Source organism: Zingiber officinale, chromosome 5A, assembly GCF_018446385.1.
Source record: "Zingiber officinale cultivar Zhangliang chromosome 5A, Zo_v1.1, whole genome shotgun sequence".
Taxonomy (NCBI): domain Eukaryota; kingdom Viridiplantae; phylum Streptophyta; class Magnoliopsida; order Zingiberales; family Zingiberaceae; genus Zingiber; species Zingiber officinale.
In genome coordinates, this window is record NC_055994.1 from 26,652,722 (window position 1) to 26,796,900 (window position 144,179).

General features: G+C 38.5%; 7 protein-coding genes across 13 annotated transcripts; 4 read left to right on the top strand and 3 right to left on the bottom strand.

The window, feature by feature from the left end:
* Nucleotides 1-20,318: 20,318 nt before the first annotated feature.
* On the bottom strand, nucleotides 20,319-22,700 carry LOC121980340 (pentatricopeptide repeat-containing protein At5g12100, mitochondrial-like). The gene has a single exon (XM_042532338.1). The coding sequence runs from the start codon at nucleotides 22,661-22,663 to the stop codon at nucleotides 20,486-20,488; it is 2,178 nt and encodes a 725-aa protein (XP_042388272.1). The 5' UTR covers nucleotides 22,664-22,700; the 3' UTR covers nucleotides 20,319-20,485.
* Nucleotides 22,701-22,995: 295 nt separating this feature from the next.
* On the top strand, nucleotides 22,996-32,890 carry LOC121980341 (coiled-coil domain-containing protein 25-like). 2 transcript variants are annotated; one of them, XM_042532340.1, is made up of 7 exons: nucleotides 22,996-23,245; nucleotides 23,340-23,481; nucleotides 25,789-25,916; nucleotides 26,012-26,115; nucleotides 31,518-31,605; nucleotides 31,893-31,954; nucleotides 32,253-32,890. In XM_042532340.1, exons 2-7 carry the CDS (start codon nucleotides 23,369-23,371, stop codon nucleotides 32,403-32,405), a joined length of 648 nt encoding a protein of 215 aa, XP_042388274.1. In that variant the 5' UTR covers nucleotides 22,996-23,245; nucleotides 23,340-23,368; the 3' UTR covers nucleotides 32,406-32,890. The 2 variants fall into 2 exon arrangements, with proteins under 2 accessions (XP_042388274.1, XP_042388273.1); XM_042532339.1 differs by having other exon boundaries at nucleotides 22,997-23,481.
* A 694-nt stretch (nucleotides 32,891-33,584) lies between these two features.
* On the top strand, nucleotides 33,585-68,609 carry LOC121980345 (TOM1-like protein 9). Its single transcript, XM_042532342.1, has 10 exons — nucleotides 33,585-33,892; nucleotides 50,688-50,766; nucleotides 57,344-57,442; nucleotides 57,531-57,647; nucleotides 57,812-57,972; nucleotides 63,964-64,045; nucleotides 65,524-65,609; nucleotides 66,018-66,191; nucleotides 66,540-67,078; nucleotides 67,786-68,609. Exons 1-10 carry the CDS (start codon nucleotides 33,792-33,794, stop codon nucleotides 68,406-68,408), a joined length of 2,061 nt encoding a protein of 686 aa, XP_042388276.1. The 5' UTR covers nucleotides 33,585-33,791; the 3' UTR covers nucleotides 68,409-68,609.
* Nucleotides 53,691-56,269, bottom strand: LOC121980344. Its single transcript, XM_042532341.1, has 3 exons — nucleotides 54,690-56,269; nucleotides 54,207-54,603; nucleotides 53,691-54,123 (listed from the first exon to the last, which is right to left on the bottom strand). The coding sequence occupies exons 1-3, from the start codon at nucleotides 56,204-56,206 to the stop codon at nucleotides 53,770-53,772; spliced, it is 2,268 nt and encodes a 755-aa protein (XP_042388275.1). The 5' UTR covers nucleotides 56,207-56,269; the 3' UTR covers nucleotides 53,691-53,769.
* A 1,560-nt stretch (nucleotides 68,610-70,169) lies between the features above and the next one.
* LOC121980346 (protein PEROXIN-4) lies at nucleotides 70,170-87,576 on the top strand. Of its 2 annotated transcripts, none has more exons than XM_042532344.1 (6): nucleotides 70,170-70,431; nucleotides 73,484-73,544; nucleotides 80,428-80,547; nucleotides 80,610-80,738; nucleotides 85,948-86,077; nucleotides 87,208-87,576. In XM_042532344.1, the coding sequence occupies exons 2-6, from the start codon at nucleotides 73,539-73,541 to the stop codon at nucleotides 87,315-87,317; spliced, it is 495 nt and encodes a 164-aa protein (XP_042388278.1). In that variant the 5' UTR covers nucleotides 70,170-70,431; nucleotides 73,484-73,538; the 3' UTR covers nucleotides 87,318-87,576. The 2 variants fall into 2 exon arrangements, with proteins under 2 accessions (XP_042388278.1, XP_042388279.1); XM_042532345.1 differs by having other exon boundaries at nucleotides 70,170-70,422.
* A 1,291-nt stretch (nucleotides 87,577-88,867) lies between these two features.
* LOC121980347 (probable plastidic glucose transporter 2) lies at nucleotides 88,868-94,315 on the top strand. 4 transcript variants are annotated; one of them, XR_006111505.1, is made up of 15 exons: nucleotides 88,868-89,139; nucleotides 89,219-89,330; nucleotides 89,443-89,510; nucleotides 89,590-89,722; nucleotides 89,872-89,971; nucleotides 90,066-90,178; nucleotides 90,289-90,382; nucleotides 90,890-91,043; nucleotides 91,154-91,297; nucleotides 91,371-91,444; nucleotides 91,526-91,614; nucleotides 92,648-92,762; nucleotides 93,227-93,411; nucleotides 93,786-93,864; nucleotides 93,997-94,315. XR_006111505.1 is itself a non-coding variant. In XM_042532347.1 (14 exons), exons 1-13 carry the CDS (start codon nucleotides 89,058-89,060, stop codon nucleotides 93,407-93,409), a joined length of 1,461 nt encoding a protein of 486 aa, XP_042388281.1. In that variant the 5' UTR covers nucleotides 88,868-89,057; the 3' UTR covers nucleotides 93,410-93,411; nucleotides 93,997-94,315. The 4 variants fall into 4 exon arrangements, 3 of the variants coding, with proteins under 3 accessions (XP_042388281.1, XP_042388280.1, XP_042388282.1); XM_042532347.1 differs by lacking the exon at nucleotides 93,786-93,864; XM_042532346.1 differs by lacking the exon at nucleotides 93,997-94,315 and having other exon boundaries at nucleotides 93,786-93,995.
* A 3,997-nt stretch (nucleotides 94,316-98,312) lies between these two features.
* LOC121980348 (auxin-responsive protein IAA17-like) lies at nucleotides 98,313-101,280 on the bottom strand. 2 transcript variants are annotated; one of them, XM_042532350.1, is made up of 6 exons: nucleotides 101,125-101,280; nucleotides 100,555-101,021; nucleotides 99,541-99,770; nucleotides 99,031-99,172; nucleotides 98,800-98,861; nucleotides 98,313-98,605 (listed from the first exon to the last, which is right to left on the bottom strand). In XM_042532350.1, exons 2-6 carry the CDS (start codon nucleotides 101,013-101,015, stop codon nucleotides 98,568-98,570), a joined length of 933 nt encoding a protein of 310 aa, XP_042388284.1. In that variant the 5' UTR covers nucleotides 101,016-101,021; nucleotides 101,125-101,280; the 3' UTR covers nucleotides 98,313-98,567. The 2 variants fall into 2 exon arrangements, with proteins under 2 accessions (XP_042388284.1, XP_042388283.1); XM_042532349.1 differs by lacking the exon at nucleotides 101,125-101,280 and having other exon boundaries at nucleotides 100,555-101,105.
* Between the last annotated feature and the right edge of the window lie 42,899 nt (nucleotides 101,281-144,179).

The window sequence follows — 144,179 nt, forward strand, 5'->3', positions numbered from 1 at the left end:
GCTCCAAATCCATGCCGTTGGCTGCAGCCAAGAACGGGCGAACGGACCGGAAATCAGTTTCGGGCCAGGGGACTTGGAAGGAGTTGAAGTACCCCCACGACGATGCTCTGCTCATCAAAGCGCTGCAAATTGATCGAGTCGAGCTGTTACCCATGACAACTCCGCTCTACGGGTTTACGGGTAACGAAGTTCAACCGGTCGGACAGATCCGGCTGGCCACCTCGTTGGGAGAAGAGCCGCTCAGAAGGACAAGGACAACAAATTTTGTGGTGGTCGACTCTCCCTCGTCCTACAACGTCATTCTGGGACGACCGGCGCTCAACGAATTTCGAGCGGTCGTCTCAACCTTCCATCAGAAGATCAAGTTCCCCGTGGAGGACAAAGAGGGAGAAGTATGAGGGGATCAGCTAGCAGCTCGGCGGTGCTACATCGAGATGGTCCGAGCAGAGGCCTATTCCGCTCGGAAGGCGCCCCGGATCGAGGTAAACGCCATCACCGAAAAGCCACCCTCTTTAATTTATGAAGAAAAGAGGAAGTGCAGATTCACCCAACCCGATCGGAGGCCACAACGTTTATAGCGTCCGATCTGGAAGAGAAGCAGAAAGAAGAATTGATCCAAAGCCTCCGAAGAAATCATGATGTCTTCGTCTGGTCGACACATGAGCTGCCCGGAATTTCACCAAGTATAGCGCAGCATGAACTACACGTCCGACCGGACGCACGGCCCGTGAAGCAGAGAAAAAGAGAATTCAGCGCCGAGCAGAATGCTATCATCCGAGCGGAAGGCCGTCGAGCTCCGACGTTAAATATTGAGAGACGAGCCGGTGTCTATAAATCATCTGAGCGGAAGGCCGTCGAGCTCCGACGTTAAATATCGAGAGACGAGCCGGCGTCTATAAATCATCCGAGCGGAAGGCCATCGAGCTCCAACGTTAAATATCGAGAGACGAGCCGGCGTCTATAAATCATCCGAGCGGAAGGCCGTCGAGCTCCGACGTTAAATATCGAGAGACGAGCCGGCGTCTATAAATCATCCGAGCGGAAGACCGTCGAGCTCCGACGTTAAATATCGAGAGACGAGCCGGCGTCTATAAATCATCCTAGCGGAAGACCGTCGAGCTCCAACGTTAAATATCGAGACGAGCCAGCGCCTATAAATCATCCGAGCGGAAGGCCGTCGAGCTCCGGACGTTAAATATCGAGGACGAGCCGGCGTCTATCATCCGGGCGGAAGGCCGTCGAGCTCCGGCGTTAAATATCGAGAGACGAGCCGTCGTCTATAAATCATCCGCGGAAGGCCGTCGAGCTCGGCGTTAAATATCGAGAGCGGCGTCTATAAATCATCCGGCGGAAGGCCCGTAAAAGGGATGCAGTCGAGACGGCGTCTATAAATCATCCGGCGGAAGCCGCCGAGCTCCGGCGTTAAATATCGAGAGACGAGTCGGCATCTATAAATCATCCGAGCGGCCGTCGAGCTCCGACATTAAATATCGAGACGAGCCGGCGTCTATAAATCATCCGAAGCGGAAGACCGCCGAGCTCCGGCGTTAAGAGACGAGGCGGCGTCTATAAATCATCCGAGCGGAAGACCGTTGAGCTCCGATGTTAAATATCGAGAGGCGAGTCGGCGCATCATCCGGCGGAAGGCCGTCGAGCTCCGGCGTTAAATATCGAGACGAGCCGGCGTCTATAAATCATCCGAGCGGAAGACCGTCGAGCTCCGACGTTAAATATCGAGAGACGAGCCGGCGTCTATAAATCATCCGAGCGGAAGGCCGTCGAGCTCCGACGTTAAATATCGAGAGACGAGCCGGCGTCTATAAATCATCCGAGCGGAAGGCCGTCGAGCTCCGACGTTAAATATCGAGAGACGAGCCGGCGTCTATAAATCATCCGAGCGGAAGGCCGTCGAGCTCCGACGTTAAATATCGAGAGACGAGCCGGCGTCTATAAATCATCCGAGCGGAAGACCGTCGAGCTCCGACGTTAAATATCGAGAGACGAGCCGGCGTCTATAAATCATCCGAGCGGAAGGCCGTCGAGCTTCGACGTTAAATATCGAGAGACGAGCCGGCGTCTATAAACGTCCGAGTAGAAGATAGCTGGCATCTATAAACCCACGAAGTGGATTAAAGTATCTAATGTCCTGAGGCACGCGATTTCGATGCCGTTCGATCGTCTATACACGCTTCGAACGGCCCAGTATCCAAAATTACTTGGCATTTGGTAAACGAGCTATGCCCGCAAAGAACGCGGTGTATTTTGTCGAGCGAGGAGATCACGGCGATCACTTTGTTAAGATCTCTTATGGGGGAGCGAACGAAATAATTATGGGCGAGCGGATAAACACACATCTCGGTTATGAAAGGAGACAGCGAATACAAGGAAAACATTGCATTAAAGTTAGAGTTTTAAGCCGAGCGGCTCAATTACACAAAAAAAGAAAAGGATGATATCCTGGCGAGTGGCCGAGATACAGAAAGCTACTCAATATAATCGTAAAGGTCCCTGGGAATGTTATTCAGGAGCGCCGCCTGATCGCCGGCCGGAATAGCAGCAGACGCCGGAAGAAGACCCTTCGACTTTAGATAAGTGGTGGTGGCGGTCATAGCCAAGTCGAAGGCTGTGTACATCCGCTCGCATATCTTCTCTGAGAATTCGGGCGAGCGAATGTAGCTCTGTCTCAAGGCCGCGACTCGACTCGGCTCGGCATCTTGATATTCTTTGAACGCCGCCTGTGAGCCAGTAAGAGCCTCATTCAGATTCTGAATCTTAGCCACGTCGACCGAGCGGCCGGCCTTCTCCCGGTCAAGCTGCTCTGTCAATTCCTTTATCTTCAGCTCCAGGCCCCGAGCCTCAACGTTCTTCTTCTCCAGATCGGAGATAGCAGTATTCTTCCGAGTGGTGGCCAGAGTTATTTTTGTTTCAAGCGACTTGACTTGCCGCTCGGACTCGGCCAGGGCATGGGCCTGGTCGGCTGTCTTCTTCTCCTCGGCCGCCAGAAGAGTTTGAGCTTTCTTCAGCTCCTTTTGTAGCTCAGAATAGGAAGGGCCCTGAAGGCCGGATGGACCAACTGCGGCCTTCAGTTGTCGCAACTCTTCATCCACCAAGGCCAAGCGGTTGGAAACCGCAATTTCCTCCACCCATCCCTGGCAAACGAAAATTATAAATATTATAGGACGATCGGAAGGAATGCATACAAATCTTAGAAGCATAAATTTACCCCAGTGGCCTCCCGCATGTGGCTATTGGCTAAATTTTCGAGAGGTATCAGCGCTGCGCGTGCCCGAGCATCGGCCCACATCTCAGCCAGGGGCCCTTTCAAGGTGATGGTGTGCTCGGGCGCAGATGGACGGTCGGCTTCTGGAAGCAGCTCTTCAGTCGGTAGATGAAGAGTGACCCGAATCGTGCGGCCATGACCGGGGGTCGTCCGACCGGCAGTTGGAAGGGGATCAGAAGCCGGCGTAGAAAACTGGGAATGAATGGTCGAGCATTGGGCTGAATGGCAAGTGGGCGGAAGGGTGCTGATTGGAATAGCCTCCACTGGAGCAGCTGGCTCGTCCCAATCCGAAGGCGTCCGGTCGGACGAGATAGTTTCGGTCTCTGGCGCCTTGCCCCGAGAAGTTGCAGTGACCCGCTCAGAGGGTTGGACAACTGAGGTAGCCGAGCGTAGGGGAGTCTCCACTCGGCGCCTCTTTTGTAAGGGCTGCTCCTCCTCCCGAGCGGAACCTTCCTCGGGGGCAGTTTGTTCTCTTGAGGGGGCGGCGCCGCTAACCACATTTTGTTGGGAAGCTTGAGCGGCCGACTCAGCTTGAGTTCCGCTCTCTCCTTCATGGGATCCGACCGGCTGGATACCCAGTGCTTCCATCTCCTTGGCGGTCGCGGCCTCTAGCGCCGCCGCCTTTCTCTTCAAAACACCGGCCATGACCGAATCCATGACGATGTCCGCTGCAAGAGAAAGAAAAGAAATCAGTTAGCAATTAAAGCAAATGCCCGAGCAAGGTCCTTACCGAAGCCGGTCGGAAGAGGAGTCCGTATAGGACTCAGCCCGAAGATGTACATCACTCCCTCGTGGAGAAGTTTGTTGATGTCAAGTCGCAGACCGGCCAGTATATTTGCAGCGTGGAGATAGTCCGGTCGGGTCTTGAACTTCTTCAACTCGGGAGTGGGGGGTAGGCTGACTTGCCATTGGGTCGGGAAGTTGGCCCGAGCGGGCATGCGGATGTAGAAAAAATAATCCTTCCAATGTTTATTGGAAGTAGGAAGCTTGTTGAAGAAAACCAAGCCGGGTCGAGCTTGGAACATGAAGGTGCCCGACTCGGCTTGCTTAGGGTAGTAGAAATAAAAAAAGACCTCCGGTCGGAGGGGGATGTTGTGAATCTTAAACAAAACAACTACGCCGCAAAGGAGACGGAAGGTGTTGGGTACTAAACTGCCGAGTGGCACACCAAAATAATTACAAACATCTATGATGAAAGGATGTACAGGAAAACGAAGATCGGCGGTAAACTGGTCTCGGAAGACACAGAAAGCTCCGCGCGGCGGTCTGTGAGGCCAGGCGGAAGGACCAGCTAAGCGAATTTCGAAATCCTCTGGGATTTCGAAATTGTCTGTCAAAATATCGAAGTCCCGCTGTTCGAATCGGGACTGCATGGTGGTGTACCATGGGCCGAGCAACTGATCTTCGGGATTGGAAGAACTAGCCATGGGCCGATCGGAAGGAGTCAAAAGGCAAGAAGGCAGAAGAAAAACACCAGAAAACGAAAGGAAGTTTCAAGGATCGAAACCGAGGAAGAAATGCGGAGGAAACACCAGAAAGGAGGAAGGAAAGATATAAAACCTTGCTGCGAGGAAAGGGATCAAGGGAAAGGCGCCGGAGAGCGTCGGAGAGCAGAAACAGGATCGCCGGAGCTCTAAAGCGCAGGGGGCAGTGGTCGAGATCGCGGAGGAAAGTGAGGGGATAGAAGAGAACGAAGAATTTATAGGGTGAAGGCCGGGCGGCCTCCACCGTTGGATCCAGGTCACGGGAATCCAAGCATGCATCGAGCCGTCTATTTCGAATCGCGTCGATCACATCAAAACACCATGCCACCGCCGTCGTGCGCCGATGGCATTGCTCCACGTGGCATTCAATCATTCGGAGCATTTAATGAAAGCATGCTCGACCTTAATGTCGAAGATTGGCGCAGAACACGAGGAGATCCGGTGAACGCCATTGTTGATTTGCTCAAGGCTACCTCTATGGTCGGCCGAGTGGGAGATACAAGCACGGAGGAACCGCTCGGCTAGATTCTTAGTCCAGTCAGTCGGACTGTTCGCCTCCTTCGACTAGACTTGAAGGGAAGGCAAGTGATCCGGTAGTAAGAACATGGGACCCCACCCTGTGGAGTCAACGCCACGTAGAAGTCACAGTGGCAGTTGTCCATCCGAAGAGGGTCGGGTCCGACCGGATGGCAGGGCCGGGTCCGACCAGGCGGCAGGCCGGCCGTCCGGTGGAATCGAATGTCCCGATCGGACGATAGTCGGCTGAGGGTTAAAAGGCACCCTGTCAAAATCAGGGTTCCGGTGCTCAGTGGAAAAGGTCGTGGTGCCGAGCGGACCTCACGCTCGACCAAAGCCATAAGGTAACACTGCTAATAGTCTCCATAAAGTATATGATGGAAAATCTCCCAAGTAAACCACCACATATGTCCGACCGAATGATGAGGTTTCTGTCTGCCCGGACGCCAGATCTGGAGCAATGGGGAAAAGGACAGGGGACATCTTTTTCTGACAGCAGGTATGTTTCACGTGTAGGCCATGCTCCAAATCCTGTGACAGGGGATTTCGCTGTCCCATCGAGGACATGCCGAGACTGTAGCAGTATGGGTTAGGGAAGCTCACTGACAAGTCCTTACGGGGGTATGGGCCATGGACACGTGTACACCTCGGCAGGTGTACACTCACTTCTTCGCTGCCCTATATAAAGACCCTCATTCTTCGCCGGAGGTACGCATTCTACGATTCTTGGAGCCACTCTTTGGTTGAGCTTTGCCTGACTTGAGCGTCGGAGGGTCGCCGCCGGGAACCCCTTCCCGGCCCGACTTCTTTGCAGGTTCGCTGGAGCGCCATACGACCGGCCGAAGATCTACGTCAGCGACGAGGAGAGCGCCACGTGCCCAGCGTCTGTTGGTTCAGCGATTCGGACAGGATCATATATATATATAATTATATTCAAAGTATATATATAGAATATATTACAGTTAGACTTGACCATAGTTCGAAATCAATGGTTTGACAGTTCGAAATCGTCGGTTCAACAGTGTCTAACAGGTCGACTCTTAACCTTAACCGCCCAAGATGATTACGATTCATGGTTCGGAACTGTCAGTTCACAGTTTGATTTATGGTTCACTACGATTTACCACAGTTCAAGATTATTATATTAAAAAACTTAAAATGTATTAAAAAAAGATTTTATACTTATTTAAGTTGTCCAAGTATCCTCTTAGGATATAGCTGAATCAATATCCACATGGTTCTTTTATATTTGTACCCTTTTACATTAAGAAGTGGCATTGTTACTCACTTCTATTTCTCGTTCCTGTTGTATTCGTTCCTTCAGTATTAAAATCTTCAACTTCATCATCAGAAAGTTACATTCCTTAGATTCTTTTCTTGGGTTTGATCCAATTGTTGAGTAATGCTTGAGCTTATAATGAGTCAGGAGACAAAGTTGATTGTCGTTCATCTAATATGTTGCCACTAACACTGAATGTTTACTCCACAGTAACAGTTGATACTATGCAAGTTAAAATTTCTTTGGCAATCACGAAGAGGATGAGAAAGCTTTGAACCTTCTGTGACTACCACTTTAGGGTAGCAAAATTTTTGATATCTACTTCATTAAAATCAAAAGAAGTTGTAAATAATTTTCTAGTTCTTGTGTGGAACTTGAAGATCCTCGTGAACGTTTCATCCATTTTTTCAATAAAAGTTATACTTTTGTTAGTTTTAAATTATTATTAGTAGTTTATTGCGTTTTAGAAATATTAGATTAAATAAATTCTAACATTATATATAATATTAATTGAATTAAGAGAAAAGAAATCTTTAATAGAGTGTCATAATATAAAGTTAGCATTTCTTATAAAATTTCTAATTTAAATCTAGGATCTAAAGTAAATATAATTAAATAAATTTCATGATTAACATAAATTTTTTTTCTCATTTAGCTTTTATAATTAATATGTAAGAAGATAAATATTCATTATTAATACTAGTGATCGTGCACACACATCGCGTGTATAATATAATACATTGAAATCACATTGACCCTTTATAATGAAATTATATTAATAAAGTTACTAAATCTGAATTATTTGGGTGTTTGAAAATCTAAATTATTTGTATTTTTGAATGTCACTCTTACGGCTTCCCTATGAAAAAAACTAATTTAATTTAATATTATACTTATCTTAATAAAACAAACCAAGAAAAATATATTTTTTAACATTGTCGATCTAAAATATTTATAGGAGTTTCTTTGATCATAGTGTTGTCAATTCTAAGATGTGGGTCTAAAGAGAACTATATTTTTTTATATAAAACAACCAGAGAAAATTAATGATGAGAAAAATTTATAAAAATATGCCGCAGCTGAGTCTCGAACTCTATATCACTGATTATTTCACTTGTGGAATTACTAATAAATCTTGGAATTATTTTTAGTGTGAATAGAAAAAAGGATATTTACGTAAATTCATTTTAGGCTTTACCAAAATTAGTTAGTAAAGGGGGGAGATTTTTAATAAAATAGTAAGATGTTCATTTAAAACTAATACTATACTAGATTTTTTTTTTAAATTAAATAAATAGTGGGATAATAAACACTGGAAAGTTATTTTACATCATTAAATACTTTTAAAATTTTATAAATATTACTACAAATATTCCATTATTGTGAAAATAAATATATATTTGTATTAGTATTTTGTATAAAAAATAAACATAATAATTCTTTATATTGAAATAAATCTTGTAATAATTGATATGTTGAATTCCAATGTGTTGGTACATCACGTGAAAATATTTTATGTATCATTTCATTAGTTTTATAAAACTTACCCGTTATTTCATTATAGATGGATGCAACCATAAAAAATTACAGTTCTAATTTGCTTAATATGATTTTTTTTTAAATTTTGAATCCAACTTGAACACATAAATTTAAAATATGGCATATACAACGAATATAAAAAAATAAACTACCAATAACATATTGACAAATAAATTTTAGTTCTTCTATACAAGCGGCATTAGAACTAGCATTATCTAATAATATTGAAAATATTTTGTAAGTTAATCCTTATTCTTCTAAAATTAAATATAATAATTGTGTGATGTTATGAGCAGTATATGATTCATTAAAAACTCTATAAGCTAACTGTTAAAGTGTATACTAAAAGTCTAGCTTTTTGTATAAACATTTAAGAATCATATTGGTCAAATACCTACATTTATGCTAAGTGTAGTTGTCCATTTAATTTATATTGTAGATAACATGGTGTGTGGTGTTACATACAGAAGATCATGTTATCAATTTCTTATAAATTATAAACAGTAGCTCACGACTAAGATGGAAAGAAACAAACCATTGGAATAGTCGTAGCGTAATTTGGTATTAGTTTACCTTAACTATAAAATTACACTAGTACACTCTGAGTGCATTGAGCAGGACCATTTAAGGTAAGTTCTTTTTATACTGACTGCATAAAAGAACAAGACCTTTATTATTATAGAAGTGTGCGCTCTTAATCATGATATAATAACAAGCACATATATTCAATATTCATTTCTTTAATTTATCAAAGGGTGTGATTTAGTTCGATAAATCAATAGACCCGATAAGTTGGGAAATGATATTTGATCCTGTCCGGAAGCTGAGTCAGACGGACTGCCGGGCGAGGTGGATGGAATGTTGACGAAGTCGCGGCGTCCCGGAGGTGGGTGTGCTGAGATGGCTCCCGTGTTGACCAAGTCTTCAGAAGTCCTCTGGTCAACACTGCCTGTAGCCAGTGACCGGGTTACCCGGCCCCCGGTACCCCAATGCTCGAGGCGGATCCAACGAATATATGAGTACCAGATTAAGCCATAAAATAATGAAAATGCATATGGAATATGAACGAGGAACGTACCCTGGCCTAGGGGGCGCCCTCGGATGGGACGATGCTCGAGTTGTCGCGATCCGGAAGAGTAGACGACGCCCAATCAAGATGGAGAGTTGGATCTGACGACGAGCGGTTGAACGGGGCACGAACCCGGAAGATGAGCTGCAAGTCGAGATATAATACCGGCACGCAGACCGGCATGAGAGATTGGTACGCAGGTAGGGACACTAGGTCGGCATACAGGCCGGGACATGAGGTCGGCACGTAGGTTAGGACATGAAACCAGCACACAGACCGAGAAACGACACCGGCACGCAGGCAGGGACACTAGGTCGGTACGCAGGCCGGGACATGAGGTCGGCACACAGGCTAGGACATGAAACCAGCACACAGACCGAGAAACGACACCGGCACGCAGGCCGGGACCCGAGATCGACACTCAGGCCGGAAAACTAGATCGACGCGCAGGCCAGGAAATAACGACAATCCCAAGGCTAGACACAACGCACATAGTCCAAGACACGATCGCGGCTCGAAGGCCGGAACATAATGACGGCGTGAATCGGAGGGGCATGAGCCAACGAGAATGGTCCCGAGGACACGTCATGAGCAGCATCAGCCGGTGGCGGCAGTATCGGCCAGCAGCATCATGAGGAGGGAGAGACACGAGACTGTGTGACCTGCTAGAAGGAGGCTAACCGGCTGAGAGGGTTACGAAGTGAACGATTCTGCTGTGGCAGCGCTGCACCCACGCTGGCCAGCGACAATCGGAGGAGAAAATGCCAGCGGCAGGTGGCTACGAGTGTCGGAAGAGAGAAGAAGACGGCGTGCGAGTATAGGAGGTGAATACTGCGGCGTGAGAGGGAGAAGGGGACGGCTCTGGGGAGGCTCCGACGAGATGATGCGGCCCTAGCGAGAGGAGATGAGAAGTGAGAAGTAGAGGAGCGGCGTTGACAGGAGGGAGAGGGAGACTGCCCGGGATGTCGTCGGCGTGGAGAAGGAGAGGAAGGACTGGCCGCAGGCATCGGCTCCGGCGAGGAGCATCAGGAGGAAGCCGACCCCCCTGGCGGCGGCGCTATAGCGAACCAAAATATCCCCCCTTTCTTTCGTGCATGAACAGTGACCTAAAAGAGTGCTATCATGATTTTACCAAACTGCCCCCTCCTCCCTCTCTAATTTCTTCCCTGCCCTCACCCTATATCCACATCACAAGCCTCCCCCTCAAGTTTAGTCGAAGGAGGCGCAAGTCCGACTGACTAGACCATGTCCAAAACAAAATCGCTACCGAACGCGGAATCAGATCGTTGGATTCGTCTTGTTATGTCGAACGAGTAACTGTGGCGATGCTGAGCAAGGGACCCAAATAGAATCGAGTGAGTGACGAGAAATCGCGACCGGACAATAGAGAGACTGATCGACGAGCAAAGCCGTGAGCGTGACTAGGAAAGTGTCGACCGAGTGACGATAAATCGCGACCGAACAATGTAGAGAATGACGAACGAGCAAAACCATAATCGTGACCGAGCGAGTGTCGACCGAGCGACAGCGAATCGCGACCTGACAATAAAGAGAAATGACGGATGCACAAAATCATGATCGTGACCGAGCGTGTGCCGACCTAGCGACAATAAGTCGCGACCGGGCTATAGAGAGACGACCGACGAGCAAGGCCGTGAGCGCAATCTGAAAAATGACGATCGAGCGGCCAAAAAGGTCTAGCGAGTTGAAAGATGATGGACGAGCGGTGTCGAGCGCGTGCTCGGACGACAATAAATCACGACCGGGTGACCAAAAAGTGTCAACCGGGAAACCGAGAGAATGCCTATATGGCAGAATAAGACCGAGCGAGCGATGTCGAGTGCGTAACCGAGAAAAACATTAAGCGATGGGTCGATCGGCGTAAAGCGAGTAGCCGAATGGTACCATTGAGTGTTCAAGCAAACGGCCAAGCAACATCGATGTACGAAACATAAATGGCGAGCGTCGGGCAGAGCGGCAAGTGGAGTGGTGAGCACTGACCAGGCAACAGCGATCAGCGAAACGCGAATGATAAGTGCCGAGTAGAGCGGTGAGTGAAGTGGTGAGCACCGATCGAGCAACAACGATGAGCGAAACGCGAATGATAAGTGCCGAGCAGAGCGACGAGTGAAGCGGTGCGCAACGATCGGGCAACAGTGATGAGCGACGCAGATAATAAGTACTGACCCGAACGGCGAGTGGGCGGTGAGTATGATGAGTGCCGAGCAGAGCGACAAGTGGGCAGTAAGTGTTGAGCGAGCAACAGCGGTGAGCGAAAACGTGAGCTAAGTATCGAGAAGAGCGGCAAGTGAATCAAGCATAATGAGTTTCGGGCAGAACGACAAGTGAGCGGTGAGTATGATGAGTGTCAGACAAAATGGCAAGTGAGTGAAGTGAGGAGTGCAGACCGGGAAGATCATTGGGCGTGAGAGCCTTGCTCACTTATAACTGACACTAGGGCGAGAGTCTGGGACAATCGACCGGGAAGGTCGTTGAGCGTGAGAGCCGAGCTCACTTATAACTCGCACTGGGACGAGAGTCTAGGACAGCCGACCGGGAAGGTCGTTGGGCGTGAGAGCCGTGCTCACTTATAACTCACACTAGGGCGAGAGTCTGGGACCCGACATGGAAGGTCGTTGGGCGTGAGAGTCGTGCTCACTTATAACTCGCACTGGGGCGAGAGTCTGGGACAGCCGGCTGGGAAGGTCGTTGGGCGTGAGAGTCGTGCTCACTTATAAATTACACTGGGGCGAGAGTCTGGGACAACCGACCGGGAAGGTCGTTGAGCGTGAGAGTCGTGCTCACTTATAACTCGCACTGGGGCGAGAGTCTGGGACAGCCGACCGAGAAGGTCGTTGGGCGTGAGAGCCGTGCTCACTTATAACTCGCACTGGGGCGAGAGTCTGGGACCCGACCTGGAAGGTCGTTGAGCGTGAGAGTCGTACTCACTTATAACTCGCACTGGGACGAGAGTCTGGGACAACCGACCGGGAAGGTCGTTGGGCGTGAGAGCCGTGCTCACTTATAACTCGCATTGGGGCGAGAGTCTAGGACAGCCGACCGGGAAGGTTGTTGGGCGTGAGAGTCATGCTCACTTATAACTCGCATTAGGGCGAGAGTCTAGGACCCGACCTGGAAGGTCGTTGGGCGTGAGAGTCGTGCTCACTTATAACTCGCACTGGGGCGAGAGTCTGGGACAGCCGACCGGGAAGGTCGTTGGGCGTGAGAGCCGTGCTCACTTATAACTCGCACTGGGGCGAGAGTCTGGGACAGCCGACCGGGAAGGTCGTTGGGCGTGAGAGCCGTGCTCACTTATAACTCGCTCTGGGGCGAGAGTCTGGGACCCGACCTGGAAGGTCGTTGGGCGTGAGAGCCGTGCTCACTTATAACTCACACTGGGGCGAGAGTCTGGAACAGTCGACCTAGAAGGTCGTTGGGCGTGAGAGTCGTGCTCACTTAAAACTCGCACTGGGGCGAGAGTCTGGGACAGCCGACCGGGAAGGTCGTTGGGCGTGAGAGCCGTGCTCACTTATAACTCGCACTGGGGCAAGAGTCTGGGACCCGACCTGGAAGGTCGTTGGGCGTGAGAGTCGTGCTCACTTATAACTCGCACTGGGGCGAGAGTCTGGGACCCGACCTGGAAGGTCGTTGGGCGTGAGAGTCGTGCTCACTTATAAATCGCACTGGGGCGAGAGTTTGGGGCCGCTGACCAGGTAGGTCATTGGGGGATTGAGCGTGAGAGCAGTGCTCACTTATAACTCGCACTGGGGCGAAAGTCTGGAATCCCAACCGAAAGGTGATCTGGAGGCCTGACCAGTACTTGATCTGGAGACCTGGCCAAGAATTGATCTGAAGGTCTAACCAGGACCCGACCTGGAGACTTGACCGGGAAACATTCTGAATGCCTGACAAAGAAGCAATCTGGAGGTCTGACCAGGCATTGAGCTGGAGGTCTGACCAAGCATTGATCTGGAGGTCTGACCAGAAATTGATCTGAAGGTATGACCAAGACTCGACCTGGAGACCTGATCGGGAAACATTCTGAATGCCTGATAAATAAGCAATCTGGAGGCCTGACCCAGAATTGATCTGGAGATCTGACCAAGACTTGATCTAGAGACCTGATCGGGAAACAATCTTAAGGCCTAACAAAAAAGCAATCTGAAGGCCTGACTCAAAATTGATCTGATCGCGAAGTGGTGTCAACCGACTGAGGATCTGTCGATCTGTCTCGGTCCCTCAACTCCCAAATACCCGTGGAGCGAGGGGAGAAGATAAAGAGTGTGAAGCCGATATAAGGGAGCTGAGCCCATAGCCGTAGAAGGAAGTAGAGCGCCGTGGGTGAAGGGAGCAACACCTGCAAATGTAAGAGGCTGCACAACAAGTGAAGGATGCAAAGCATATACTAATAATAGAGTGAAGCGCCTATAGCAGCAAGAGAATGCTGAGCCCCCTGGTGAAGGGTACAGAGCCTGTAGTAATAAGAGGATGCAGAGCCTCATGGTGAAGGGTGCAGAACCTATAACACACCTACTCGGGGAGCTGAAACTCTGGTCCCTGATCGAAGAGTAAGGCCCCTAACCTGTAATAAAAGAGCGAGACCCCTAGATCCTGATCGGGAAGTGGTACTGCGAGTCAATGATCGGGGAGTTGTGTCCCTAGTGTATGAGCGGGGGAGCTGTGTCCCAAGTGTATGTGCGGGGAGCTGGGCCGCTAGTGTCCGATTAAAAATCGAAGGCCCTAATCTTTGACCAAGGAACTAGGATTTTACTCTCTTATCAGGGAGCTATATCAGTTCCTATAATCGTAAAAAGGGAGCAGAGCTTGTAGCATACTTGATCGGGAAGTCGTGCCAACCGGCTAAAGGCTTGTCTCGGTCCCTTAACTCCCGAACACCCATGGAGTCCGGGAAAAAACATAACGGAAAAACTAACCTGTCAGCCAGTTGCAGCTCCACTCGATCCCTCGACTCCTGAATACCGGTGGAGTGAGGATAGAATATAATATATGCGTCGAGATCTTCCGGGATTGTGATAATAGCAAAGAACCTCCCGACGTCGTCCATCTTCACGTTCCAGAACAGGTGAAGGATGTTCCCACAGATGGCACCAAATTGATCCTGTCCGGAAGCTGAGTCAGACGGACTGCGGGGCGAGGTGGATGGAATGTTGACGAAGTCGCGGCGTCCCGGAGGTGGGTGTGCTGAGATGGCTCCCGTGTTGACCAAGTCTTCAGAAGTCCTCTGGTCAACACTGCCTGCAACCAGTGACCGGGTTACCCGGCCCCCGGTACCCCGATGCTCGAGGCGGATCCAACGAATATATGAGTACCAGATTAAGACATAAAATAATGAAAATGCATATGGAATATGAACGAGGAATGTACCCTGGCCCAGGGGGCGCCCTCGGATGGGACGATGCTCGAGTTGTCACGATCCGGAAGAGTAGACGACGCCCGATCAAGATGGAGAGCTGGATCTGACGACGAGCGGTTGAACGGGGCACGAACCCGAAAGATGAGCTGCAAGTTGGGATATAATATCGGCACGCAGGCAGGGACACTAGGTCGGTACGCAGGTCGGGACATGAGGTCGGCACGCAGGCCGGGACATGAAACCAGCACACAGACCGGGAAACGACACCGACACGTAGGCAGGGACACTAGGTCGACACGCAGGCCGGGACATGAGCTCGGCACGCAGGCTGGGACATGAAACCAGCACACAGACCGGGAAACGACACCGGCACGCAGGCCGGGACCCGAGATCGGCACGCAGGCCAAAAACTAGATCGGCGCGCAGACCGGGAAATAACGGCAACCCCAAGGCTAGACACAATGCACATAATCCAAGACACGATCGCGGCTCGAAGGCCGGAACATAATGACGGCGTGAATCGGAGGGGCATGAGCCAACGAGAATGGTCTCGAGGACACTGTCAGCCGCCGGAAACGTTGTCGCTTGACTGTGGATGGCATCGACCAGCAGCGTCAGCCGGTCATGAGCAGCATCAGCCGGTGGCGGCAGTATCGGCCAGCAGCATCATGAGGAGGGAGAGACACGAGACTGTGTGACCTGCTGGAAGGAGGCTAACCGGTTGAGAGGGTTACGAAGTGAACGATTCTGCTGTGGCAGCGCTGCACCCACGCTGGCCAGTGACAATCAGAGGAGAAAATGCCAGCGGCAGGTGGCTACGAGTGTCGGAAGAGAGAAGAAGACGACGTGCGAGTATAGGAGGTGAATACTGCGGCGTGAGAGTGAGAAGGGGACGACTTTGGGGAGGCTCCGATGAGATGATGCGGCCCCAGCGAGAGGAGATGAGAAGTGAGAAGTAGAGGAGCAGCATTGAGAGGAGGGAGAGGGAGACTGCCCGGGACGTCGTCGGCGTGGAGAAGGAGAGGAAGGACTGGCCGCAGGCATTTGCTCCGGTGAGGAGCATCAGGAGGAAGCCGACCCCCCTGGCGGCGGCACCATAGCGAACCAAAATATCCCCCCTTTCTTTCGTGCATGAACAGTGACCTAAAAGAGTGCTACCGTGATTTTACCAAACTGCCCCTCCTCCCTCTCTAATTTCTTCCCTGCCCTCACCCTATATCCACATCAATATTATTTATATGGTGTGTTGTTGATTATAGAATGAAACTGTGTCCTAGTAATCTAGGTTGATGATGCCCCCAAGAGGAGCTCATAAGGATTGTCATGTAACCCCTGCAGGTGGACTTAGTCCAACATGACGATGAATTTGAGTGGTACTACTCTTGGAGCTAGATATTAATTAAGTGAGTTGTCAGTAACTCATTTAATTAGTGGGCATTCTATATCTTAAACACAGAGAGATTAATACACTCATGATAAGAAGGAGCCCATATAGTAATATGGGATTGGTGCGGTAGTTCAATAATAACTTTTTAGTGGAATGAGATATTATTGATGAACTCGAGTTGGGTGTTCGGGGCGAACACAGGAAGCTCAAGTTCATCAGGAGACCAAAACCAATTCCTCCTCTCGATCTCTATCGTAGCCTCTTATTTATAAAGTCTTATACTCACCTATACCCACATTATTACCCACCCTAAGGTGGCCGGTCAAGCCAAGCTTGGAGCCCAAGCAAGGGTCAGCCAAGATTAATCCTTGGATGGACAAAGTGGTGGTCGGCCCTAACTTGGAGCCTAAGTTGGTGGCCGACCACAATAAAATAAAAGAGGATTTTATTTTTAAAAAAAAATCTTTCCTTATGTGGAAGCCATGGTTTTAAAAGAGAGTTTAAAATTTAAATCTTTCCTTTTATAGCTTTCTACACAAGATTAAGATAAATGTTTGATATCTTTCCTTATTTGTAGTTAAAGGGAAGATTTTAATTTCTGATAAAACTTTCCTTTTTTATAACCATCCTCATGATTTTAAAAGAGAATTTTAAAATTATAAATCTTTCCTTTTATAGTTTTCTATAAAAGATTAAGAGAAAGATATCTATCCTTATTTGTAGTTAAAAGGAAAATTTAAATTTGGAGAAAACTTTCATTTTTGTAATCATCCACATGTTTTAATAGAGAGAATTTAATTTATAAAAGTTTCCTTTTATAACCAACCACGAAAGAAATTTTTAAAGAGAAATTTTATTTTTAAAATTTCCAGAAACAAATTAGGAAGTTTTAATTTTGTGTTTAAAACTTTCTTTGTTTAGAGGAATTGAGGTGCCCGTCCACATTAATAGAGAAAAGGAAATTTTTTTAAATAATTAAATTTTCCTTTTTAATGGCAAGGAAAATAAGGAAGGTTTTATCAAAACTTTCCTTATTTGCCAAGACCAAGGAATATAAAAGAGAAGGTAGAGGTGCCTCACATAATAACAATACATCTATTATTTCTTCTCCTATCTTCCTTGGTGGTGGTCGACCCTCATCCTCTCCTCCTTTTCTTCTTCTTTGGCCGGCGGCATCAATTCTCTAGGAGACTCTTGGTGGCCGGATTTTGTTTGAAGAAGAAGTAGAGAAAGGAGGATTTGTTTCTTATCATCCCTTGGAGCTTGGTTGGTGGCCGAAGTTATTCATCTCAAGGAGTTTGTTGATTGGCCGAAACTTTCTTGAAGAAGAAGGAAGCTTGGGTGGATTCTCGTCTCAGTAGATCGTCCTCCACATGACGCCCGAGATAAGAAGAGGAATACGACAGAAGATCGTGAGGTCTATAAGCTATAAAAGGTATAACTAGTTATTAGTTTCCGCATCATAACTAGTTCATCCTTTTATTTAAATCTTGAAATACCAAACACAAGAGGCTAATGAATCTAGGTTATCGAATTTATGTTTTCGATTTTGTGTTTCTTTTGTTTTTCAAACTTGTGATTCGATTGTTCTTTTTGGTTAAACCTAGGGTTACTATAAGGAAATTAAATATTGAATTTCGTTGAAAGATTTTGTCTAGGAAGTGGTGAATGCTCCCATACCCAAGAAGGTCTAGTGCCTCGCCATGTTTAACCTGAAAGTCAATCTCTGAAATTAATATTTAATTGAATTTATAACATAGGTGGATTTGGATTAATAATGTTAAACATTGTTTGCGATCCAAGTCTAAACTTCTAAGAGCAGATAAGTTGAATTTGGAATCAATAATGCTAAGTTCTGTTTGCGATTCCAAATTTAACTTCTAAAGAACACAATAGGTTGTTAGGAATGGTTCAGGACTTGTACAAAATTTTTGTACAGGGGGACCGATACGATATTCCGAGTAGCAACCAACACTAACAATCCTTTTTAAAGGTTCCAAGAGTTATCGATTCAATGGCAAGCCACACTCATATATGCATGTGTTTGCAAATGATCACTCTAAATATCGGAATCTAAAGAAACTTTATTATTTAATTTACTAAATTCATCAATTAAATTCTTTTTTGTTTTGTTTTACTAATTTTTTAATTATACAAATAAGTGTAGTCCTAGGAACATGTTTAGCACATGAATTAAGAGATTATTTATAAAAATATTCAAATTTGCATTAAGATTCAAAATTAAAAAAAAAGAAGATGCTTTATGGAAATAAATTTAGCCAATGTTTCTCTTAATTTATTATCGGAATATAAAAATAAACTGGAATCAGTACTATCATTAGTTGAAGAAAATCTAGATAATTATGTTTGAGAACAGTCAAGTCTATATTCCGTCGGATGCTTCGCTTCTACGTGTTGTTTCAATGACCCATAATCACCACTGACTTGAAATTTGTAGAAATCATTACAGTGCTTATATTCTTCACACAATTTTCTTGAAGGAAGAGTGACATTCTCAAAATATTTAGTAAAAATATAAGATCTTAGAAGAGGAATTTTCCGAACTTTAGAAGTAATTATATCGGTATCTCCTTGTGTGTCGGGTATCGGAATTGGAAAGTGTTCAGTTTTATCATCGGTGGATTGAATGTTGGAGTCCTCGTGTGGATTCACTATTTCCTTTCTCCTCCGAGATCGAGATAATGAACCTCCACAACCTCCTTCCATTGTAATTAAAAATTGGAAACAAAAGTGCATAGAAATGGAGATTTGTAGTCGAAAATATGTACAGAATGCGAAATTGAATATAAGAGTAGAGAAGATATGTGTGAAAATGATGAAATGAACTCTCTACTTATAGAGTTTGGATATTAATGGGTACTAAATCATAACTATTGATAAAAGAAAATGACAAATGATCTTAACCATAAAAAAAAATACCCCCAAAAAATATCCTCACCCCCCTTGATGGCTAGGAACACCGACGATTCCAACGGCTAGGAACGACCAAAAAAAAAAGAGCCGAACTAGCAATTAACAAGGGGTCTGGAACTAAAACCTGCTCGACATCCTATCGGGTCGGTTCCACTTTAGCCTGGGGATCCAAGTCAATGAGCAACCGACACGTTGATCCGATTATGGACCCAGCCGGGTTTGGGTCAAACTCGGCCAGGGGTCAGGTCTACTTAGTGTTGATTGCCTCTTCCATGATCAGTTGTTGAAACCTGGATTGAGATCAAAGTCATAATTGAAGGATTAGTTGGAGTGGTGGTGATTGTGGTCTTACTTTAGCTTGATTGAAACTCTAGAAGAGATCAAAGTCTTCTCTGCTATTGGCACATTTACTCTAACACTTCTCAGATGCATTTGTCCTTGTTGATAGAACAAGGGGTGAGTAAAAATTCAGTAAAATCAAATTAATCGAATTAACTAAATCAGATTGAATTTAGAAATTCTATTCGGTTAATTTAATTTTCATTTAAAAAAAAAAAAATTAGTTCAATTTTCAATTAATTCGATTCGGTTTCGATTTTAAAATTAGTAATTCAATTAAATCGAATAAATCAAATAGAAATATCAATTTAATTATTTTTTATTTTAAAATGTAATTAATTAAATCAAACCTAAATTTGATTAATTTAGTTTTAAAATTTTAATTAATTCGATCAAAAATTAAATTAACCTATATTTAATCGGTTCGATTTGTTTAGTTTTCATAGAAAAGTTTAGCTGGTTCGATTAGTTAAAAAAATTTCAATTTGTTCGATTTGTTTAATTAAAATTTCAATTTGTTTGATTAGGTTAACTTTAATCGAATGCTCAATCCGGCTGGTTGACGAAGGAACTCAAACTCAAATGCTAATCAACTGCTCAAATGATGTTCAACAAAATGGATTGCCATGTCCAACGTATAAAATAATTCTCTATTCAAATGGAAATGGCATCTACAGCTGAAATCTAGACTGAGTAGCTTCATTCGAAATGAGACTGCAATCAGCCACATAAACTTATTGAGGCTCGACCGTCTCTCCCATGAATGCATCAATGAAAATGCACCTTCATTGGATTTATCAAGTACCCTAAAAGCATTTGAGTTCAATAATTTTAGTTAATAATAAAACGTTATATTATAAATTAACCCAAAAAATCAATAATATTTTAGCACAAATATTTATTCCTCGCCAAAGTATTTTTTTTAACAATAAATAGCTTGAGACTTGTCAATAAAACAGTAACAATTTATCTCATAGTCGTGTTATTTAAAGAATAGAATAGTGACAAAAAAATTATAAAAAAAAACTTTTGTCACAAGTATAATCTTTGCCGACTACTTTCTCAATACATATACTTTTAGTGACAGCTAAAATTATTTCGTTGTAACGCATAGGGATACCACAAAAACTACAGATGAAAATCTAGAATAAAGGTGTAAAATATAGTGTACAATGTGCATGAACATATTGGATTACTTCATGGTCAAAACGGCACTATAAATTGGAAATGAGAGCAGCCAGTTCTAAGAAATGGGGCAGATAGGGAAGAAACTGCCACAAGCTTTCAAATCTGTGCCTCTGCAACCTCTATGTCACTCAGTTTCTGCAAATCAGATGAAATTCCCATCTCTTCCATCCTTTTCTGTAGGATCAGTAGCTTCTCTGGACTTCCAAAATTACGATAACCAGATATCATTGCACTACAAATACCCTTGTCAGGAACCAATTTCTTCTGCAACATTTCTTCAAATAAAGTTTCAGCATCTTGCATCCTTCCTTCTATACTCATCTGAGTAATCAAAGCGTAGTAAGTTGATAAGGTTGGTCTGAGGCCTAATTTCTCCAACTCTCGGTAATTCTCAATGGCTTTCTCTGCAGAGTTTGTATCGCAATAGGCAGATATGAGAGTATAATATGTAATTGCATCAGGGCTAAGGCCTTTATCTTTCAAACTAAGGGCCAGGTCTTGAGCTTCTGTTATCTTTCCATTTCCACATAGACCTTTTATGATAATATTATAGGTAACAATGCTAGGCGATAAACCGGTACTCTTGATCTCCTCTACCGTTTCAAGAGCCTTTTGCAACTGACCCTGTTTACAATATGCATCAATTAGAATATTGTATATCTTCAGACTAGGTTGAATATCTCTTAACGACATATCTAGAAAAAGAGCCTCTGCTTCAACAAGCTTGTTGTTCTTGCAAAATACATTGATCAGTGATCCATACGTCACAGCATTTAGTTTCATTCCCATATCGTTCTGCATCACATTGACAATATCGAAGCACCTCTCGAAATTACCAGCTCGCCCATAAGCATCAATGAGAGTGTTATATGTTGCTACACTGGGTGAAACACTCTTCTCTATCATCTCCTTGATAAGACCCTCTGCCTCTTCCATCCTCTGCAATTTGCATAGACCATTTATCAGTGTATTGTACGTAATATTTTCGGCTTTCAATCCAAGTAACTCCATTCGTCTCACTGCTTCAAAGGCTCCGTCTATATCACCTATCCGACAATAGCCATCAACAATTGTATTATAGATCACATTGGTTGGAGCTAATCCTTCCTCTACCAGCCTTTGCAAGACCTCCTCAGCTTTGGCAACTTTCCCATCCTTACAAAGTCCATTCAGCAGTATACTGCAAGTGTGCCCTCCAATTGGGACGCCAGCTCTAACTAATTCCTCAAAGAAAACGTCGAGGTCGCCAAATCTTGAGTGACCATCAAAGAGAACACTATATGTGAACCCATCAGGTGTTAGACCTGCTTTTCTCATCTCATCCAACAAGGCATTTGCATCATCCATCCGGCAGGCACGACAAAGCCCAGAAAGCAGAGTATTATATGTAATGAGGTTTGGCTTCAGCTTGGAAGCCAACATCTGATCCCGAATTCGAAAACCAGCATCCAAGTTCCCGACTTTGCAGTACCCATCAATCATCGTATTATAAGTGACGAGGGTAGGTGCAATTCCCCTCTTCGTCATTTCTTCATACCACTTCTGAGCATCATCCGAGCGCCCTTCCTTCCAGAAACAAGAAATAAGACAATTAAAGGTGAAAAAATCTGGCACTAACCCATCCTTGTGCTCCATGCACTGGAATAATTCGGTGGCTCGGCCAAGATCTCCAGATTTGACAGCTGACTGGATGGCCTTGTTGTAGGTGAAGGTGTCTGGGCGGACCGGGGAGGCGACCACCCGGTAGAATAAGGACAAGGCGTCGGAGTACCTCTTCTGGGAGACAAGCGTCTCGAGCAGGAAATTGCAAGCCGAAAGAGAAGGGAAAAGGTTCGGACCTTCTCGTTCAACCAGAGAGAACAGATGAAGGGCGTCGTCGGGCAGGTTAAGCGAGGCATACGCGAAGACGAGAAGGTTGCAGGCGGATTGGGGGAGGTGTGTGTGACGATTAGGGGATGCGCCGATGAGGGATCGTAAGAGGTGGGAGGGGGTGGGGAAGAGGGTTTTGTGACAGCGGATGAGGGTTTGAGCGAGGGAGAGGGAGGAATGGGATCGGACATCCTTCTGCTGGATCTGGTAGCGTAGCTTGATCAACAGCTTCTCCGCTACCTCATTCGCACCTCCTCCTGAGCCACCGCCTTCGACGGCCTTCTCCGTTCCTCTTCTAAGGCCATCAACTTCAATGGAGGAGAAGACTCTGCCTCGAGAAGACGGAAGGAGGAAAGGGGGAGTTGTTAGGGTTCCGCCAAAAATGCGACGGACGAACTTCGCCATGCCTCCGCACCTTTCCTGACTGGCGGCGACGTTCTGTTTCGACGCTTTGGGGTTTTTGACATTTTAAAGGGGGCCAAGAAATTTCTTTTTTGTATATCCGAAAACGTAAAAAGATATTAAATTTAAATTTTTTAATATTAAAAATAATTTAATTGATATATCCAAAAAGTTGTTTAACTCAAGATTTAGTATTTTAGAAATTACCAACTCATGTAATTCAATTATAAGTATAATTTTTAAATTTATCAAGTACACTGCCACTTGCCACATTTACCTCCTAATTATTTTTTAAAATTAATACAGAATAACCTTTTTCGGCTTAAAATAATTCTCTATCACCGCCATTTCTGCGGATTCTTTTCAATCTCTAATTCGTTTGTGTCGCTGCCGCTTTGTGTTGAATCTTATTGATAGGGAAGAACAAATTCCTCCCAATTCCTTCTCATCCCCAAACCTCCACGAAACCCTATTCCCGATTGATTCCATTGGCCTGACCCCCCTTGGCCGAATTCGATTCGCCTACGCGATCCGGAAGTGATAAATCTCTGCCCCTTGAGACCCGGATACCCTAATCTTTGCACCGTTGTTCAAATCGTTACTTCGATTTTAATTCAAGAGCGGCGAGAGGGTAGGTTAGGTTACCAGATTACCTTTTTTTTTTTGTTTTGTTTTGCAGGTAACGAGGATTGGAAGCTAGAGGCGAGGATGGTTTTCTACTTCAAGGCCCGCCCGGATGTTGGGGACTACACCATCTTCATGGGGTTAGACAAACACGAGAACGAGGAGCTCATCAAGTATGGTTTCCCCGAAGACATTTGGTAATTACCTTTTTCCATAATGCTGATTACTTAATCTTGTAGTCGATGGTTCAGGATATATCTATTTGTTGTCTTCTTCTCAGATTCCAATGTTATTGCATATTCATAGTCGATTGTGAGTTTGTATCCGTAGTCATTCTTTGTCCAGCCTGTTGTCATGCCAATTGTCATTCTACATTTTATCTGTTGTCTGCATGGTAATTTGTTTCAGTACATAACTTTTCCTGTACGGACCAAATCTTGCCAGTCATATAAATTTAAGAGAATTTGAGGATTATCAAAATGGAGAATTGAATTAGATGATTCTAGTATGGTCACAAGGATAGGACTGGTCCATGCGCAATTGGGGTTCAGCTTATTTGGTGTTTTGGTTCATGTCCATCTTCTAAGGGGTTTCTGCTTTGATCATTGTCGAGTGCCTTTTAACTTTTCTTACTATCCATGTGTTGTAAATTCTAGGCTCCTGGTGTCGAAGTACATAAGGTTAGGACCAAACATGTTCAACCGTCTTGTCCCTGATATGAAAACAAATCTTGTTAGGGGGTGAATAAGGAAATTAACTGGTATACCTTCTTTGCCTAGTACTATGTAGATCCGTAGGCTAAACCTAATCCTCTGAAGTCATTCTCAATTTGTGATCCTTACCGAAAAATTTGGCTTCTCATCTCATTCTAACTTTAGTTTGGTAGCTAATTGTTGTTGATTAAATTATGTGTGCTTCTTGAGTTAATGAGGACCGAGACAAGATGTGAGCAAATGATGGCTGACTCTTGCATTAGTTGAGATTAAGGAGTCCCTTTGATGGCCATTATTGAATATTTGAGAGCCTTCTTGAGCATCTACTCCATCTGACATGAACAAGCAATTGCGCTTGTTCTCCCATGAGAATGGTTCATCAAAATTGAGGAAGAGACCTCTTGCACATTGTTTGACTATCTCAAATTGTTCAAGCATCAGATAGATAGTTTTTTTTTTTTTGCTTTAAGTTCTTGCAGTGCTGTCATTTCGTTAGATCTCCAATATTTTTTGTTCATAGAAGCAGGCAAGACATGAGACACTAGTGTGATACTTTGGATGATGTGCCTTAACATTTATTTGTAGGTGTGGCAATAGCCTAGAGGCGAAAAGGTCCACCTCTTAGTTGGTTAGTAAGGGTCCTACATAAGTAAGCACTCGAACTAGCACAGGTTCTCCTTGACTGAGCATGTATGTCGGAGCTTGGTTAGTTCTCTTAACATCCCATCTTGATCTGGTGGTTTGAAGTGATTGTAGCAGAGCTCCTTGATTTATTTCCACCAATCTCAATTTTTAAGAATCATACTTGTGCATTTCCTTCTAAGTGGTAAGAGATGATGTTAATTTTTTCATGTTTATTTCCGGTGTATGAAGAAGTGACCACACCATAAAAACCATGTGAACAAGTCTTCTTCTCCGATCATATTAGTGGAGTCGAACCTCGGGGCTTGATGTTACAAATTTACAATCACTAGGGGAGGCACTCCTAGGAGAAAGGGTTCCCTCCCTCAGTTTCCTTGATTGCCCTATGATGCTTATGGTCCATTGGAGCCTTCATAAACTGCTATTGTCGTCTCTTATTAATGTAGAGGTCTAAAGGGCCTACAAATCCGGGGTTATTGTCAAGACTTGGGTGGCTAACCTTGCACTTTCTTCTTGACTCTTGACTCATTCTTCTTTTAGTTCCTCCATAAACTCCAGCACGCTTAATTGGAAATTGACACCCATGGCTCTCTCTGATACTAAATTGTTGTGGGCACGAGCTTAGGAACAAGTTTACAGGCAACTGAGCTTCAATTTGAGCTCAAAAGTGGGAGCAGTGATCTTCGGTTCCCCCTTGGAAGCCAGTGTGGCTAAGTTGCAAGAAGAAGAGGTGGCCGGCTAGATGTACAAAGTGTAGAAAGAGAAAGACCAAGGGAGATAGAGAGAGTTAGAAGAAGATAATTTTATTGCTTCCATTATACCATTAGGCTGCATTTCCCCTCCTATAAAGTAACTTATTCAATTCGGTTGCAATATTTTTGCTAACTAATGAGAAGCTAATTTTTTGCTAACTATTTTGTTGTTGCTTTGTCAGGTTGGTTGCTATTAGATTGGTTACTGTCCCATCTTTTCTTCCGTCTTTCTTAAGTACCTCTCTTATCAAATTCTTTGAAGAATACCATAGACATTGTAGGTTTCTATGGTTCCTTTGTGGTGCTAGGATATGATGGTTCAATTTGGCTATCTTTCCAAGAAATTAATGCTTCTGCAAGAATATCAAATGCTTACTGAGTGTCATTATGAGTGTAGGTTTCACGTAGACAAAATGTCTTCTGCACATGTTTATTTGAGATTGAACAAGGGCCAGACTGTTGATAATATAAGTGAAGGTTTATTGGAAGATTGTACCCAGCTTGTCAAAGCTAATTCAATACAAGGTAAATATATAATAGAAGAACATTGTCTTTCCTTTTCTGTAAAATTTTAGAAAATATGTTACATTTATTTTATAATCATGTGTATTTCTCTGTAGGCAATAAGATGAACAGCCTTGATGTTGTTTATACACCATGGTATAATTTGAAGAAAACCCCTTCCATGGATGTTGGCCAAGTTGGTTTTTACAATCCTAAGATGGTAAAGCTACATAGTATATGTTGGCTTGCATGGAATTTCAGTGTTCTTCACTTACAAAGTTTCATCTGAAATGATCAACTTAAAATTTACATTTTGCTAGCTGAAGTCTTTATTACTCTAGTAACCATTTGGATCTAATAGTTTATGATGCACTCTTCAGCTATAGTCACACCATAGGACCTCATAATGTTCCTGTTCATTGGAATGAAATGAGATTTAACATAAATTTATTGGATTTGTGTAGTGATATAGAGGCCTAGGATATGATCTAATGCAATGATATTAGTGGCCTCTTGGCTACTTGCCTAGGCAGCTTGGTAAGCCAGGGCTAGACTAGATGGCATCAAGCTTATCCTAGGTGAGCACCTTTCAAAAGCATGAAGCACCTCACTCTAGCCACTCAACTCTTTAAGGGCACCTCTTAATGCAAGGAAAATAATGCTTTTTTTTTTTTTTTCTATATTGCCTTTAAGTTTCAAAATCTTGAGTTGTGCATTCGTGTAGAAGTTTTGGTCGTTGACTAGAATAATATTGTTTTGATATTGTGCCAATGCTTTGATGTACGGTGCTGGCGGCAAATTAGAGGTGGAAGGAGGAAGGAGGAAGGAGATAAAGATGACAAAAAAAAAAAGATTAGACAACTATATACTTGAGTTTGGAGTTTGTGTTACATATTTATTATACAATTTTGATATTATATATGGACACAAGCTAAAAAAATAATAATATTATGATGTAGGAGGATTCAAAGATTTTATCCTTTTTTTGAAGTTATTTTCCTCTTCTGTATTTCTTGATTTTTGAGTCTGTTTAGGATTTTTAGGATTTTGAGTCTGTTAAGATTTTTCTTTCTGGAAGGATTTTTTTTTTCTTTTTATTAAGATTGTTTTTTCTTTCTTTTGCATCTTAGGATTTTTGAGTCTATTTAAACAATTGTTTAGTTGATGTAGAGTAAGTTTTTGAATGAATGATATTTTCAGCTGTGCTGTTTTTTTTCTATTGTCCCAATTTCCTAGTATTCTTCCAAATCAACAAGTTTTAGAAGATTATTTCCGATGTTCTTGTTTGAACCATAGGAATGAATACAGCCGACAGGATGATCGCTATCTTGTCTGGCGTTAGTTGATATTATTCATTCAAAAACTTACTCAGGCCTCAACTAAACAATTGTTTAAATAGACTCAGAACTCTAAGATGCATAAAAAGGAAAAACAATTTTAATAAAAAGTAAACAAATTCCTAACAGAAACAAAAAAATCTAGACAGACTCAAAATCTTAAAAACTATAAACGAACTCAAAATAAAAAAAAATGCAAAAGAGGAAATTAAATCTAAAAAAAAAGATAAAATCTTTGGATCCTCCTCCATCACATTATTTCAATTCATCTTAACTTCAATTGTAGCATCCCATTGGATGTTGAGTGTTGGCATAAGACAATATTCATTGACCTGATTGACACAATGACATAAGAGATATTGTTAGTGCCAAGTAATATCAAGTTCCAATTATTCATCGGAATAATATGTTTCGTATCACTTGATATGGTATGAGATTTCAAACCATGATTGCCCTTTTATTCTTCAGTGTTATGATAGTAATTTCTAGAGATTCGTAGTGATGATGAAAAGATACAAAACATGGAAAGGAGAAAATAAAATGTTATTAAGCAAGGACTCATATAAGATTACATGGTAAAAAGTTAGGTTTTCTTAGCTATGTCTATTGTTATAATGTCTATCAGGGTTTTTGTTATGATGCATCCACAAGATGAATTTTTTACTTAGTACACATTCAATGAGCTTTTCAACCAATTAAGTAAATTTTTTTGATGTAGGCTTTAAATTCTAAAATAAACCTAGGTAAAAAAGAATCAATGAACATCTACCCCTTTATGTATTGATTCAACATTCTACTAACCATCACAATTGTTAAAATGCACAATTCATGATTCATATTATCTAATGTGTTATGATGCACATGTAAAACAACATGATCCATATATATGAACTAGAGAGTTCTTACATGCGAACCAAGACTTTCTTACATAAGAACCATAAATGATATGGTTCTTACATAAGAACCAGAAACAATATGGTTTCCACACATATGAACTAGAAATTATATGGTTCTTACATATGAATTGGAAACAATATGATTGTTACATACGAACAAGATATGACAAAAAAAAAAATATGGTTCATTCTTGTGAATTGGAAATGATATCATTCTTACATGTGAATTGGAAACAAAAAGAATGGTGACAATAAAGTTTGATTCAATGCAATTCAGTTCAAATATTATATTATATGACTCTAAAACAAAAAGAAAACCTATTAAAAGTTAAATCTAACCCGTTCAAAGTAAATCTAATAAAAAAAGACAGCTCGGTGCATGAAGTTCTTACCAATGTGGGTCTCGGAAAAGAGTCTATTGTACGCAACCTTTCTTGTTTTGCAAGAGGTTGTTACCGAAACTCGAACGCATGACCTCTAGGTTACACAAACTTTACCGTTACAATAAGGCTCCCCTTCAAAGTAAACCTAATCCAATAAAAATTAAATTGAAGCCAATATATTAAAACTAAACTGAAATGATTATCAAAGAAGAAGAAGACAGGATGGATTATATGTTAATACAATAGAAGTATAACGGTTGAAAAAGTGGAATCTCAAAATTAAGGATAACAAATATTATATGATATAAGTATAAAGGTATTAAAGGATGAAACAAATGAAATTTCACTCAACGATCACCTAGAAGAAGAAAATCTCGTCACATGGTGAGTCAATGGTAACCAATATGGACTTAACTCCTAATCCTGATTGACAAGAACAAGTCTTACACCTCAAGTTAATCCTTAGTGAACACCTTCAATAATTATAATAGATGCCCTTGAGGCAAGCATGAAACATCTCATGCTAGGCACTCGACTCTTGAGGGACTCCTGATTCAAACAATTCTTTTCTTCCTTTTTTCATGTCACGAATCTCTGGAGAAAATACGCAAATGGGGGAAACAAATAAAATGGTTAGCACGGAGGCATATGTAATGCATGGTTCAAGCAGGATCTTCTTAGTGTTCATTAACCCTTGGTCTTTTTGTTACTTCACACACAAGAAGAAAAACACTTTCACATGTAGTCAAAGGAACTTCTTGACCAATTTGGTAAATTTTCTCAGATTGACAGGCTCTAAATTCTAAGATAAATCTAGGTAAGAGAAAAATCAGTGCACTTTACCCCTATACTCGTCAACTCTACATTCTACTAATTAGATGAATTAGTCTTTCGTTTATGTAGCATGTCATTTTAAATTTCGTTTGTTATTGTTTATACATCGTGTAACATAGTTCATTATTTGTTCTTTATTGTTATAGTTTGACTCTATTCTTCGTCCCTCATAGTTCCAGCTTTAGTCAGTTCATACAAGATTTGAGATTTGTGGAAGATGATGCTTGGTTTATCTGTGTGGATATATTTGATTGCTTGTAGTAGTGAATATTAATTTCTAGATATATGTGATAAATTATAATATTTTTCTCCTTTTTTTTTTTCATTTGCTTATTTGCATATAGGTTTTTTTTTCTTCTTCCAAAATTAAGTACAAATGCATAGAGCCTTGAGTTTTATAGGACTTTCATGCAAGATTTAAAATCTCAATCCGTGTCGATGTTTCGGTCTTGGACCGGAACAATACGGTTTCAGGATCGTACCGTGTCAATATAGTTTTACTATTTCTTATATGTTTTATATTTTGAGATGTTGAATTTATATTTAAATATTTTCTCATAAGATAATGCCTATTAAATTATTATAAAAATAAGTAATTCTCAAAATTCAAAACTAAATTTAAAATTATAAAATCATTTGAAAGCTAAAAATAATTATAAAATTATTTGAAAATCTTAAATTATTATTTTTGAATATGTGTAAATTTTTAATTTTAAAAAAAATTATTTAAAATGTTTAAGAATTATATATTTTTTAAATTTTTTGATTATTTTAAATTTATATTTAATTTTAAAATTATTTAAAATTTTAAATTCTTAAAAAAATAAATTATTTAAAAATTTTGAAATAATTTTTAATATTTTATAATTATTATTAATAATATCCTATTTATAAAAAGTGAAAAAATGAAAAATTAACTAAACCAAAAAAACTAAAAAAAATCCAAGTTGTGGTGACTCACGGAATCCATTGCGGCACCGCGGCCTTCCGGAGTGTTTTAGGAATATTTAAAATTTTGAATAAATTTTTATATATTTTAATGGGGTAATTAGATTAGGATTTTAAGAAATGTTTGGCTATTTATTTAAGTTAGGGATTGATTAGATACATTAAAAAAATAATAACATAGCTAGGAGATAAATAAATAAATAAAAATTTTATTATATATTTTTAGAATTAAAATAAATAAAATATATAATTAATTAGATAATTTTATTAGGGTTTAATTAAACTTTTTTGGATTATCCTTATCATAGTTAGGAGCTGATTGAGATAATCAAACTAAGTTCAGTTTTAATTTAAAAAAAACTCTCAGATTTAATTAAAAACCCGACAGCGCGACCTCGGCATGGCCGCGGAAGTCCGCGACCCCTCCAGCATGCTAGGGTCGCTGACCCCTCTTGTGCGGTCGTGGGGGCAGTGCAACCCTTTGCTTTGATCGCGAGGTCACGTGACACCTCCGCGGCTGCCGCTAGGCCTGGTGCTAGGTCGTGGCTGTGCCGGTCAATAGGCGGAACGAAATGTTTCACCCGTTTCGATCGACTCGGCACGAGATTTCAATCCTTGCCTTCATGCCTTAAAAATGTCGTGTGTTCTAAAAACGTTTACTTTATTCAGGAGGTATCTTACACTGGCATCTTGATGTTCCAAATTTAGATATCCTTTTAGCACCATTTATGTGGCAAAAGACGATTCGCTCACCCTAGCGCTCTTGCCAACCCGTCCCTAGGCCAACACGGATGAGGTAAATAAGGATGACTACTAGCCATTAGTGCAGGTGGCTAAGGCATGGGAGAAGGCGGACATGCCGAGTTTCGATCTCAAGATCTCATATGGCAACACCCAATGTCTTAACCACCGCACCGCCCCGAGGGGACCGTTTAGTACCATCTTATGTACTATGCTACATTAGATTCTTCCAATATTTTTTTCTTGATCTGCAGTTGTCTATTTTGTATTTTAATTTGATTTTGTTTTGATCTATTCTGTTCAACTTAGTTTTTTTTCCTTCTTATCCACAATTACCCTTTTTGATAGACTGGACTATGGAGATGGTTATATTGTAATTGTGATTACATTTGTTTGTTATTTGAAATGAAATTTGGTTTGATATGTCTGTCTTTGTCTTCCTTCTTTTGAAATCTCTGTAACTGGCCTTGTTTATTCTGATAGGTTAAGACAGTCAAGGTAGAAAAACGCATAAATGAGGTTGTTAACAGGTTGAACAAGACCAAGGTTGAGAGGAAACCAGACTTGAAAGGTATCAATTTGCAGTTGAAATTTTTGGGTAAATATGAAAACAATAGGCATTATATTCATTAATATGATATAATTATAAGTTGAGAGACTTTAGCTTATATTGCAAGCATGGCTGAGATTGCACTTTGCAAAACATTGTTATTTGAATTTTTCTCTTTTCCAGACTCATTGTATTTCATTTGAAGTGCACAGGAGAAGAGAATCACTTGTAACTAGCTTTTATATTTCTTTCCGGTACATATATTGGTATTTTGTTTGAGCTTGACAATTAACTTTCTTTGTTTGAAGCTGAGAGAGAAGCTATCAATGCTGCAGAAAGAGCAGAAAGGAAGGCCCAGCTAAGGGATAAAGTGAGTTGTTTTTCATGTTTAATGAATAAGCGCATTTGGACGACATACTTAGGAAATTGTTAATTGGAGACAATAGGCAGCTCTATCAAGTACAGCTAGGTTTCTTCTATATTCATGAGGTTCAATTTGTGCTATGAATTATCTTATTCTGCATGAGTGACTAAAGAATGTTTCAGTTCCATGAATTTTAATTGCTCAATTGCATGCAGTTTCCCTCCTTTTTTTTTTGAATATTGGAACATTACTTGTATTTTGAGAAATCTATTTTCTTCAGCGCCTCGTTTTCATGGTCTTGCAGAAGAAGAGGGAAGAATTGCAGAAGCTTGAAAAGGAAAAACAAGCAGAGGTAAGAAGCTACAAGAGTCTGATGGTCTCTGAGAAGATGACATCCAACAAGCAGATTGCATCTGCTAATAAATCCCTGCAAGAACTTGAAGATGACTTCATGTGAGCGTTGACAGAAAACTGTTGGTTGATAGAAAAGTTGAAGCTTTTAAAGATCTGCTTGATCACTCTGGAGATGAATTTTGTGATTCCGGTCTACTCCAAGACTTTCATTCCCTGGCGATGAAGCCCTCACTGATCATTCATCGAACCTTTAACTGTACTCGATGGTTTCATGGAACGTGAAGAAATAGTTGGAACTCTACCAATATTCTGATCAGTAATATTTTTGATAGCAGCATGCGACCAATTGGATTTGCAAAATTATACCGTTACATTTGTACTTATTTTTCTATTAGACTGTACTTGATGAGAAAACTATGCTTCATACTGGGAATCAAGCTGTGTTTGTGCATTCATATGAGAATAAGTTATTTATCGAAATTGAATTTGTTTATTTGATCAAAGGATGATCAGCACATTGCTTCATACTGTCCGGTCAAGTGCAAAGCAAGCCCCATTGATACGTCAGTGTGATTAGTCTTTACATAATTCTGTCATGTTGTTTATTTTTTATTTTATTTATTTTATTTCGTTTTAGTTGGTAAATCCGTTCTTCGAATGATTAATATCGTAGGGATATTTCTCACCATTGGTTATCAGGTGGGAGGAGCTCATCTATAAATGTGCTCATACAACATGATTGGGCTTGATCCACTTTCTTCAGGATTGTCTGATGCCTAACGCATGAAGTGTTATTATCATGAGATTTGAGATTCAAATATCGATAAAGTTGAGATAAACATATTCTTTATGTGTTAGTCATTATTTCAAAAATTAATAATCGTTCATGATTTATTTTCTCTATGTTGATCTTGAGATAAATTGATAGATGCTGAACGAATATATTAATCTTTTGTCATCATCATTAAATTTATCCAGAAATGAATTTATGAATCCATTTCACTTTAATGGTTGATTTGAACTTTTTAACTACTTTTTAAATTTATGTTTTAGGAAGTTTGTCATCACGTAAGTTGTCATTTCCTAAAAAAACTGACAAATTTTAGAATATTTTGTATGATTTATATCGGTACGAATAATGTAATTTAAGGTATGATATTTAAGATACGATCAATACATAAATACTGAATCGGATTGGATTTTCCCCCACGGAACAAACAGCCAATCCAATGTCAACACATAAAAACATTTCATTGGCGGCGCCCCCAACAAATAAAAAAGGCAAAACAATAATAAAAAAAAAGAGAACGCCGACTTGCCTTCTCTCTCGAAGATGAGGGGAAAGCGAATTTGAGTTGCCGGCTTCTTTCTTAGGGATTCGCCTTCGACGCCGTTTCGCCATCTCGATCCCCCTCTTGAGTTGATTCCCTTCCGGCCGCATCCTCCTTGACAGGTTCGTTTACTTGTTTGGGGTTTTGGGGCTTCGGCGATGGCGGGCGCTCTGGTGGATCGAGCCACGAGCGACATGCTCGTCGGTCCGGATTGGTCGATAAACCTTGAGATCTGCGATGTCCTCAATCACGAACCCGGGTATGTGATTCTGCACTGGCTTCTGCTTCCTCTTTCCTTACGCTGTTTATTTCTTTCTTCTCAGTCGGAGTTCCTGTTTCTTTTGTAGCGGATTTCTCTTCAGAGTGTAAATATTGATTTTGGTTGTTGTTTCTTTCGTCTGTTGTTTGCATTTTCCCCCTCCAAATTCTTTCTTGTGGATGTCGGGTTTTATGCTTTTAAGTTAACCTTTTAATTATAAACAAACATAAGGTTTATCGGCCTGGGATTCTCGTCCAATGGGTCAGGTTGGAATTACATCAGAAAAATTGCCTTTTATTTCAATTGTTATGCTTTGGATGAGACTAATGAATTGGAACCATCGTATTCTTATTTAGTATCCAATACCAAAAAAGAATGCTTTGGTTTAGTTTCACTAATAACTGATCATTTCGTTTTGCCTTTCTTTTTATTTGTACCTTTCTATGTTTCATATTATCGTAGACACTGATCATCTACTACTTTCTCTTTCCTAGAGAAAGGTAACAAAATATATCCATTAAGTGATTGTAATTATCCATAAAAGTGGAGTTTAGAATTTTGGCATACTTGTGAATGTTGACTGGACGCCAAGTCAGTTTACTCAAACTGACCTTGCTTCATATCCTGACCGGCATACTTGATGCTGGTATTTTACAGTTCAGTGACATCCTGTTAGCTCCAATCTTCAGTAATTCATTGTTACTCTATTAATAATTCAAATGATAGTAAGGCAAGAGGCTTGAATGCTGAATATGTTATTCTTCGTCAAGTTCTGAATATTACAGTTGAACGAGTGTAACTGGATTGTTATTGGTGAAACTAGATTGCAGCAAACAATTAATACTCTCATGGGAGGTTGTTTAATGGTTTATGGCATCTTCAATACAAATGTTATTAAGCAGAATTGGTAGACAATGTGATGAGAAAAGTGCAAACTTTGGAGTCTGTTTTTTTTTGTTTTTTTTTTTGGGGGGGGGGAATTAAAGTTCAAAATTTCAAATTATAATTACGTTTGTTACATACTTTAATTGTTAACCTATTTAGATGAGAGAACTCACTTATTAACTCGTCAGACTGCACCATTGATTTAAAATCCTTAAGTCCAAGTTAATAATATCAAACTCATCTAATCTTATAGAACTCCTTTATTAACCCACAATTCACCGTGTGGGGCTAAATTACGGTGTTATAATCTCCCCCAATTAAGGCTTGAATCATCACTATTTATTGCCATGTGAGGCATAATGATGGCTCCACTATCATGGATGCAACCGTTTCCAATACCTCATCATGGTTTGAATTAGATTGGCTATGATACTAATTAAGATCATGGTTTGAATTAGATTGGCTATGATACTAATTAAGTTTTCATAAAGTCTTTGTTTGAAACAAATTGCTTAGCAAGTCTTGACAAGTCTGATAACAAGTGATCATGACATCTATTACATAAGGTGAACTAAAAGAAGATAATAACGCCTCTAGCTTGCTCTTTTTTGCAGTAGGCTCACTATGCCGCTCATTGTAATCTAAAATATTGTTTATGCAATTGGGGTCAACACAACTGGCAGCTGAATAAGGTTTTCCCTGAGTCAAGGTTAAAGTAATTATATAACAAATGTAAGATCAATAAAATATATAGAAGTGATTAAGAAAAGCAATAGTGGTGCATTTTACTATGAAAGCATAAAACTATAAGGGTATGTTTGGTTCAAGTTATAATGTATAACCAAGGTTATCGGGAATGAAACATAACTAGAGGATGTTGGTTCGATTTAGGTAATGCAATAAAACCTCGTTTGTTTGAAGGTTTTAGTACATAACTTAGTGTGATATTTTATCGTATTATTCTTGGTTTAATAATAATAATAATATTAATATTAATATTAATAGTGATATATATATATATATATATATATATATATATATATATATATATATATATATATATATATAAAATTGGATTTTTTTATTATTTTAGAATTTTTTTAGATAATTTTATTGGGCTTTAGATTATATCTATTTAATTTATTCCAACTATAGATAGAAGTTGATTCATTTAATTAACTAAAGTTTTAATCAAATACCCAAGTTTAAAAATAAAAAACAAAAAAAAATACCATCATCACCTTCCTCCCCTTCACTGCCCTTTTGTTGTCGCCGCCCACTTGCTGCCCGTCACTTGTTGCCTGCTGTCCACCATCGCTCGTCACTGCCACCTCTGGCAGTCGTGCTATCGCTGCCCACCGCCCGCTGGCTGTTGCCGCCCACTGCTGCTACTACCACCTCCATCACCCACTGCTGCTACTGCCACCTCTGCCGCCCACTGTCGCCCCATTGCCGCTGCTGCCACCTCTAACTATCACGAAGCTTCGCGACGATCTGCACGCATGAAGGAATGCAGCGCCGCTGCCTCCGCATTGCCCCGTTGACAATCCGGCACCGCTCGCTGGTCGCCGCCAGCCGCTCGCTGGTTGCCGGTCACCGCTAGCTGCCCGCCGATCTCCGCTAGCCGCCCATCGGTCGCCGCCCGCCGCCCGCCGGTCGCCGCCCGCCGATCGTCGCCAGCCGCCAGCCGCCAGCCGCAGCCAGCCGTCGGCCGGTCGTCGCCCGCCGGTCGCCGTCAGCCGCCCGTCGGTCGCCTCCAGCAGCCCGCCGGTCGTCGCCAGCCGCCCGCCGCCCACCATCCGCTGGTCGTCGCCCACTGCCGTTGATCGCCGACCACTGCCGTTGATCACCGCTTGTCGTCGCCCACTGCCACCTCTGGCCACCTCTCCACCGCACGCCACATAAAGCTTCGCAGCGAACCTTCGCACCACACCGCCCTGTTGCGCTCCGATCCTTCTAAGGGTAATTTCGAAAAAAAAAATTGCTTAACCTTCGGAATCGAGAAAAACCTTGGGTGACCCATGGTTTCTGATTCCAAGTTCGATGTCGAGATTGATGATGTTTGCTGACGTTTCAGAATCGAGTAAAACTTCGGAATTAAGAAAAACTTCGAACCAAACACGGTTATCCTAGATTACTGCAAGCGGATAAGAGTATTGAATGCAAACTTGAGACATGAGTGACTTGTTGAGAAATGCTGACACTCCTTTGGAGTGGCATACACACCTACTGCAATGTGCCGCAAATTCATGCAGTAAACTTGTTGTTGCCATGTTTGACAATGAGGTTCCAATAAGGGACTACCATGTAACATAATCTACCAATCTTGTAAAACGAGTATTTGGGTATACTATTAATAAGAATATATATATATATATATATATATATATATATAATTCTAATGCTGCTGCTCATTGGTGCGGTGCAGTCCACGTCAGCCGAGCGTGTGAAACAAAAGAAACAAAGGCGCGTGAAAAAAACAAAAAAAAATGCAGGCAAAACCTAGCAAAAGTCATCTCCCTCGCCGAGCTCGGCGGCTGTCCCTCTTCGAAACTTGCCGTGACCCACCAGCCACAACCCTCGCCGCCACAAGCAGAGCTCCCTCGCCGAGCTCTGCTCTCTCCCTCGTTGATCTCTCTCCCTCGCCGAGCTCTGCTCTCTCCTCTCCGCGAGCCAGCCACCAGCCGCAACCCTCGCTGCCACAAGCAGAGCTCCCTCGCCGAACTAAGGATTACGAAGGTAGCTCTCATTTTCGAAGGTCGAAGGGCCACAGCCAAGAGCGCGGGGCGTGAGTTCAGGCAGGCAGGCAGGCACATGCATAAATACGACATACGATAGGTTGAGTATACAATGCTGTTACGTTCGTTGATGTCTTTGTTTCTTGCTCGTTTCGATCTACTGTGAAGTGGATTTTTAAGGTGTTTTGAAGTAGTAAAACAAAAAAAAAAAAGAGGAGAACGTGCGATCGAGAGAGGCCATCAGCTTGCAAGAGTTGATGGTTGCTTCTTTCATTTGATTTTTCATGTTTGTTGTCGTCTCTTTCATTCCTTGTACAAATCTAAGTTGAAGGAGCACAAAAGTGTGTTGTTGATCTGTTCGAGTACCTGCTCATTTGTTTGTTTGTTTTGTTTTCCAACAACACACAAGCAGAGCAATCATTTTCTCAGTTCTATACACTTTGTTGTTTGAAAATTTAAGAAAGAGTCACTTCAATCCTTAGTTTTGATGATCGTTATGTTGCCCCTTCGTAATCCTTAGTTCCTCTTCTTCCATTATTCCCTATGAGCTGCTGGCAGGGCAGCGCCATTTGTGAAGGAGCCGATTGATTGCCATAGTTGGTGGTGCTTGGAGTTTGTTCATGGAAATATGAAGTTAAATAGGAAGGGGTTTTCACAGAGTGTATCGAAAGAAAAGACAGCAGCTCCTAAATGCCATCTTATTCTACCCAACTCGCAAGCAAGCATTCAATCGAAACCAGTGTTTTCTAGCATTTTTTTTAGCCTGGCAAAAGAACGATAAAAAATAACAGGATTCGACTAAAGAATACATCGACGATAGTAAGACAGAAATTTTAAAATTCACAAATAAGTGGTTCAGTCGTTTCCTTACAATAGTCATTAGGAAATCAGAAGCTATCCCTTGCACAAAGCCATATATATGCTTTTCTTGCAACGATAAACTTCAAGGAGCTTCCTGAAGGTGGTACACAGTAATCTCTTGCTGCTTGAAATATCGCCGATCCTCCTCGTCCACAAGAACGAGATTCAAGAAATATTTAACGCTGAACTTGTTGTTGTTGTTGCGATATGTAGGTGTTAACTCATAGGAGCTCAGAAACAATCGTATAGGGATCGATTCTCCTGATGAACAAAAAGAAGTAAAGGTTACAGAAAGATAAATTAAAAACAAACATTTGTAGCAAATATGCGTAGTAACACTTTTTTTCTTTAAAACTAGAAGAAAAAAAATCTTCCAGAATAATATATGATTGGTTGACAATGAAGGTTAGTACAAAACATGCATCTTTGATTAAGTTTGGTGGCGAGGGTTGCGGCTCGGCGAGGGAGCTCTGCTCGTGGCGGCTGGTGGCTGGCTCGCGGAGAGGAGAGAGCAGAGCTCGGTGAGGGAGAGAGCTCGGCGAGGGAGAGAGCAGAGCTCGGCGAGGGAGAGAACTCGCGAGGGAGAGAGCAGAGCTCAGCGAGGGAGCTCTGCTCGTGGCGGCGAGGGTTGCGGCTGGTGGGTCGCTGCAGGTTTCGAAGAGGGACAGCCGCCGAGCTCGGCGAGGGAGATGACTTTTGCTAGGTTTTGCCTGCATTTTTTTTGTTTTTTTCACGCGCCTTTGTTTCTTTTGTTTCACGCGCTCGGCTGACGTGGATTGCACCGCACGACACCGCACCAAACCAGCCGCAGCATAAGAATTCTCTCTCTCTCTCTCTCTATATATATATAAGTTATCATATTTGTATATATTAATTACCATATTATTGGTAATTAATTAGTTAATATATATATGGGTCAATTATACTAATTGTAAATTAAACTAATTATAATTTCCTAAAATAGATCCTAGTTTGTATATAAATATGTCTCCCTCTTCAATAAGGTTTTATTGTATTATTTTTATCCCGAATTACATGGTCTCAGAGCCATTAGAAATTAAACTTGGATTCTCCTTTGAAATTACATTTCTTCTCCCGTTCTCACTCGCGTGATCGATAGACAAGCGTCGCGACCAACGATCGATCACCGCTCCCTGTCCGCGCTTGTCCTCGCTATTAGCCACTGTCTGGCTTTCCCGATCACATGCCATCGCCTTGCATCATCATCTCACGTCATCGCCTTGGGCCACTGCTGCGGTCTGCCACGCTTGCTCATATCCCATCTCATGTTTCTGTCCGCCATCACCTTGCGTTATCTTTCCTTCCTCGTTGCTGTCTCTGCCACGTACTTGTGTGGTTGAGCCCTAGCCGTCATTGCTGGAGACAGGGGCTTAGAGCTCGTCGGCAACAACTTCTTGGTTTCTTGTCGTTAACACTACTCGTCGTCTAGTGCCACTGCTGCTACCAGAGGGAGCATCTCTAACCATCTTCATCCGTTGGGTTCATAGCTAGGGGTTTCTTCTTCGGGTTAAAAGAGAAGCCTCCACGTCTCCACATATCGCAGCAGCTCATCGTTGGTTTGCATCCATCTGGACGACCAACTTCTTCTTGTTCATGGTAAATTTGTGATTCATTATCATTGACGTTTGCTCTCATATCATCCCGTAGCTGTGCTTTCTTCCGTTGCTACGTTTATACTTGTTTTGTTGTTGTGCTTTCTTCCTGTTGCATTTTTCTTTTCGGCACAAGCTACAAATTTGTGCACTAAGGCTCCATCCTTCTGTTGCTGCATTGCCGTAAGATAAAATCTTATGGCCTAGTATAAGCCTTATCTTGTGGTGGATGTAATGCCCGTGATGTCTAAGATCACAAACTATAAGCTAAATGGTTTGAATTATTTAGATTGGAGTAAGATTGGTTTGAATTATTTAGATTGGAGTAAGACTGTTCGTCTTTATCTTTAAAGTATTGATAAAGATGGTCATTTGACTGATTATCCTTCTAAAGATGATTCGAAATAGGCATGGCTAAGGGAGGATGCTCGCTTGTTTCTTCAGATTTGAAATTGTATTGATAGTGAGGTAATTGGTTGATCAATCACTGTGAATTTGTTAAAGAACTAATGGATTATTTGGAATTCTTGTACTCTGGAAAAGGGAATCTCTTCCGCATGTATGAGGTCTGCAAAGCCTTTTACCGTGTGAAAAAACAAGATCAACCTTTGATCAATTATTTTATGGCATTCAAAAAGACATATGAGGAACTTAGTATGTTGCTGCCATTTAGTCCTGATGTGAAGGTTCAACAAATCCAACGAGAGCAGATGGCGATCATGATCTTCCTTGCTGGTCTATCTCCTGACTTTGAGTCTGCTAAGCCACAAGTTCTCTTTGGTTCTGAGGTCTCCTCTCTACAAGATGTATTCAGCTGCATTCTCCGCACAGAAAGTACTACACCCACTCCGCTTAATGGTGTTTTAGTAAGTTGCAATACTAATTATGTGCCTGGAAAATCAACTAGTCACATTGGAAATAAAGGGGGAGGTTCTCTGGACTTTCAAACTCGAACGCCTAATTCAAGTGGTATTGTGTGCAATTACTGTCGTAAGCCAGGTCATACAAAATTTGAGTGTAGAAAGCTTCAGTACAAAAATCAACAAAGCAATGTTCTAAAATTCGCTAGGCGCTAGTCAGGCGGCAGACCAGCGCCTAGCGCCTAGGCGGGGACTAGGCGCCGCTAGGCGGATTCCTCGGTATCCCTTGTTTCATGTGGACTGTGGACAATGTCATATGCAAATCTAAATGTTGTCTTAAACAATTTCATAGCAATGGAGATCTAACTATGTATGCTGAAATAAATGCATACTTTCCAATACCAAAAAATGAAAAACTATAAAAGAAAACTAATAGTTTTGTGCAAAGGAAATCTACTAGACTCAGTAAATATGAGTAAAAGAAATAGTTGAACAGTAGAACATACAGTAAGTTATCATAATCATGTAGTAAACAGTAGAACATTAGAAAATAGTAGCAATAGTTCAATTCAAAATTACAAGACATTGTGAACTAGTAACCACTAAGCAAAATATAATTGTTAAATAACATAAATCATGGCTTAACAAAATGAGTTCAAAATTACACAACTAATAATATCTCATAGACTCATTTATTCTGCTTCTTCTTCTCCATAATTTTCAATAACTTGTTCTTCATCGTACACAAACTCAATATCATTATTGTGATCCTCATCTTCTTCGGATTCAAAATCATCTTTATGAAGTTCTCTCACTCTAGAGCTTCTTCGGGGTTGTAGATTTTCATCTGCTCCACTTGCTTCATCAACCATTTGTCGGAACCTAGTTCAACTTCATCATCTTCCCCACCATCCACAATCCAATCTTGTGCATTTGAAGTATCTTTTGTAAGAAGGACATCGACATTCCTTTCTTTTTCTCTTTTTTGTTTGTTCAACAATCTAGTATTAAATTGGACAAATACTAGATTGTTTAACCTGTTAGCATCCAACCTATTTTTTTTCTTTGTATGAATCTAAAAAAAAAACAGAGAAAGTAAATATTATAGTTAGTACCTGAATATAGAGTATAGACGTTAAAAATTATATTTAATTTAATTAAAGACTGAAAGTTTAAAACTTACTCCAACAAGTGTACTCCAATTTCTTTCACACCCAGATGAACTTGTAGTTAATGAAAGTATCCTCAATGCCACCCTTAGCAAGTTAGGTGTGTGAGCACCGTATGTACTCCACCATGCACATGGATCAAATGTATCATCATTTTTTTCACATACTTTTGCTGCCAATGTTTTTCCAAATAACCCTGTCTTATCTCTATATTTTGGAAATTCTTTGTTAATAATTGTATCTTGTAGATCTAACTCATTGCATGCAAAGTTTCCATGCATTCAAAAATCCCATCGCGACCTCCTCATAAAGAACAATAGAACTATCTTTATAGTGAAAATAAGGATTCAACAAAAAAGCAGTGGTATGCAATGATGTATCAAGTCTATCCTTAATTTTTGACTCAATAATGGCTATGATATGCTGATAATTTGATTCCACGTTGTTCAGAGCCACCTTGATATCTTCTTAGCTTGAAGAAACTCTCCATATAGAAACCCCATCGATGGCTTTCTATCTCCATCTATCAATCGAAGAACTCTTACCAAAGGAGCAAATATTTTCAAACAAAGTGTCACACCATTCCAAAAACTCATGCTCATCACTATAGAGTAAGCCAATTTTCCTTTGTTTGTTTTTGACCATTTACATTTCTCCCACATATCACTTGAAACATGGCCCTTAAACTAGTTTTTTTTCAATCAAACTTTGCAATGTAAGGAAATTTGATGCAAATTTGATAACTCCTGGTCGGACTATGTCTCTCTTCTTCGTGAAACTTCTCATCAATGACAAAGTCTTATGGTGAGCATAGATGAAAATGGTAAAAGACTTGGATTGCTCAATAACCTTTTTATATCGTGGAAGTTTGCCAATACTTTCAAGCATGAGATTAATCGTGTGAGTTGCACATGAACTCCAAAAAATCCCTGGTCGCTTTTCTCTCGTCAATTTAGCTGCAGCCATATTGTTGGTGGCATTGTCTGTTACAATCTGAAAAATATTTTGAGCTCCTACTTGTTCAACACACTTGTCAACATACTCAAAAATAAGTTCAGCTGTATGTGCCTCGTCTGAAAACTCCTTAGACTCTAAAAATGTAGTACTCTCCTTGCAATTAACACACAAATTTAAGATGCTTCTCCTTTTTCTATCACTCCATGCATCTATCATGATCGAGCATCCATTCTTTGCTCATTCTTCTTCATGTTTCTTTAACAATTGTTTTGTTTTTTCAACTTTGACTTTTAATAGTGGCTCCCTAAGTTGATATTGAGTTGGAGGCTTGAATCCTAGTCCAAATTGACTCACTGCCTCCATTAGTTGCTTGAAGCTATCATTATCAGCAACATTGAATGAGATTCCATTTTCATAAACCCATCTCCCAACATATTGTTGAACTTGTTGAGTTCTCCCTTTGAAAAGAGGCTCATTTATATTTTTTTGGCGAAGCACTTTACTTCCACTGGAGCCTGCATTTTCTGGAGCAATTGCCGATGCATATCTATCCATGGAGCCAAGTAGAAGAGGTTTTTTAATTCCATCCATCCCTTCAATTTCAAGACCTTTTTTTTCGTCTAGAGAAATAGCCACCCCTGCTCTACAACTTTGTTCTTCCATTATTTTGTTCTTCTTTCTGTTTCTCCCTTCTAAAATAACCTGTTTGCACTTATTTTTGTCTTCTTGAGATGCTTTTCGACAACCAGATACATTTTTAGGTATATTTTCAATGTGCTCCTTTATCCTATACACTCCCCCTGACATTGCTTTTTCACATAACTTACATTTAATCTTGTCGAGGTTCTTAGGATCAATCAATATCCCAAAATCCCATCCGATGTCATTTGACTTTCTTCTAAGAATCTCAGATTCAGGTTGAGTGACAGATGCTGTCGAAGATGGATTGCTTGCCATTGATAACAGATAATCTGAAAAAACATAACATGATAGCTTAACATATTGTACATTTATAAAATATAACATGATAGCTTAACCGGATTCATTAACAGCTTAACAAGTTAACAACATAACATGATATTAAAATTTAATTATACATTTATACTATACCAAACGATACAAAATAATGAAATATAATTTTAACAAGTCTGAGAATATTTTTTATATATTATTATATCTTAATCTAACTAATAAAATTTATTAGATAATAGATATTTGTTTAAAAAAATTATATTTAAAATATATTTTTTTTATTTTTAAATTTGTTTTATACTTATATATATAAATTATAACATGCTGGTGAAGTCCGGTGCGTCCGGCGAAGTTCGGCGTTGCTTCCAGCGGTGCCGGTAGCGTTGCTTCCAGCGGCGCCGGTAGCGTCGCGGAAAGCTTTTGGCGCAGCTAGAAGCATCGCGATGCTACCGGCATTGCTGGAAGCAACGCCGGACGCGCCGGACACGTCCGACGATGCTTCCGGCGGTGTCTGATGCCTTGCGACGCGTCCGGCGTTGTCGGAGAGTTGCCGCGACAACGAAGAAACAAAAAAATAAATTAAGAGAAATAAGAAAAAATTAAAAACTTATCGGAAGCTGCAGGCCGTGATGAGAGAAGATGCAAGAGTTGGCGATTAAAGAAAGAAGACGAAGCGCCAGCCTCGGCAAATCCGATTTAGCAATAAAAAACGTACAATATGCCTAAAATATCTAAGCTCGTCGAAGCTCGCGACGGGCCACCGAAGCCCGCCGAGGGCCGCCTAGGCGGCCAAGCCGCCTAGGTCTTCCGCCTGGCTGGTTTCCGGCGCGGCCTGCCGCCGCACAACGCCTAGGCGGCCGCCTAGGGCGAAATTTCGAACACTGCAGCAAAGACACTTGGCCCAAATTGCATCCACTAATGATGCCTTTGATAAATCAATCCTTATTTCTGCAGATAAATATGTCAAGTTCTCAAAATATCAAGAATCATTTGAGTTATCATCTCCCTCTGTCACTGTTATTGTCGATTTAGGTAAACAAAACGTATGTCTTCTTTCCTCATCCTCTAAATGGGTCATTGATTCTAGTGCCACAAATCATATGATAGGTAATTCTAGTCTCTTTTCCACTTTTCAGTCTAAAGTTAATACTCATACCAATACTTTAACTAATGGGTTTACATCTTGTGTTCGTGGGTCTGGCAATATCAATCCTACCCCTTTGCTTCCTCTGTCTTCTGTCTTACATTTACCTAATTTATCATTTAATTTGCTCTCTGTTAGTCAATCTCATCTTTTCCTAATCATTGCTTATTTTATGATCTTTTGATGAAAAAGATTATTGGTAAATGATATGAGTCTGAAGGCCTTTACATTCTGGACAAATCGCTCCTAAATTCTTTTGCTTGCTCTAGTGTCACTTCTCCATTTGAGGATCATTGTAGGTCGGGACATCCATCTCTACCTTTGCTAAAAGTTTTATCCACATTATGGCAAGGTGTCTTCATTAGATTGTGAGTCGTGTCAGTTTACAAAACATCACAGTCTTAGTTCTTATCCTAAAGTAAATAAACGTGCTACTACTCTTTTTGAATTAGTTCATTCCGATATTTAAGGCTCCTTGTCCTGTTTTATCTTAATATGGTTTTAGGTATTTTATTATTTTTGTCGATGATTACTCTCGTGTAACCTGGTTATATTTAATGAAAAATCGTTCTGAGCCTTTTGTGCTAAGATTAAAACTCAGTTCAATACATTCATCCGTACTTTGCGAAGTGATAATGCTAAGGAGTATTTGTTCGGTTTATTCCCGTCCTATATGAGTTAGAATGACATGCTTCATGAAACCTCTTGCATTGACACTCCATCGCAAAATGGTGTAGCTAAAATAGACATCTTTTTGAAACTTCACGGGCCCTTTTATTTCAAATAAATGTTCCCAAACCTTTCTAGGCTGATGTAGTTTCTACAACATGTTTTTTCATTAACTGCTTGTCATTCTCTGTTCTTCATGGTGAAATCCCTTATAACATCCTTTTTCCCAATAAGTCGTTGTTTCCTATTAATCCTAGGATATTTGGTAGTACTAATTTTGTTCGGGATGTTCGTGCGCATGTCACTAAATTAGACCCCAAGTCTTTGAAATGTATTTTCCTTGGTGATTCTAATCTTTAAAAAGGTTATAGGTGTTATTGTCCCAGTATTAACAAATATCTTATCTCAATTGATGTTACCTTTATGAAAGACACATCTTATTTTCTATCCTCACCTATTCTGACTCATCAGAGGAAGGATGTTGATTTATCAGTGTATTCCATTACATCCTCCACACTTGTCTTCCTATTATTCAAATCTACTCTAGGCGTCACCCTCTAGATTCATATCCTGCTTCTACTACTTCGTCATCAGATCCAGTCCCGAGCAATGATCTTCTTATTGCGTTACGTTAAGGTAAATGACAGTGTTCTTATCCTACTTCTTTTGTTTCTTATAATGGCTTGTCTTCTTCCTCTTGTTCTTTTATTACTTGATTCTATCTCTATTCCTAAGACTGTGCGTGAGTCCATATCTGATCCTGGTTGGAAAGAAGCAATGATAGAAGAGATGAATGTTTTAGATAACAATGACATTTGGGACTTGGTCAATTTACCTTTAGGGAAACAGGCTATTAGATGCAAATGGGTATTCGTAGTTAAAGTTAATCGGATGGGTCAGTTGCTAGATTAAAAGTTCATCTTGTTGCTAAATGCTATGTTCAGATCTATGGGGTGGATTATTCTGATGTTTTTTCTTTTGTTGCAAAGTTAACATTTGTTCAATTATTTATTTTGATGGCCGTTACTTATCATTGGCCTTTACCTCAACTTGATATCAAGAATGCTTTTCTTCATGGTGATCTTCACGAGGAGTTGTATATGGAGCAACCTTCTAATTTTCTTTCTCAAGGGGCGTCAGAGCAAGTTTGTCGTTTCGAAAATCTTTATATAGTTTGAAACAAAGTCCTCATGCTTGGTTTGGAAAATTTAGTAAGATTGTTGAAAATTTTGGTATAACGAAAAGTAAGTTTGATCATTCTGTGTTCTACAAGCAGTTCCTGTCAGGAACTGATATCATTCTATTAGTTATATATGTAGATGATATTGTTATCACTGTAAGTGATACTACGGGAATCTCATCTCTTAAAGCTTTCATTCATACTTAGTTCCATACAAAAGATTTGGGGGTGTTAAAATATTTCTTGGGAGTTGAAGTTATGAAGAGTAAAAAAGGTATATTTCTATCTTAAAGAAAATATATCCTCGACTTATTAACTGAGACGGAAAAATTGGGGGCGAAGCCTTGTAGTACTCCAATGACTCATAACATGCATCTCACAGGAGATGAGGAATTATTTAAATATCTTGAATGATATCGAAGGTTGGTTGGGAAGTTGAATCACCTTACCGTAACTTGTCCAGATATTGCATATTCAGTTAGTGTTGTCAGTCAATTTATATCATCTCCAATCATTCGTCATTGGGCAACATTGGAGCAAATTTTGTGTTACTTGAAGGGAGCACCCGGAAGGGGTATTGTATATAAAAATCATGGACAAACTCGTATTGAATGTTTTTCAGATACAGATTGGGCAGGTTCTAAAATGGATAGAAGATCTATTTCAGGTTATTAACCTATCTTTATTGGAGGAAATTTAGTTTCATGGAAGAGTAAGAAACAAAATATTATGTCACTATCTAGTGCAGAGTCAGAATACAGGGCTATGACTCTGTGTGCGAGATAATATGGATATATTAACTCTTGACTGAAATAGGACTTAAAATTTCAGTACTAGCTAAACTGTGGTGTGATAATCAAGTTGCTCTTCATATTGCATCCAAGCACATATGAAATAGATTGTCATTTCGTTCGTGAGAAAATTCAATAAAACTTGATTTCTACCAGATATGTGAAGACTGGAGACCAACTCAGGACATATTTACCAAAGCTTTAAATGAGGTTCGGTTTGATTATCTTTGTAACAAGTTGGGTATGATTAATATTTATACTCCATTTTGAGGAGTATATATATATATATATATATATATATATATATGTGGGTCAATTAGGCTAATTGTAAATTAGCCTAATTATAATTTCCTAAAATAAATCCTAGTTGGTATATAAATATGTCTTCCTCTATAATAAAGATGTGTTGTATTCTTTTTATCCTGAATTACAAATATAAGTTGATTATCAAAGCAAGATAATATACAAATAAAAAAGAATTATTTAACTTCTTGTTATGCGAAATAAGTTACTATGTTATGTTATTGTGACGGATGATTTATTATTAGCCTCCAATCTATTTGTGATGTGTCAATTCTTTCTAATTTTTTTTTTCCCACAATTTATACTTAATCAAACCTAAATTAATAAAATCTTGTAGATTGTTTGACAAAGCATATGTATGTATTTGTTAAAGTCATTATCAACTAACTATTGACTAAGCATGTTTATTTAGTTTAAAACATTTGAAATAAAAAAAATCTGATAAATTAAAGAAAAATCTCTAAATGAAACTTCAACTTTGCATGCAGTCCCCATCTTCAAAAAACCTTATTTTCATTCCCTGTATGCAAAGTTTTGTTTACTTCATCCCTCATGCAAAGTTTTGTTTGACTCACCGAGTACACTCTTGATTACTATTTTCAACTTGATATCATCTTATCTAATATCGTATTAGAGTCATCGTATATTTCACCTAATGCTTGTACTCTTACCTTGTTAAATATATTTTGCTTCCCATTCTTTAACTTTTACTACTTAATTTTAGGAGTCGTGTATATTTTCCTTCTATTGATACAATAATTGAGGTGTATATCCAACATTATCTTCCTAACCATAAGAAAGTTAATTTGCGATTTATTATTCCAACTTTTAAACATGACCAAATGTTTTTCTCTTTTCTTAAAAAACATATTGGCTAATATAAGGTCATATACTATTGCAAAATCCAATATAGATTTCCTTTTTTATTTCTTGTTCCAAACCCATAACTCTATGCACCCTCTAATATTTTTCATTTTTCACACATGTACATTTAGATCACTTTCTATTTAAATTATTTTATTTGGCCGAATGTTTTATAATACTTCATCTAGGTCGCCCTAAAATCTTAATTTGATATCTCCATACTACTTGAGGTGCATATATGTTAATTATATTTATAATTTATTTCGCCACTACTTGAGAGCTATAATTCTATCATTCTTTCTAATTGCTCACTTCATCCTTTAACGAATTATCTACAACAATACTCACTCCATTTCTTGTTTTACTCTTTTCTATGTACTATAAATTAGAATCTGAATTTTCTATTATTTTTGTCTTTTCGTCTATCCATTTTATAATTTATACATGCAAAATATTAATTCTTCTCTTAATTATAGTATCTCCTATCTCGATTATTTTGAGAGTTTTGTTCCATGTTTCAAAATTTAGACTATTAATTTTCTTATAATATTTATTCAATATAAGTCAATCATACAATATAAAATATATAATACAACAATATAGAATAACTAATATGTATATAATTATCAAAAATATTTTTCATTTTCAAAAGAATGATTGACTTAACATTTGCCAGTTACATACTACCACATTAGAAACTTAATTTGTTGGTCTTTTTTCTAGAGCAAGATATCACAAAATACCTCAAATGAGTTTTTGACCATCATACAAACTGAACTATATTTTTCTTTTCACATCATCACTTATCTCACATAATCGCTCAACTTGTTGGACTTTTTGAGTGCTCGAACTGTGAAAACAGTATATTACATGTGCAATGCAATCCCTTGCCTCTATAGAAACTTGAAGATTAGTCAGGATCATTGGTAGACAACCATAAGAATCCAACACTAAGAATAATTCACAAGGTCTCTTGTTTCGATATCAAGGTCATCTTCAGATTGTAGGGTATAGTTCAGTTAAGTTCTCTCATAGATAGAGGATTCACGTTACGCTATTGTGTTGTTTTGGCAGAACATTTAATTCTTTTGGAAGAGAGTATCAAATTGTTGTAGTTAGGTCAAGTGCAAAGGCAGCACGTAGAACTATCATCCTAACAATATAGGCTCATTTAGATCAGATAATTGATGACTGTTGAGATATTCTTCTGCAGAGGCAATAGAGTTGTACTAGTATAATTAAGCTACTTTGTGCAACCACTAGTCCGGTGTTCTATGAGAGGATCAACCACAATGTATTGGAGACCTAATTATAAACACCATATATTCTAGAGGGTAATGTGTAAAGATATGATCCCCCCTAACTTGTGCCTTGTTGAACCAAATAGAAGTCATTGTCACAAGTTAAACAGTTTGACATTAGAAAATTACATGCTTGGTTATGTTATTCCCCATAGAAATCTTGTGTTCCATGACCAACAGCTTCTATTATCAATTGCAAGTCTGTTTCTCCGTGGCCTAAGTGATTAGAGTTTAAAAATCAAACTTTGAAAAAAAAAATACATTAACTGATCCTTATACCCACATTTATGGCCCCACCTAGAATCTTTCATTTACCTTTGCCCTTTGGTTCTTAATATCCTTGTCCATATATTTGTGTTGCATCTCTTCTTGAGAGAATTATGTTTCTTGCCATTTAATATATGTTCATTATCAACTGTATATTTCACAGTATCTGATAATTCAAAGCTTTTCCAAGTAGTGATCCAATTCATTGCTTTGGTTTACAGGCAAGCTAAAGAAGTGGTAAAGATACTGAAGAAACGCATTGCACATAAAAATTCGAAGGTTCAACTTCTTGCACTTACGGTAAGTTCATCAAACAGTTGGGTTTCAGTTATCACGATATCTTCTGGAACTATTCTTATTGGGTTTTCTGTTGGGTTTCAATTATTATGATATCTGCTGGAGCTATTCTTATTGGGTTTTCAACATTGTAATGTTGATTCAACCATGTTAATGAGTTGGTTAATTTATGCTTCTTTTCATCCTTGTATGTGGCATTGTAACCAGAACATCGTGACTGCATTTATCTTGTTTTCTAGAGCCACTTTTTATTGGGCTTTCAACATTGTTGATGTATTATTTGAAAGATAAAATAGATAAAGAATAATTATTCCTAGAATAGAGTAAAGAACAACTATTCCTTATCAATTAGAATAACTATAATAATATATGTCATTTTTGCAACTATGAGGATTTATGGGGAATAGAATAACTATTCATATCAACTGATTACACCATTATGTTTTTCTATTTTCAACATTAATATATTAATTAATATAATTAAATTTAAAATAATTTTCACTTATTTTTTATTTTAATGTGTATCAAGATGAATTGATATAACTTCTACTCCCATAATCTTCTTTTTATAGTTTTCATCCATTTGATTTGTTTACTTTCAAAAAACAAGAATATACCAATTAGATAATCAATTAAATTAGATTTTTAGACAATAACTAAAGAAATAAAAATATTACTTGGATTCGGCTTAGGACTTGCTAAAGCATGCTGAGTGTCGACATGGTATGCTATGTATTAACATGATTGACAAGGGTAACACAAAAAGGGTTATCCATGTTGATTAGTATTGGAACATGAATAGATACGTCTCAACCATGCAATCTAACATCATTTAAGATTTCAATTCATGGTTGAAAGAAAAATTGCTAAAACTGATCTCAAGGGGCATGCGAGGTGCTAAAGTAGGAGGATGCTCTACCTTCTCCACACCAACCCATTGCTGCTCTAAGTGCTGCCCTGTAAAGGAGCAGTTGCAACTTTAAGCTCAACATTGATTCACCATTTTTCATTTCTCAGCTGGGATTCACAGGTAGTAGGATCTGAGGGAAGCACCAAGCAAAGGTTGGGCCACCACTGGATAGATCTGGAAAGACCGCAAATCATAAGGCTTGAATGTCTTTGATGGCCTTGACGAAATTAGTTGTGTCTGCAGTCAAGTCGATATAGTGAGAAGTAGCATGGAGAGGACAACACAAAGGTGAAAGATCATACTCTTGGCAGTGTTCGACAAGGAGTAAGGCAAGTGTCAGTGTAACATAAGAGGCTTGCCAGATATGGTAGCTTGCGATGGTGGACATGTGAGGGTGAAGCCTCTCTAAAGATATGTGTTGTTGAAGATGCTTGAGATGGAGGCATCACGTAGAGAAAGGTTGGGAATCCAAAGGTTTCCAATGAGATGCTTGCCCTGAAGTCACCAGGAGGTTGCATGTTCGTGGATGCCTATGCCTCACCATATGGAGATAGATAGGGGAAGAGTTACAAACTCTTTGTGGAGGATTAGCATGGTTGCAAACACAGGAAGAAGTTGAGGTGCCTTTTCATTTCAGGTGGGCATATTTGGAGATGGGTATTGCATGTGGAGGAGGAGTTCCCACACATCCTTCAGTTATTTTTTTTCTCTCCTCTTTCTGTCTCTTTCATGATTACCACTTCACATGGATTCCAAATCCCATGTGCAAAAAACTGGTGTCCTCTTTATCCATTGTACTTGTAGATATGCCTTTGGTCAAAGTCTTAGTAGTACCATTCTAGAGAGTCGATGCTGCATTCTCCTGCTTCCATACATGTTTCTCTATACCCTGTGTGTTCCTCCACGTGATCTTGGTATTACTGCTCCAAAGCAGTTTCTCTTCCAGATCTTGCTTTGTGGGGTTCTTAATTTCTACCGCAATCATTTGTTTCTTCAATATGTGATCTGTTTTGCCTTTTCCCTGTTAATTGAATGATCTGCACTGCCAGCTCCTTGTATGTCCATGGGCAAGACAACCTCTGCACTCTTCTTCAGGTTGCACAGTGAGGGAGTCCTTGGTCATTCTTCTTCCTTAAGCTTCCCCTTGTTCTTATCCTCTTTTACCGTGACCTCCCAGGCCACTTCTTGCATTTTGACATTGCTTTGGATCTCTTTGTTCCTTCTTTAAGCACATCATCTTCTCCATTAAAGACCTAAAACCACAAGAGGTAAAGCATTACGTTCTCAGTGTGGTACTTCTAGTGAAGGGTCATGTTGTCCTATCCATCTCCTGGGGAAAAAAATTCTGTGTCTCATTTCACTACTAGCAAAGAGCCATACTATCTTATCCATCTTTTTCTCCAAGACCCTTGAGCTTTCCTTTCCCTCAGGCGATTAGGTTCTATGGTATATGTTGTTTAAGGAGATTCTCACTCAAGAGATTTGTTCTCAAGAAACCTTAGAGAGAATCCCACTCAGGAGGCCACTCTCTTGGTAAGGCATACAGTTCAAGAAACCTTAGACCTATCTACCAAGATAGAGAGACTTGTTTTTTTCTGGGTTGTCATAATTGGTGTTGCTACTACCACAGGGCAGCCTATGTTTCTGATGGCTCTTTAAATGACATCACTAATCCAAGCATTAATATGCTGGACGTTACATGTTAGAGCATATCATGATATTGACATGCACAAAGTGAAGTTGCTTGTGATGGAAATGCCAGTGCATACCTTATCAATGTTTGGCTTGTGGCAAGGTTGTCAAAATCGAGATTCTACGTTGAAACGGAAGGGAGTTGTAGAATCGTAAACTCGTAGTATCGTAACACGAATCGTAAGTTTCTACCAAAATGTAAAATATATATAAACATATATATACTCATAGAAAATAACATAGATAAGATTAATAACCTCAAAAACACATTAAACATTTGATTAAACTAAACATTTATAAGGTCTTCTACAATCCACACATAAAATAAGTCATAAGTCACAAATTTTAGATAACATATAAGTCTACAACATGAAAAATAATAGTCAAGTTCTAAAGTCTAAACTTCATAAATTCATGAATTCATAATCATCCTCCATGTGTTCTTCATCTCCAGCATCCTCCATGGCATCTCCACCTTCTTCAACTTCATCATCATCATAACTAGGCAGCTCCAAATCATCATGAGGTGCTCCACTACTAGGTCCTTCTTCAACTGGAACCAAATCTTCATTTGAAGCATCCAAATCTAAATTTTCACTATCATCCACAATCCAATCATCATCAGAAGCTAGGTCATCAATGCTATAGTCATTGACTTTCCTCAATTCCTTCTTCTTGGCTAATTTTGAATTAGCCATCACAAAGACTACATCATTCATCGTTTTTGCCTTCAAACGATTTCTTCTCTTAGTGTGGACCTAAATAATAACAAAATCAATTAACACATACTCATATAATCACATACAACTAGGTAATTTCATTCAAGAATGAAATGCAATACCATCTCAAATGCACTCCAATTCCTCTCACAGCCAGATGAGCTGCATGTCAAGCTCAAAACACGAATAGCAAACTTTTGCAACTCAGGATGTTCATAACCATATGATTCCCACCATTGTGCTGGAGTTTTGGTTTCAATTCCACAAGTGGCTACTGCACTACCAAAGAATTTCTTTCGATATTTGAAGTCTTCCAGTTGAGCATCAATCTTCTTTACTTCTTCCATACTTTCAACCATCCTTTGTAGACAATCATATATTCCTCTTTTCACTTCAAAGTCAGCTTTAAAATTAGGACTGTAATGAAATTGAGGGTTAAGGTAATAGCCCGCAGCATGCAAAGGCCGATGTAGTTGATTATCCCATCTTGCATCTATAATTTCCCATAGAGGCAAGTAACTAAAGAGTGAGAAAAAATTTGAATTAGTTTCCAAGAAATTATAAATTTATACGAGTATTTAATAATTAGTAATAAATTAAGTTACCTTTTCTTAATACCATTAAAGGCAGCTTGTATCTTTTCTTTGGCCCTGTCCATTTCCTCATAAATGAACCCCATGGCAGGCTTCTCATCTGAGTCTACCAAACGAAGGACTTTGATCAAAGGATAAGCACTCCTCAAGCATGTAATAATGCTTTTCCAGAAGTCCTTATCCATTACCACATTTTCAATAACCTTTCCATCTTTAGTCTTTGCAAATTGACTAGATTTCCATTCTTTGGATGTAAACATTCTAATCAATGCTCCCTTATTGTCATTCAAGCAACCCAAAGTCAAGTAAGATGTGGCAAAACGGGTAGTGGCTGGTCTAATCAAATCCTTTTCTTTGGTAAAATGATGCAATAGAGAAATAAGCGCAGTCCTTGAATAGATGTAAGTTGTGATCTTTTTACCTCGTGCAATTGTCTCTTTATGTATTGGTATCTTTTTTTCAAAATCCTCCAACATTAAATCGATGCAATGAGCTGCACAAGGCGTCCAATATAGCCTCTTTCTCTTCCCCATCAACATCTCCCCGGCTGCTTTGTAGTTTGCTGCATTGTCTGTGACAATTTGCACTACATTCTCTTCACCAACTTCTTCAACAATTTCATCCATCAACTTGAAAATCTTGTCAGCTGTTTTAGATATATCAGATGCATCAATTGACTTCAAAAAAATGGTTCCCATAGGACTATTAACCAAGAAGTTTAATATAGTCCTCCTCCTCTTATCTGTCCACCCATCAGTCATAATTGTGCATCCCATTTTCTTCCAAAATGCTTTGTGCTGCTCTATAACTTCTTTGGTGCAATCAACTTGTTGTTTCAAATACTTGACTCTAATCTCATGGTAGGATGGAGGCTTAAAGCCAATACCATGTCTTGCAACCAAGTCTAGCATCTTCTTGAATTCATCACTTTTTGCCACATGAAAAGGTATAGCATTATTGTAGAAAAAAGAGGCAATCCCTTGGCAAGCTTCCTCCCTCAAATTCTTCTTGAAAATGCCATTGATGGTAGTTTGACTACTCACACCCCTTTTCTTGAATAGATCAGCAGGATTCTTTGCAATTTCTCGCCTTTGTCTTTTTGCACCCTCCACCTCCTCATCTTCATATTGGCCAAGAGGACTTGAATCACTTGATCTTCCTTCAATCTCCTTTGCCCTCTTTATTGAATTTTCTTGCAATGAGGATACAATTTTCCACATTTCCTTCCTTACATCATCACTAACAGCCTTGCATGCTCCAACATCCTTTTGTGTTCCTGCCAAATGATGCTTGAGTCTATAAATCCCTCCATTTATCACCTTTTGACAGTATTTGCATTGCACTTTCTTTGGATTTTCATCAACTGCAATTCCATGTTTCCAACCTGGATCAGATCTATTTCCAGGAGCATTCACTGCCAATCTTTTGGAATATGAAGTTCCACTAGTTGTGGAAGCTACGCTTGGAATGGCTGCACCACTATTGGAGCTTGCTTCACCAGACCCACCAACACTAGCTTCTCTACTCATTTTTGTGAAATTAAAGAAGAACAAGAACACCACCACGCAGCTTCAGCTTCACCAACGGCACTGCAACTCTGCAACAGCAGCTCGCGAACCACAGACGTGGCCAACAGCCTTCAGAGATGCAGACAGGACAGAGACGGCCAAAGAAGTAAAGAACAGAGACCCACAGATGAGATAGATGGAGAAGGGACAGAGGCGGATGATGGCGTACCTTTAATCGAAGTCAGTCACAGTGTCGGTCGACGCACACCGGACGCACAGGGAGGAAGAGACAGACGCGTACGTGAAGGAGACGATGGTTGCTGAAGAAGAACGAAGCACAGCAGTTGCGGCGACAATGGCTCGCGACGCGACTTAGGAAAGTTAGGGTTTCTTGAGATCAAATCTTCTGTCTCGAAACTCTCCCTGTCCCTCTGTCCCACGCAGAAAACGACAACCGACTCGTGAGAAACACGTGACGAAGGCGGAAATCAGGGATCGGCCCTTGCTGATTGGTCTGGGGACCGATCAGCCTAGGGCCTGATCGGTCCACAGACCGATCTGCAAGACCGATCTGCAAGGGCTGATCGGCCTAGGGGCCGGTCTGGGGACCGATCAGCCCCTAGGCCGATCGGCCCTTGCAGATCGGTCTGTGGACCGATCAGGCCATAGGTGGATCGGTCCACAGATCGATCTCCCTATTTTTCTGAAGGAGAAACGCACGTGTTATTTGGAGCGGGGTTTCTTGGACCCGTGTTTGATCGATCGCTGCGATCGACCTTCTGGTCTTGGAAAACCAGCGGACATTTCGCCTAGAATCGCTGGACTCTTACGAGTCTACGATTTCCGCTACGCTTCCACGCGATTCTGCACGATTCCACCAGATTCCGCTTCCGCCTGGGCACGCAACGCGGAAGGCCACCAAAAATGCGTAGAATCGTGCGATTCTACGTTCCGACTCGCGATTTTGACAACATTGGCTTGTGGTTATTGGCGATCTCATATGACAACTAGGATAACAGGCTATCATGTTTAAGTATCCCTTTTGCCATGAAAAAAAGGTCTTGCTCAACTCTGATAAAGGTTTCTTTTGTCTGATTTAATATGATTCTGATATACCCTTGTTTTTCTTATCTAAATTCCAACTAATTTTTTTTTCAGCTTTTAGAAACAATCATTAAAAATTGTGGTGACATCGTGCACATGCATGTTGCTGAGAAGGATATATTGCATGAGATGGTCAAGATTGTCAAAAAGAAGGTTCTTGTTTCTCTCATTCAGATGCATCACTATTTTCTATACTTGCTGATAAGACTGAATCTTGTTTCCTTGGTCTTTTTTCATACAGCAATCTGATTTTCATGTTAAGGAAAAAGTACTCATATTAATAGATACATGGCAAGAAGCTTTTGGTGGCCCTCGGGCAAGATATCCACAATATTTTGCAGCCTATCAGGAACTGTTGGTATGCTTTTGTATTTTTTAAGCTGCCTTAAAGATAGCTTGTTGCTATTACAGATGTTATTTATCAAAAAAATGTTTAAAGATGTGAACTAGTTAAAGTTTTGGTAGACAATGATCATGTTTGCCAATAACTTTCTTTTCTTTAACTTCTTATGTTTTGCTCAGAGAGGTGGTGCTGTTTTCCCTCCGAGAACAGAAACGTCTCCACCTATCTTTACTCCTCCACAGACACAACCTCTGCGAACTTATCCTCCATCCATGCGAAGCCCTGGTTATCAAACTGAACCACCTGAGTCTTCAGTTGCATCTGAATTTCCTGCTTTGAGGTACTTAATTATGTTCTCATAATTTTCTTTGTTGTTGAGTATATATTCCTTGTTAGCTACTTTCTTTTTTGTTTTTCACTTTGATGGCTTACCTTGTCTAGTAGTATTGTGTCTATTCAAGGGAAAGGGCTATTTTAGTAAGCCTGGGACATCAAAACATTTAAGTTATAAGAAAGTATGGCTTTTGGGATGCCTTGCCCTGTAGGGGCTATGGTTAATACCTGTTATTGAAGACAAATTTTTAGTTCATTAGCATGAAATATACAATTTCCATTGTACTTTTTTAACAAAAAGTTCTTCATTCACTCTTTATCTGTTTCATTTTCATTTTTTTTCCAACACATTCATTTCTTATATTTATTGTGTATGTCAGCTAATATGAAAATTTGGAAAGTACTGATGGTGGTACTAAGTAATAAAGATTGGGCTTTATGTTGGCGTTTACAGCCAACAGTATAAATGTAAGCCTATGATCTTAACCAGATTTGTTGAGGTGAGATCATCACTCCTATGAGACAAGAGGGGTATTTACCATTTGAGTATCTCGATATGCAAAGGATGGGCTCAGGAGTTAGGTGCCAGAAGTGATCCATCTTCAACGCTTGGATTGCAATGAAAACTAGCAAAAGATTCTCATATTTTTGTGGGCCAATCTTGTACTGATATTCGTGATAATTAGGAGAATATTAAACATAATAAGTTTACAGGAGCAAAATGAGTTGGAGAGAAATAATGAGAAGAAATATGCAATATATAGGCTTTAAATTTGTGTTCATTGTGAAAGTTCAAATTAAAAATGGAATTGGTATCATCTTAGATAATGATAAGGCTGTCAAGAAGTAGCATTGGCATAATATATTGAAACACACTGATAATTCTCATGTTTTTTTTTTCCTGCTGATCATCTCTTTATTCACTCTTTACCCAGCAATTCCTGTTTTCTTGATTCTGGTCTTCTTTGGTGATGGCTCCAGTATGAGTGAGCTCCAAATTGTTATCCTGAACTTTTCTACTCTTTAGGTTGAGCTATGGGATTAAGCTATGATAGAAGTCATTTATTCCAATTATATGACACAGTCAGTACCTAGGAGAATATTAACGAGTGTATGAGTTGCAGGTAGTTATAGATTGTAGTGTTTCAACCACTAGACTTGTTGGATTATTGTTTTTGATGTAGCATAAGAGTAGGGATGACAATTTCCTCCGAACCGGATGGAGGATCCGATACCTGACTCGAATGGAGGAGGGTATGAAGGGATTTTTTGGAACAAATTAAATAATCGGGTAATCAGGTATGGAAATTTTCAGATTCGGATATGGAGGCGGATCTGATAGAATCTTTCCCATATCTGATCTGAATATTCGATTAAATTATTCATCTTTCTTTTCTCTGATTTTTCAGATTTCAACCACACTTCTATATTACTTACATCTATTAAAAAATATTTCTTTTATCAGAACCACTAATATGAAATGTTTCAGAAAAACTGGTGTCTGCAGTATTTCCTAAGTTTCTATCATTCTATATATATATATATATATATATATATATATATATAAAAGACAGGTTCTTCTATGAAAATTTACATAAATGATTTCACTTGCATGATCAGTTGGTGCCATGTCAAATCAATTTCTTAAAATCTCACTATCTAAAAAGGAAAAAGCTATAAGATAGCAATCAAACCTACCATTTGATATTACACCCATTGTACGTTAGACAAAAGTATAGATGGTAATAGGATATATGGGTAAGGTATGGATATCCGATCCTCCGACGGGTATGGGGATGTGGATGGATATAAAAAATAGGGACGAGGATGAAGGATATGGAATCCGATCCAAATCCGACCCATTGTCATCCCTACACAAGAGTGCTTTTATATCAAATTGATGCAACATTTGATCAAATTAAATCAGGATAAAATTGATGAAGCACAAGATAATTATCTCACATACAGAACTTCTACAAATAATTGAACAAGGAAAATACTCTTAAGCACTTTTATAGAGTGATAATATGACTTGTTCTTTGTGAAATAATATCTTAGTTCATTCCTAATAAAACTCTAACAAACTTTTTGTAAAAACTCTAAACAACTTTTTCAAATTCTTTAAAAAAAATTATCTACAGAATATTTAAACAATTTAGATAGTTCTGAAACTTTGAATAAATTTAAATGAGATTTGAAAAGTGATTTTTCTCCAACCAAGGAGAACTTGACTCAGGTGAGATGTTAACACTTTTTCCCATTGCCAATTTCATGCAAAAAGTATAAATGACCTTTCCAAGTTTGTTGAGCATGATCTCTTATTATGCTTTCTCGGGTGACCTTTTCAATGATTGATTTCTCCTTTATTTTTGGTCGCCCCTACCAATGGATAGGAAAGTGCATTAACTTTTCATAGCATGAAGATGATGACCACATTTTCATAGTAATCTTTGGGTGTAAAAGTGAAAATATTGAGGATGAATACAAATAAACGCTATCTTTAATAAAGCCAGCATTTAAAGGAGGTTCAAATTTCTCCCAGAAATCTACACATTCTTCAATTTTAAAATTGAATTAGTGTTTAAATAAATTGGCATTTAATTAGTTAGTTAAATAAATGACATGTTAAATAAACTAGCTTTATAATGAAATTTCATCTCAATGTAGCTTCAAAAGCATATGATATGAGATAAATTGGATTTATATTGCAAGATGAGAATTTATCATATTACTAGTTATTTTATAGTAATTATTTTTAATATAATTTTATTCCTAGTATGGACACACGTCTCTTGTTACTTCTCATTAGAACTCTTTGTAAGGTGGCTAGTAAATAAAGAAACTAAGACAATCTTTTAAGTGATGAATAACTGGACAAAATACACATACTTATAGGATTTTTAATTGATTTTCCAATTTTAAAATTGATGTTGTCCATTCTTAATTCATGATATGTGGCTTCTGAACGATATATAACTTGTGAGCCCAAATCTAAGTCATACTAAGTTACTAACAATTTTTTCTTTATTCAAGTTATTAGAGAAGTTCCTTAAAGTTAATTTATCATACATTTTTAGGGTAAAATTAACAAAGTTTTTTTCCCCCCAGATTTCAACTCTTTTATTTTAATTAGAAGTTCTTTGATATTAAGTGAACTAGAGGCTTTTGATAACATCTTTGATTTTGATTTTGGGCTCTATTAAATTATGAAGGGACATATTTTTTAATATTATTTTTTCATTTTATGTCAATATATGATGGTTTTGTGTCTATCATGTAATGGGTTTTAAACATTTTGCTAAAATTCTCTACCAACTTCTACAGTTTGTTGTTGGTAAATCGTGCTCGTTTAGTAAAGGCCATCTTATAAGGACGAAAATATTCCTTACTGTCAACTAACCAATCTTTAAATTTTCTAGGGTTTCCTTTTCCATCAAAAGTAACAGTGTCATGCTTAGGCTATATTGATTGTGATTCTCACTCATTCTCATGGAAATATATTGGCTCTTCTCTACCAGCTTCTACAACTTTGCCGGGAATGATGATTATAAAGTAAAGCAATGTGATAAATAAAATACAATGCAGAAAGATACTGAGTAACAGGGACAAAAACTAACATGTGAGTAAATAACAAACTATCTACATGAATGAAACTTTGTGCTTTTAAGAATAATATACGATCATACACAAACATTTATGAAAAAAAACAAATTTAATGTAAGAGATGTAAATTTATCAACTAGATAAACAAATAAAAGATGATTAATGAGATGATGAGGTTGCCCCAAGTTGGAATCTCTAATCTAGCAAATTTTTTGTTGCAATAGTGTTGTAGTGATCTGGATTGCTTATTTTGCAATATGTCTTGGACCAAATCCAAATAGTGTATGCCTCCACTTGAATTAATCTCATTCCCTCAATTTTATAGCCCCCGCGGGTTGACGTAGTTGGTATATGCATGGGTGTTTGCTCTATTAGGTCTTGGGCTTAATTCCCAGTGGGTGCAAAATACCTCGTTGAGTGTGTGACCTCTCCCATGAAAAGGCCGCTGGTATAGGGCAAAATGCCTCTCGTGATTTACCTGTCTGTATCTTGTTGTGGGGCCGGCGATACTGGGCCACTTGGGATGCGCGATATCACTTTTTGCTTCAATTCCCTCAATTTTGTACCAAATGCCTAGATCCCTTATTTTAATTAAACTGAACATGTTCTATTAATTAGCAAATTGGACCAGATCTGTTCCTTCAACGAACGTGCCTATGGCTTTTTCTTTTTTATTTCCTGTGGATAGCTAGCTTCCTATGGATAGATCCTTTCCTTGGTCAGGCAGGATTGTCAATGAAGATGCGGCGTGGAGATGGTAGATGGGTGGAATTGTTTGATCAGGCAAGGCAATGAAGGCTTCATCAATGGATGAGCAGTGTGGTGGCACAAAAGAGGTGGCAGATGGACGTGGAATGGTGAAGAACACATGGGGGGAAATGGAAGTATTAAACATTCAATTGTGAATTTAACATAGCACCAATTTGAACTCTTAAAGCACATAGAACATTAGGAAAGAATTAATCAATAAAAGGATGACTATTTAACAGAAAAAATAAGAGATAAGATATTCCTAACTCCTTTTATATATTGACGATAAGATTTATTCTTTTGTAAACTAATAACTTAGTTACTCCTATCTAAACTGTAACAAACTTTTTCTAAACAAGGTATAATTTTTTTTATATCACACTAAAAATTTAAGTAACTTTGACAACTTTGAAATTAAAAACAAATTTAATTTGGATTTGAAAATTTCAGTTGCATTAGTTTCCTCTATTCACACTTTATATCCATAGTTTTTCATGCTATACTAGATTACTACTAACTTGAAGAGGATCATTTTGGCTCACATGCAGGGAATGGAATCTCGAGCTGTGTTGCCCGAAACGGTTACCGTTCCGACACCGGACCGGCACAGCACGTGCAACAATTTCACGTGCATCATCGCGTGCGTCACGCGTTTGCAACAGATGGAAGAAGGAATCAAGATTACGACTTACCCAAAAGGAAGCATTGGCGAAAGATTAGGGTTTAGGGCGAGGCGACAGCGAAGCTGAGGCGACTGCGAGGCGGTGACGGCGAGGCGACAGTAAGGCGATGGCGGCAGGCAAGGGGGAGCAGGGAATCACGATGAGAGCAGCAGGGAAGAAGCGGAATCGCGATGAGAGAAAAAGTTGGATTTTATTAAATCATTAAATTATATATAGAATTTCTAATTAATTATTATATAAATTATAATTATATATTATATAAATTAAAAATTAATTAAATAAACTTTAATTAATAAATATAATTATAATATATAATTTTATAATTTTTATTTAAAATATAAAAAATAAAGTAAAAATAATATATAGTTATATAATTTAAAATAATTTTTATAAATTAAAAATAGATTAAAATTTTATAAAAATATTTAAAATAATTTTAAAAATTTAATTGTTAAAAAATAAAAATAATATATATATATATATAAAAAGGGGAGCCTTGGCGCAACGGTAAAGTTGTTGCCATGTGACCAAAAGGTTACGGGTTCGAATCCTGGAAACAACCTCTTGCAAAAAGCAGAGTAAGGCTGCGTACAATGGATTCTTCCCCGGGACCCCGCATGGCGGGAGCTTCGTGCACCCTACTGCCCTTTTATATATATATATATATATATATATATATATATATTGAAATAGCATCGGCACGATACGATATCGTTGCGGTTTGGAACCGAAATCTCGACACGGATCGAGATTTTAAACCTTGCTCACATGTATTGATAATTCCATTCAATTTTGCATCTTCACTGAAATTCAGAATGTTGGTGGTATAGATGTTCTTGCTGAGATGCTAAATTCTTTAGATCCTAGAAAATCCATGGTTTTTCATGCTATACTAGATTACTACACACTTGAAGAGTAGCATTTTGGCTCACATGTACTGATAATTCCATTCAATTTTGCAGCCTCACTGAAATTCAGAATGCTGGTGGTATTGTAGATGTTCTTGCTGACATGTTAAATGCTATAGATCCTAGAAATAAAGAGGTATGGTTTGCTTTGAGACTTGATGTTGTTTCTTTTACCCATTCAAATAGTACTTCTAATTTTGGCATAGTTGTAGAATGTGAGAGCAACATTGTCATCAAGATCCTACCTAGTCACAGATCCTGAAATTTAACAGTGTCATCACCGTTGTTGGTCATCAAACCATGTTTGCACAAACCATTTGAGGTTGGCTTATGGATCTTATGGCTTCTTTAAGTTCGATACAAGATTGTAATACTAGTTAAAATTCAAATCATTCAAACATTTTATTATTATATAAATTAGAGTTTTCTTTGGTCTCCTCCCCCTTTACACCTTGATTATCTTGAATCCCTTGAATGTGGTTGTTTTGTTAATCAATTTTCTTTCACTTTATTATTTATTCGAGCTACATCTATCACTCTTGAATGATAGCTTGTTTCAATCATAGCTTTCTCAAATCTGCTGCATTGAGTTTTACATATTTTCTAACACCTCTTTAACCTTTGTAAGCATGGTATCTCTACTTAGATATTTTCGACAATACAATTCTAGAAGCTCCTCTCCATTTCAACTGCTCACTTCAATCCTCTCAACAATATTTTAGTCAATATCTCCTTGTTAAGATATTTAAAAATCTTACTCTCATCCATTTCAACAGTTACATCAAATCTTTCTTACAATTGAAAAGAAACTTATATATTCTCAAATCTACTCATATTGGATATAATTGGTGAGGTTTATCTAGTACCACTATTAAAAATAAACATTTCTTGAACATCATATTTAGCATTAACATATCTATTAATTTCCAATATCTAGATTATTATCACATATTCTAATATCATAAAACATAATTTACAAAATTTCTACAGTGAATATATATACAGTATAATATAGATGATAAGTACTGCAAGTAGTAACCTTTTATAAGATTGGCATGAAAAATTAAGGTCTTTATTCAGAAAGGGTTCAAAGTTCCTTAGACGATATGACATGAAAAATTAAGGTTTATTTTAACAAATGCTAAACTTTAAAATGTTTATGTTAATACAACTCTATTCCAATATTTGATTAAGTCAAGGTTGTCATGCTCGAGATTCTACCTAGGAATCGGTGGGGAAGCATAGGAATGAGTCATGAGTTTGAAAGATTCCAACCCAATTTAAACACTACTTGTAGTTTGGACCATTGAGGCCAATTTGGGTTGGAGGAATCTTAAGAATCTAAGAGCTAGATTGTGTGCAAGTTTTGTTTTTATATCTTGGTCCAATGTCCAGTTTGAAGGGAATAAAAAACTAAAACTGATTTCCCACTTTTGAAGGGAGTTTTGTTTATAGATTATCTTAGTTGCATTCTCTGGAGTTAGAAGTTTATGTCTCAGATTGAGTTGATAACAATACTTTTTTACCTTTAGAAATCTATTTATGATAAACACTATCTGTGCAAATTTTATATTTAATGTTGAATTTTCTTAACCAGAGTGATTTTATATGCAGGGGCTTAAACAAGAGGTAATTACTGACCTTGTCAGTCAATGCCGTACCTATAGACAGAGAGTTGTCCATCTTGTTAACACAACATCGTAAGTCCTCTACTTCTTTCATTTTCTATGAAATTTTTGAAAGATCCAGTCTAGTGAAGTTATGTAGTAGTTCATCTTCTTGTGCAAAAGTGATGATCTATATGGCTAAGAAGTTTTCTATTTGTATCTACATCACTATTTATAGTTAAAAATAGCAAAAACTTTGCGCATTCAATTCACATTATTTGAACTTCTTGTATCATTCTTCTTTCCTTTGCCTGCCTTGCTTTATTTTTTCAACTCTCTATTATGTTTCTTGATGATGGCATATTAAAGTTACCAACATCTTCTATCTGATGTTACATTTAAAATTTTATTTCGTAAGTTACCTGGTTTTGCTCATCACTTGTCATGAGAGTTTTTTTTTTTTTTTTTTTTTGCCATAATCCAAGTCTTGCTTTATTACAGAGATGAGGAGCGACTTAGCCAAGGACTTGCTTTGAATGATAATTTACAGAAAGTACTAGCAAAGCATGATGCTATAGCTGCTGGAATTGCAGTTCCTGTTGAGAAACAGCAAAAATCTCTCCAGACACTTATAGATGCTAATGCTTCTTCATCTAGCAAAGTTTCAGTCCAAAGGTAAGAACCTTTTTATTTCTGTAGGTGGTAGTTGCTACTCTTGAGTCTTGAAGCCATGCCCATGTTATAATAATTTTGAATTTTTTATACAAAATTTTTAGGTCAGCTGTTGCTTACAATAGGTTCCTGCAAGAATTCACCTCATCTGAAATCTCTAAGTATAGTTTGAAGATTCTTACTATCCTCAAAGCTAAATAAATTCAACTCACCAAAATTAGCAGATGATGTTAATGAAAGATTTGAACAACTTCCATAGAAACCTTAGTAATTTTTGGCTTACGCCTATAATACTTGTGATAATTTGATGCTCTTTTTTATTTCTATTTGATTTTTGACATTCTGGGATAGGTTGTCAGCTACAAGCACGAGTGCAAATAACCAACCTCCTCTACAGCAATTATTGTCGCCCACACCACCTCAACCTGATGGTCCAAAATCTTCTTCAGTTAAATTAGATCCAAATATGGACCTTCTTAGTGGTGACAACTATAACAAACCTGCAAAGGACGATCTACTAGCTCTAGTTCCTGTTGACCAACCAGCTACAATTTCTGCTTCAGACCAGAACATTTTAGCTCTTGCAGACATGTTTCCCCCAACCAACATTAGCAGTAGCACACCTCCAACCAACTCATTTGATTCAAATTCGGCATTTCCACCACAACAGATATATCCTGCTGGATCTGGATCCAATCTTCAGATGCAACTCCAGCAAACATCACAATCACATGCAGCGCCCTTTGGTAATGGAAGTATTCCAAACTCAGTGGCATCCCAATTTGAACAGGCAAGCTATAATAATGGGGTACAGCTAAACCAGGCAACAAATGCATGGAATGGTCAACTTACTCCAGCGCACAATCCACAGCAGGAAACCCTGGGCCATGGTAAGATCATTTTTAATCCTTCTTTTCCCTGTTCTTTGTTTCTATTTAGCAGTTTTTTTATTAATTTTATTCTCTCTCTTTTCTTTCCATTCATTGTGTTTGTTTCTGGACACAGCTATCTGTAATAGAGTAAGGATGAATTGCTAAAATGGGAAAATGCACTTACTTTCTTGCAGTGTTTGCATAGCATAAGGTCTTTGTTTTCCTTATTAATTGTTTAATGAGTAAAGTATGACTAGTTTTGTGCCTGTTGAATATACTTTCATTCTTATCTTAAACAATACAATTGTATTTATGTATGATGTACACATGGGCATACGTCCATGCACATGTGACTTATGAAAATGTGAATATATGTCATTATATCTCTGGAAGGGCTAGCGCACTCTCATCTCACTTATCTCAATTTTTTTTATCAATTAATTAATTTCTCAATGGTTGTGTGCCAAGTGTGTACGAGTATGCATACATGTCTTATTAGGCATTAACTTTAAGACTGGACATCCATGTGCATGGCTAACGCGAGCTACCAAATCAGGATTCCTTGATGGTACTTTTTGCCAAGAAAGAATGTTGTGGAGAGCTTCAATTGTTCTGAAAAAGAATTATTTATCATAGTTTTAAACATTATAAACACAATTAACAGAAACATTTCCTACACTTATTTGCTTGGATAGTTAGATGGCTGTTCTTTCATTCTATTGCAGTTGCAACTGAACAAGACGAGGCTTTTCCCCCGCCACCCTGGGAAGCACAACCAATGCAGAATGAAATAGCTGGCTTGAAGCCTCAACCACTCCAAGCTGAGCAAGTTGGAGCTGTACAACCTCAACCCATGCCAGGTGGACAGATGGGGGTGATGCATCCACAGCATATGTTAGGTGTCCAGCTTCCTGGGGGTTTACAATCTCAATTTGGGCCAAGCGGTCAATTTCCAGGCATCTATCCTCCAATGCATAACAGTCAGGTGATGCCTATGTATCCACAACAAATGCTCGGAGGTTATGTAGGTACGAGTCAACAGACAATGCAAGGGTTTCAGCCAACAGGATATGGATATAGCCAGCAACCTGAAGCTCAGTACTATGATCCATCGAGATCTGCATATGCTTATTCCAGTCCGAATGAGCTCCCACAGAGAATGTATGGGCTCTCTGTGCAGGATAGTAACTCTTACTCAAGCATGACTTCTTCCTACCAGATGCCTTTATCCTCCCCCTCATATGTGCACAAATCGAACAAACCATCGAAGTCACAGGATAATCTTTTCGGTGATCTTGTTAGTATGGCCAAAACAAAGCAAAATAAACCTACTGCTAGTAAAAGTTGAAAGCTTGTGAAACATACGGAGCTATTTTTTTTTTTTTCCCTTTTACAAATTGTTCCAGTTATGGCGTCTTTCTTTCAATGTATTTTCCCGTCTCCACATTTGTTAAGTCTCGTCTACTAGCAATGATATATATATTTGTATCTTCATGGGAAAAATGTCGAGGTTGATTAGAAGGATATTAGAACTTATTGCTTTCACATCTGATTTGTTCCAATCTCTGAGCTTGACGGCTAGATTGAGTGTAATTCTGGAACTAGCTTCTGAATAAGTAAAGTGTTTGCTTGGTTCAAGTTACCATTGTGGTTTAACTTGCAAGAGTTGAGGTTGATTAGAAAGATTTCTAATTACCTATTCATTTCACATCTGATTTGTTCCAATTTCCGAGCTTGAAGGCAAAAGTCTAAATCGAGGGCACGTATAGTGCTTGCTTGTTTCAATGTACCATTGTGTAAAATTGTTATCATGTGACTTAATAATTACGGATTATAGTCACAAAATGGTTTTTTATATTGCAGGATAAACCATAAGACTCGCATTGATGAAATTTTCATGCGTCAGGGTAATTCATGGTAAATGATACGTCTTTTCGTCCCTTTGGTGTTAAATATTAAATTTAGTTCAATGATTTCCATGCGGGTTTTTACTCTTCTCCTCTCTCCTGTAACTTGGTGTATGAATGCCGATTAGCGTATTCGAGCCCGAAGTTGCAGCGAAGCTATCACCTGTGCTATTGGCGAGCAAGGCGGGATAGGAATCTGCCAATGATAGCAGAAGTACGGTGACAAATTGACATTTTATCATTGCAGATAAATAATAATAGTGTTTATTAGACTAAGGATTAAATGAGCTTAAAAGATTTGAGATAAATTTCAAAATCGTGCCGTCTGAAATGGATAATATTTACCGTTCCGATACAAGATTGGTACCAATATTTATCGACACTGAGATCGCAATAGAGATATCCCGTAAGCCCGTGGGTCACGATGGGGATACCCACGCGATGTCAGAAAAAAATAAAATAATAATTAATTTTGAACTTAGGTTATAGTTTTAATAAACTTCTAGTTATAAAATATAAATGAAATGATCTAAATAGGTTTAATGAAATTATATTAATTTAATATATATTTATTTATTTTAATTTTAAAATTATATAATAAATTTTGTATTTATTTACCATAGCACAACGAATTTGTATTTTTAATTTTTTAATATTTAGATCAATTTTTTTATTTTTAATTAATATATTTATATTTAAAAAATATCAAAATTATATTGACACATTAAATATAAATCAGATGATAAAACATTACCAATGTAGATCCATTAAACAATTCTAATAGCTATAAACAGTCAAATCTTAACTAAGATAATATATGAATTTTTAGATGATGATTCCCAAGTCACCAAATGGAGTTTGCAACGAAAACAATCCAAAAGTAAAATTTTTCTTTATTTTGGAGTTAGTGAAATTTTCTTTTTAAAATTATCTTTCAATATTAATCCGATACAAATAGATCAGGAGATGAATTATTCGTCATTTGATGGGATCATAATTATAATCTAATCATAATTAATTATGATCTCTTCCTCAATTTATCGTCCTCCTCTTATTCTAATTTAGATTGAAACAGACAATCTCCATCGTCCATTTCGACCCAAGTTATATAACCTGAGGAAAGATAAATTAAAAAAAAAACATAACTAATTAGGATGGAATTACCATCATGGCCTAATTACAATTACGAACATCCACTGTTTTTTTTATCAAGAGATCTGGTCTCCTGACAATTTGTCAATTGACAATCCGACCCTATTCCCAACACTGCGACTCACCAAGTCACGATCGCGGAACCGAACTCGCGGAATCCTAGCGGATGCTTTCTCGTCCCGCGAAACCCTTCTCCGGCTTTCGAAGGCGTTCGAAGGCATCCCCACTCTGCGAAGAACCCTAGCGGCGTTCCACTCGCGAAGGCGCGGCTTTCCCGACTCGCGATCGCGAAGAACCCTAGAGGTATTCCAGGTATTTATTTGATTAACAACAAGATTTTGGGATTTTGTTTATCCAGCACAGATCCGTTTCTGTCTGGTTGGTCGTCGTGGAAGATTTTGGTATTTATTTGATTAACAGCAAGATTTCGGCATTCTTCACTGTTGTTTTTTTCCCCATGAAAGACCGTGTTTTTAAGCTGAGCATTTCTCCTTGTTTTCTTCCTTGGATATCTCGGATGAATTTCTTTGTTCTCTATATTTACTGTATTCCTAGATCTGGGCTTGATTGTTTTAGCATTGTCCTGCTGCCCCTTTTGCCCTTTTGTACTTACAGCAAAGCTATTGAGTATGACAATGAATGCATTTTATGTAATTTCCTTGACTCGGTGATCATGTAGTTTTGATTTAGTTAACTTCTGTTAGTTCTTGCTAGTTTGCTTCATACTCTGAAATAATGATGTATCCATTGATGTCCATGTTATTACTTTGATATTTTCCTGCCAACTATCTCTTGGTTCAGGGATAATGCTAAATCTTGCAACTTGTAAGTTGGACCTAAAAAACTTAAGGAATCATTTTTAAAATGCCACCCAGCTGGATGAAAGATTCACAGCAGTATGACAATTTGAAAGATGACAGTTTCTTTGCTCGTGCTTCATTTGTCTAATCTGCAAATTTTGAGCCTTTTTATTCTTCTTTATCTTTATGATCAGGATCAACTAACAGTACTCAAAGATTAGTGATGCAATTTTCTTTTATCCTTTGTACTTCCTAGTATCAATAGTTTCTCAGATTGTCCCCATTCTTTTCTTTGTGATAGCTACCTTGATATGCTTCTTTCTGTTCACTTTAAGAGATTGTTCTGCAACTACAATTATGCATTTTATTAACACAGCATTATCTTAACATTCATCTGGGAAATTTTTATTTTGATGCTCAGTTCACAAATACTATTTAATGAAGTATCATTGGATGAGCATAGCCTTTCAAGATCAACCTCTGAACTAACATATAGCTATGTCTTCAAGTAGATTCATTGTGCTCGGGGTGTCATTACCTGGGGTTAGCATCCCGGCCACATACTTTCAGCCGTATACCTGCATTTACCTTCCTCCATATCATATCCGTGGGACTGGCTCTAGGGGGGGCGCTGATGTGGCGGTTTCATATTTTTTTTAAGTAGATTCATTGCACATCTAAATTAGACCTGTGATTCATTGCACCTTAATACCCAACCATTTTTTTTAATTACGTGATCATAAAGCACATCTAAAACCTGTGATACTATACTTGAGGCGTATATATAACATTACTACTCTATGTCGGGTAATTAAACTTTGTCCAAGGATAACCTTGCAATCTTTACAAATCTACGATTTATTATTCTTACTTTTGAATGTAATCAAGTGGTTTTTTTTTAAAGTATTAGCTAATATCATGACATATGCTATCGCAAAATTCAATATAATTTTCCTTTTTTCATTTCTCATTTCAAAATTATAACTCTCATGTACCTTCTCATATTCTTCATTTTTCATTCTGATATGTTCATTTTAATCACCTTCTATTAAAATCATTTTATTTGGCGAAATATTTTGTAATATTTCATCTATGTCATCCCAAAATCTTGATTTGGTATTTTCATCTAATCTCACTTGTTGTGCATATATGTTAATTACGTTCATAGTATTTTTTACCACTATTATCTTAAGGGCTATAATTCTATCCCCTTTTCTTACTACTCATATAATTTCATTTTTTTTATCAAACTATCTACAACAATACCCATTCCATTTTTTGTTTTACTCTTTCCTGTATACTATAACTTAAAATCCGAGTTCTTTATCATCTTTACCTTTTCGTCTACATATTTTATTTCTTGTATACACAAAATACTAATTCTTCTCTTAATCATTGCATCTACTACCCTATTCCTATTCTATGTTCCAAATCTTAGACTATTAGTTTTTCTATAATATTTGTTCTTATTCCACATATGGTGTGAGAACTCTTGCCTTTTTAACACTATACCCAACTCCTCATGGAGATGTAGCGGTCTTTGTTGATACATTACAATCGGATCTTGCAATGTGAACGCTTGCATATTTAACACCACACCTGAATTTTAGAGATATAACGGACCTTGCCGAGACGTTACAGTCAGACCTTGCAGCGTGTTCCTTCCGGAGCATAATCTAACATTAGCACGATAGTTTAATGGATCTATTTATTGATCATTTGTTATAGTTTAACATTGGCCGGTAACCTTATGCAACTCTTCTCTTTTATCTGGACTTGGGACTGGTGAAAATAGCACAGGCCTTCTAAATATCTAATGTGGTTTAGTGCTTTACTCCTACTCTACAACCTATGATGATTCTTGCAAATCCATTACCACTGCTTACTACCTTATAAAATGAGTCAATGGGGTAAGTTTCTAATAGGTTTGCAACCTCCAAAGATAACACCTTGACCTAAATAATGGTATTTTGCAAGCTCTCTCTGAGCTTGACCCCATCCAAGATTTCTCTTAATAAGGAATCTTCACTTTTTTCCTAAAGATGAAATTGAGAGACTAGAAAAGAAAAGAGGTAAACTACCAAGTGCTTGAAGTCTTAACCTTGGTTCAAGCTCTTGGATTCCTTTGGGTACTTGATCTTGATGAGTATAGAAGTTTTAGATATTTTTCGGGAGTTCATAGCGCCTAAAAGATTTCCAAGAGCTTATATTCCCTTGGCTCCAACCTTCAATTCAGAAGGATGAAAATAAGATCTTCAGTCAACTGACGTTAGCTTTCAAACGACCCATCATACAAAATATTACCATTAAAAACCCAACAATATACTATTTAGTTGAGTAAAATGACCATCTAGTCGATTGTATCACTATTAATTGAATTGCCTTGAACAAAATCATTCTATTTGCATGTTATTGATTTAAATCCTTATTTTAGTTTAATTAAATCTTCTTTTATAGAAACTTTTTTGTCCAGTTATAGTGTCCGATACAACTTGTAATCTATTGTTTACTTATCTTTTTAGACGCATCAATTTATTTGTTATGAGGTCCTTTCCATTTTGTAGACCATACTCCAATACAATACTGTTCGGTCCCAGCGCATATTCATCAGCAAGAATCATGCAGGTTACGTCAAAACTCTTATCTGTTCATTATTTTTTTTTTCCATTCTGCTTGCTGAATTTCTGGCTAGGCTCAAATGTACTCTAGAAAATCACATAATTAAACATATAAAATTTTCTATGGAAACAAAGTTACTACTAAATAGGGACATAGTAGAGAACCTGATTACTTTTATTCTCTTTACATGGAGGGATAAAGTAACAAAACTATGTGGTCTTGAAACGTTGTAGGCCAGTTTAATCAGTGGCATACCATTTAGATTGTGCATTCCATGGTTGTCAAAATGTAACAGACCTTTGAAATATTTATGCATCATTGCATTAGATTGTTAGGATCGATGGATCACAATTATTCAAAAACCAAGAATAAATAAATAAATTATATTTGTATTATAATTCATAATTGTTCAGTTTGATATTGATCTCAGATTAATGATAAATGTATTAGCTCTATTACTATTTTCCTTAACATATTTTATTCTTATTATATTTCAGTAGCAATAATCAATATAGATGAACAAATATTTTTATTTAAAAATTAATTTGGTATTAAATTTAATATTTTTAATTATAATGTGATAATATTTATTTTAAAGACAATTTAGATAAATAAATAATAGAATATTTGAAGATATCAATTATTTAATTTTAATTTGATAAATTGATGTAATTACTAATATTATTAATTCCAAGATTAATTAATTAAATAATTTAATTAGTATTATTATTGTTTCTAATTAATCCAATATTAACCCATGATATAATTATCTTGAATATTAATCAAATATATTTTACTGATTCTCATTTAATGAGTACGACTAACAAATAACTAATATATAATTACTGATTACTTAATATACTTATAATAATAACAAATTACTCATTCACATAGTCGGCTTGTTTGGTCCTTAATCTTAATATCTTATGTCTTTCATAATTAATCTCATCTTACACTATCTCATCAAGTTGTTAGAGTGTATACTAAAAACCTAGCTTTTGGTATAAACATTTATCTAGAAATAAGAATCACATTGGTCAAATGTCTACATTTATGATAAATGTAGTTGTTCAATTAATTTATATTGTAGATAACATGGTGTGTGGTGTCACACACAGAAGATCATGTTATCAGTACCTTATAAATTATAAACAGTAGCTCACGACCATAATGGAAAGGAACAAACCATTGGAAGGTCGTAGTGTAATTATGTATTAGTTTATCTTAACTATATAATTACACTAGTACACTTAGAGTGTATTGAGTAGGACCATTAGAGGTCGTTTCTTTTATACTGACTTTATAAAGAAACAAAGACCTCAGTTATTATGGAAGTGTGTGCTCTTAATCCTAATATAATAACAAGCACATATATTTGATATTTATTTCTTTAATTTATCAATGGGTGAGATTTAGTTCGATGAATCAATAAGCCCGATAAGTTGGGAAATGATATCACTTATAGTGTGTGTTGTTGATTATGAAGGAAGCTGTCCTAGTGATCTAGGTTGAGAATGTCCCAAGAGGAGCTCATAGATTGTCATGTTAAACCCTGCGGTGGACTTAGTCACATGGCGATGAAGTTGAGTGGTACTACTCTTGGAGCTAGATATTAATTAAGTGAGTTGTCGTTAACTTACTTAATTAGTGGACATTGTTATCTTAAACACGGAGACTAACACACTTCATAAGAAGGAGCCCAAAATGTAATTTGGGATTGGTGCGATAGTTCAATAATAGTTCTTTAGTGGAATGAATTATTATTGATAAAATTAAGTTGTGTGTTCGACACAGGATGCTTAATTTCATCGGGAGACCAAAACCAATTCCTCCTCTCGATCCCTATCGTAGCCTCTAGTATATAGAGATTTATACCCACCGCATACCCACCTTCTTACCCATCCAATGGGGCCGGCCAAGCTAACTTGGAACCCAAGCTGGCCAAGACCAAGTGGATGAGTCATGTAGGTGGCCGGCCAAAGCTTGGGTCCCAAGCTTAGGTGGCCGGCCACTAGAATATTAAAAGGATTTTTATTAAAATTATTTCTTATGTGGATATCATGATTTTAAAAGAGAGTTTAAAAATTAAAAATTTCCTTTTATAACTTTCTACAAAAGATTAAGAGAAGAGATTAATCTCTTTCCTTATTTGTAGATTAAAAGGATGGTTTTAATTTTTGGTAAAAACTTTCCTTATTTGTAAATCATCTACATGTTTAAAAGAGAGTTTAAAATTTGAAATCTTTCCTTATTTGTTGATTAAAGGATGATTTTAAATTTTAAGAAAACTTTCAATTTTAATCATGTTCATGATTTAAAAGAGAGTTTAAAATTAAATATTCTCTTTTATAAGTTTTACAAAAGATTAAGAAAAGATTTGATATCTTTTCTTATTTGTAGATTAAAAGAGATTTTAATTTTAGAGATAACTTTCTTTTTATCCACATGTTTAAAAGAAATATTTTAATTTATAAAATTTCCTTTTATTAACCACCGTGAAGGGAAAAATTATTTGAGAAATTTTATAAATTTCGAAGCAAATTAGGAAGTTTTAATTCTTGTGTGAATTAAAATTTCCTTGATTTAAGGTGGTCGGTCGACCATTGTATTTGTAAAAAGGAAATTATTTTTAAAATTTTCTTTTCATGGCAAAATAATTAAGGAAGTTTTAATTAAATTTTCTTATTTGCCAAGACCAAGGATTATAAAGAGGGGGTAGAAGGCTTTATTGTGAACAACTCTATTCTATTCTTCCTCTCTTTTCCTCCTTTCTCTTCTTCTCTTCTCTCCTCTTTGTGGCGAACAATCCTCTTGGAGCTCTTGATGGTGGCGGTTCTAGCTTGGAGAAGAAAGAGAAAGGAGGTTTTATTTCTTGCATCCCTTGGAGCTTGGTGGTGGTCGGACCTCTACTTCTTTGGAGAATTTTGGTGGCGAAACCTAGAAGGAAGAAGAAGGTGCTTGGTGGTTCTCATCTTGGAAGATCGTTGCCCACACAACGTCCGAGGTTAGAAGAGGAATACGGTAGAAGATCAAGAGGTCTTTCTAAAAGGTATAACTAGTATTTTTCCTTTCCGCATCATACTAGTTATTTTTGGAAATAATACCAAATACAAGAGGCTTACGATTCTAGTATTTCGAATTTATTTTCGATGTAGTGTTCTTATGTTTTCTTCTTTTCCTTGTGATTTGATTGTTCCTTTTGGTTAACCTAAAGTTATTTTAGGAAATTAAATATTATCTTTCTATAAAAGGTTTTGTCTAGTCGGTGGTGGTTGCTCCCATATCCAAGAAGGTCATGTGCCTCGCCACGTCAGTACTGGGAACCAATTATGAAAATTAATATTTAATGGAATTAATAACTTAGGTGATTTGGATCGAATGTGTTAAGTTCCGCAGGAGATCCAAGTCAAAACCTAAAAGAACAAATAGATTAAGTTTTGGATCAAACGTGTTAAGTTCCACAGGCGATCCAAAATTTAATTTAAAAGAACACATGGTAGCTAGGAAAAGGTTCAGACCTTTGTACAAAATTTTTGTACAGTGGAATCTCTAGGCTTTCCGAGTAGCAACCAACACAAGTAACCTTTGATTACTTCCTAATTAAAAACATATTACTTATACGACAGTTGCAGTATATTAATAATTCATTAAGCACCTACGTGCACCCAACCAGCCACCCAGATTAGCAAATACTAACGTGCATTGCCAAATAAGTACATTATTTATGCTGCCAATTAGTATATAATTATATAATTAATATATAATAACAGATTACTTAAAATACATAATATAACAACAATAACCAATCTTTATCCCACTATTTGGAGTCAGTTATATGGATCCGTTTACGCCCTTTTACGTCATTGAGCTCTATTCCCTATTATATCATCATTTATACTTAAATAAATTTTATCTTGTTTTATTGTTGCTAACCAAATTTTTTTTGGTCTCTTTCTCGTTTGATGTGCGTGTTTGTTATAGTTTTATATCGCTGAACAGGAACATTTATTAGTCGTCAAGTATATGTTTGCATCATCTTAAATGTGGCTTTCAGACTTTTCCTCTATAAACGCAATTTTGACTTTTTCTCTAGTGTTATCATTTTTTATTCTATCTATCCTTGTATGTTCACACATCGACCTTAACATTCTCATCTTTGCAACTCTTATCTTCTGCTCATGTGTTCGTCATAGCTAACATTCAGTTCCATATAACATAGCAGGTCTATCTGTGTTTTTGTTAAACTTTCCTTAGAAGTATTTTATGATCACATAAAACATCTGACGTTCTCTTCCATTTCAACCATTCTGTTTGTATTCTATATAAGACATCTCTTTCAATCCCTTTATCCTTTTGCAAAAATGATCCTAAATATTTAAATCTCTTAGTTCCAGACAACTTGTCATCTCCTATCTTAACAATTGTTTCATTACGTCTAATATTGCTAAATTTAAATTTTATATATTCTATCTTTATTCTACTAAACTTAAAACATTTCTCTTCTAGTGTTTCTGACCAAGATTCTAGTTTAGCATTTACTTCTTCACGTGTTTTATCTATCAAAATAATATCATCTGCAAACAACATTCATCATAGTACCGTGTATTAAATGTGTGCAGTGAATTCGTTCATAATTAGTATAAAAAGATAGGAACTTAAAGATGATCCTTGATGTAACCCTATTTTATTGGAAATGCTTACATTACTCCGTCTAAAGTTTTTACTCTAGTCGTTATATCCTCATACATATCCTTAATAAGTTATATATATTACACTAACACCTTTCTTTTTTAGAATTCTCTATATATTTTTTCTTAGGACTCTATCATAAGTTTTTTCTAAGTCAATGAATATCATGTGCAGATTTTATTTTTGTTCTTGATATTTTTCAATTAGTTGTCTAAAAAGATGTATAGCTTCTATTGTCGACCTTCCAAACATGAATCTAAATTGATTTTCAGTCTCCTTCATTAATCTTTTTTCTATTATTTTTTTCTAAAATTTCATGGTATTACTTATTAATTTAATTCTCTTATAGTTTACACAATTTTGTACGTCTCCCTTATTCTTATATAAGGGAATTGTAATACTTAATGCGACATTTTTTTTTTATTTTCAATATCATGTTAAATAATTTTGTAAGTCATTCAATACCTTATTTCCTTAAGCATTTCCATACCTCTATTGGAATATCATCTAGTTCAATGACTTTTTCATTGTGTATCCTATTTAAAACTTGTTCTACTTCTGAAATTTGAATTCTATGATAAAAATTTAAATTTCTATATTCATTTGATCTACTTAAATTACCTAAGCTAAGTTGGTTACCAAATCTTCATTAAAAAGTTGATAAAAATACTCATTTCACCAGTCTTTTATTTTTTCATCATTTATTATTACCCTATTGCATTCATCTTTGATATATTTTATTTAGATAAGATCTCTTGTCCTCCTTTCTCTTACTTTAGCTATTCTACAAATGTCTCTTTCCCTTCTTTTGTATCTAATTTTTGATATAATCGTTCAAAATTTTCATTATATGCTTCATTTATTACTTTCTTAGCCTTTTCTTGGCTATTGTAATTTTCTTAAGTTTTCTTTATTCTTCCAAATATATAATTCCTTATAAGCTTTCGTTTTTTCCTTCATTTTTTTTTGTACTTTCGTATTCCACCACCAAGATTCCTTACTTAGTAGTACATGCCCCTTTGACTCACCAAGTACACTCTTAGTTACTATTTTCAACTTTGATACTATCTTATCTCATGTCGTATTAGTCACTCTATATTTCACCTAATGCTTGTACTCCTATCTTTTCTTTAAATATATTTTGTTTCCCATCCTTTAACTTTCACCACTTTTCTAGGAGTTGTATATATTTTCTTTCTATTGATATTATGCTTGAGACATATATCCAATACTACTGACCAGGTAGTTAAGTTTTCTCCAGGAATGACCTTTTAGATAGTTGGCTTAAAATATATAATAACAGTGACAAATTACTAATTCACATAGTTGGCTTGTTAGGTCCTTCATCTTATGCTTTTCAAAATTAACTTATACTTTGCATTATTTTTATCAAATAAACTATTATTACTACCTAATTTAATGCATATACTCATACGATACTTGCAGTATACTAAATATTCATTAAGTACCTTGCTGCACCCAATTAGCCACCCAGCAAGCATACTAAACTGTAATTTATTTCCCCACATGTTTTGTTGCTTCTTCCTGAACTGAAAGAGGGGATGATTTGATCCTCTCAAACACGAACCCGGTGTCTACGACTATGCAGTCCTGCTCAACTTCTCACGTAGTTGCATGGAGCTCAGTTTTGGCTCTGACTGTGTCTTTACACAGTGGATCCCATTGATAATGATCCTCATGTCATAGCAGCTTTCCTCTTTACCATGTTCATCTTTTCCTCACCAAGTCTAGATCTAGGTCTCATTGAATAAGTTGGCTCGATTTTATCTCAGTGAAAAATTGGCTGATTTTCACTAATAACTACTGATTCTTCTTGATTTTCTCTCAATTTCAGTGATTTCATTTGAGAAATTTGCAACTTCCAAAAGTTAAATTTACAAATAATTACTTATTCTTCTTGATTATCTCTCAATTTCGGTGATTTCTTTTGAGAAATTAGCAACTTCCAAAGGTTTAGCTAATCTGTACCACAGTTAGCTGAGTTTAACAACCATGCCATATTACTGGTTCACTGTTTGACAATTGTTTAGTTTTTTTGTTTTTTTCTTATTTGGCTGGTGATTGTGCATGTGAGTTGTTATATTTTTTTTAACCTAACCCAAAGCATTACCTGCTATTTCTTGATCAAGAGGAATTACACCTTTCAATATACTAAGCATAAATTATCAATCACTTGCAGGCATCAAGAGCTAGACTTTTTAAGGAATACAAGGAAGTGCAACGAGAGAAAGGGGTAGACCCAGATATTCAGTTAATATGTGATGATTCAAACATATTTAAGTGGACTGCTCTTATAAAGGTGAATTGAAGATTAAGGATACTATTTTATAATCTTTGATTGTCTGACTTTTTCTGCATTAGGGGCCTTCGGAAACACCATATGAAGGTGGTGTTTTTCAGCTTGCATTTGCTATTCCAGAACAATATCCTCTATTACCTCCACAAGTTCGTTTCCTTACCAAAATTTTTCATCCAAATGTGCATTTCAAGGTAGCTTCTTGGTTCCTCAAGTTTTTGTTATTTTTCATTTCAAGATTTTTATGTATTGCTTATCAATTCAGAATAATGGATTCTAGACATGCTGATATGTTTGGAAAGTGTGTCACTCTATAAAATTGTAACATCTCAATGAATGTGTTACCTCTGGACAAAAATTTTATGTTGAGTTGAACAATGGATTGTAGCTTCACTAGGGATTCCAGAAATTTGATGGTGAAATAGTTTGTTGAGACTGACAATTTGATTACATGATGTGGAGACTTAATGTTGAAAATGTCACTAATATTTTCATCATGAGGCGCTTGATATATTGATCATTCTTAACATTGATTGGTGCGAACCACTTTACCTAAAAGCAAGCTCAAGTTATTAGAACCACTGCACTTGTCCATGGGAGGCCAATGATCGTGGAGCATTTCCACTCAAGTAATTGCCATGATGCCCATCATGACTTATAGAGATATATTTTCTTTTATTTTTTATGACAGGATTTTAGCTTAGAGATTTGATACCATGTTAACAATAATTGGCTAACCATTTATTTTAAAAGCTTGATATTAGGAAATAGATCAATTTATATTTCATGGATCATCACATTTGCCCATGTGGAACCAATGAAAGTGGTCTTCTAGCTTCAGTAAGCTCCCTCTTGCTCATCTTGATCTAGAGGTATGATTTTATTTTTATGATAGGTAGGATTCAAAACTCAAACCCCCTGTTCCAATACCAGATTAACATTGATTGACTAGCACTCATTTAAAAGCTTGAGTTATTAAGAAATACCAATTTATATTTATATAATAGACCACCTGATGCAGATTAGGAATAAGAATCAAATTTCGATTTTTAAATTCTGGTTTTGAGTTTGGTAATTGTTCTATTTTCATTTGTTATCTTTTAATTTGGTAGCCAATCTATGGAATATTTTGTATTAACCACTTGATTATTTCCTATTTTTTGTTAATATCAAATCTATGAAAGTATCTTTGTTTTATTTAATAGTTATCGTCTTGTTAATCAATTTCGTCTTAATTTTCTATACAATTGGCGGCTTAAATTATGATCGCGCATTAATTTAATATCAAAATTTTCTTGTGTCATATCAATTTGGTTTCAGAGCATTCTTTTGCTACATCAATTTGATAATGGAGAATGTTGTTGTCAATATTGTAAACCCTAAACCACCTATGAATTTTTTTTAACTATTTTTTATACATAATATTATAAATAATCATCATGCTTTATGTAATATATGTAATTAAATGATATTTATGCATAAATAAGCTTCATATAATACAATTTATATAAGGTACAAATAAATATATAAATATATAAATATAACTAACAAGATAATTAATAAAGATTCATCATCATATTAATATTAAAAAAGTAATATCATTGCTTTTGGTTTGTTGTCAATATTGTAAACCCTAAACCGCCTATGAATTTTTTTTTACTATTTTTTATACATAATGTTATAAATAATCATTATGCTTTATGTAATATATGTAATTAAATGATATTTATGCATAAATAAGCTTCATATAATACAATTTATATAAGGTACAAATAAATATATAAATATATAAATACAACTAGCAAGATAATTAATAAAGATTCATTATCATATTAATATTAAAAGAGTAATATCATTACTTTTACCAAAAGCCTAAGTTTAAAATTCAGTTTCAATACAACATTACAACAAGCCAACATGGACTAGACTAAAATAACTAATCTTGTAAATCATCAACTTATGCACCATCAACTACATCAATAATCCTTTCATCATCGGACTCAAAATCAACATCTTCATTCTCCTCTGATGTATCTAAATTTTTATAAGTTCTCTAATGGGATGTTCCTTGCACTCCTCCTTGGTTGTAACACTTATCCGCTCTCGCGGCCTCCAAGACCATTCTCCAGTTCCAAACCTGGCTCGACCTCATCTTCGTCACCACCATCAACAAGCCAACCTTCACTAGCTTGATATAGAGGCAGGATCTCTTGGACCACTTTTTGTGGTCTAGGAGATGTGCCACTTGTATTTACGGTCGGATCGTGGTCGTGATTTGACCGCAAATGGTTGCGATCTCTTCTTGGGTTCACCGTCCCCACCAGGTTATAGTTTTTGTTCGGAGCAAGCGGCCGGAGGCTGCCCGGAGGACACCCTCGCTCGGCGTCCAGTAACAACCTGACCACTTATCCACCACCAGAGGCCTTCGGGTGGTCTCCAGCCGCCCGCTCCAAACAAAAACTATAACCTGGTAGGGACGATGAATCCAGGAAGGGATCGCAACCATTTGCAGCTAGATCGCAGTCTCGATCCGGTCACAAATACGAGTGGCATATCCCTTAGACCACGAAAAAGTGGTCCAGGAGATCTGTGCTCCTTGATATAAGCAAATCTACGTCTATTTCTCTTTACTCTTCTTCTTCGTAAGATTGACGTTGAATTTGACATATACAAGATCATCTAATCTTTATGCCTCAAGTCTATTCCACTTCTTAATATGTATCTAATCAATTGGAAAATTATCAAAAATAACAAAAAGAAAGGATAGATAATATAATTTACGAATTACTACTTACTCCTTCAAATTGACTCCAATTTCTTTCACACCCCAATAAACTACTTGTAAAAAAGAGAAATCTTATTGTCATTTTTTTTGTAAGTTTGGAATGTCACCACCATGATTGGATCATCATCCAACCTAAAAAGGTAAAGAGATAAAAAAATAATAAACAAAAAATAGATAAAAAAGACATATATGTTAGTGAATATAAATAAAGGAAAGAGATATACCTGGATCAAAGTCATGTATACATCCACCTTTTCATATGCCGTGACTGCTATTTTTCTTCAAAGGTTCTTGTGGGCTTGACCCGTCTAATTTGCAATCTAAGCTTAAAATTTTCAACTTTTTCTGTATGTTATTTTATTTTTTATTTTTTGGCGGGTTGTCCGTCTAATCCCCAACAAGTGTTGGTCAGGTGAAGGGTGGCCAACATGAGCATTCTAGGTGGCGGCAGATGCTATGGGTGATGAGCGAGAGAGATAGGGAAGAGGAGTGCATGTAGAGAGAAGAAAGAGAATTAAATAATTCTTGACCTTTTAAAAATACACTAACTTAATTAAATACAATTACCCGAACTATCCTATATAAATAAACTTAGTTTTATTTTAAATGAGTCAAAATAAGTCCAAATCGAATTCATTTGGGATTTACTTGATCTTAACCATCATTCTACTTATAGGCTCTTCCTAACCCTAAAATAACTTTAGTTGAACCTTAAAATTCAAAATTATTGATTTGATTTAGCTTAATTAGTTATTTATTTTTTAAAAAATAATTTAAAATGTAAAAATTTAAATAGGATGAAATTTGATATCTAACATATATGAAAAAAAAGTTCTCATGTTTTTATTTTTGTGATGTTGGGAGAGACTAAGATATCATATACTATATAATATTTTACCTCCTAAAATTTTGAAAATTTTAGATTTACCTATTTTTCACTTCATCGATGAGTTTTATTTAATCTTATCAAACAATATTTAATGTTTAAAGTTCAAATAAAATTTGGATTTACCTATTTAGTGCTCATGAGCAAATTTCAAACAAAAGTACGTCCTCAACAAAACATCTAAATAAATTTTAAATTCAATTTATATAAACCCATAAAAATATACAATTTTTTAGAAACGAAAAGTACACCCTCAATAATCAACATTCGTCAGGCCTTTAAATTTGAAATTGCTCTAAAAATCAAAGCAAACCTTAGTTTACAAAGGAACAAGGAATGACTCATTTATTCATTTGCTCATTCCAACATTCTATTTGTAAAAGTTGAATAGTTTATAAGTATAAATTGTTACAAAACAGAAGGTATACAATTTAATAGTAATTTAAAAGTGATTAAAGCTAAAAATTAAAGTTTAATTGGTTGCAAACATTTTAATCTTTAAAATATGTGGTAATCAAATTATTCAACAAATATAAACAAAGAACAAACGTGTATTATAATTACGTAAAAAGTTAATTATAGTAAAAGTTAATTAAAAGTTGTATCTTTATATTAATTAAAATTATTCATGGTATCAAGAATTAAACTTGAAAGGGAGCATTGGTGCAATGATATACTTGTCATATGACCTAGTGGTCGCGGGTTTGAGTCGCAGAAATAGTCGCTTGCAATGCAGGACAAAACCGTGTGCGATAGATCCTTCTCCGGGACCTTGCATTGGCAGGAGATTCGTGCATTCGACTGTCCTTTATTAAGAATTAAATTTAGCAAAACTTATGAAACAATTCAAATTATCGAATTAGAAATTCAACACTAATACTGGTTGATGTTGCAACAAACAAAGAGAACTCAAGCTTCTATTGAACTTAAAAATAAATTATGAGCAATAGTTTATGGCCAGGATTGGGTTTCTTTTATAGAACCCCATAATTATCTAATCTCGTAAAACTACCAATGTCTAAGATTACCTAATCTATTATAACTAGCAGGAAGTTAGTAACATAATAATAGGTTTGGGTTTTGTGAAATTATTATTTTAATAAATATTACTTAAAAATCTAACTATAAAGATTGAAACTAACAACTACATGAAGGGTATTTTGGTATAATGGATGGTTGGAACCTAGGTTGAATTTTTTTTTCTCAAATAGGAGGCTCAGACTCAGAATTCTTCGTCTGTAGGCATTTAATCGGGTACTTTTCCATCTTAGTATCCTTTCAAAGGTGTGAACTCAGAATTTTTCATACAGTTGCAGTAGTTTGTTTTGTTAGCATAACTTACATTGCTAAAGAGGTCTACGCCAAAGCTAATCTGCCTGAAAGAAGTGCAACTGTGTAAATGGTCTCTGTCAGTACTCGTTCTGGATCAAATGGATATTAGGTTTGTTTTATTGGAGCCTATGAAATTTAATGTGCAAATTAGTAGAAGATAAACTTTCTGCTCATCAATAGGAACAGGAAGATTATTTTCTGATATCTTTTACCCAAAATTTCATTTAGTAGTAAAATTGACAGTCATTAGGCATGCCAACAATGTCAGTCGCATATTTTGAGATTTTAGAATTGTAAGAATGCAATATTAATTTTTCTTGCTGCAGACATAGATATACACATATCTTATTAGCTGTTGGCAGTTACTTTGTAACTTTTCTTGATTCTATTATGTTTCCAGACGGGGGAAATTTGTCTCGATATTTTGAAGAATGCATGGAGTCCTGCATGGACCCTCCAGTCTGTTTGCAGAGCTATTATTGCTTTAATGTCTCATCCAGAACCTGATAGCCCCCTTAACTGTGATTCAGGTTGGTTCTTTTGTTTTCGAAGTTTTACTTATCTAGGCATCTTTTACTTTGATCCAATTTGATAATAAATTATTTTATTCCTAAATGGGATTACTAAGACTTGTTATTCTGCCTTGAGCTTGCTAGCATGACTTATGAGATGTTTTTATCTCAACACTTCTAATGCATTTGTCAAAAACTCTTGCAGCAGGTAATGCTAGTTATCCAATTTCAGAACTACCGAATTTTAGAGAATGGAATTTGTTCACTCTCATGCATTATATAAAATTGAGACTACAAAGTGAGTGCTAAAGTATTTAAGACCACTGTGCTACAAATAGTTGAGCAAGCTAGTGAAAAAAAAACCATTACATGTGTAATAGATAGTGCATTTTGCAAGGTCACTCTATCATAATCTGGCCGAAGTGGAGTCGGTATTCTGATTCTCCAGAGCCAGACATGATTTCCCAGATTTGGAGATCTGCTGGATTATCAGATTGAAAGACCAATGGACATTGCTGCCTCCAGATGCAATGTTGCCAAGTTTGAACAATTGCGCCAAAAGTCTGCCACATCTTCTTAGGAAGTGAGCTGAATAGATTAAACTGCTCAATTGATTAAGTTTATCCTGGCCAAGAAATACCAAAGATGAAATGGATCTGACGCCAACCAAATAGAGCCGCCATGCTTTTGAAAAAAATGGTCTCAAGAGATGCTCCCCACACAAAGAACACAAGTGAGATCTTTGAGTGGCACCTTCTTCCTCAACAGATCGCAGGAGTTCAACCACATGAAAAACCTTCACTTTAATAGTAGCAGAAGAGGACCAAATAATTACATGCCTAGGCACCTCCTTGTCTGTGGAAGAAATCCACTAGGCTGATCTAATAGAGAACCACTCAATACACTAATTAATAAGTTACAACTTGTCGTTAGAAGATAACAGGTTAACTCGTACAAAACTTAACATACGTTCTTCTTTGAAAGAACATTTACAAGTGACAGATTAAACTTAAATTGCACTATGCCTTCCGATCATCCTGGAAAAATATAGGTGAATTCATGTGCACATCTAAACGCGTAGTTGTCTATTAAATATAGTCATGAAAAAATCAAAGTGTTCCTCATTTTTATCTCGGATGATCATACAGGCAATCTCCTTCGATCAGGTGATGTCAGAGGATACCGGTCGATGGCTAGAATGTATACCAAGCTTGCTGCCATGCCAAAGAAGGGTGCTGAGAGCAGCCATACATTATGATGTTTGTGCACCTCTCTATCGTTGTAAAAGAGTTTTAAATTCTGGGTCATCACAAATAATTGAATGCCTTTGGTGGGGTTTCCTCGTTAATCAAGCACACTGTTGTAAAAGAGTCTCTATGGTCGTTCAATGATATTGTACCTAACCGTGATGTGACTTGCTGATGAATTGCCATTCCTGTGTCATTCCACAATGTCTAAAAGTGATGGTAGCTATCTGGATCTGCTCAACAGGAAAGATAACATTTATCATTATTCAAGATCATGCCTCTCCTGTTTACTTTCTGGTAGATTGATAGTCTGTCATAGAAAGTTGGCAGCAAATCATTTCTCATGACTTTATGGAATAGATGCTCGATTTGTCGCTGTAAAATTGCGATGACAATGTGCTGTCATAGATGGCCTTTAATTTTGTGATGAACTCTATTGCATAGGAGTGACAATCTCTGCCTCTGGTGTTTCTATCCTTTGCAAAAGCAAACTGAAAATTGGAAACAAATGTTTCAATTTTAGATTGCAATCCTCTGGCTATGACTTTCGACATTATTTTGAAGTGTTGCGTTTAGATATTAATCAATTGATTATAATATATTATGTTCAAATTTAATGATTTAATCTATTTATGAAATTTGCAATCAGAACTATATAGAAATTAAAAAATAAAGTTTTAAATTAACCGAATTAAAATTTATTTTTAATGAAAAACACAGGATACATGCCCGTCATTCATCGACATCAAGTGGAAGAAAAACAAAACATCAATTTGATAAATTTTTAATTGGGCTCATCCTGCAAAATTAACTAATTATTAAATAAATAAAATAAAATTACTGCCGACAATTACCAGAATAATAAAATATAATTTCAAAAGGATTCCCGCAGACAAAATTGTTAGGTGTCGGTCTCAGTCTGACCTGCTGCGCGGGCGAAACGTGTCACCGGTCCACCCCTATGAAAGCACCGCTTCAGCGGACCTCATGCTCCCTCGTTTTCCTTTTTTTAATTGTAATAGAGCTTCCGATTCGTGGCGCGGCGCGGCGTCGCATTGGCGGGTCTGTCCGTGAACGACGAGTCATTTGATAGGCCAGTGACGAAGCCGCGCCTACAGATCCGACCACCGTGACTGGATCAGGCAACACGAAACGTCTTCTTACTTTTTTCCCACTTTGTTACTTCCCACGCGTCCGCCGCCGGGACGCCGCAGCGACTCACGGACGTCATCGCGTCAACGTGCATCAAGGCGCAGTTGGTGGCAGGCGGTGTGACCGTGTCGCTGCTGCTGCGTTACGTTATCCCTCCGCGTACCGGACGGATATAATTTAAATGACAAAAATAAATTTTTTATAAATCATTCAAAGAGGTCTTCTTCAAAATAAAAAATAAAAGAAATGCTCTTTTTTTAGCCATTCCAAATAATTCTGAGATTGATAACGGCACGGTATGTTATTTTTGGAATTCATAACGGTTCGTGAAATCCTCAGCACGGTGTCGGTCGCATTTCTCTCGATCTCGACGTTGGTTTTAAGGCACTCACGATCTCAGATTAAAAACATTATTTTTTTTTTTTTTGCCTCTTTGTCAAATCGTCCCCGAGTTTGCTTCGATTTAAATTACTGAATTTGTCATCCTCGCTTTATCTGTGGCTTCGTCTCGCCTGGTGAAGTGCGAAGTTGCGTTTGGATGCATCTGAGGATCACTGGAGAGTTCCTCGAGATTTCGAAGAGATCCAGCCGCGCTGTCCATGAGATTGAATTCGGTGTACAAGCGGATGTCTTCCAGGGAGCGTGCAAGCACCCCTGATATGGGCGAGGATGATATCTCAGGTGCGGCCGCTTCTTTTCTTCTTCGGTTGCTCCTCTCTTGGATCCATGTTTCAATTAAGATGTTAGATTTTGCTTTCAGAGAAATTGTTGGATCCGGCAGATCAGGACGGTGGCAATCCCTCTTGGAAGCATTCTTTGCCGCACGTCTGCGTCGCAACCATGTCATCCTTCTTGTTTGGGTACCATCTAGGGTGAGTGTTTTTGGCATGCAAGTTGCTTACTTGTATGTATTGATCGATAGAGATTCGAAAGGTTGTGTAAAATTGTGTGTGTGCTTTTTTTTGTGGATCTTTTGAATTCAAGGGTTGTGAATGAGCCGCTCGAGAGTATTTCGATGGATCTTGGGTTCTCAGGGAATACGCTAGCGGAAGGTGGTTTCCTCTCTACTTGCGATTGTGTTATTTGGGTCACAGATGTTACATGACAGTATTGGTTGCTGTTCTGGCTCAGGACTCGTTGTGAGCATGTGTTTGGGCGGCGCGCTGATTGGATGCTTGTTTAGCGGATGGATTTCTGACGGAATTGGACGCCGCAAGGCCTTCCAGTTGAGTGCCCTTCCAATGATTATCGGGGCTTCTTTGAGGTAATATCTAGATGTTACAGAATTTTTCAGCATTTGTCATTTTATTATGAACTGACAATTTTGCGGTACTTCTTGTGCTCTTGAGAGGTTCTCTCCACAACCCTGTGTTAATGCATGAATTATTTGAGTTTCTTGACATGCTTTCGCAGTGCATCAGCAACTAGACTAGCGGGAATGCTTCTTGGAAGATTTCTTGTTGGAACAGGGATGGGTCTAGGACCCCCAGTAGCCTCCCTCTACATCACTGAGGTAGCAACATGAGTGTTTCAGGTTATCTGATTGCAAAAAACCTTCATTTACGTTTTTTTTTTCCTGATTAACCCTGAATTGCTTATCTGGTCAGGTTTCTCCTTCATCTGTGAGAGGTACTTATGGGAGTTTTATTCAGATTGCAACATGCCTGGGATTGGTAGCATCACTCTTTATTGGAATTCCAGTCAAGGAATATGTAGGATGGTAACTATTTATTCAAGACATCACATTGGCTTCTCACTCTTTAAGCACTCCTGGTCACTCATTTTTGAACCTATGCAAAGATAAGTCACTTATGGAACTTATGGCTGCAGGTGGCGAATGTGTTTCGGTGTATCTATTATTCCAGCTGCTTTACTTGCTCTCTGTATGCAATTCTGTGCTGAAAGCCCTCATTGGCTCTATAAGGTCATCTATCCTTTGAACTCTTTTATGACTAGTTTACTATTTTACCAATGTTTTTTTTCTCTACTTTTTTCTACCTTATGCTTTACACAGATCTCTTTGGAAAGTGTTGCCAATTTGGCCTCACAAATTATTCGGCTGACAAATTAATACTGTTGAATTTCAGTTAAATTTCATCTCACATAAATCAGTTTAGGCCCTCTATTAATACTGTGGTAGCTTAGTTAGTACAAACTGTCGAAAAATTTGCCTTAGTGGTCTGAGGACTGAAAATATTTTACAAAATTTATTTTTGCCAAAAGTTGGTTTTGTTCAAATCAATGTCACTTTTCCTTTCAACATTAAATGATTGAACATCTTCCTAGATGCTTGTTTACTATATTCACTTAGTCTCATTCATAACATCATGTTTTGAGACTTCTGTTTCAAACTTAGTTTTGAACTTTTAATTGACACCATTCTCATGCTGACATGTTGTAAATACACAATATGGATGTAAATGTGCTGCAGCGTGGTAAATTTGGTGAATCTGAAGCTGAATTTGAAAGACTTCTGGGAGGACAGCATGTCAAATCAGCAATGGCAGAATTGTCGCGGTTAGACAGAGGGGATGAGGGGGAGACTGTAAAATATTCTGAGCTATTCCATGGACGACATTTTAGAGGTATCCATTACATGAATCAATATATCTCAAATATTCAATGCTTTATTCCCACTGCTTTAGTTTATATGTAATGTATCTTTTTTCATTACAATTCCCTTTTTCTGCTACAGTTGTTTTTATTGGAACAATGCTATTTGCTTTACAACAGTTGTCGGGCATCAATGCTGTATTCTATTTCTCTTCTGCTGTGTTTAAAAGTGCTGGGGTGGCTTCAGATAATGCCAACATATGTGTGGGATTTGCAAACTTATCAGGTTAGATAAGCAAGTTTGCAGCCTAGTTCTCTTCTGCTCTGATGGAAGCAGACTTATATTCTTTTCATGACAGGGTCAATCGTAGCTATGCTTCTTATGGACAAACTAGGAAGGAGGGTTCTTCTTCTAGGAAGTTTCCTGGGAATGGTAAACTGGAAGTATACTTTTAATGCCTTTTCATTTGCATTTAGGTGGGCACATATGTTTCATATTTATCTCCTGGTTCAGGCAGCAGCAATGGTTCTTCAGGCTGTTGCAACAAATTTTCATCAGGAAGGTTCCTGGCATGTCTACCTTTCTGTTTGTGGAATGCTATTGTAAGTATACTGGAATGTCTCCTCATTTCACTCCTTTTTTTCGAGAAAATTTCTCAGTTAGCCATTCCAAATGACTATACTCTGGTATTGGAACATGGATTAAAGTAGGCATGCTGGTATTTTTCAACAATTCCTCTAGGCGTGCATGTTTTTCTTTTCAAAAAAGGGTACAGTTGTATTTCAAATCAATATAAATGATTCTACATGCTTTGGCCAATAGGTCAACATATATTAGAAAAGGTTAACATGTTGACAATTGGTATATATTGGATTGTTTTTACATACAAAACACTATTAGATTGTTTATCCTCAACTAATGGGCAATGGATGGCTTCAGATCAGGACACTCCTAGTAAACCACACACACTGCACCTAACCCCATTTCAAACTAGGTCAAGGATGTCACTGATTTCAGCTTGATTGTTGTCCATTCTTTCATGCTTATTGTGTGGGATGTGGTGGTTGCTAACTTACCTGCATTAAAGGTTGAATTGTTAGCAGGATCATAATATGTTGGCTGGGCCAGCCAAAGATATTTCAGCTTGATTGTTTTCCATATTCTCTCATGCTTGAGATAAGATATGTGGGCCTTCACATGAAAGGTTGAATTTGCTGTTAGGATGATAACTTGTTGGTTGACTACCGGAGACATGAGACCATATGTAAAAAGATATATACATACATAGGTACATATGTATATATCAATTTTATGCAATTCAAATGCTTTTTTTTTTCTTATGTTATCCACAACTGTATGTATTTTTTTCTTGAATTTTTTTAACTACGAAGGCCGTCTTAATACTTAAATGAAGCTAATTTGGCTTATTTTGTGATATGAGTTTACTTAGATGTGAGATTCAGCTTATTGCATAATCTGAATTTACTTGTCCTCACAGCTTGATTCTGCATGTAGTAATTGATTCCTGAACTAACACTAAGCCCCCTTGTTAATTAAGTTGAACCTTTTTACAAGTTAGTTCTTCACATTTTGAGGGGTATGGAGAATCTTATTTCAGATTTGTGACTTGTGTAGATTTGTTCTGACATTTGCGCTGGGAGCTGGGCCAGTTCCTGGTCTCCTTTTACCTGAAATTTTTCCCAGCAGGATTCGTGCAAAAGCTATGGCTCTGTGCATGTCTGTTCACTGGGTAAATTATCTGTAAATTTCACTTTTTTCACATAACACTGAAACAATGCTTTTGTCAAGACACTTTCATACAAGGCATTTTTTCTATTATGCAAATCAAATTGGTTAATCAGAACTGTTAAATGTAATCTTTGTTTGCTACTTAACATGAATCATAACAATTCATTGTTTCATAATGTCACATTAGTTCAAATTATTTGGAGCTGGCTACATACATCTTATCTTGCTAAGATTGATATTTAAATTGATTTAATCATTATGATTGGTCAGTGTGTGCAGTCAAAATAGAAACTGAGGTGACAAATAGCTTTTGTATCATTGTCCTGAATGAGCTTACTAATATTTTGGGGGTTAAGAAAAATGGATTGCTTTAACTAAATTATCTTTTGCATGTTATTGCAGTAGTAGCTTCGTTTATGATTTATTTTTGCTTCTAATGTTGACTGGTTGGTTTTGGAATTTCAGGTTGTAAACTTCTTTGTTGGTCTGTTCTTTTTGAGGTTGCTAGAGCAGTTAGGGGCCAAAATTTTGTACTCGATATTTGCATCATTTTGTTTGATGGCAGCACTCTTTGTGGCAAAGAATGTAGTTGAAACCAAAGGCAAGAGTCTCCAGGAAATTGAAATATCACTCCTCTCACCTGTGTAAAGGTATGATCTTCCCCTAGTTATTCACGTATTACAGTTTTCCATAAGGTATGCTACATACTATACATTATATACTGTAGTTCTCTATGTCATGATTTGCGGTTTCTATACCATTGATTATAGTATTAAAATCTTTTCATGTACAATGATTTTTGAAACCATATACTGTGGTTTTTTAAACCATGTACTACGGATTTAATTGTTCTAGTGATTTTGATTGCTGCCACCCTGTCGTAGTAATTTTACACAGGAACTTTCATCCTATTTACTGAATCATGACCATCTTCTATAGGCACAACCATCCAAGAGTTGGATGAGTTGCCTCTTTGTGGACGTTCTGTGGTTTGATATTTTAATCATCCATGGTGGTTGTCCAGGTTTTAACATTGATGGATACATGGAAGGCTCCATCATTAAGAACGTCCGTCGTACTCGCAGCTGTTTGGCTTCATAGTGGTATAGCATAGCCACACGAGATTTTATTGTAATGAGTTTCTAGTAGAAAGGACAATTTATATTCTATTTGTAGTGCCTTGATGCCACTTTTTTGCATGTAGCTTTGCTTAATAATAGACAACCATTTTGCAGCCCGTTATTGTTGACTGCTGCTCAGTTTTCCGACAAGGGACAATGGCTTGTAACACAGGCTGCTTCCGTTTGAGCCATAGTGGAGCACCTTTCTTATCTCTGTTATCGTTGTTCACATTTCAATTGAACCAAGAAGAAGCCTTTTTCTAAGATAATGCATTGGAAGTAAGTTGTTTTGATGAAGACAAATTTGTAACCCAAGAATTTTTTTTTCTCAGTTTGGAAAAGGTAGCACCTAGTTCTATGCATTCTCCAAGTGGAGGATCAGGCTTGGGGTTAGTGTTAGCACCTAGTTGATCTAATTGGCTTTGTTCTTGTATGCACTGGTTTAGCACAATACCAAAATGTGGGAACATATCGACATACCAAGTTTAGTTCAGACATTGGATCACTATTAGCAACCTAGGCGACCCTACTAACTCAAAGTTACTTTATGCATTTGTTTGACATAAATAATATTGAGTCATGGTATGACCTTTTAAGTGCAAGGTTGGCCTATGTGTCACTATTAGCACCACTTTATGCACGTGTTGGGTGCAACATCAATGCATGCTTTTCTAACACAACCAACATCGATCCTCAGTGGGTGGGTGCGGAATGTCTTATTATGGGTACTTATTAAGAATATAATTTAACTTGAGGATGCATTGTATCACTCAGTCATTCCATCCATCTCCAATCCTTTATATATAGTCATTGACCATAGTCATCCAACACTAAAACAGAATGCATGGTCATTGTGTGCACCTGTTAAGAGTAAGGTTGGACTTGTTGAGCACCATAATAAAGTGCAAGGTCAAAACTTGGTATGACCCAATTAACTAGTGGCTTGAGGTTGTTGTGATCTAGACATAAAGCCACTATTAGCATCCTTTTGCCCAAACCTGACACCTCAAGGGGGCAACTTCTTCACCTGAGAAGACGTTAGGACAAGGCAGAAAAACAAAAACAAAAATAAAAATAAAAATAAAAATAAAAATAAAAATAAAAAAGATGAATTTTATTCTCTGGGATGAGACATTTAGCTAGAAATTTGTCGAGCACCTAGTCAAGTTGATCGACAATCTCACTTTAATGAGCTTTTCAATATATTTTTTTAGTCAATTGAAATGATTTTCAATCAATTAGAGACTATCATAAGTGGACTAGTAGATTGACTATAGGGTGGAAGGCCGTCTATAGGACAGACATCAATAAAATAGAATGAGATGGATGGAATTGATTCTAATACCAAGTAAAATAGGATTATAGTGTAGGATCGAACGTATGCGATAGAAGGGGATGAATATTGTGCTTTTAAAATTTCTTCTTTTTTAGCATTTTAAAGACAATCAGAATATACAGTGAAAAGTAAATGACTCGTTTAGTTACTTAGTTCAAAGCTTAGGTCGACTTTTACTTCAAGATCCGCGATCCTTGATTGTACCATTGAAGAATTCACTAAAACTCTTCTTTCTGAAAATCTCGGAAAGAAACAGTGCGTACAAGAAAATGGGTAAGATAGTAACAACCTACTATCTTACTTGAGTTAAATACAATGCAAGTAATAAAATAAAAGTATACCGACAGTATGTTAAAATTGAAGATCGGTCGGCACTTGAATGAAGTAATTGCTTACGAGTTGTTGTAGCAATAACACGAGCAGCTTTCACAAAGATGAACTTCGAACCAACCAGAATGCGTTTTTCAGCCTTGAACCTCAAGCTCTCTTTTATAAGAATCGCCGATGTTCGGTCAACCGATCCTTGTGTTCGGTCGACCGAACCAGCTCCCTTCCATCTTCGTTGAGATCTGATGTTGATTCGATCTTCGGCATGTAATGACCATCAAGGGTTCGATCGACCGATCCTTCTTTTCGGTCGATCGAATAGGATCCTCCCCTGTTGGTCGAGATTTGCCGAGATTCGCACTTACTACACCTTTAATGTGATGATCGTTCGGTTGACCGATCCATGTGTTCGGTCGACCGATCAACAAGCTTTCCTTCTTTGCTTCTGCTCGATCTGAACTGTGTTGAGTCATTAGGGTTCGGTCGATCGATCAAGCTTTGATCATACCCTGCTTTTTTTGGTCTGAACAAATACCTGCTCTGAGTTGGCCTTGTTCGGTCAACCGATTAGGCCGAACCTGCAAAGCAGTGTTAGATAATAATCTTGCAAAACATATATTAGCACGGGAATAATAAATACATGAGTAATAATAATAGACAGTTCAACTGTCTTGATCTCAACTTGAAAACTTTCCCGGTTTCGTCAGTTTGATCCTTTCAGGAACACGACCTCACTGTCGCTCCTCCAGTTGCTTACCTCAACTTACCTGCCAAACATTGGTGCTCCAGACTTGTTTGGACTTTCTCTGCTCAGTGTCTGATCACCTGATCCACTAAGGTCTTTCATGCAATACTACATTAACTAACAACAATAATAGTAATACAGAATGCTATGGTAAAACTAAACTTAGAATCACCAAGATCTGCTGGTTCGGTCGATCGCGCGATCAACTTTGCTTGGAGTTCACTCCTCCAAGACTTCTCGTTACCTAAGGTTATCTCCCCTTAGGATTTTCTCCATCTGGCTTCACTCACCAGAACCTAAGGTTACTACCCCTAGGGTTTTTTCCACCTGACTTCACTCACCAAGACTCAATATTCGGCTATCCAGGGATCATGTCCTTCAGATCTATCCACCTGGCTTCCACGATCTACTGAGATTTTCCTTCCCTAGCTACAATTAAGACTCAATATTCGGCTACCCAGGGATCATGTCCTTCAGATCTATCCACCTGGCTTCCACGATCTACCGAGATTTTCCTTCCCTAGCTACAATTAAGACTCAGTATTCGGCTACTCAAGGATCAGGTCCTCCAGACCTATAGAATCCACCTGACTTCCACAATCTACCGAGATTTTCCTTGCCTAGCGTACAACTAGAACTTTCCAAGACTAAGCTCCATTAAATATACTTAAATATATTTATCGGATATTAAAATCTTGAAGGTCGATTACACCAACATATAATTCATAGGCTAGTAGCCGAAGTAAAGTCGAGATAAATGTCTCCCTTATATGCTAGTCACTATTCCAAAGGCTAGTAGTCGTCTGTGATTTACCTTCTCCGTGTTGGTCCTGGGACGAGTTGGCGGGGCGAACATATTCGCCTATTTTTTGCCACCATAGATCGCCTAAACATGATTTAATCCTATACAAAAATTAGCCACGAGACTCTCAAGTATACCTTGGATTTGAATTTCAATAGTAATTTTATCCAACAAAAGTATTGATGGTCTTCCTTACAAGCACACTTTGAGAACAACGATGGCAGAGCTGAGAACTACTTCCCAATTTAAGTAGCTACCTTGATGTGTCAATTTGGAATTCACAAGTAGTCACCACCTCCTACATCAAGCCAATTGCCACATGTCGCTCCATCACAAGTGAAGCTAGGGTCATAAATAAATCGAGCTGAGCTTTAGGATATTCAAGAATTTTTGATAAGGTAATCAAATTAAGTTTAAAATGAAGTAAACTTTTGAAATAATTGTTCAAGCTTGACTTGATTTATTTTTTAAGCTTGAGCTTGTTTGAAACTTGATTTGAGCTTGATTCGTTTAGATGTTATCGAACTCTCAATTTAAGCTTGGCTTAAATTTCGTTCAAACTTGACTTGAATTTGATTTGTTTATTTAGATGTTATCAAACTCTCAATTTAAATTTATTTGATTGTTTGAAATTTTTAATTATTTGATTAATTATTAAATTTGATAATTTAAATTTTTTTTTTATTATTTATTTAGTATATTGAAAAAATTTTTATTAATGAATATGAAAATAGAGTTTGATCTAAGACACTGCATATTGGTGCTCCCTAATTTTTTAGTATTTATCATTATCAAAGCTTTAGATGTCTGCCAAATCAACGACACCATTCAGAAATTGAGCTAGTGGAGCATTATTTCAATGAGAAAGCCTGATTGTTAGGGAAGAAACAGAATCCCAAAAGCCTGCACCAACATCTCCACTTGTTTTACTGTGCATGTGGGACATCACAGACAGCAACATAGGTTTAAGTTGTAGAAAAATAACTAGAGTAAAGCAATCGATCAGTGAAACCCTAAATTTGATAACTAGCTAGCTGTCGGCCACCCAAGTCAGAATAGATACAAGAGGGATAAGCCAGGTGTTTGGTAAACACCATCCTCTTTGGAATGAACTTTAGGTAATTCCAATTTTTTTCCTTCCAGATCATTGGCATCCATCAGATGGCTGATTCAGATGTCCAAATGGAACCATAGACTGAGTTTCGAATAGTAAATAATGCTAACCAGTCGCAAACAGCAATCCAAGCATTTATATTACAATTACAAGGGAAACTCACAGAAACTCAAGCAAGCATAGTTCAACAAACTTAGGTCCTGACTTAAGCATCGGAATGTAGTAACACGCCTAAATAGTCCATTCAGAACAGCAAGCCACAAAGCATAAGCTATATAAAACAATTGATAACTAAACCCTTTCAACTTCCATTCTCAAATACAGTTACAACTATCTGATTATTGTGTCCATGATAATGTGTCTATTTCAGGTTCTTGCATTTCTCCAGGGCCCTTGGGGCTACAGAAACAATCATAGTTTTGTTAGTCTTGAGGTTTCATGGAAAATGTGAGCAAAAGCAAGCAACTTAATTGTGGCACAATAAACCCAAACTTCATTTAAGGACACACTATAACATGGAATGAAGGGATGCTTCTTTACATATCAGATCGAAAATCCAGAAAATGAAATGTGAAGGAAAGGATTTTACTGACCAAGTCCAATAGCATCTGAACCTTTCATGATCCTCAACCTCCTGCATGAGTTTGTGAACATCCTGAAATATTTCATTTAATTAGCAGAAAAGAATGTGAATGGAAGTTTCAGGGACAACAAATAATTCATGACCAGAAAGACAAATTGCTTACATTACGTCCAAATAGAAATATACAGAATTAATGAAACAGAAAACACATGAACTATGAAAAGCAAATAAGGTTACTTACGCCCATGGCACATCACCGACAAGCATCCAGTCTCCATCCTTGTCTTCATAAGTAATGACATACTCGGAACCATTCAGGAGATCCATCAAATGATTCTCAGATAACTCTTCTCTGCCTGGTATTCCATGAGAATCACACCGACCTGAATTCGAATGGAAAGGAGTCAACTCCCCCTAAAACTTGAACATTGACAGAACCGACTGAGATGGAACTAGAGAGGAATTAGAAGAATGAAACTCCATCATATCATTTGCACCATATTAAGTTTCAGCGAAATGAATTTGATTTGGATAGACAGGCTTCCATCCATGATTTAATTTATTTTCTCATGGCAAAAAATTGAATTAAGGTTTTGATATTTGTTATTACATGATTAAAAAGAAAAGAAAAAAAATGAGTATTGTTGCAAATAATGGCATAAAGAAACATATATCTGAACAAAAAACATTCTTGGTTATTTTCTATTTCATTTAAAAAAAAAACAAATAATATGGAATAATTAAATCTCACCAATTGTGAAACCGCTGAACATTTTCTCAAGTGCTGATGAAAGTTCCTTATAGTTTTTGTATATTTTGAGATCAACTTTCCTCAGATAAGGAGCTCCGTCCATGCTAACCTTCACATAAAGACACCCTTGTCCTTGTATTCCATCAGCATCATCTTTAATCTTAGATGGATTTGTAATCATAGTATTCTTCCGATAACTACGGATTGGTGGCCAACCAACCACCTGTGCTCTGCCATATGCATGCCCGTTACATGTTCAATGTTCTAACTTCTTTCAGCATAACAGAAACAAACTAAAAATCCCATCTACATAATTTATTACATCTGTATCGTACATGATCAATTAACTAGAAGATAATTTGGCAGTAGGTCTATGGAAAAATTATGCATCTCATGTCTGTTCCAAAGTGTTATGGTTTCAATTGAACATAATACCTAAATAGAACATATGGTGCACCAACAAACTTTAGAAAAGGATTTCAGTATCAAAACACTCGAGTCTAGAAACCCAGAAGTAGACAAAACTTGAATACATATGTTAACGTCCAAGGGAAGATCTTAAAGTAGTCTCTCAAAAGCATGCATAATATTTTACATAAAGTAATTGATTAAATTCCTTGCTAAGTAATGTCATTTCATGGATACAAAGATCCTGGCGCAGAGAAAAAAAATCCATTCTTCCTATTAAATGAATGGCAGAGTTTATACCATTGCAACCCCTTGTTGAACCACAAACCACCAAACGGATGCCAATTGTCACCCAGATTCTACGTTTGTGCACCCAAAAAAGACTCTATTTTCACTGAACGTAAGGAAGAAGGGAAAAAACAGCGAAGAGCAAATAAGAAAAAGAAAAAAATCAGTGAAACGGCGAGGGAAATTATAACAAATTCGATTAAAAGATCCAAGCTATGCCAAAAGGGGGAAAAAAAGAAACAAAAAACAGAAACCAGAACGCATGAAGATTTATGAATCTATGAAAGAAAAATATAGGATCATTTTTATCACACTTACTTCGCTGCAGGAGCTACCGGACTATCATTCCCAACAGAACCACAGCCCTTCGGGGTGACCTTCCGCTCCTGCCCAGCCGCTTTCACCGCTAGGTCCTTCCCCACATTCCCTTGCCCAGAAAGCTGCCCTGCACTGCCACCGGCCGCAACCTCCCCTCTCCCCGAAAACAAGCCGCCACCTTTTACCGAGTTCACTTCAGATCCGCCACCTTCGGCGGCAAATCCCCACGTCCCGCCCCCATCGTTGGCGTCGGAGAACCCCCTCTTGGCACCGGAGACGTAGCTCTTGGGGAGCAAATCCAGGGTGAGCCCGATCTTCTCCACGCGGTGGGGCGACTCCGACCCAGGCAACCCCAACCTGAGTTCCGTGGCCTTGAGGTTCAGAACCCCTCCCTCGACTCCGCCGGCAGAGGAGTTCCGCTCCGACAGACCTATGTAATCGTGCTCCACCGTCGACGACATCAACCTCTGCATAGAGAACAGGAGATCATCAAACTGCTGAAGATTCAAAGGTAGTCGAACAAACAATCGCAAAGGGCAGAGGAGTAAAAACAAAAAAAAACGGAGACACCTTTGCGTCTGGTTTTGCTGATCGTTAGCAGCTTCCTCTTCCTCCTACATTAGACACTTTGGGCTTATCGTTAGCTTACCATAAACTCGATTCTCACTGGTCGATGAAGTTGTTTGTTTAGGTTTAACCAAACATAAAGCATATCATTGTCTAATCCTGTCGTTCAAATGGGAGAACCCAAAATTAATTAAACTAAAATAATTACTTTGACATTTTTTTTTCAGGTATATATATATATATATAAAAAGAAAGCCGAATTTAATTTGATAAAAAATTAATTTAAAACATTTGCAATTTATGTTCTTGCAATCAGAGGCGTGGGGGAGGCAACCTGGTACAGCCGGTGAAGGCAGCGACGGCGACAGCGGCGAAGGCGAGGCGGCCAACCGGCACCTGTCGCAGCCCTACTGCCGACATCGTCTGCGTCCGCATCTTTCTCTCTCCCCCGTAAAGAAAAACCACTACAAACAACCGGGCGTGTAGGGCACGTGGCTTGCTCTTCCATTAAATGCACTGGGTGTGCGGCGTCCCTATTGGACGGACAAGGCGGGCCCAGTGAGAGCTCATCCCCTGTCACTCACGACTCACGGAACAGGAAATCAACTCGTCGCGACCCTCGGAAAATTGCTGTCCGGGGTCTTCGCCGTACGACCCCACGCCTGGTTCCTGTCGTCAGATGGTCAGAATATCCTGCGAGCTCATAAAGAAGAAAAGCAATGAGTATGGATAGCCGGAGGACCACAAAACTGGCGAAGCAAGTGAATTAGTTTGGAGAAGAAAACAAAACCGAGTTGAATGCATGCGTGCCTTTGTCCGCATCAATTTCGTATGCAGCAAAAACGAACCGGGTCGGCTTTCTTGTGGTTCGCCAGGGCTCAAATAACCGGTCCAACCTAAATTTCTTTTTTATTATCTCCTTAAAATTTTTCATTTTTATTTTAACATTTTTTATTATTATACTAACATTTTATTATTTATTTATTGCATAAAATATTTTAATTTTTAAAATAAAATTTAATATAATTTTTTTTTAAAAAATCGTAAATTTTAAATTCAGGTCAAATCCAAACTGAGTCTAATCCATTAAAACATCTCCGCTATATTTTTGAAATCAACTCAAAGATTGTGTCCATTTTTAATAATCCTATTTGTATGTTACGCAACTAAGATCCTTTAGATCGCAATTTACCATCTAGATGATAGACCACTATATCCATTGATTGATGGGATGGATCTCACCTATTAAATAACTAGAATTTATCTCCATCAATCAATAAACTTGTATGATTCATCCTCGGGATCATAGATTTGTGTTCTATGTCATGTCGATCCCATGAGTCAACCGAAATGATAAGTGATGACATATTTATCACATAAGGTCGCTGGGTCGAATCGTAGAACTGATGAGACGTAATTTCCCGGACTCTATGTAATTCATCCCACTACCATTTACTTTTTTGGCTATATTAATTTACTTTACTCGTGATAGCATGAAGTTAAATGCGACGAGGATATTGGAGGTGAACGGTTTCATCTTTTGCTACTTATGTCATGTCCATTAAAAAAAACCAAGAAAAAACAAAAAAAGGCACACGCTGTGCACCCACGAGCGCACCCACGCACCGAAGCTTGAAAATTTGGAGGAAACATCGATTGCGTCGAGTGCGCGACTCGTGAGGTTGGTTTTCTTTTTCTGCCATTGTTATGAGCCGATTTTAATGTTGTTGCTGACTATTCCCCTGTGGGCCCGCCCTGTCTCCTCACCCCTCGACCAACTGGGCCCTACCGGTATTGATTATGATTTGATTTGCCAATCCATTTTCCTCGCCTAAACTTTACCTTCCACTGTTATAGTTAAATAATATATATAAAACATTATAATTGACACTGATAAATAAGAGACTCGTTAAAAATTAATCCCTCGTACTATTAGAATAAATCTATCATTTTTAATAATTTATTTTTCACCAACTAGTATTATTGATAAAAATCAAATGAATATTTTATGATTATTATTATTGGCATGGTCACGAGCGCCTTTTTAATTTATTATCAAAGGAAGCTTCATCCCTCTGCTTTATATTTTATTTTTATATTATTATAATAGTTATGCATTAATAATTATTATGATATAGATATTTAATTTTTTATCAATATAAATAAATTATATTATAATAGTTATGATTAATATTATAGTAATATTTTATTTCCCATCCTATTATGTTATAATAGCTTTGACTAATAACATTATTTTGTAGTAATTATAATCTCATTAACTTGAGTCTCCTTGGATGGGTCTAGTGATTAACGTACGAGGTATTATCATTATGATATCTGAGATTCGAATCTTGGTAACACTGAGGTAAATATCTCCCTTATGTGATAGTCACTATTCCAAAAATTAATAGTCATCCGTGATTTACCTCCTTCGTGTTGGTCCTGGGACGGATTGCTAAAGGCGAACGTATTCTTTTTTTACCACTATAGTCACATTAACTTGTTCCTAGAATAATGATGTCATAATAAGACATCTAAATTATCACTCAAATATCCATGATTCAATTCTTACTTATAATGTATTATAATATAAATATTAAAATATTATTCATAAATATAAAATTTAGACAATAGATAAGATAGTTAATATAAATATTTTTTTAATTATGTTATCTAAAATTTAAAATAAAATGATTGGATACCTCAATAACATATTGTACCAATTATAAATCATACGGAATATATTTATTATAATATAGAAAAATTTATTTTTTTTATCAAATACTAATTTATTATTATGGTGAAATAGTTACATAGTATAACGATTATAATTATGTATTAAAAGTAAAATGTAAAAAAAAAAAAAGAGGGGATATTCTTTGATAATAAAAAAAATGGACGTCCTTAATTATTCCAATAAAAAGTTTGAGTTTTTCCCATTATTATTTGAATTTGTGGCGACCACTCCACCTTCATATTTCATATAAAATATTATTATATACTTGTGAGTTCTTAAAATATTAATTTACCAATTATAAAAAAAATGTTTTACTCCATTAAAAATGCTTAACTATATATTAATTATAATAATGAATATTAGTTTAAAGATTAAGTTTTAAATTTAACTTAATATTGTTACAATATTTATATTTTTATTTACTAATTCTACTGTGATTCTGTGATATAGAAAGGATTTAGGGGTGAGCATTCGGTTAATTCGGTTAATTTGATATTAATTTTGTATAAATTTTGTTTATTATTATTTTAAACAAATTTAATTAATTCGGTGTTAACTGAAATAAGTAATTCAGTTAATTCAATTTTAGTAAAACTTTGATTTGATTCGGTTAGCCAAAACTAAATCGGTTTTCGATTAATTCGGTTAATTTATGGACCGAATTAACCGAATGCTCACCCCGGGAAAGGAAGATACATAGACAAGAGGGGCAGTTTTATTATTTTACTATAATACTTTTAATTTAGGATATTGTTAATCGAAGAGGAAGGGAGGGGCCCTCGTGGGGTTTTTCCGCCGCGATCACCCAAGCACAGTCGGCCCCCTTCCTTGATTTGGCGTCGCTTAGTCAAAGGACTCGCCCACTACAAAAAAACTGTAAATTAGGGACAAATTTAGGGACGAATTTTCCCAAAATTTTCGTCGCAAAATTTTTTGCGACGAATTTTGTGACGAAAATATATTCGTCGCAAATTAGTCGTTGCCACATTTTGCAACGAAAATAAAATATTCGTCCCAAATTTTGCAACGAACTAAAATTTTCGTCACAAATTTTGTTGCAAATCTACACTGCATAGTGTCTTCAAATTTGGGACGAAATTAGATTTTCGTCCCAAATTAGGGACAAATTCTGGTTTGTTCCAAATTTGGGACGAATTTCAGTTCGTCCCAAAATTCAAGCTCCCGTTTCATTCAATTTCGGGACAAAATTATTCGTCCCGAATTCGGGACGAACAGATATTCGTCCCGAATTAGGGACGAACCAAATTCGTCCCGAATTCGGGACGATTTTGGTTCGTCCCGAATTCGGGACGAAAAAATTCGTCCCGAATTAGGGACGAAAAAATTTCATCCCGAATTATCCCTAAAATATAGTAAATCAGAATAAATTAGATTTTGGAACGAACCTAAATTTCGTCCCAAATTAGGGACGAACTTTAGATTCGTCCCAAATTAGGGACAAAATCGGATTCGTCCCAAATGTGGAACGAACTCAAATTCGTCCCAAAATTTGTCCCAAAATACAATATCCAGCAACCAAACATTTTTCATTTCTTCATCCTATTTTACATATCAAATACATTCAAATATCTATACACATCCAAACAAACATTCAAACAACTTCATATCCAAACTTCACATTCAAACAACTTCACATTCACACAACTTCACATCCAAACATTCAAATATTTATACCAAACTTCAACACACATCATATTTATACACATCCAAACTACATACAAATATATCAACTCATAATATTTACACATCCAAACTACACATCCAAACTAACATTCAAATATATCAATTCAACAAACATCATATTTACACATGAAAACAAGAACTAGTTTGGTTCAACAACTCATAATCCAAATAACAAATACATCTAAGCATAAAATAAAATACTAATCGTCATGCTCCGAGAGCTTCATGCACCTTCTTCCATGCTTCGTTCTCCTTTTCCTACATCAAATTACAAATGAATAACTAACATTTATAACAATATATATATAGATCTAAAACATACATCAATGATATCATATTGAAATAAGACATCTAAAACTTATGCAACTAACAAGTAAAATATTGTCTTGTTTTAAAAAAAACTAAGAAAATTAACGATTCTATAATAAAGAAAATTAACTACAACATAAATGAAAATTAGAAATACAATTGGTAATACAATTTCGACCTGTACCTACATGTGCATATCTAGTGCTTCATCCTATCATATGTGCTCACATCTACATATATATACTTTCACATATTTTAATTTCTAACTGGGTTTGGATACCAAGCTAGTTGATCACTTTAATCCAACTTATGGTATGTTTCACTGATCTAGTTTATGTTTAATCCATGCAAACATAAACATTTACAATTAATGCTTAGGACATAAACAAGTCATACTTTGTTCATGCTAGAATCTTCCTGGAGCTAATGAGTTATTTCTTATCTATTAACTAAGGCAATCTAGATTCACTATATGCCTAATAAAAGCTAGTACAATTTTCACAACATAGCTCAAATGAAAGAAGGGGAATGATCATTATGAGGAGTTTATTGATTATTTTCCATTTTGAAGATGTTTATTATACAAACTTGCACTTCATTTATTTTGGATCTCCCTCCCTCACGTACATCTCTTTTACTATCAACTCAAAGAGTAAAGCATTGTTCACATGGAAAATAGGAAATTCTAATGAGTAATGGATTCTAATTAATATAATTAATAAAATTAAACTAAAGTTATTATAAATTTGTATAATAAATGTTAATCCTACTGATAATTAGTAAGTAGCTATATAGTGTTTGAATTTATCACATAAATGGTAGATTTGAATTTTGATTTTAGATTATAATTTAAAAAAAAAATTAAAAATAGATTGGAGTCTCTCAATGAAAACACAAGACGGCATAAGAAAAACAAGGAAATCTTTACTTTTATCTTTGCTCGTCTCATTCTTTAAATATCCTTGTGATTCCTAATGGCTACAAGGAAATCTTGATCATTCTCTTAAAGATAATAGAGGGGTAAACAAATTAACCAAAGTGGGAAATAAGTTTACTTACATTATGACATTACCTTTTCTTTCATCTCTTCAAGGCAAGCTTCAACTTTGCACAAAACCCAATAAATATTAGAAGATCACTTCAACATAAACAGTGGAGTTTCATAGCTAGAAGAAGTAAGAAAATAAAATAAGATTAACCAAATAAATCTAGAGATATGGTCTTAATACATAGTTATCATAATAGATCAAAGACTTAGATAGCAAAAAATTCCTTATGTAATCAAAAATACATGTATCAAATGTTTATGACATAATAAAATTATTGACACGTATATAACTAAATTGCATAGATTAGTAATAGACAGATAAAAAATATAAAACATGGCATAAAATGCAAAGTAGCAAGGTAAAGTAAAAATTTAAAAGAAACTATAACAATAAGTGTAAAAAAAAATTCTAATATAAAACTTACAATAATTTAACTAAGATTCACCACCATCGCCATCATCATGATCACCATCGTCACCGTCACCGGGAGGATTCTCACTTGGAGCAGAAATTAACTTGAAATGTCGTAAAATCAATTCTTGATTTTGGCGCATTTGTCTCATTTCTTCATCCCTTTCATTTAAAATATCCTTCAACTGTGAAACCTCTTCAGTCAAGTGGGTCATCTGCTGGGTCTGTGAGGAGGAGGAAGAAATACGGCCAACTCTATGGATTCTGCTCAAAGAACCCATTCCAAATATCTTTCCTCCTTTTTTTGATCCTCCACTCGCTTGTAGCCATAAATTTAAATCAGTACCAACAGATGGCTCAGACCCCTCCATATCTGCACTAGTAGAACCAGAACATCTTTGTGCTACCTCTAGTTCATCATATTTCTCCTGTATTGTAATAAAAAATAAATTATAATTATAATAACATTAAGTTATTATAGTGGGTACATTAATAATAGAATCTAAGGTATAAATTTAGATCAAAAATTTATTCAAACCTTGATTGCTCTAGCTCTGTCCCCGCTCCAAGTCTTATCTTTTTTCTGAAAGGTGCGGGTGAAAGTTTCTATAAATGTAGGCTCCTTTCCTAGTTCTTTGGACTAAAAAAGATGATTAAAGAAAATCAAATAATGTCAAATAGAGTAAGAAAATAATAGGAGTGTTAAGAAATTACCAATCTGCGTCTATGCTCATCAATATTGATAGATCCTCCCGCATATGTAGCAGACATGTCTCCAGAATTAAAAGATTGATTAGTTTTATTCTGGTGACTTCTTGTTTTAAACTCCTCACTTTCCCAATAATTGGTAATCTTTATCCAGTTTTCCTCAGTAATGAATGGTGGTTTTTTCCCCTTTGACTTCGCATGATTGAGTACATGACGAATGTGATCGCCACATTTTTTCATGAAAATCCTTCTTATTTCCATGTCATCATTCATGTCCCAAGTGAATGATCGCTGTAATAGAAAAAAATAATTATTTATATGTTTACTTTCATTTAAGATATAAAATAAATGAAATACCTTAAATTCACTCCACCATAACTCTCTAGTCGGTGCTGGAGTGCTAGTATAACTCATCGAGTCCCCTCTCCAATGGTTATTCACGATTCTATTAATCTCGTGAATAACATGGACAGAATTATCGAACCTATTATAATTTATAAAAAAAGCATGTTAAAGAATTATGGAAGTTGATAAAATAAAATATTTTAATTTTACTTACGAATCTCCACAAGGGGCTATAGACTCTCGAGTGTCTGGCCTCTCTGCAATCGAATGTCGAGAAGGAATGGAAGAGGTTGCTGGGGACTCGATCGGTGAAGGTACAGCAGAAGGGGAAGGGGAAGGCGATGGTGCACAGGAAGGTATTGTTGAAGGTGTATGCGACGGTCCTGCAGTGTCAGCTTGATTAGGTGGGGGTGTAGATACAGTGTCTGTAGGTGGTGTATGGTGAGCGCCCCGTCTACGACCACCTCGTCGAAAGAGATTCTGAATATTCAAACAAATAAAAAATTTAATACAAATTTGTTTCATAATAAATAATATGAAACCAAAGAACTTACCATATTTGCTAAGAAAAAAGTGAATCCACGAACTCCCGAGAAGACGATAAGATGTAACTTGTAATTATCTATAAAAAAATACAGAGTATTAACAAATAAGATATATAACTTTAAAAATGAAACAGTTTTGTATATATTTGAGACAAATAAACTAATTGAGCTATGAGTTATGGGAATTACAAATTGAAAATAAATTTATTCTTAATAAAGCAGTATAATATATGAAAATAAAATATAAAAACTTACTCATTATAAAAACTCAAAGTCTTCATCATCATCCTCCTCCTCCTCCTCCTCCTCGTCCTCCTCCTCGTCCGCATCTTCCTCCTCCTCCTCCTCCTCCTCCTCCTCCTCCTCATCATTATCATCAATTTCAGTTGTATCCACATTTATCACTATTCCGGTAGGATCTTGTAACGTTGGAATAATATATTCTTCTATATGAAATGTATTAGTAACTTCCTCTTGTTGATAAGCAATGTCCTCCCAATGTTCCTCAATTTTTTTCCGTGCCTTCGTTTTACACACAGCCCACCAATCAATTTTGTCACGTTTCAAACTAGGATATGAAGCATAGAATACTTGAATTGCTTGTTGTGCCAACACAAATGGTTCATATTTTTTATAAAATCTTTTATGATTTACTTCAACCAAATTATATTGTGGATGCACCTTCATCCCTCTGATAGGGTCAAACCAGCGACACTTGAATAGAATAACTCGCATTTCTGGGCCAGGGTATGCTACCTCTATAATTTCATCCAATAAGCCATAGAAATCATTTCTTGCATCTCCATCATTTGATGACTTAACACAAACTCCACTATTCATCGTACTCTTTCCCATTCCATATTCTTGAATATGAAAATTATATCCATTTATGAAATACATTGGCCATGTGCGTACCATTGCTTTCGGACCCCATGCTAGATGGATAAGCAATTCTTGCTCAATCTGAGTTTGATTATCATGAACCTAAATTCAAATTTGACAATTATTACAAACATTCATATTAAATTCAAATTTAAATTGACTACTTACAAATGATTTGAACCATGATGCAAATTCTTCTTCGCATAAGCGATCAAACTCTTGTGGTGATAAGCCAGAATATAAATTTTCAAAAATCCTACGATAAAAAAGTTAAATTATAACACTAAAAGTTGCGACATAAGAAAAAAAAATTACAAATATATACTAACTCATAATGTGACGATACTTCTGGACAATTCAGTAAAATATATGTATGAGCTGTCCGCCATTCTTGACCAGTTAAGTATCTCTCCTTACATGTTCCACTTGGTCGACCAAGATAGTTAAAATTGAGAATGAGTTTATATTGGGATCAATTGGACCTTCATCATTTCTTCCGGGTCTCTGTCGTTTGCTTTGAACATGAGGCTCAAAATAATATGAAGCAAAAGTTGTTACCTCCTCCACAATATATGCATTAACAATAGATGCTTCAACATGTGCCTTATTTTTGATTTTTTTCTTCAAATGATATAAGAATCTGATTGCAATAAAACAAATTATATTAGATTAATTTTATAATAAAATGAGTATATTTTGATACATTCAATTTGTCGGAATATAGCAGATGAAAATTTTACCTTTCAAATGGATACATCCATCGAAAATGGACAGGTCCTCCAACTCTAGCCTCATATGGCAAGTGAACCAAAAGATGTTCCATGGAATCAAAAAATGAGGGTGGAAATATCCTTTCCAAATTACATAAAATAATTGGAATGTCTCTCTCTAACGTCTCCATGTGTGAGTGTCTCAAAACAGTTGAGCAAATATCGTGTAGAAAAATACTTAACTCTGTAATTGTACCCCATACAAAATTTGGTAATACTTCTTTAAAAGCAATAGGAATAAGCCTTTGCATAAATATATGACAGTCATGACTTTTCATACCAATCAATTTGTATTCTGTCATATCAACACATCTTCCAAGATTAGAAACAAAACCGTCTGGAAATTTTAAAAATTTCAGCCATTCACAAACAACACGTCTTTGATCTTTATTCAATGTATAAACTGCTTTTGGCTTTGGTCCCCTACTATTTTCATCGACATCAAGAGTGGGTCTTTTACAAATCAATCGCATATCTTTTCTAGCATTGAGATTATCTTTGGTTTTCCCATTGATATCCATCACTGTATTTATCAGATTATCAAAAACATTCTTCTCAATATGCATTACATCAAGATTATGATGTATTAAATGACTATACCAATATGGCAAATCCCAAAAAATACTCCGTTTTGTCCATTTATGTGTACTTCCATAATCATATGTTGTACCATGTGGGTCTTCAATAACAGATGAAAAGTGTAGCACTCTGTACCAAATATCTTGACATGTCAATCTTATTGGAGGAGGTGTTCTTTCAATTCTATTCCTAGTAAATTCATCTTTATTCCTTCTGAACTTATGATTTAGTGGTAAAAATTGTCTATGACAATCAAAATAACTCGGCTTCTTCCCATGTTTCAATCTAATTGATTTTGATCTCTCCATACATATTGGGCATCCTAAGATCCCAGCAGTACTCCAACCTGATAGCATACCATAAGCTGGAAAGTCATTTATGGTCCAAAGAAGAGCAGCTTTCATTATAAACATCTGATTAGTATGCACATCGTATGTAGGAGAACCTTCATCCCATAATTGTTTCAATTCTGCAATCAAAGGTTGCAAATAAACATCTATTAACTTCTTCGGATTTTGCGGCCCAGGTACAACCAATGTTAAAAACATATAAGGTGTTTTCATGCACATCCCAGGAGGAAGATTATACGGAGTTAAAATAACTGGCCAACATGAATAATTTTTCCCTGATTTGCCAAATGGAGCAAATCCATCTGCACAAAGACCTAATCTAATATTTCGAGTCTCCTTTGCAAATTCCGGATATGTTCTATCAAAATTTTTCCACGCCTCTGCATCTGATGGATGACACATTAGTCCATCTTTTGTTTGATGATTTGCATGCCACGTCATATGTTCAGCAGTTGTCTTTGATGCATAAAGTCTTTGTAACCTAGGAGTTAAAGGCAAATAAAACAATTGACTGTATGATTTACGTCGTTGTTGACTTCTTCTGATGATCTTGTACCTATCTTGATTACAGAATTTACAAACATCTGCATCATCTCCCCAATATAACATACAACCATCTCTGCATACATCAATTCTTTCCACTGGAAGACCTAATTCTTTAATAAGTTTTTTCATATTGTAAAAATCATTAGGCAATATATTATCACGCGGCAATGCCTCTTCAAAAGTTTGAACAAACCTATTAAAACAATATTCTGACACATTACACTCAGCCTTGACATTCAACAGTTTTGCAGTGAGAGATAATTTGGTGTGAGTGTTACAACCAGCCCATAATGGTTCATCAGCAGCACTCAACACTTCTTGAAATTTAGTATATGTTTCATTAACACCTGGTACTTCTGCCTCCTCCAAAGGTGATGTATAAGTAGTAAACATTTGTTCAACTGGTGGAGGATAACTAGAACTTGTACCATGCATGTCAGGATTGAAATTATGACCTGCTGCATCAAGAACCATCCTCTGATATGGATTTAATTGATCATAATAACTCTGCTCACCACTAATTGAGACTTGTATGTTTCGTGCATAATCATCATCAGATATGAACGGTTCACCATGAGATGTCCAATTATAGTACTTCGGAGTAAATCAAAATCTACAAAGATGTTCTTCAACTTTATCGCAGAGTAAAAATTTTCCATTGTGACACTTTTTACAAGGACATCTTATCTTATTGCCATCCAGATCTGGGACGAATTTTGGAGTTCGTCCCAGATCTCATATTTTATTAAAATACAAAAGTAAACAATAAAAATACGGATGCATGACCTAGACACCTCAGAATGACACAAAACCAGTTCCTATGCGTTCGTATCGATCTCCTGATCATAATGAAGGCCCCAAACATTTTTTCCACTCTATATTTTGGGGTTCATAAATTTTTGTATCAAAAATTTAAATAATCATTTTAATAAATTAAAAAACCCGAAAATATTAGCTAAAAAAATAATATCGTGTCATCATTATGATCATAAGATCGATACGAGCGCATAGAAATTTGTTCCACGCCAATCCGAGTTCTATAGGTCAAGTTTTCATTTTTTGAAAGATTTTCTTCCTAATTTTCAAATATTCACAGTTTGGGACGAACTCCAAAGTTCGTCCCAGATCTGGGACGAATTCTGAAGTTCGTCCCAGATCTCTAATTTTATTAAATTACAAAAGTAAACAATAAAAATACGGATGCATGACCTATACACCTCAGAATGACACAAAATCAGTTCCTATGCGTTCGTATCGATCTCCTGATCGCAATGATGGTCCCAAACATTTTTTCCACTCTATATTTTGGGGTTGATAATTTTTTTTTTCAAAAATTTAAATAATCATTTTCAAAAATAAAAAAACCCGAAAATATTAGCTAAAAAAATAATATCGTGTCATCATTATGATCATATGATCGATACGAGCGCATAGAAATTTGTTCCGTGCCAATCCGAGTTCTATAGGTCAAGTTTTCATTTTTTGAAAGATTTTTTTCCTAATTTTCAAATATTCACAGTTTGGGACGAACTCCAAAGTTCGTCCCAGATCTGGGACGAATTTTGGAGTTCGTCCCAGATCTCTATTTTTATTAAAATACAAATGTAAACAATAAAAATACGGATGCATGACCTAGACACCTCAGAATGACACGAAACCAGTTCCTATACGTTCGTATCGATATCCTGATCGTAATGATGGCCCCAAACATTTTTTCCACTCTATATTTTGGGGTTGATAATTTTTTTTTACAAAAATTTAAATAATCATTTTCAAAATTTAAAAATCCTGAAAATATTAGCTAAAAAAATAATATCGTGTCATCATTATGATCATAAGATCGATACGAGCGCATAGAAATTTGTTCCGCGCCAATCCGAGTTCTATAGGTCAAGTTTTTATTTTTTAAAAGATTTTTTTTTGAATTTTCAAATATTCACAGTTTGGGACGAACTCCAAAGTTCGTCCCAGATCTGGGACGAATTCTGGAGTTCGTCCCAGATCTCTAATTTTATTAAATTACAAAAGTAAACAATAAAAATACGGATGCATGACCTAGACACCTCAGAATGACACGAAACCAGTTCCTATACGTTCGTATCGATCTCCTGATCGTAATGAAGGTCCCAAACATTTTTTCCACTCTATATTTTGGGGTTCATAATTTTTTTATCAAAAATTTAAATAATCATTTTCAAAAATTAAAAAACCCGAAAATATTAGCTAAAAAAATAATATCGTGTCATCATTATGATCATATGATCGATACGAGCGCATAGAAATTTATTCCGCGCCAATCCGAGTTCTATAAGTCAAGTTTTCATTTTTTGAAAGATTTTTTTCCTAATTTTTAAATATTCACAGTTTGGGACGAACTCCAAAGTTCGTCCCAGATCTGGGACGAATTTTGGAGTTCGTCCCAGATCTCTAATTTTATTAAATTACAAAAGTAAACAATAAAAATACGGATGCATGACCTAGACACCTCAGAATGACACGAAACCAGTTCCTATACGTTCGTATCGATCTCCTGATCGTAATGAAGGTCCCAAACATTATTTCCACTATATATTTTGGGGTTCATAATTTTTTTATCAAAAATTTAAATAATCAATTTCAAAAATTAAAAAACCTGAAAATATTAGCTAAAAAATTAATATCGTGTCATCATTATGATCATAAGATCGATACGAGTGCATAGAAATTTGTTCCGTACCAATCCGAGTTCTATAGGTCAAGTTTTCATTTTTTGAAAGATTTTTTTCCTAATTTTCAAATATTCACAGTTTGGGACGAACTCCAAAGTTCGTCCCAGATCTGGGACGAATTCTGGAGTTCGTCCCAGATATCTAATTTTATTAAATTACAAAAGTAAACAATAAAAATACGGATGCATGACCTAGACACCTCAGAATGACATGAAACCAGTTCCTATGCGTTCGTATCGATCTCCTGATCGCAATGATGGTCCCAAACATTTTTTCCACTCTATATTTTGGGGTTTAAAAATTTTTTATCAACAATTAAAATATTCATTTTCAAATTTTAAAAAACCCAAAAATATTAGTTAAAAAATAATTTCGTGTCGTCATTATGATCATAAGATCGATACGAATGTATAGAAATTTGTTTCGAGAAAAGAAAGCTTTTTGCGAATCCTTCGCTACTTGTCTTAAAAACAGTAAATTAGGGACGAATTTGAAATTTCGTCCCTAAATTGCGTTAAATTTGGCGACAAATATATATTCGTTGCCAATTAGCAACAAATCCAGAGATTTGTCGCAAAATTGCATAAATTTTCCAACGAAATTTAGATTTTGACGCTGATTGGCAACGAATTCTGCGACGAAAATATATTTGTTGTTAATATCCGACGAATTTATTTCATTGCTATTTTAGTTGCTAATTAGCGACAAATTTGTTTTTCGTTGCAAATGCTGTTGCAAATTTGCAACGAATATTATTCGTTGCAAATTTTCGTCCCTAAATTACAGTTTTTTTGTAGTGGCCACCACCTCGCTGAAAGCCTCGCAGTCGACTCCCCTCTCGTCGATCTCCTCCCTTGTGATCTCCAACGGTAGCAATAGCCCGCCCCACGTCGGTCGCCTCTCTTTCAATGGCCAAGTCGCCTCCCTCATCGTTGTTGGCCAACAGCTGCCCCACGCCAGTCGCCTCTCTTTCAGCGGCCAATCAACCCCCCCCCCCCCACCCCGTCGTCGCTGGCCAGCAGCCGCCCCGTGCTAGTCGCCTCTCCTTCAATAGCCAAGCGTCACCCCCCTCATGCGTCTCGCAGCCTACGCGCCACCTCCGACACACCGTCGACAACCTACCGCGCCACATCCACCTCTCACAGCACAACGTCGCAGCTTTTGCGTGGCCTCCGGTGCTGCTGTCACCTCCTCATAGGCACGCCAGCAATCCACACGCCACCACCCCATCTCTCGACAGACTAGCAGCCCGTGCGTCGCCGCTAGTGCCCTCCTTTCTAGCATCCACAGCTGTTGTCGCCATCTAGCCCTTGTCGTAGACACGATCATCTGACTTGTGTTCCGACCCTCGAGCCATTATATTTCAGCCTCTGTGTCGCCATCCTATTCCGCCCTACATGCCGCCATTCTATTCCCACCTGCTTGCTATTATGGTCCGACCTACGAGTCACCATTATGCTCTGGTCCCTGGCTCCCCAGATCTAGCTCTTCATCCAGCTCACATTCAGCTATTCTTCCGGGTCACTATGACTCGATCAGTGCTACGACCAGCTCACCAGTCTACTAGAGGGCGCCCTTGGGCTAGGGTATGATTTTCATGCATGTTTTTCACGTACTTCATTATTCAACTATTTAGCCTACTTATATATTATTGGGGCATGCCTCGAGTATCAGGGTGCCAGGGATTAGGGCACTCGGTCTCTGTCTGCAGGTAGCGTTGACCAAAGGTCTTCTGGCGACTTGGTCAACATAGAAAACAGTTCATCATACCCTCCCCCTTCGGGTTATGGCTGTTGGTGCGGGTAGCACTAATGGTCTAACCTAGGTTTTGATGAATGACAAATAGGTCAAGTTAGTTTTGTTGTTGTCTAACACTTTGATCGAGTGTGCAGGAGAAGCCCAGACAGGTCGACGGGCTAACCGGATGTCTGGCACGAAGTCCAGCTAGGTCGACGAGCTGACCGGATAGCTGGTGAGAAGTCCAAGCGAGTCGACGGGCTGACCGGACGCTTGGAAAGAAGTCCAGCTAGGTCGACGGACTGACCGGATAGCTGGCGAAAGGTCTAGACGGGTCGAAGGGCTGACCGGACGTCTGGCAGGTAAGTAAGGTAAGTCACTGGAGGGGAGTGACTGCGAGGACGCGTTCCCGGGAAGGGAACATTAGGCGTCGATCCGGCTTAGATCTATTTCGGAAATCTAAGTCGAGATCGTGACTAGATTCCGGTCTCGGAAAGACGGAATCTAAGTCATACTTTTTCTGTTAATTCATACTTTATAAATTGTGCTAACAATCTGTGTTGCAGGGTATATTTTGCCTCGGACTAACCTTGTTTTGCAGGAGAAGGAATCTCTAGAAAAAGGTGGTCCGGGCGCCCGGAGGTCCGGGCGCCCGGAGGTCCGGGCGCCCGGAGGTCCGAGCGCCCGGAGGCAACTTTTATCCTCTGCATCGCCTCACTACGTGGAGCATCCTGACTGGACTTGCCACGTCGCACCAGGGCGCCCGGAAGGGATCCAGGCGCCCAGAGCAGCATATAAAAGAAGCCCCAGGGGTGGAGCTTAAAACACAACTGAGAACTCTTCGACTGCTTGCCCTGCTGCTCTACGCTCCTACGACGCTAACAAAGCTCCGACAAAGTGCTCCTTCTTCTTTGGTTAATTTCCTTGTCGGTATCACTTTGTTTCATTAGCATTTATTGTACTCTTTTTGTAATCATATTCGAATTGCTAGTGATTGCCCAACGAAAGTGGTCAAGGACCACGGGCCTTCGAGTAGAAGTCGTCACAGGCTCCGAACGAAGTAAAATCAACTGTGTTCATTTACTTTTCCGCTGCGTACTTTTACACTCGAGTTTTCGAATCGATATTCACCCCCCCTCTATCGAACGATCACGGTCTTACAAGTGGTATCAGAGCAGGTACCGCTCTGATTTGGTGCAACCACCAATTCTTTTTCGGTTTTCAGTTTTACGAATTTTTTTTCTCCGTTGCAATTAAATCTAAATTGGTGCAACACCAATTTAGATACTTCTATAATTTTTTTTTCTTCCGCACTACTAATCCAAGACCAAGTCTTGGGATTTTTTGTTTTTCTTCTCTTTCTTCTGTGCGCAGGACTAAAATGTCTCAGACAGAAGGATTCAGCACAGTACGACCTCCACTCTTCAACGGGGACGATTTTTCGTACTGAAAGAAGCGCATGGAGGTCTACCTCAAAACAGACTTCGACCAGTGGATGAGCGTTACGAGACCCTATAAAATTCCAGCGGACAACTCCGGGAATATACTGGATCCTGAATACTGGACAGCAGATTTGAAGAAAAAGGCGTCAACAGAAAATAAATCGATCAACACTCTACAGTGCGGATTAACAAGAGAAGAACTGAACAGAGTCGGTCCACACAAAAACGCTAAAGAGCTGTGGGACAAATTGATCGAGCTGCACGAGGGAACGAGCGACGCCAAGGTAACAAAACGAGACCTGCTTTTGAATAAAATTCTTAATATAAAAATGCAGGAAGGTGAAACGGCGAATCAGCTCCACGCGAGGATCAAGGACATCCTCAGCGGGCTTCATGCGATAGGCCACCAAATGGAAAATAGAGACTTAATAAGGTACGCATTAAATGCTTTTCCACGTAATAGTTTGTGGGCATCAATCGTAGATGCCTACAAAATTTCTAAAAATATTTCTAAGTTAAAATTAGACGAGCTTTTCTGTGAATTAGAATTACATGAACAAACTAATGCTGGAGCCGAGAAAGGTATAGCTTTATTTGCAGGTTCCTCCAAAGAAAAGAAAAGCAAGCCTGAATTTGAAGAAGATTCCGACCAAGACTCCGAAGACGAAGAACACCTGGTGAACTTGGTAAGAAAAATGTTCACCAGGAGAAAAAGGAGCTTCAGCAAAAAGGACCTTCAAAAGATCAGTTCTCCCTCAGAACAAAGGAACGTGACTTGCTTCGGCTGCAATAAAAAGGGACACTACAAGAACGAATGCCCAAAACTGAAGTTCGACAAACCGAAGCCAACCAAAAAGAAGGCACTCAAAGCAACGTGGGACGACTCCTCGGACGAATCGGAGGAAGAAGAGCAGAAACATCAGAGCCACCTCGAAGCTGAAACAGAAGACGAGTCGGAAGATGAAGACGTGTCTGAACCCGAAACAAGCCACGAGTCCGTACTCGTTTCCAAAGGCCCGAATGAGGTATATTTTAATTTAAACAAAAAATTTTTTAGAATTATTTCCTGTTTAAATAGTAAATTAATTAAAATAGAAAATGAAAACAAATCACTTCTTGAGGAAAATCAAAACCTCAAGGAACAAATCAAAAATTCAAATCCAACTCAAGATCTAACACTTGAGGAGGAGAATTTATCATTAAAAAATGAGATTAACAATTTAAAAGAAATGTTAGAAAAATTCACAACAAGATCAAAAAATCTAGACTTAATCCTAAATAATCAAAAAGCATGCTATAATAAAACCGGACTAGGATATAAGTCGAATTCAAATAAAACCTTCAAATCATTAATAAACCAATACAAATCAACCAATCTAGCTTGGGTTCCGAAAGTGTGCTTAACCATGCAAATAGGACTTAATCAATATTATATACCTAAAGAAAAATACATTATATAAAATCGAATAAACCAAACCAAAATCCAAAATACAAACCTAAATCAAATTCAAAATCTAAACACTTTAAAAATCAACAAAATTATCACCAAGTTAACCATAACTATAAAAGGAATCGACACAAACCTAAAACCAAAATTTAAATTAATGGCCAATAATTCAGGGGGAGGCTCCAGAATAGTTGGCACCTCCAAAACTAACTTACCCGACAGGGTAACCTAAAACAAACTAACCCGGCAGGGTAATTAGGATTAGAGACCAAGTTTAACTTAAATCACGGTACTGGTGAAGTTTTTGGATGATAGTACGTTAGGGAAACTTGGGCATCGCATGTCTAGAAAGATATGGTTTCGATCTGGTGCATTTGGCTAAGTGGAACTGACCGAAGCTACCCTTAAGTGAATCCTAACCAGTTAGACCAAGATTTAGTACTAAGCCCCGTGGATAGGACTATTCGGAAAACCTCAAAAGGTTGGTTACTTCTAATGACGTCTATGTGACTCACCAAGCTTAGAAGTTTATACGAAAATTGCCTATTTGTGGAAACCAAAGCTAAAGCTGAATCTAACACAAGTTAAACCAAAACTCCATAATTAACAATCCAATTTCATCTCACAAAATCATAGGATTCCCTAATTGATAATATAGATCGGGTGAGATGAATAAGGCTTAAATTTTAATTTTAAACTTAAAAATTAATTTTAAAATTTTAATTTTAAACTTAAAAATTAATTTTAAAATTTTAATTTCAAACTTAAAAATTAATTTCAAAATTTTAATTTTAAACTTGAAACTTAATTTCAAAATTTTAAACTTAAAAATTAATTTTAAAATTTTAATTTCAAACTTAAAAATTAATTTCAAAATTTTAATTTTAAACTTGAAACATAATTTCAAAATTTTAAACTTAAAAATTAATTTCAAAATTTTAATTTTAAACTTAAAAATTAATTTCAAAATTTTAATTTTAACTTAAAAATTAATTTTCAAATTTTAATTTCAAACTTAAAAATTAATTTCAAAATTTTAATTTTAACTTAAAACTTTAATTTCAAAATTTTAATTTCAAACTTAAAAATTAATTTAAAAATTTTAATTTTAAACTTAAAAATTAATTTCAAAATTTTAATTTTAACTTAAAAATTAATTTTAAAATTTTAATTTCAAACTTAAAAATTAATTTCAAAATTTTAATTTTAATTTTAAACTTTAATTTCAAGATTTTAATTTCAAACTTAAAAATTAATTTCAAAATTTTAATTTCAAACTTAAAAATTAATTTCAAAATTTTAATTTCAAACTTAAAAATTAATTTCAAAATTTTAATTTTAAACTTAAAACTTAATTTTAATTTTAAACTTTAATTTCAAAATTTTAATTTCAAACTTAAAAATTAATTTCAAAATTTTAATTTCAAACTTAAAAATTAATTTCAAAATTTTAATTTTAAACTTAAAACTTAATTTTCATTTTAAACTTTAATTTCAAAATTTTAATTTTAAACTTAAAACTTAATTTTCATTTTAAACTTTAATTTCAAAATTTTAATTTTAAACTTAAAAATTAATTTTAAAATTTTAATTTCAAACTTAAAAATTAATTTCAAAATTTTAATTTTAAACTTGAAACTTAATTTCAAAATTTTAAACTTAAAAATTAATTTTAAAATTTTAATTTCAAACTTAAAAATTAATTTCAAAATTTTAAATTTTAAACTTGAAACTTAATTTCAAAATTTTAAAGTTTTAATTTCAAAATTTTAAACTTAAAAATTAATTTCAAAATTTTAATTTTAACTTAAAACTTTAATTTCAAAATTTTAATTTCAAACTTAAAAATTAATTTCAAAATTTTAATTTTAACTTAAAAATTAATTTTAAAATTTTAATTTTGAACTTAAAAATTAATTTCAAAATTTTAATTTTATTTTTAAACATTAATTTCAAGATTTTAATTTCAAACTTAAAAATTAATTTCAAAATTTAAATTTCAAACTTAAAAATTAATTTCAAAATTTTAATTTTAAACTTAAAACTTAATTTTAATTTTAAACTTAAAAATTAATTTCAAAATTTTAATTTCAAACTTAAAAATTAATTTCAAAATTTCAATTTCAAACTTAAAAATTAATTTCAAAATTTTAATTTTAAACTTAAAACTTAATTTCAAAATTTTAAACTTAAAAATTAAATTCAAAATTTTAATTTTAAACTTAAAAATTATTTTCAAAATTTTTAATTTCAAACTTAAAAATTAATTTCAAAATTTAAATTTTAACTTAAAAATTAATTTCAAAATTTTAATTTTAAACTTAAAAATTAATTTCAAAATTTTAAACTTAAAAATTAATTTCAAAATTTTAAACTTAAAAATTAATTTCAAACTTAAAAATTAATTTCAAACTTAAAAATTAATTTCAAACTTAAAAATTAATTTCAAGATTTTAATTTCAAATTTAAAACTTAATTTCAAAATATTAATTAAAAAAAAAGGGGCGCCCCTGGTATTCACTTCCGGGGCGCCCCGCCTAAAATCAACTCCGGGCGCCCGGAGCTCCCTATAAATAGGGGGCAGCAGGCGCCCCCAACATTTGCCACAAACTCCTCCACTCTTACCAAGGTTCTATCTGAACCTCAGTGTGAGAGTGTTCTAAAAATTAAATTTTCTTGCAGTGAAGACGCTGCCGCGACTCAACCGAGGTCATCAGTTCTCTATTTTACGATGGCTCCTTGGTATATACTTTTTCCTTGTTTAAATTTTTTAAATTTGTCTTAATGCTTTTATTTAGAATATCTCTTTGATATAACAGTAGAAAACGAACAAATACTGGTGCTGGGCCCTCTAATGCTAGTACTGACCCTAGGTTTACCACAGATGAACTAAGGCTTAAGTTTGAGTCAACCATTTATAAGGCCATTAGGACTAAATGTATAAATAGATCGTTCTTTCTAGGTACGTGTGCCCCCGTTATAGAGGTTATAAACCACTATAACTTAAGGAACCTTGTCGAATGTACTAGTCCAGTAAACATAAGTCTGTGTGCTGAATTTTGCAATAACCTAGTGAAAGTAGACGACCTCATCTATACCACTAGGGCAGCGGGTACTGATATCACATTTTCCCCTACGACCATCCGAGAGTTTTTAGAGTTACGTCCATCTACTTGTTCTTTCTTGTGCTATCCTCCCAGGGATCTACCATTCGGTGATCCCTACTCCCATATTACTCTCGATACGATTTATTCATATTTTTTTGGGGGAGAGCGAGATCCCACTGTGACCCAGTTTAGGTCGGTAGAACTTCGAGTCCAGGACTACGCTCTTTATAGGGTCTTAGTCTGTTGCATTTTACCACTGACTACTCGGGACATCGCTGTGATGCGCCCATTCCATTCATTTTTACTCTATGCCCTGAGTCATCGGTTAGATATTGACATCAGCCTACATATCTTCTCCACCATTATCTACTCGGCTGGATACGTGACTGATAGACGAGTCCATTCTGACAGCATATATGTCCTCGTTGCACATTGATGTCACTAGAGGAGACATTGCCTACATGACCGAGTTCGATGTTATAGCAGCTAGGAACTTCTCCTTAGCCGGTATCCATGTAGATAGGGATGACGGGACTATGTCTTGGCGGAGGGGGGCACAGCACCATGCCGAGCAGGACGAGTTCATGCTTGCACTGTTTCCAGACGCACCGGCTCCACCACCGCCCCAGCTCGAGCACCACGTCACACTCCCCGCACTCTAGCCGACCGTATGGCCGGACTAGAGAGCTATGGCGAGTCTCCAGGAGAACTCCGATTTTCATCGGGACATACGGCGAGAGGTGGGGAAACCCGACACACTGAGCTAATGGCACTTCTCCGATCCTTGGGATCTGGACCACCCCCTTCATCATCTCAATAACTCTAGTTATGACTCACTTCTGTAGCTACACTACCTGTAAAATACCTTGGATCTATCTAGTGATATTTCAGACTTGCATTGATTATGTTCTATCTTGGTAGCCTAGGAATTTTGAATTTCAAAAATATTTTCAAAAATGGTTCTCTCAAATTATAAGTTAAACTTGTTTGTTTTCAAAACTTTCCATTTTTAGATTTTCAAAAACAGTTTTGGCCTTAGACTAGTTTTGAATCCTTAGAAAGCATGTACCCATAGGACTAGTTTTTGAGCATCTCACCAACACCTTAGGTCTACCTTGCTTGTGTTTGACAAACATAGAAAGGGGCGAGATGCATAGGCCAACTGTCTGGACTTAAGATGCTTATTTCAGTGCATCGGCATAAGTCTGGACGATAAATACAAATCAGACATTAATCAGATTAAGTTCATCAGTCAAGTCAAACACTGACTGCTTATAATCAACGTAATCTGACTAACCAAGTGAAAGCTACTATCTTCTGATAGTTAGTTAGTACCTAATTGGTTAGACAACTGTTTAATTTTAAGTGTCAAGTTCAGGGGGAGAAATTAATTAAAATTTTGTATATTTTTAAAACTAACTTATTTTTGAACACTAGTTTTTAAAAAGTTAAAATTAACTGAGTGTTTGAAAAATTAGAAGTTTAAAAATCCCACCAAATTTTTAAACTTGATTTTAAAGTTGAAAATCATTACAAACTTAAACTTATTCAGTTTTGTAACATATGCTTAAAAATTAAACTTTCCAAAACTTAGCTTTTTAGCCTTAACAAATTTATTTTGGCTAAAACTTTACTTGTTTTTGAAAAATTAAAATTTTTTTTGCTTTGTTTTGAAAAATCAAATTTGAAAACTAGATTAACTTTAAACTTGATTAACTTTAAACGTATACTTTTTTAATTCAACTTAAATTCCCCAAGTCAACTTGACTATCTTTTTAACTTGGTTTTAAAATTGTACTTTTATCAGTATCTTTGAATTTTGAATCACACTTAAATATTTTCCAAAATTAGCTGTTTCTTAACAGTAACTCTACATTATGCTTGTTTACCCTTGCCTATTTTTGCTGAATGCCAAAGGGGGAGGGTTAGGTGGTTAAGTTAGCTAAACCAAATTCGCTAAACCAAATTGAAAACACTAAAACTAACTTTAAAAACCGTGTACATGTTTTATTTATTTTTTACGTCTTTTCACTAACTTAACCAGGTTGTCATTCCATCAAAAAGGGGGAAATTGTTGGTGCGGGTAGCACTAACGGTCTAACCTAGGTTTTGATGAATGACAAATAGGTCAAGTTAGTTTTGTTGTTGTCTGACACTTTGATCGAGTGTGCAGGAGAAGTCCAGATAGGTCGACGGGCTGACCGGATGTCTGATAGGTAAGTGGTGAGCTGACCGGATAGCTGGTGAGAAGTCAAGCGGGCTGGCCGGACGCTTGCAAGAAGTCCTAGGTCGTGGTGGCCGGATAGTGGCGAAAGGTCGAGACAGTCGAAGGGCGTCTGGCGGTAAGTAAGGTAAGTCCTTTGGAGGGGAGCTGCGAGGACGCGTTCCGGAAGGAACATTAGGCGTCGATCCGGCTTAGATCCATTTCGGAAATCTAAGTCGAGATCGTGACTAGATTCCGGTCTCGGAAAGACGGAATCTAAGTCATACTTTTTCTGTTAATTCATACTTTATAAATTGTGCTAACAATCTGTGTTGCAGGGTATATTTTGCCTCGGACTAACCTTGTTTTGCAGGAGAAGGAATCTCTGGAAAAAGGTGGTCCGAGCGCCCGGAGGCAACTTTTATCCTCTGCATCGCCTCACTACGTGGAGCATCCTGACTGGACTTGCCACGTCGCACCAGGGCGCCCGGTGGAGCTTCAAACACAACTGAGAACTCTTCGACTGCTTGCCCTGCTGCTCTACGCTCCTACGACGCTAATAAAGCTCCGACAAAGTGTTCCTTCTTCTTTGGTTAATTTCCTTGTCGGTATCACTTTGTTTCATTAGCATTTATTGTACTCTTTTTGTAATCATATTCAAATTTCTAGTGATTGCCCAACGAAAGTGGTCAAGGACCATGGGCCTTCGAGTAGGAGTCGTCACAGGCTCCGAACGAAGTAAAATCAACTGTGTTCATTTACTTTTCCGCTGCGTACTTTTACACTCGAGTTTTCGAATCGATATTCACCCCCCCTCTATCGAACGATCACAGTCCTACAATGGCAACTTGATCAACATTCCAGTCACATCATTTTAGTCTTTATGTCTTCTCAACTTTCTAATGGGATTATATTTGGCATCGTCTGTGGGAGTTTCGCCTGATCTAGAACGTGAAGATGAACGACGTCGAAAAATTCCCTGCCATCACTATGATCCCAGAGGATTTCGGTAAACACATTGCCGACACAGTACAAAATGAAAAATGGAAAATTTAGGCATCATTCTCGGTTGATCGGGGTGCTCGAAGCTTACGGGTCTTCATCCTGACGATACCCTTATTCTCTAGATCCTTAGGCATCACAGCGTTATATTCTTATTATTTTATATTTCCCCCACTCCACGAGTATTCGGGAGCCGAGAGACCAAGTTAGATCCTCAGCTGATCAGTAGGTTAATTTTTCTATTATATTTACTCCTTCGATCATAAGATCTACTATATCTCCCTGATTAGGAACTAGGGGTCTTACTCTCCAATCAGGGATTAGGGGCTCAGCTTCTCGATCAGCTGTTCTACGGGCTCTGCTCCCTTATATTGCTAAGGGCTCCGCTTCCACTAATATCAGGACTTGATCTCCCCCGTTTGGGGTTGAGCTATCCCCATCGGTCTCGGACCAAAGTATCACCACTTGTCTCGAACAGAAGTATTTCCAAGGCATTCGGGTCATATACCACGCTCCCAGATTCCCCAGCCGTTCGGTTGGATTATAAGCAAGCATGCTCTCGCACCATATTCCAGACTCCCAAGACGTTCGACAGGGGGTATAAGAGAGCATGCTCTCGTTCCATATTCAGACTCCCAACTAGATCGGTTGGGTTATAAGCGAGCATGATCTTGCGCTATGTCCTAGACTCATGAGCCGGTCAGCTCGGTTATAAGTGAGGATGCTCTCGCGCCGTATTCCAGATTCCGGAGCTGTTTGGTCGAGTTATAAGCGAGCATGCTTTCGCCCCATGTCCTAGATTCCCGAGCCATCCTGTCGGGTTATGTGCAAGCATACTCTTGTGCCATATTCCATACTTCCGAGCCATTCGGCTGAGTTATAAGCTAGCATGCTCTTGTGTCATATCCCAGACTCCGGAGCCGGTCAGTTGGGTTATAAACGAGCATGCTCTCGCGCCATATTCCAGACTCCTAAGTTGTATAACCATGTTATAAGCGAGTATGCTCTCGTGCCATATCCCAGACTCCCGAGCCATTCGGTCGGGTTATAAGCGAGTATGCTCTCGCACCATATTCCAAACTCCCTAACTATTCGGCTGGGTTATAAGCACGCATCCTTTGACACTATGTCTCAGACTTCTGAGCTATTCAACGGGGTTATAAGCGAGCATATGCTCTCATGCAATATCCCAGACTCCCTAGCCATTTGGTCGGGTTATAAGTGAGCCTGCCCTCGTACTTATATTCTAGACTCCCTAGTTGTTCGGCCGGGGGTTATAGACAAGTCTGCTCTCGGACCAGACTATCACCACTGATCTCGAACCATAGTATCTCTCTCAGTATGTCTTCTACATGGCTCAACCTCTCCCGTTTTGGGTCGAGCTATCTCCATTGGTCTCAGATCAGAGTATCACCACCAGTCTAGAACCAAAGTATAACCACCAATCTAGGACCAGAGTATTGCCACAATCTCGGACCATAGTATTGCTACTGGTCTCGGACCAGACTATCACCACTTGTCTCAAACTAGAGTATCTCTATTAGTATGTCCTCTTCAGGGCTCAACCTCCCCCATTTGGGGTCGAGCTATCTCCAATGGTCTCAGACCAGAGTATCACCACTAGCATTGGACCAAAGTATCACCACTAGTCTTGAATTGGACTATTTCCATTGGTCTCAGACTATAGTATCTCTATCGGTATGTCCTTTTTAGGGCTCAACCTCCCCCATTAGGATCGACCTATCTCCACTAGTCTTGGACCAGAGTACCACCACTGGTTCCAGACCAGAGTATCACCACTAGTCTCGAATTACTAAAGTATCGTCACTAGTCACAGACTAGAGTATCCCAAGGGCTCTGTGCCCTTCGATCTCACAGGCTTCGTGCCCACTAGGTTCACTGGCTCTACGCCCTTCAATCTTTTGGGATCCACTCCCACTAGACTCACGGGCTCTACTCTCATTCCTTTCAACTCCCGACACCTCGTTCGCCGCTCAACTGAGCACTCTATTCGCCTCACTCGCCATTTGGGACTTATCTCAATTGTCACTCGTCGCTTGTTCGACACTTATCTCACTCGACACTCCCATCACTTGTCGCCCTGCTTGGCATTTGTGTACTTCTTGCTCAGCATCAAGATCGTCTACTCGACATTTGCCCAATCACTCTGCTTGGCATCCACTAGGCCTTTACTAGGCCATCCACTCGGTATTTGCTCAATCGTCGGCTCGATATTTGCTTGATGGCTAGCTCGACATTCACCCGATCGCTAGCTCAGTTATTGGCTTTGTATTATTTTTCATTGCTCACTCAACACCGCTTTCTCCATTCGGTCGGCATCGCCATAGCTACAACCAAGATGTTATATGATGAACCCAATTATCTGAATCTATATTCGGGAGTGATTCAACCTTTGTAATGGACTGTCTAATTAGTCGGACTTGCACCTCCTTCGATTAGACTTGAAGGGGAGGCTTGTTATGTGGTGATATGGAAAGGAAGACACGTGGGCAAGAGGGATAGTGTTATCATTTTACTGTAGCCCCTTTTATTTATTGTACTATTTATCGAAGAGGAAGGGAGGGGGTCTTTGTGGGGTTTTCCAGCCGACATCACCCAAGCACAGTCGACCCCCCCCCCCCTTCCCTGATTCAGCGCTGCCTCCCTAGAGAACTTGTCGCTGCCTCGCCAGAAGCCTCGCTCGTAGTCAACTCCCCTCTTTTCGATCTCCTCCCTCGTGATCTCCAATGCCAACAGCTTCCCACGCCGGTCGCCCCTCCTTCAACGGCCAAGTGCCACCCCCCTCGTCGTCACTGGCCAGTAGCCGACCCACGCTGATCGCCTCTCTTTTAGCGGCCAAAGACCGCCCCCTTGTTGTCGCTGGACAGCAGTTGCTCCATGCCGATCACCTCTCTTTCAGCAGCCAAGCGGTGCCCCCCTCTCATGCATCTGATAGCCTACGCGTCATCTCCGGTAGACCCCCCACACCGTCGACAACCTACAACGTCGCATCCACCTCTCGCTGCACAATGTCGCAGCTTCTGCATGGCCTTCGACACTGCTGTCGCCTCCTCACAGGCACACCGACAGTCCACACGTCATTTCCCCCTCTCTCGGCATGCTAGCAACCCATGTGTCGTTGTTGGCACCCGCCTTTCCGGCATCCACGACCGTTGTAATTGTTAGTACCCCAAGGTAGTTTTGATGTGATCAACCAAGTTAGGTTAAGTCTTGTTAGTATTTAACCTTGTGTCTAAGTGTGCAGGAACTTAAGAGAACAGGAAGTCGATGAAAAATGTAACTAGTGAGAAGGACGACACGGATGAGAGTTGATGGGCTTAGTGTGTCTAAGGGACGAGGTGCTGCAGAAGAGTATGTGGGAGGACGAGAAGGAGGCATATGACATTTCCGAGGAACGAGAAGCCAGAGCGAAAGACTACTCGAAGGCCAAAAAATGAGTTTGGGTGAGCCCTATTTCGGATGATCGAGATCACCTAAGCTAGCGGAGCCGGAGTGGAAGATCCAGACTAATGCAACCAGAACCGAAGCTAAAGACCCAGACCAAAAGTCAACAAAATGTTGACTTTTTGGTCCGGGGTGCCTCGACCCATTCTGGGGTGCTTGGACTTGGTCTGGGCACCCGGACCCAAAAAATTAGCCAAATGCGACCTAGCGCATTGCATTATGACGGGGATAAAGTTTTATCCCTCTAGAGGTGTCTGGAACCCTTCCAGATGCCCTGACCAGAGTTATAAATATAGCCCTTGTCCCAATGGTTCAGAACAATACTTGTAATTGATTCTATTTGAGTTTATCTTTGCATTTTGAGTGCTTTAACTGCTGTAAGAGGCTTCTCCGCCTGAAAGAGATATTAGTGAACTTTTCATCTTCCTTGGATTAACAACCTTCTCGATTGTAATCAAGTAAACCTTTTGTGTCTCTTCCTTTCTTTATTTAGTCTCTTATTTCTTTTATGTAAGTGTTGATTCTTATAAAGTTATAAAGTTTAAGGAAGGTTCGTTTTCCTTTGCAGGGCTATTCACCTCCCTTCTAGCTGCCCACCAAGGGTCCTACAATTGTTATCAGAGTGGGTTCACTTTAGGAGGACTAACCGCCTAACGAAACAGATGAGATGGCCGGACCGAGCATCCACCCATCGAAGTTTGTAGGGGAATTCGTGAGCTGGAAGAAAAAGATGGAGATATTTTTTAAGACAGATTTTGATTTACTTTTAATAATGAAATTTAGTTTTGTAGCACCTGAGGGTAAAGAAGAATACCAATGGATGAAGAAGGAGCAAGCCGACTTCGTGGAAAACGACAAAATAGAGTTTCACCTGCTTAGCGTTTTACCACCTCAAGAAGTCAACCGAATCGGAGCCTACGAGTCAGCCAAGGAGCTCTGGGAGAAATTCCTGGAACTACACGAAGGGATCTCGGAGGCAAAACTCGTGAGATGGGATCTGTTTAGAATCCATATCAGCAACATCAAGTTAGAAGAAGGCAAAAACGTTGCACACCTTCACTCAAGAATAAAAGAACTCATCACCGGACTCACGAATCTTGGAGAAAAGGTAAGCAACTGAGATTCGCTAAGGTACGCGCTTAACGCATTTCCTAAGACTACTGAATTGACATCATTAGTAGATGCTTATTATATATCTAAGGATCTAGAATTAAGTACGTTAGAAGAATTATTTTCAACATTTGAAGTTCATGAAAAGATGTGCAGATCCGAAGAAGGAGCCAAGACACAACATGAATGAGACTCGGAATCTTCTCTTGACGATGACAAAATGACACTCATGGTAAGAAAATTTTAAAAATTATTTAAAACTAATAAATTTAATCAAGTGCAGGGTAATAGAAGGAAAAGAAAGATAAGATGCTACCACTACAATGAAAAAGGACATATGAAATACAACTTCTCTAAATTGAAGAACAAGGATAAGAATAAGGACAAGGAAAAGAATAAGAAGCTAGTCCAGACCAAGTATAATCTAAAAGCGATGTGGGACAAAACATCATTCGAATAGGAGATAAAAACCCTCGCCGGACTTGCGCTAGTGGCAAGTCATCAAGAAGACAAAGACGAAGCAAGCTCGTTTGAAATGAGTATCGAGAGCATCGATGAAGGGGGAGCGACATCAAAAGAAAACAGCACTTCAAGGGGAGCTTTAGATTACGAGATCGACAAGGTAAGTCAAGTATAGTATTTTCCTCCTGACAAGTTATTTCAGTTGGTAAAATTGTTATCAAAAAATTACTGTAAATTAGAAAAATAAAATAAAGAGTTAAAATCAACGTTAGCTATATCTTGTTGATTAGAAGATCTCGACAAAATAAAAATAGAAAATTAAAAATTAGAAACAGAAATAGAATATTTGAAGGAACGTGTATGCTCACATGTTCAAAATATTAGAAGATATAATGGTTTAAATTGACATTTTAAATATCATAAGAGCCAAATTAGGAAAATATCATAGAAATATATTCCTAAGAAAATTTTGATTAATCCTGTAGGAAGGAATCTATTTTGAGTTCCAAAATCATATTTAGATTAATTATTTTTTTAGGATTTTCAGATAGAAAATTAAATATTTACTTTCATTAAAAAGCTGTTTAGAAGTGGTTGTTGTTTCAATATCTAAGAACGTCTAGTGTCTTGCCACAGCTTAGAAGCTAATTATTGAAATGAGTATTTAATTGACTAACTCTTAAGCATTTAGTGGTTATAACAATCCTTTGAATTGTTTGTCAAAAATTTTGTTAGAAATTAATTAAAAGTATATTTTTCTGAGAAAGATAACTTTATCACTTATCTGTAAGAAAATTTTTAAATTTTTCTAAATGTTAAAATTTTTAATTATTAAAAAAAATTTCTTAATGTGCAAAAGACTTTATTTCTGCTTAAAAATAATTTCAACTTCATATGAAATTTGTTTTTGCCTTATATATGTTAATTTTTTTAAAAAAATTTAGATTTTTCAAAGCTTAAACTTTAATATTTTATGAAATTTTCCCTTAGACTTTTATTTTTTTTTCAAATAGCATTTTTATAGTACCCCATTTTTAATGTGATCAAAAGGGGAGTAGTGAAAATTAAGTCTAGGGGGAGGGTAGTACAATTTAATTTTGTACTTGCCAATTTACTTACAAATTTTATAACTGTTATTTTTAAGGTTTAACCTAACTTAACTTAAGTTTTCTCACATAAAAAAGAGGGAGATTGTTAGTACCCAAGGTAGTTTTGATGTGATCAACCATGTCAGGTTAGGTACTGTTGTATTTAACCCCTGTGTTTAAGTGTGCAAGAACTTAGGAACACAGGAAGTCAAGCGAAAAACGCAACTAGCAAGAAGGATGACATGGATGAGAGCTGACGGGCTCGGTGTGTCCAAGGGACAAGGTGATGTGGAAGAGTACGCGGGTGGATGAGAAGGAGGCACGTGGTGTTTTCGAGGGACAAGAAGCCGGAGCAGAAGATTGCTTGAAGGCTGGAAAATAGGTTCGGGTGAGCCCTATTCCGAATGGCTGAGATCACCCAAGCAAGTGAAGCCAGAGCGGAAGACCCGGACCAATGCGAACGGAATTGGAGCGAAAGACTGTGACCAAAAGTCAACATTTTGTTGACTTTTTGGTTTGGGGCGCCCCGACCTAGTCCAGGGTGCTTGGACCTGTCTGGGGTTCTCGCACTTGGTCTGGGCACCTAGACTCCGGGTGCTTGGAACCCCTCCGAACGCTTGGACCCAAAAAATTAGCCAAACGCGGTGGCACATTACATTGCGACTAGGATAAAGTTTTATCCCCCTAGAGGCACCTGTAACCCTTCTAGGCGCCCCGACCAGGGCTATAAATAACTCTGGTCCCAATGATTTAAAATAACACTTGTAATTGATTCCATTTTAGTTTAACTTTGCATTTTGAGTGCTTTAACTGCTGTAAGAGGTTTCTCCACCTAAAAGAGACAGTAGTGAGCTTTTCATCTTTCTTGGATTAACAACCTCCCTAGTTGTAACCAAGTAAACATTTTGTGCCTGTTCCTTTCTTTATTTAGTCTCTTATTTCTTTTATGCAAGTGTTGATTCTTATAAAACTATAAAGTTCGAGGAAGGTTCATTTTGTTGGTGCGGAAAGCATCCGACGATCGAATATGTGTTTTGATTATGTTAAAGGGTTCAAAGTTAAGATATTTTGTTATCTGATATGTTTGATTGAGATTGTAGGAAAGCCCTAAGTTTACTTAGGCAAAAGTCCTAGCTACGGTTAGTAGATAAAAACCCTAGGGGGTGGTAACCCTAGGTGAAGAAAAGTCCTAACAGCCGATAAGCAAAGAGAAAACCATAGGGGGCGGTAACCCTAGGTTCTGGGGGTGGTAACTTTAGGCGGAAAGCCTTGGCGAGTCGAGGTATTCGGGCAAAAGTCCTAGAGTCGGATACTCTAGGTGAAAATCCCGGTGTCGTGGATCGGGTGAAAAGTCTGGGCGGGTCGTGGAGCAGACGTCCAGTAGAAAGACCTGAAGACTCAGCGCTGAGCAAAAGACTAGTCAATCTGGAGGATCGAACTAACAACAGGTATACTCTCCTGAGTGGAGTAGGTGAGGACGCGTTCCCCGCTGAGGGAACAGTAGGCATCGGTTTGACCTAGGATTTCCGGTCGGAAATCCGAAGTCAGAACCGGATAGTCCGGTATTGTCGGACATTTATTTTTATGTTATTATTATATGCTAACTTTGTTTTGCAGGATATTTTTGTTGTTTTGTGGACTAACGTATCTTGCAAGATGTAAAAGGAACTCAACTTCCCGGATGAACAGTGTTTGGGGTGCCTCCATGGAGCTTGGAGGCGCCTCGGGTGCTTTGGAAGAAGGAGCGCGCGAAGTCAAGCTGGAGGCGCCCTCAAGGAGTGTTGAGGCGCCTCGGATGGGCTTCAAGGTGCCCTCCATGGCATTGGAGGCGCCTTCAAGAGGATGAGTGGTGACTTCTTCAACCCTTATCTTCGTTGCGAAATCGACGGAGTTGAGGGAGCCCTCAAGGAGGTTGAAGGCATCTTCAATGGGCTTATATAAGGAGGTCTCGAGCAGCAACATTATCAATCAAGTTCTAAGCAATCTTTTTTTAGCGCACTGCTAACGAGACAATCTAGTTGAGCTATAACAAGACCCCGACGAACCGAAGCTGCGAAATTTCATTTCTTTGTTGTCGGTATAACTTTTTCAATACTGTCATTGTAATAATTCTTGTAATATTTGCACGATTATAGTTGTTGCCCAAAGTAAACGCTCAACGAGCGTAAGCCTTGGAGTAAGAGTCGCCCAAGGCTCTGAACCAAGTAAATCTTGGTGTCTTTCTGTGTTCCTTTATTTATTATTTCACTGTGTTATCCGATAAGTTTTCCGAATACGAAAAGTGAAAGCCACGAGCGTTATTCACCCCTCCCCCCCTCTAGCGCATCTCGATCCAACACATTTTCCTTTGCAAGGCTAATCACCTCTCTTCTAGCCGACCGCCAAGGGTCTTACAGTTGCCATCTGGCCCTTGCCGCCGACACGACCATCTAACATGTTGTGTTCCACCCTCGAGTCATTGTATTTTAGTCTCCATGCTGATGTCATATTTTGGCCTGTGTGTCGCCGTCCTATTCAGGCCTGTGTGCCACCGTTCTATTTTGGCTTGCGTGCTATTATGGTCCGACCTACAAGTCACCATTATGCTCCGACCCTCAACTCCCCAGATCTAGTTGTTCATCCAGCTCACATTCAGTTACTCTTTCAGGTCACGACGACTCGATCAACGTTACGACTAGTTCACTGGTCTACCAGAGGGTGCTCAGTGGGCTAAGATATGTTTTCCATGCTTATTCTCCATTCACTTCATTATTCTACTATTTAGCCTGCTTCTTATATATTATTGGGACTCGCTTCGAGTATAGGGGTGTCAAGGACCGGAGCAACCTGGTTGCTGGCTGCTGGTAGTGTTGACCATATGTCTTCTGATGACTTGGTTAACATAGAAGACAACTCATAATACCCTCCCCTATCGGATCATGACAACTCGGTCAACATTCCAGTCACATCATTTCGATCATTTTGTCTTCTCAACTTTCAGATGAGATCAATATAAACTATTTACCTTATGTATAAGAGTACAAGAAATATCTAAGTCAGGAACTACTGTCTTTCCTGAATTTATTTAATGGGCAGAATATGAAATCGGACTGTCCATCCTAGAATTAATTGGGTTGTTAAATTTGGATACTTAGTATATATAAAAAAAAAAAGGCCTTCGAGGGCTGTAGTGCAATGGTAAGAAATGTGATGGTTCCCTAAGCAACAAAGGTGTAAATCACGTAGGGCACATTACACTTAAAGAGTTTGAAAAACTTGTGATGCTAGGATCCATCTACGCTTTCTGATTTACTTTAATGACAGGTGAAAAACTTCCGTATGATCAGACTTGTCATCTCTAACAAGGGCGAACGCATCGGGAAGGCTAAGGGAGGCTTCAGTCTCCCCCAACTTAGCTGTTACCCAATAGTACTGTAGACTAGTTGTATTATAAGAATTATGGGAGTTTGCTTTATTAAACCCCCACAAATGCTAGCAATAGCCTGCGCCTAGTCCACAACGACATGGGCAGCATAGCTCATTCTCCGACAATAAAGCTGTCGGAGAAGAAGGTTGAGTTGCATCGACGATGCAACTCAACATTCTTTTTTCTTTTTCTTTAGTAAAACAACGTTGGTTTGATAAAAAAAAAGAAAGAAATTCTTTAGTGAAATGATATTGTTCCATTGAAGGATTTTTTTAATTGAATGGCCAGCCAAGCAGGCTAAGTCAAATCAAACAAACGAACCCCAAAAAAAAAATACTCAATCGTAGTTCTCTCCAACCAAATGATCCAAACCCATATAATTATATATATATTTCATATATTTTTTTATCATTTTTACCGTTGTTGATGTAAAATTTAAATTATTAAATATATTTATTTAATCATAAAAAAATTATCTATGTAATTCAGTCCCTTTTTAATTTTTTTTTCTGATTTCATCCCTGATCTTGTCCGAGCTCTGAGTCGACAGACGCTGGGGACGTGGCGCTCTCCGTTGTTCTTTGGTGTTGAGGTGGAACTCCAGCGAACCTGCAAAGAAGCCGAGCCAGGAGGGGTTTCCCGGCGATGACCCTCCGACTCTTAAGTCAGGCAACGAAGAAGCAGAGTAACGTTACTGTGGCTACAGTGATCAAGATTGCATACCTTCGTCGAAGCCTGGGGATCCTTATATAGAACCCGGGGAGGCGCGGGCACGCTTCTCGATGTGTGCATGCTTCCCCAAACATACCTCAGTAGGGTTGTGTTAAAACAGCATGCCTGATGCCATTCCGCAATCGTCCGAGCATATCCCGGATGTGACGGTGGAAACTTCCACCGTACGATACTCTGTCCGCTCCGGCCATCGACCATGATGTTTGTCGGCGGTAAGTGTCTCGAGGATGAAGTTACCAGCTGTCCTTTTTGTCTTCTAGCGTTTTCACCTACTTCCGGGCCGAGCGGACCAGCCGCTCGGTGCTCTTGGTTTCCGGGAATGCGCATACCTTGGCCTGAGTGGCGAAGCCCTGCTTCTGTGTTCGGATGGAATTGTGCCTTATTGTCATGCGGCTCGGCCGAGTGTTCCGCTTGGCCCATAGACTCTACTTGAGCGTCAGAAACCCGACCCCTGGTCGGGTTGTCTTTCGTTTGGTCCAGGAGACCTTTGGTCGGATGTCCGCTCGGCATGACCTCTGTCCGTTCGGCACGACCTTGTGGTTGACTTCCTTGACTGTTGACCTCCACGTGTCGTTGACCTCCCGCCAATGAGGGTTCCCCGTCCTTACCACCGGATCATATGCCTCCCCCTCAAGTCTAGTCGAAGGAGACGCTAAGTCCGACTGACTGGACTATGAGTTTGATCGAGCGACATCCACTTTGCTGCTCCTGAAAGTGTACCGCCGTTCGTCTCTAGGGAGGTCCATTCGACCGACCGGCGAGTTGATGGCTATGCCTTGTAGTTTTGATTTCTATTCGTCGCTTGTCGCGCTACCGCTTTTAAGGACGGTCGGAGTCGTCGGGTCTCCTCGGAGTTCATGCCAATCCTCATTAAGTTGCCCATGCGCGAGTAATGATGTTCATTAAATGCTGCCCCATCACTGATCGCCACTTGGCAAGTCCGTCGTCATCGTACGATGAGGGCGTCATCTTCGATGGGACAGACGTCGGTTCAAATCCGACGGTCCGATGCCGACGTTCCTTTTGATGACCTGGATCGAACGGTTGCTGTGGACTGAGCCCCGGGTTTATGAAGCGTCGACGCTGATCTTCCTTCTATCGTTCTTGCCTTCGTGCTTTTGGTGATTCCTCTCGTGTCCAGCCTCCCGACGTTCGCTTGCCTCGACGCCCCGACGAACTTTTGACCTCCCTCTTCTTCGCGCTTCGCCTCCCAATAAGCCTTCTCCTATCTTTACCTTCTTCTGTGTTCTCCATTCTGGTGGCCTCTGCGCCCATTCAATATAGTTCCAACCTCCTCTGTCAACCCTTTTGTTCTTCCCTCGGTCCTTTCTTCCTCGGTATTGTCCCGACGATGGCTAGCACCTCGCAACCTTTTGATCCTTCTCCTGGCTTATGGTATATGACCATGGTAAGCCGGTTTGACGACGATGACGCGGGACGCTTCCTTCGCGAATTCGAATTTCCTCCTGACCATAGATTAGTTTTGGCCACCTCTTTCGATCGGACCCACAATCCGCCGACCGACATTGTTTGTTTCTTTCGCGACCAATTTGTGGCCGGCCTACGCTTCCCTGTACATCCTTTTATCCTTGAGGTTTGTAATTATTTCCTCCTCTCGCTCGGCCAACTTGCCCCCAACTCTTTTAGGTTGCTGTACGGCGTAGTGGTCCTTTTCAAGTTGCACGACATTCCCTTAGTCCCCAGAGTTTTCCATTATTTTTACTATCCCAACAGTCCGAATGGGGTAATTTTCTCTTCCAATCGCGGATTGGTCTTGTCTTTTTCGACAAGATGCCGACCTCGAACAAGCATTGGAAGGAAAATTATTTTTACCTTCGCTTTCCCGAATGGCCATCCTTTCGCACCAAATGGCAGACCACTGTGCCGAGCCCACCGGACCTCGGTAAATACAAGAGCCAGCCGGATTATCTTTATGCAACCAATCTATTAGTCGACCAGAGGTTCAATATCAATAAGCTACTTCACGAGGGGGTGTTTGTACATATTCGGATTGAGCCCAATCCGAACGAAGCTTCTGGGCAGCATGGGTAAGCGCTTTCCCTGTCCCCGCTCCTTTTGGTCTAACTGATGTATTCTTCTTTTATGCAGCTGACATCATGTGGCGCGCCAAGGCCACCGAGCTAATGAAATTGAAGGCCGCCGAAATTGAAGCAGCAGTGGCTAAGGAGATGGCCGATCTGGGGATCGCGCCAGTCGGCTTGCATGAGGGCGAGAGCGAAGAAGCTCCAACAGAGGCCCGAGAGTCTACCGGTCGGGTCCCTGCAACCGGAGCGATCGGTGATGCTATCTCGTTAGTCGGTCAGCCTACCTCCGAAGACGTGGGGCAGTCGGCCGGCGACTCCCCCTTGATAACACGCAAACGGTGCCGAACGGATCTCACATTTGTGGAACCAGTGACCGAGCCAGTTGACACCCCCTCTGAAGCTGTCAACCCGGTCCCTGTTTCAACCGAGGCCATCTCTTCGGACCGAACTCCTTCCTAGCTCGACCAACCAGCAGCCTCCCTCGAAGCACGACCTGTTAGTTCCCTGCCCCGGGTTCGTCTTCGGCTCAGGCGCTCAGGAATAGTTTCTGCTTCGCTCGGTGAGTCATCCGGTCGATCCATCTCTTCTCAATCCGATCCGAGCGGGCGTCGAACGATCAAGGTCATCCTCCATCTTCCCATTGAAGAGTTCCTTTTAGCCGCTGATCGGCCAACTGCTCCAGAGCATCAGATCACCATCCGAGGACCGCTCGCCAAAGTATGGGAAGATGCGAGGGCTCGCGTTGCCCTGATGACCCCCGGGCAGCTCGGCGACAGCCATCTACAACAAGCAACCGGGGTATACTCTTTAACCTACTGTATGCTTAATCTTGGTTCTTGACATTATTCCATCCGAACAATACTGGGTGGAGAATGTTGCGGTCAGCAATCGCCTGGCTGCCCTGGAGGAAGAATTAAAAAAGCTTCAAATTTTCGGAGGGGCGCCAACTCAGGGGCCATCATACGTCATGCTCCGAGCCGAACTGAGTAAATAGGAGAAATTATTGGAGGCCGAACGACACAAGTCCTCTGGCTTGGAGACCAGGGTAGCTGGCCTTGAGGCCCAAGTCAAGTCTCACAATCGGGAGATGAAGCTGGCGACCAATAGAAAAAAGACAACCATTTCTGATTTAGAGGCCAAGAATCAGTAGGCCCGAGCGTTGGAGCAGCGTGTCCATGAGTTAGCTGATCTGCTTTCCGCTGAGCAAAAGGGCCGATCGACCACTGAGGCTAAACTTCGAGGAGACAATAAAGATCTCCAAGATGCCTTAGAAGCCGCCCGAGCCGCCTTCAAAGAATACCAAGATGGCGAACCAGGGCGCTTCGCGGCGATGAGGCACAACTACTTCCGGTCGGATGACTTTGGTAACAAGTTCAGCGATCGGCTGGTCCTTTCCTTTGAAGAAGTCATCCAAGCCACAACTACGTACTTGAAGGCTAAGGGCCAGCTTCCGGAGGCGGCTTCTATCCCCCCCAAGGATCTGGCCGGGCTGCTGGAGCACATTCCCGAGCCCATTTTTGACGTACTTGAGTGAAAAGTATTTTCTGTAATTCTCCCGGTCGGCTCCTACAACCTTACCTTTAATGAAGACTTGCTTCTTTTTTCCGTACTTCTCCCGGTCGGCTTAAACGGCCTTGATTTAATAAATGACATCTGTAACTTTGCCCTTGGTCGGCGAGATTTTAAGTGTAATTTTGGAACGCCAACTTTTGCTCTGCTAGCCTTTTGTTTGAGTGCTTCCTATAACTACGCCGACCGGTCGCTCGACCCTTTTCCCGCTATGTAACTTCTTAACTTCCTCGCTCGGTCAAATGACCTTTATCCCGTACGGGACTTCCGTTAGATTTTTGTTCGTGTCCTTTTCGATTGCGCCGCTCGGTCCATCGACCTTCCCTCTATATGGGATTTCCGTTAGTTTTTCGTGGATCGGTGCTGGTAAATGCACGCCATTGCTTTCTCCCTGTCCTTAGAATCAAGGCTTGTTGATCATCGACCCTAGATGCTGGGCCTCAGTATATCTGCGCGGCGCAGTCCCTTTCGGGGGGTTTATAGTCGCCGATCCGACTCTAGAGTTTAACGTTGCCGCTCGACGGTCTTCAAGCCAAGGGGTTTATAGTCGCCGGTCCGACTCTAGAGTTTAACGTCGCCGCTCGACGGTCTTCAAGCCGGGGGGTTTATAGTCGCCGGTCCGACTCTAGAGTTTAACGTCACTGCTCGACGGTCTTCAAGCCGGGGGGTTTATAGTCGTCAGTCCGACTCTAGAGTTTAAGGTCGCCGCTCGACGGTCTTCATGTAGTTTGCCGTTCGGCGAATAACGCTCAGACTCTTCGTAATTTTTCTTATCTTCAATCCTGCAGCCAAAGGATACATACGAACGGGACGCACATGAAATGCATTATAATGGTGCACCTTTTATCCAGCACGGTACGGCTGGAGGTGGTTTGCGCTCCATGGTCGATCTAACCGCCGTCCGCCTTCATCTTCTAGGTAGTAGGCACCCGATCGGAGCTTTTCGACGACTTTAAAGGGCCTCGCCCAGGGAGTTGCCATTTTACTCACATCGCCGACCGGCTTCACCTTCTTCCATACAAGATCACCGACCTGGAATGCTCTGAGAATTACACGCCTGTTGTAATTCCGCTTCATTCTCTGCTAGTACGCCATCAGACGGACGGTTGCTTTAGCTCTTGCTTCATCCACCAGGTCCAACTCCAGCTGCCTCCGCTCGGCATTGCCCTCATCGTAGCTTTGGATCTGATCGGACTCCACTCCGACCTCGACTGGGACGATCGCTTCGCCGCCGTACACCAAGTGGAACGGTGTTACTCCCATTCCCTCCTTTAGGGTTGTGCGGATGGCCCATAGTACGCCAAGCATCTCATCTACCCACCTTCCTCCTGTGTGATCGAGCCGAACCCGAAGTATTCGCAGGATCTCCCGATTGGCCACTTTGGCTTGACCGTTGCTCTGAGGATATGCCACGGAAGTGAAGTGTTGTTCGATGCTGTATCCTTTGCACCAGTCTTCGAGCTCCTGACCAATGAATTGTCGGCCGTAATCTGAGATGAGTCGACGAGGGATGCCGAACCGACAGATTATATGCTGCCAGATGAACTTTTTGACCATCTGCTCGGTTATCTTGGCTAGTGGTTCGGCTTCGACCCATTTGGAGAAGTAGTCGACTGCAACTAGTAGAAACCTCCGCTGACCGGTCGCCATGGGGAAAGGCCCTACGATATCCATGCCCCATTGGTCGAACGAGCAGGATACTGTGGACTCCTCATTTCCATCTTAGGCCTATGGGAGACATTGTGGTACCTCTGACAAGAAAGGCAGGTACCGATGGTCCGAGCGGCGTCTTCTTGTAGAGTTGGCCAGAAGTATCCGGCCAGCAGGATTTTCCTCGCCAAAGATTGGCCGCCCGGATGACCTCCGCAAGATCCTTGGTGTACCTCTTAGAGAATGTACTCTGCGTCCTCCGAGCTGACGCACTTTAGCAGCGGTCGGGAGAATGCCTTCTTGTAGAGTTGGTCCCCGATGAGCGTGAACTGGCCGACTCTCCTCCTCAATAGTTGGGCTTCCTCCTGATTGGACGGCGTAGCCTCCGATCGCAAAAGTTCTATTATGGATGTCCTCCAATCGATCGGGAAGGTGAGACCTTCCATCCGGTTGATGTGCGGCACCAGGGATACTTGCTCGATTGGTTGTTAGATGACAACCGACGATATCGAACTGGCGAGCTTGGCTAGCTCGTCCACATACTGGTTCTCGGCTCGGGGGATCTTCTGTATGGCAACTTCTACAAAATTGGTCCTAAGCTTTTCAAAGGCCTTCGCGTAGAGCCTGAGCCTTGCGTTGTTTATCTCGAAGGACCCTGAAAGTTGTTGAGCGGCCAACTGGGAGTCTGAGAATAGAGTCACCCGGCTGGCTCCCACGTGCCGCGCGGCCTGCAGGCCGACTATTAGGGCTTCGTACTCCGCTTCATTATTGCCTGCTCGATAGTCCAGCCGGACGGACAGGTGCATCCGCTCTTCTTGAGGGGAAAGCAGCAGGATGCCAATTCCGCTTCCGATCCGAGTGGATGATCCGTCCACAAATACTTTCCACATAGCTTCGGGCTCGGGATTTTGCACTTCGGTCACAAAATCTGCCAAGGACTGTGCCTTAATCGCCGAGCGGGGTTGATACTGAATGTCGAACTCACTCAGCTCGGTTGTCCACTTGATGAGCCGCCTGGACGCTTCTGGATTTAGGAGCACCCTTCCCAGCGGGCTGTTTGTCATAACGATGATTGTATGCGCCAAAAAATAAGGGCGCAATCTCCGCGCGGCGAGGATCAAGGCAAAAGCTAATTTCTCGAGATCAGTGTAGCGAGATTCAACATCCTTTAGAATGTGGCTTAAAAAGTACACGGGCTGCTCTTCGCCGTTCGACCTTACTAATGCTGAGCCCACAGCATGCTCGGTCGAAGACAAGTAAATTCGGAGCGGCTCTCCTACAACCGGTTTGGCCAGCACGGGCAGAGAATTGAGATAAGTCTTCAGCTCCTCGAACGCCCGATCGCATTCCTCATCCCATTGAAACTTGGTAGTCTTGCGTAGAATTTTGAAAAAAGGGAAGCTTCGGTCGGCCGTTCGGGAGATGAATCGTGATAGCGCCGTTATCCGGCCGGTGAGGCACTGTACTTTTCAAAGATTTCTGGGAGGAGGCATATCTTGCAATGCTTTCACCTTGCTGGGGTTCGCCTCTATGCCTCGCTCGGTCACAATATAGCCCAAGAAACACCCGTCTTTTGCTCCGAACAAGCACTTCTGGGGGTTCAGCTTGACCCCGTATATTCTCAGTGTCTAGAAAGTTTCTTCCAAATTCGCATAAAGGTCTGCCGCTCGGAAGGATTTGATAAGTATGTCATCTACGTACACTTCCAAGTTGCGCTCGATCTGCTCCCGGAATACCTTATTCATTAACCATTGGTAGGTGGCTCCTGCGTTCTTCAACTCGAACGACATTACGTTATAACAGTAAGTGTCATCTGCAGTGACGAAACTGACCTTCTCTTGGTCATCTCGGGCGAGCGGCACTTGATGGTAGCCCTGATAAGCATCCAACATGCATATCAGCTCGCACCCGGTTGTGGAGTCTACTAGTTGATCGATCCGGGGCAAAGGGTAGAAATCCTTCGGGCAGGCCTTGTTCAGATCCCGGAAGTCAATGCAGACTCTCCATTTGTTGCCTGGTTTGGAGACCAGCACCACGTTTGTGAGCCAGCTCGGGAACTGCACCTCCCTTATGTGGCCGACCTCCAAGAGCTTCTCCACCTCCGCTTGGATGATGATATTCTGTTCGGCACTGAAGTCCCTCTTCCTTTGCTTTACGGGCCGAGCATCCGGTCGGACGTGAAGCTCATGCTGCGCTATGCTCGGTGAGACTCCTAGCAACTCGTGGGTCGACCAAGCGAAAACGTCGCAGTTTATCTGGAGGCATCTGATCAGCTTCTCTTTCTGGCTTGCTTCCAGGTCGGACACTATGAAAGTAGTGGCCTCCGGTCGGACAGGGTGGATCTGTACCTCCTTCTTTTCTTCATAAACTAGAGAAGGTGGCTTTTCGGTTATAGCGTTTACCTCGACTCGTGGCACTTTCCAAGCGGATTTAACCTCGGCTTGGACCATCTCTACATAGCATCGCCGAGCAGCAAGCTGATCTCCTCGGACCTCCCCAACTTGGTCTTCCACCGGGAATTTGATCTTCTGGTAAAAGGTGGAGACGACCGCTTGGAACTCGTTGAGAGCCGGTCGCCCCAGGATAACATTGTACGCCGAGGGAGCGTCGACCACGATGAAGTTGGAGGTCCGTGTTCTTCTGAGTGGCTCCTCTCCCAGTGAGATAGCCAAGTACCCAAATGGGCGTTGCTCTCCACTTGAAATAGAAGCAGCAATGACTAAGGAGATGGTCGATCTGGGGATCGCGCCGGTCGGCTCGCATGAGGGCGAGAGCGAAGAAGCTCCAACAGAGGCCTGAGAGTCCCATCGAAGATGATGCCCTCGCCGTACGATGACAAAATGTAGGCATCGGACCGTCGGATTTGAACCGACGTCTGTCCCATCGAAGATGACGCCCTCGTCGTACGATGACGACGGACTTGCCAAGTGGCGATCAGTGATGGGGCAAC

What these genes read in the sequence shown, in the direction of transcription:
- LOC121980345 (XM_042532342.1), top strand. Translation starts at nt 33,792, where the DNA reads ATGGCGGGCGCTCTGGTGGATCGAGCCACGAGCGACATGCTCGTCGGT. An exon ending in TTCAACTTCTTGCACTTACG is followed by an intron (nt 50,767 to 57,343) that starts GTAAGTTCATCA and finishes TTTTTTTTTCAG; the next exon opens with CTTTTAGAAACAATCATTAA. An exon ending in TCAAGATTGTCAAAAAGAAG is followed by an intron (nt 57,443 to 57,530) that starts GTTCTTGTTTCT and finishes TTTTTCATACAG; the next exon opens with CAATCTGATTTTCATGTTAA.
- LOC121980340 (XM_042532338.1), bottom strand. Translation starts at nt 22,663, where the DNA reads ATGGCGAAGTTCGTCCGTCGCATTTTTGGCGGAACCCTAACAACTCCC.
- LOC121980346 (XM_042532344.1), top strand. An exon ending in AGTGGACTGCTCTTATAAAG is followed by an intron (nt 80,548 to 80,609) that starts GTGAATTGAAGA and finishes TTTCTGCATTAG; the next exon opens with GGGCCTTCGGAAACACCATA. An exon ending in ATCCAAATGTGCATTTCAAG is followed by an intron (nt 80,739 to 85,947) that starts GTAGCTTCTTGG and finishes TTATGTTTCCAG; the next exon opens with ACGGGGGAAATTTGTCTCGA.
- LOC121980341 (XM_042532340.1), top strand. Translation starts at nt 23,369, where the DNA reads ATGGTTTTCTACTTCAAGGCCCGCCCGGATGTTGGGGACTACACCATC. An exon ending in CAAAGCTAATTCAATACAAG is followed by an intron (nt 25,917 to 26,011) that starts GTAAATATATAA and finishes ATTTCTCTGTAG; the next exon opens with GCAATAAGATGAACAGCCTT. An exon ending in GTTTTTACAATCCTAAGATG is followed by an intron (nt 26,116 to 31,517) that starts GTAAAGCTACAT and finishes TTATTCTGATAG; the next exon opens with GTTAAGACAGTCAAGGTAGA.
- LOC121980344 (XM_042532341.1), bottom strand. Translation starts at nt 56,206, where the DNA reads ATGAGTAGAGAAGCTAGTGTTGGTGGGTCTGGTGAAGCAAGCTCCAAT. An exon ending in TTTAATGGTATTAAGAAAAG is followed by an intron (nt 54,604 to 54,689) that starts GTAACTTAATTT and finishes CTCACTCTTTAG; the next exon opens with TTACTTGCCTCTATGGGAAA. An exon ending in ATTGGAGTGCATTTGAGATG is followed by an intron (nt 54,124 to 54,206) that starts GTATTGCATTTC and finishes GTTATTATTTAG; the next exon opens with GTCCACACTAAGAGAAGAAA.
- LOC121980347 (XM_042532347.1), top strand. Translation starts at nt 89,058, where the DNA reads ATGAGATTGAATTCGGTGTACAAGCGGATGTCTTCCAGGGAGCGTGCA. An exon ending in TTGTTTGGGTACCATCTAGG is followed by an intron (nt 89,331 to 89,442) that starts GTGAGTGTTTTT and finishes TTTGAATTCAAG; the next exon opens with GGTTGTGAATGAGCCGCTCG. An exon ending in CCATGGACGACATTTTAGAG is followed by an intron (nt 91,044 to 91,153) that starts GTATCCATTACA and finishes TTTCTGCTACAG; the next exon opens with TTGTTTTTATTGGAACAATG.
- LOC121980348 (XM_042532349.1), bottom strand. Translation starts at nt 101,027, where the DNA reads ATGCAGAGGTTGATGTCGTCGACGGTGGAGCACGATTACATAGGTCTG. An exon ending in CCGGTAGCTCCTGCAGCGAA is followed by an intron (nt 99,771 to 100,554) that starts GTAAGTGTGATA and finishes TGCATATGGCAG; the next exon opens with AGCACAGGTGGTTGGTTGGC. An exon ending in GTCGGTGATGTGCCATGGGC is followed by an intron (nt 98,862 to 99,030) that starts GTAAGTAACCTT and finishes GAAATATTTCAG; the next exon opens with GATGTTCACAAACTCATGCA.